This window comes from Cupressus sempervirens, chromosome 8, assembly GCF_028749045.1.
Source record: "Cupressus sempervirens isolate cs-2001-9-10 chromosome 8, ASM2874904v1, whole genome shotgun sequence".
NCBI lineage: Eukaryota > Viridiplantae > Streptophyta > Pinopsida > Cupressales > Cupressaceae > Cupressus > Cupressus sempervirens.
In genome coordinates this window covers 541,528,783-541,672,961 of record NC_143125.1, presented here as the reverse complement: position 1 = coordinate 541,672,961, position 144,179 = coordinate 541,528,783, and the positions used below count along the sequence as shown (strand labels likewise).

At 35.4% G+C, this 144,179-nt stretch overlaps 1 protein-coding gene across 2 annotated transcripts; it reads left to right on the top strand.

Moving 5' to 3' along the window:
- Nucleotides 1-34,572: 34,572 nt before the first annotated feature.
- Nucleotides 34,573-107,141, top strand: LOC149543583 (Chaperone DnaJ-domain superfamily protein). 2 transcript variants are annotated; one of them, XM_089798368.1, is made up of 4 exons: nucleotides 34,573-35,198; nucleotides 63,627-63,795; nucleotides 64,228-64,322; nucleotides 106,688-107,141. In XM_089798368.1, the coding sequence occupies exons 1-4, from the start codon at nucleotides 34,881-34,883 to the stop codon at nucleotides 106,901-106,903; spliced, it is 798 nt and encodes a 265-aa protein (XP_089654494.1). In that variant the 5' UTR covers nucleotides 34,573-34,880; the 3' UTR covers nucleotides 106,904-107,141. The 2 variants fall into 2 exon arrangements, with proteins under 2 accessions (XP_089654494.1, XP_089654495.1); XM_089798369.1 differs by lacking the exon at nucleotides 106,688-107,141 and adding an exon at nucleotides 103,505-104,172 and having other exon boundaries at nucleotides 34,607-35,198.
- The last annotated feature ends 37,038 nt before the right edge of the window (nucleotides 107,142-144,179 follow it).

Below are 144,179 nucleotides of genomic sequence, written 5' to 3'. Positions count from 1 at the left end.
TCAGCATAAACTTTAAGTTCCTTAATCTTCTATTCTTTTTCTTGTTCATGCCTATGCATTTGGTCTTTCTTTGATGTCTTCTTCTGGGCTTCAGTACAATTGTCTTCTCCACTTAGGTTATGATTAAACAATCACATTATCTTGTCAAAGTCTAAGTGATCAAGTGCCTATTGTATTTACTAATAACTAAACCTTTCCTCTAGGTCCTTTTGTTATGCCTTATTCATCAATCATCTTCATATGACACTCTACTTAGATAGAAATTGTCTTATCAATAAGGTTTGACATCAATGAAAACATAACAATTATTCCAATTGTAGTTTCCAACAATCTCCCTCTTTGGCATTGATGGCAACACCTCTAGTTACCATGCAATCTAAAACATGTAATTTCTTAGAATCCAATATCAAATCTTCATTAATATCCATGGTTTCATTTTGATTCTCACCTCAATGTCTAGCAACCTCCCTTTCATTTTCATTATGAGTCTCTTCCATCCAGCTCTAATATGCAATACATAATCCCTCTTTCATATTAGATAATGGAATCAATCATCTCACTTATATTGTAGGCAAAACCTTGCATTGATTTGTCATGGTTAATGCATTCTCCCTCTTTTCAAAATCTCTTATTGTTTGTATCTTCATATGGTAACTTTTCATGAATATCTCCCTCTTTGAAAAAAATGTCAAAGAAATTTCATCTTTCTCATACATCTTTACCATGGATATATCTTCATGTCAATAATTTTGAATCTCATTCACCATCTATCATCTATTCTTATGAATGATACAACATTTTGTTCTTCTCACTTCACTACTTTAGGTAGCTCCTAAAGTATAACTTTTTGCATCAACTTGTGAAATATTATGATCAACACATGAGATGTAGAGCTCCATCTTAGCTTAAGTAGCCTTATCCATGTGAATCACCCCTAATTTATCTCTTAGATACTCATGTTAATTCTTAGATAAAGCCTTAGTGAAAATATCATATATTTTCTCATTGGTGCTCACATATTCCAATCTCACTTCTTTATCTTGAACCATCTCTCTCAAGTAATGATACTTGATAGAAATATGCTAGGTTTTTGTGTGCATTACAGGGTTCATTGAGATATTTATAGCATTTTTTTTGTCACAATAGATAAAAATAGGATCATTGATCTTTTCCTTCAATCCTTTCAACAATTGTTTGATCCACACAATGTTAAAACAATTCACTACTGCTGCTTTATATTCAACTTTTGTTATTGATTATGAAATGCAGTTTTGCTTCTTACTTGTCCAAGAAACTACTCTTTTTCCTAGAATGAAAGCTCTATTGGGACTCAAACTTGAAGCCCTGATTTTGAGTACCATTCTAAAAATCAAGCCCTATAAGCGCCTTCTAATGCATGCATACCCAATCATCATTTTGAGGCCTATGAAGTGTTTAATGCTTCTAACACTTTTCATTTAGTATATGCATTCATCCTATGATGATACATTTTCATTTAGTGAAGTTTCATTTTGAGCATTGTTCAAATCTACATTTTTGCCTAAATGTCAAATAACGACATGAAGCCTAGTTTGCAATTGAATATCTTGCAACTGATTAATTTTCATGACTCACCAGTTTGGGAGTGTTTAGTATGCATATAAGAGAACCTATGTTTAATTTTTCAAGTTATTTTTATATTTTTTGACTAGGTTTTAAATCCCTCAAGCTGGTTGTTTATTGTTGTCATGCTTATGCAAATTGTTGAGAATTCCAGGAAGCCCTATTTGACTAGTTATAACTTTGACCCAGTTGACCCTAATAAGAAATCTCCTTTTGTATCACATTCTATAGGTAAAAAAATTATTATGTTTCATATTTTGGCCTTTTAAAAATCCATTTAATTGGTTTTTAAATGTGATTCCAAATGCAATTTGTAAAGTTTTATTGGTGTCTAAAAGTGTAGATTCATTGGTACCCCTGTTCGGGATGGCATAACTCTAAACCCATGAAAAATGAGTTAAAATGGATTGTACCACTATGTTCTACTCAAAAAATAATTTAAGTATGCCAATTTTCAAGTTCTAACAAATTTGTCTACAAAATTTTTCAGGTCCATTCTATTTGTGAAAATCACTTTTCTGCCAATATTCCCAATTCTGCAATTCTGAGTACCTAACTTCTCATGCTTGCCAAATGTGCCCAATTATTCATCATGAGCCCAAATTATAGATTCATACTCTCCTCATGACAATAAACTAATGCCCTATTTTTTGTGCCTCCAAATGTTCATCTGACCTATTTTCAAAGCCAAAATCGAGCACACTATTATTTTCTGACATATTTGTTTGCAGGCAGTTTCAAGTAAGCAACTTTGATGGTCAATATCTTTTGACCTAGATATTGTCATGAGAAAAAATCTAATAGGGTACAATAATGTGGAACAAATAATTAGTATGTCTATTTTAGGGCTTAGTCATGTGTTTTGGTTAGTTCTTAAGGCCTGCCTATAGGCCTCCCTGTCAAAGAATCACAGTTTGCAAAGCAAGGTAAAATGAGTTTTAAATAATGATTCAGTGGTCTAATTCTATTAAGGTAAGTAACAAATGATTAACTATTTATTTTAAAGGTTTAGGTGTTCCAATTTGGAAAAAAAAAATAGTCAGACCCACTTGGGGCCCAACTGATTCCATCAAACTGATTAAACGTGTACAGATTGAAGATTCTCAAAAGGTTTAAAATGATAGAAGATATAAATGGGAGCTCAAAGACCTCCAAAGCCTCCAATGGCTATGAGCTAAATATTAAAAGCTTCACTAAAAGATTGAAGACATTATATGTGCAATGGAAATGGAACATGAAGGACTTATAGGGTAACTATGAGGCAATAATAGCTACAACTCCTCTATAGTATGAAGATTTGCATTATTTAAAATTATCTCTAGTTGTTAGGATATGAGTTTTCGTAAGATATTATGTTATTCATGGAAAAGAAGGTATAATTCATGTGTAGCTATAAAAATTCTTCCTTGCTTAAGGCATTGAAGAAACTAGCCAAGAGCTCCATTGGTATTAATATAATGTTGTACATAAAGGTCACGAATGATGCTAGAGTTTCCCAAATGGAGATCATGTGTGAGGTTGTAAGGGCATTGTTAGGATTAGAGGTTCCAGTAGTGGGGTGGATTACTAAAGAGGCTCAAGAAGGGAAGATCTTTGAAGGTTGGGGTAATAATTTAAGGACCTCAGATTTTCAACTCATGGATGACAATAATAGATTTTCAAATATCTTTGTTGTTAAAGATGTTTGAAATCACTAGCATTAAAATTACTATTTTTTTAGTGCATCTATTTGGAATAATGTTGTCTTGTCAAGGCTAGAGGTTTTTAGAGATGAGAAGAAGAAGGTTATCCATTCTAATCAGATGGATCATACAGAGAAGGCAATTCTTGATCCATAAAGATCCAAAGTAAAGTTGAAAGCTGATAATGTTGATATTTTCTACCCCTATTTTTAGAGGGCATGAAAGTTTGATTTAAGGCACAGTGTTGTTAGCAATGATGAATATTTTTGCTCTGATACCACTAGTGCTATCATTTGTGTAATTGGATCTAGATATAATAGTTATTAGTCAAATGTGGCAAAGACTTATTTTACTAATACCAAATATGTTCAAAGCAAGCCCTACAAAGCTTTGTTGAAGGCACATGAAGCAATAATAAGTGCACTTAAGCCTAGAAATCCTGTCAATGGTGCCTCTAAGGTGCCTAAAAAGGTTGTTCAAATAGATTTCCCTAAACTTTTGCCTCACCTCACAAAGTTTACAGGAACAGGAATACAAATTGAATTTTGGGAGTTTGGGTTGAGTTTCAATGCAAAAAATGATAAAAGTCTAAGAATAGAGTCCTTAGAAATGTTTGATGCTTCCATTCAAAAAAAAAAATTTGAGAAGTGGACTTTCAAAATGACAACATGTGGGAGGATCTTCTCCCATTTTCATTCAATTTTTGGTCTCCTTTATTTTTCCTAGTTTTTCTATGGTTGGCAAGTGTGATGATCTAATGGAACATTTTTATCCAAGCGTTCCTAGAGACAAATTTGTCCCATGCAGCTATAACATGTGTTCTTGTCTGTTCTCTGGAGGAATCATTCAGAAGTGCCAACACTTGGGGTGTTTTCTTTCTACTTACCAATGACACTAGTAGGTAAAGCAATTTAGTGCAAATGCTTTTCATTCCCTGCTAGACTCTATTAAGTGATTCAGGGATGCATAATGGTGTTGTCTGATTAAGTTTTTCTATGTGTATTAATCCCACATGGACCTTGCGAGTGCTTTGAAAGATGTTTTTATAACCAAGTGTTTAGTTGCTTAGTGTCTTAAGGTTATACCTTGTAGACAACGAAGACAACTTGAATGTGGGACCCCTTTGGCTAGCTCATCAACTATAATGAAATTTTGAATAAATTCAACAATCACATGGACAACGATGTGGAAATATGATGTAGATCTGAGTAGTGAACTAGAGGCTTATAGGTAGCACCCGAGTGGACTAGTCAAAGGGTTCCATGTGGCACAAAAATTGAGGAGTAGTGATTTGGCAGGTTCCAGATTGACTTCACAACATATAAATACATGGTAGAATCGATGGCCACCACTTGATTGCATTTCAAAGATGCTCGATCGTTAATGGAAGTGGGTAAGTGACAAGGTGCCACATGTCATCGAAGGTGATGTGGTACTAAGAAAAAGAAATGTACAGGATGTTGAAACATGGTGAGATGAACGGCTAGTGCATTTTCAAAAATTAAAGATGCAAGGAAGTTAAGGAAAGTGGGCAAGCAACAAGGCACCATGTGGCAGTGGGCCCAGGTAGCGAAGACAAACCAATTATGGCCAATCAGGCAATGTTGCATGGCAATGACATGGTAGGGTGCCCAACAGAGTGATGATGTGGTAGTGATCATACATGGAGGCCCAAATATCAGAGGGTTCCACATGGTGCCTAGGTGGTAGTAACAGATCAGAGATGGAGGAATCACATAGTGACATGTGGCAAAGCCTAGCCAAAGTAGTTTTGACCATGATGAAAAGTTGGAGGGAAAATTACAAAGGCAAAAAAATTAATTTTTTAATTGTTCTCTTCTAAAGTATGTGTAGGTTTTCAAATAAACAAAGGGTTATAATATAAAGTTTTGACTTTAGAAATAAGTTAAATATTTGCAAAGAAGTGCAAACCTGAGAACCATTTCTGAACCTAAACTTTAAATGGACGCTCTGGGTGTCTCTAATAAACAAACATATGACTATCATATATCAATGAAAAGGTATAAAAATGAAATTTCCATATTTGCCATTTATTTTTATACAAGAAGTTTATGTGTGAGATATTCATGGTTTTTCTGAGGTACCTATTTTTCAACCACATTCTGGTATGGCAGTTTAGACTTGGTTTTTAGTAAAATGGTGAACTGGGTGTGCACCAAAGTTAGTAGGAATGCAATTTGTGATATCTTTTCATCTCCAAGTAAGTTTGGTGAATATTTTATCAACATTTTAGATGCATACCTAATTTTTTAATCAAAATGAGGTTTCTCATCAGTTGGAGAAGTTATTTTGAGTTTGTTGAAGCACAATGATGAGATGTCTTTCAAATTTTAGTTGTAGAGAGAAGAGAGAGGCTTTGTAGTAGCACGTGATAGAGATTCAAATGGACATATGTCACTTCCAGATCAAATCCAAGATTTCTTTCTCTTTTCTTTCTTTCTCTAGGGTGGGTTCCAGTTGATCTGATATTTTTCACTACTATGATAACAAAAGGATAGTTCCAATTTGGAAAGTTTTCCATTGTTGTGATTCCACCATTCTTCAACATTCTCTCTTGTATGAACATCAGTAATAAAGCTTAAATAGATAGTTCTAGTATATTTAGTGGTTTTTTGGGTTATTTACATGATCTTAAGTGTATTGTTTCAAAGAAATGAATACAAGGAATAAAAAACTTCTTAGTTTCATTATGATTCTCGTCTCCTATCTCTGTTTGTTTACGAGAAAAGAACTTAAACTCGTTTGCAACCTCTTAAAGTTGTGTCTTGCTAGGCTTGTTATTGGAACAAAGAGCCAATTAATTGCTTATTTATCTTGATAGGATTGCTGGTTTCATGAGGAGGATATTTCATAAGTATGAGGATTTTTATGAACATTGGTGTTTGATTTACAAAGTGATATTATAGATCTAATATCTTGATGTATGGAATATGTCACTGATATCATGGATGTATGTGTGTGATTTGTGGAATTGCCCAATAGATAAAGCACTAATCAACTACAAGATCAACATGTTCTTGATGTTGCATATTTGGGATTTGCTGAAATCAAACTTTAATCAATTATTCATTTCCCTTTCCATTTAAGAGTTAAAACAATTCCCTCACTTAGCTTATGGATTTCATAGGTTCTTTACAATTTTCTATTGTGTATCTTTGTTATTGCATGAGTATAGGAGAAATAAGCGTATTATCTGCTTTGTCTAGATTCAATTTTATGCTTTGAAGATGGTACCATATAAAAGAATCTAAGGTTCACCCACCTAGGTCTTGCAGAGCCTGAAGAAGAAGGAGTGTAGCCTTGTAGTTTGCCTCAGTGTCTAAATGAGTATGTTGTAGATGGGAATTAGTTACCCCTAGATGTATTTGTTCCTATGATTGGGTTAATTTATAAGCCAACAAGCTCCACTACTTGTACTCTTTATGTCATCAACATTTCTTGCCCAATCCAAATTTGTGTACAATTTTAATTCTTCATGTAATATAAGCCATAATCCTTTGTTCCTTTTAGATATCTCAGTATTCTTTTCACTGCCATCATATGATTCTCTTTAGGATTTTTAGAAAATCTTGCAACAATTCCAACTATTAGTGCAATATATGTTCTATTGTGAACAACATATTGTAGTTTCTCAATCATTGATCTATACAATGTGTAGTTCACATTAGTAGAATCACCATTCTTAGATAGCTAATGTCTTCTGGCTATATGTGTGCTAACTAGTCTTGAGTCTTCCATCACAAACATTTTTAGTATCTCCTTGATGTATTTAGATTGAGTAATGTAGATACCTTGCTTCATTTGATATACTTGTAAACAAACAAAGAATTTGATTTCTCCAAACATAGAAATTTCTGTAAGAATTTGGCTTAGGCCAGAATTCACCCAAGAACTAAAGAACTCAACACAAGCACATACTAGACCAAAATAGATTGAGTATGATCAGAATGATGATATTCATTCAATAACTGGTTGAGAGTACACTAGGAGTGCCTGAATATAAAGGCCTCAGGAGAGCTTCTAGAATACATAGAAGTTACCATCATGATATGACATACAACCAAGCACATGTCCACCACATATGGGTTATCCTCCATTAAGCACGGTATTAAGTGCGATGATGTGAAGATAAGCCTAAAATGGTGTAGCACACAAATCAATAGTGTAGACAACATGTGCTAAATGAGGAGTGCAGATAACTATGTTGTCATCATGACAACTCAGTGAATGATGCATACTCATGTGTTGTAGACACCATGTGCATAATTAGAGTTGCGTAACTCAATGAGAGTACACAAAATCCTAAGTGTCTCACCTAAAATAATAATAAAATAATGCAAAATAATTAAATAATGTATTAACCTAAGTAAAAATTAAGTAAGTGTAATAAGTAAATACTTATTTACACTAACTCCCTCCCTTAAGTGCAACTTAGGGGAATGCCCTTAAGCTTACAAAATCTAGGATGAAATGCAGTATGGGTCCAAGCTACTAGGCCATGTTAGGTACCCATGTACATAATGATATGCAATCTCCCATAAAGCTAGGAAAGAGGGAAAACCTCATGGGAAAAAACCTCCCCCAAAAGGAGAAATAAATAGGGATACATGGATGGATGGAGTAATCAAGACCCCCCCATTACGACATACATCCAGTATATACATAAGAGAATGATGAGAAGAGAAAAAGAGATAGGATAGGATCCCCCCCCCCCCCCAAAGAAGAATGCCAAATAGTGACTGCTCCGATGAAGAAGCTGATCCAAGACTGCAGAATGGTGTTCCTCCCCTTAAGAAGAAACAATGCCAAGGGTACAAATGAGATGCTTCCACTGTGTGTGGAAAGAATCCCATGAATAAGTGATGTCTCTAAAACCTGCTCAACAGGCTGAAGAACCTGTCCCAAAGAACTGTATGTCTCTGCAATTGATGAAGAACCTTGCTGCAACTACTGATCATAAGTATCCACAATCACTTTAACTTGTAAGGATCGATCATGTAGAGAATGAACAAGAGAGTCTAATGGAACCCTCATGAAAACTGAACAAGGTAATGTTGCATCAAGAAGAAGAGGCAGATTATCAATACTGTCCCCCAAATTTGTCACCAAACCTGTATCTGGAAGACTAAATGTACCCTGATTTTCTGGACCTATCACTATGGCGATGTATGCATGTGGACTAAACTGATGAAGTGACCTCTCACTATATATGTTGACAGAACCCCACATGTCTGAATCTATTGAAGCATTATCACTAGAATCACTATCAGTATCCACACTATATGATGTGTGGAGAGGAGTAGAGGACAAGCTTTGTGAACTTTCCTCAAAATGTACATCCTTCTCCACAAAAATCTGATGTGTCTCAAGATCTAGAAGTCTATATACCTTCACACTGTCTTCATAACCAATGAAGGTAAAAGGTCGAGATGATTGTGCCTTGCATCCCCTGGAAGATCTCTTTGCCCATGCAGGACAACCAAAGACTCTAAAGTGTGTCACAATAGGTTTTCTGCCGCACCATGCCTCAAAAGGAGTTTTCCATCTAAGGCTGGATGAGGCAAACGATTAAGAATGTGAGTGGCACTAGAGATTGCTTCAACTTTTAATGATGGATCGAGAGACTTGGCATGAATCATGCAGCTTGCCATAGATTTGAGAGTTTAGATCCTCAATGTTGCAACATTTGTCTTATGCTAGCGGAGTCTGAAGATCAATTCCCTCATGTCTACAAAAGTCCTTAAGTCTTTTGTTCACATCCATGTTTCCATTGTCCATTCAGAGTACTTTGATGGCTTTCCTAGATTTTTGTTCTACATGAGTCTTGAAGGCTAGAAATTTTTCCAAAACTTCACTCTTACTATGAAGAAAATAGACCCAAGTGAACCTTGAAAAGTCATCAACTAAGGTAAGTATGTAGCGACCCTGGCTGAATGCAAAAGAACCTGCTAATACCATGTGAACCATCTAAAGAACACATGTTGCTCTAGAAGACTTTCCTCTTTGTAACTTCCCCTCTAGATGCATATCAACTAAATCTATTGAAAATTCACCCTTAGAAAAGTTGATTTGAGGTAGACCTTTCACCATGTGGTATGTGCAAAGTTGTTGAAGATAGCGATAGTCAAGATGACCATAAAGCTGATGCCATAGTTGCATGTTTGAATTAGATTGAGATAACAAGGCCTTTGAAGAAGACTTGGGTACAAAATGAGAGAAAGAGTACAACCTCTTGTGATCATTCTCTTTCCCCACTGCAACCAAGGAATTGTCTCTAAGACTGTGCACTTGAACCAAGTCAGGAAGGAACTCAACTCTATGCCCATCTCCAAGGTGAGTGATTTGGTAGATTGAAAGGAGATTTGAACTTAGGTTTGGAACATAGAGAACCTCTTGAAACTCTCCATTTTCCATCTCCACATTTCCTTTCCCTTCAACTTCCATTTTTCTATCATTTCCCATGAAGATGTGTGGTACCTTTGAGTGTTTCAATGAAGAAAAATCCTCTCTTGGAGAACCCATGTGATATGAGGCACCTGAGTCAAATATCCACTCCTTTGAAGAGTTTGCATTTGCCATGAGTGCTTGCCCTTTGCCCTTTGAATCTGAAGATGATCCTTTCTCCTTATAAGCATTAGGCAATGGAACATTATCTTTCTTCATGATGTTGGTTAACTCATCAATCTTTTTGAGATAACACTCATGATCTTCATGAGTCATTTTCTTGCAATAAGCACACTTCTTTTTCTCCTTATTGTTGTTGTCCCCTTTCTTGTTGGAATTTGAGGACTTTCCTTATTGATTGGATTGTGGTGTTGTCTTTTCTGCATCCTCTGATTTATCTTTCTTCCATTTCTTCTTACCCTTTCCTTTATTTGAAGACTGTCCAGCTAAATGTTGAGAACCCTCATTGTTGGCCACCAATGCTTTGGACTGAGGTGATTTGAGAATCCCCATTGATTTCAACTTCTTTTCTTCATCATCCAACAGTTTAGCATATTCATCAAAAGTGACTTTCTTGTAGGCAGACCCTAAGGTAGTCTTTGAGGTGTTAAAAGAAGATACAAATGTGGAATATTCTGATGGTAGCTTGTTATGGATGAGATAGATTAGTCTGTCATCTTTGATAGAACTCCCATAATCAGTAAGCTTCATCCTTAGTTCAGTCACCTTGATGATGAAATCTTGTATTCATTCATACAACTTAGGATCTAAGGATACAAGCTCATCTTCAATTTTGAACACATCCTCTTCAAATACTTTACCATAAAGACTTTTGAGGGTATCCCAAGCTTCCTTGGATGTAGTACATTTCTTAATTTGATACATGATTTTATCATCTACCCCCAAACATATATCACCTAGGGCTTTCCTATCCATGGCTACCCAATTAGAAATTTCACTTGTTGATACATTATCACCTGCTAGTTTAGGAAGAGTACCATCTACATATTGTGAAAGTCCATTATGCATTAAGTGATACAACATTTTGATTGACCACGAAGCATAGTTATTAGGAGTTAATTTAGGAAACTTAAAGTTTCCCATAATGCAGAAAATGAAAGAAAATTGCAGAAAAGAGAGAACACAATAGCAAGAACACCCCCCCTTTTCATTAAATCAAGAAACCCCCCCAAAATAGATGCTTTGGGCACTTTATCAATAGTGCGATTACAATGGGCCACTTACCAATTTTGGCCTTAATGGAATTATGATTTTTCTTGTTACGACCTCTTAATAGAGTACAAATTTAAAACTTTACAATGTGCTACAATTCTGAAGCATTACAAAGCAAAAAAAGGCCCTATTGCTGAAAGTGACAATTTTTTCCACAAAACCCTATTATATAATGGTGGATCTAGAAAGTAGACAAAAAAATACGCACTTTCAAAAAAAATGGAACCTGTTTCTGACTCCAGATGTGCCCGTACGGAGCATTTGAAGTTGCTAAATGCAGGATTATGTAGGTACAGTCGCCAAAAAATGTAATTTTTGAACAATCCTTGCACCAAAACTAGAAACTAACTATACCACTAAAAAATTTAGAAAATTTTACCCAATTTCAAAAAAAATTACACTTGATTTGGAGTCTGGATGCTCGAGTTAGAGCCTCTTAAAGTTGGACTACAAAAACCAAAATGAATTTGGTGAGGGGTAGCATCAGTGAATGACGAGGTTAAATTTGATGGTCATATGACCATCGCAATAGTTTTAATTTCCTTGAAAATGACGTCCAAACGAGTGTCAAATTTAGTCTATTAAAATGATGACATCAGCAAAAGTCTCTGCGCTCAGATGACGTGGCAACTAATGTGGAATACCGTACTGTATGGATTGTACAGAATGGTACAAAAAATAGTTGGACAGAGTGCATGGTGATCCAGTCAAATGCTAACTATACAATCAATGATCAAGCTGACGTGTGGCAAGAGTGGATTTGCCCGCGTGGAGGGTGATTCTACAGGCAAGAACATAGTGGATTAGGCCACGTGGGCTGCTGGAGAATTCGAAGCATGTGCTCTATTGCAAAAGCATTGTCTACAAGGTGCTGGATTTGTTTTTCACTCACTAGATTTGGAGGTTCACGGGTGCCGAAATATGTCAGGTATCTACGGATTAATCCCACATTCGTGGGTTCAGCGCATTAAGTGCTTTTTAAAAGGAAACTGCCACGGGGTTTCAAATAAAGGCAATCCCACCAGTTGTTGGTAGGGTCATCATATCTTGATGTGACCATTGGTGGAATGTGGTCACAGGTTTGTTGGAGTAAATTAATGACCCACAAAATTTGATAGCAAAGTATAGCCTGCGCGGGTAGATGACGAGCCATGTGGAATAAAATGCCCATAGATTATGAACTAAACCTTGCGAATTAATAATCCACCACCAAATACAAATTCGGGTTGGGGTGTCACTGCCTAGTTCGGCAATAAAAAAATTCTCTGCCCTAGCAAATAAATTCAAAAATATTTTTGAAAATGCCAAATACAAAAATAAATTGCAGAGAATAAATAATGTTCGGATCTGAAAAACAATTCAGATCTGAAAAACAATTAATCAGACCAATTAAAATGATCATACCCAATTGCAAATCGGGGCCTCTGGGTTCTGATTTGCAAAAAAAATTTGCCTCATGATCAACTTCTACCAAATATAGGCGAATTTATAGTCAATCTTCACCGAATCGACGCTCCAAATGCAATGGCGAGGTTAGATCTAGCTCTAGACGCTCCCAATTTTTATGGATCTTTCAGATTCGTGTAGAGGTGCTAAAGCATGAATGGTCTCGAACGGCTACATGATGAGAATCTCCCTCAGCTCTGATACCATGTAAGAATTTGGCTTAGGCCAGAATTCACCCAAGAACTAAAGAACTCAACACAAGCACACAGTAGACCAAAATAGACAAAGTATGATCAGAATGACAATATTCATTCAATAACTGGTTGAGAGTACACTAGGAGTGCCTGAATATAAAGGCCTCGGGAGAGCTTCTAGAATACATAAAAGTTAGCATCATGATATTTCATACAACCAGGCACATGTCCACCAGATATGGGTTATCTTCCATTAAGCACAGGATTAAGTGGGATGATGTGAGGATAAGCCTAAAATGGTGTAGCACGCAAATAAGTGGTGTAGAGAACATGTGCTAAATGAGGAGTGTGGATAACTGTGTTGTCATCATGACAACTCAGTGAATGATGCATACTCCTATGTTGTAGACACCATGTGCATAATTAGAGTTGCGTAACTCAATGAGAGTACACAAACTCCTAAGTGTCTCACCTAAAATAATAATAAAATAATGCAAAATAATTAAATAATGCATTAACCTAAGTAAAACTTAAGTAAGTGTAATAAGTAAATACTTATTTACACCAACAATTTCAAATTCCTTCTACATAGCATGTATAAATGTTTTTCATAATACATCTTCTCCTCCAAATATGATATTATCAACAAATATTTCAGCTAACGGTATCCCTTTACCACCTTCAATTTTCAAGTATAAATTATTATTATCATTAGTCCTTGTAAAACCAATATTTACCAAATAATATTTGTGCAGCTTTTCATACCATGCTCTAGGAGCTTGTTTCAATCCATATAGTGCATTGTGCAGTTTACATACCATGATCCCTTTGCTAGGATCAACAAATCCTTCTGTCTATTAGTGTAAATCTCTTCTTCCAGTATTCGATTCAAAATATACTTTAAATCCTTTGTAAGAAGAATATGCAAGTAATGTTCTAACTTCTTCCAATATTGCAACTAGGGTAAAGGTTTCCCTATAGTCAATACCTTCTTCTTGATCATATCCTTTTCATACCAATCTAGCTTTTTTCCTTGTGACTTCTACTTTGGTCTAGGTACTAGTGACCAAGTTTTGTTCTTCTCTATTGTTTCAATTTCTTCATTCATTTCTTGAATCCAATCTTCATCATCCAAAGAATCCTTTACTAATTTGGGCTCAAACTCGCTAAGAAAACATGTGATACTTCTCAGTATTTTTCTTGTCATAACTCTAGAGTTTTTGTATTCAATGATTTTTCAGGTGCATGATGTCTTCTCACACACTTTGCCAGTGTAGGCTCTTTTTTTCTTTCCTCTTCTTTGGGTTCATCTTGAATATTTATTTCAAGTTCATTTTGTATCTCTTCTTCTGGTTTTTCTTGCTCGACATTAGCTTCCTAGTGTTTAGAAACTTCTTCTTGTATCTTGACATCATTCTACTGATGCTCGACACCTACAGTTTGTTGCTCGGCAACCTATTGTTTCAGCTCAACATTCATAATTTTTTGTTTCTCAATACCCTTGTTTTCTAGCTCAGATAAGGTGAAAGGAACACCTTCATTGAAATATATGAATGTGTTGTAGTCTTTAGGTTTTGTCTTTCATTCAATTTATATTCTTATATGCATATTCATCAACTTTCACATTTGCACTTTCCATAACTTTGTTAATGTTACAATTTGAACACTTATAAGATTTTATCTTAGTGGAATGTCCTAGGAATAGGCCTTCATCACTTTTAGCATCAAGTTTTCCATTTCTATTACCCTTCAATATATAACATTCTCTATCCAAAACTTTAAAATATTTCACATTAGGTACATACCCATACCATAACTCAAAAGGTGTAATGTTTGTACCTTTCTTTACTTGTACTTAGTTTAAATTATGGATTGTTTTACTTACAACTTCTCTCCTATATTTTTGTGACACATTCTTCTCCATTATCTATGTTCTAGCATAATCCTTGATTGATCTGTTTATCCTTTTAACTATTCCATTTTGTGGAGGGGTTTTGGGTGCTGACATCTATCCCTTGATTCCTCTATCATTACATAATATGTTGAATTCATTAGAGATAAACTCCTCCTCTATCAGATCTCAAGCACTTAAGACTTGTACCTATTTTCTTTTCAATTCTTTCCAAATACCACTAAACATCACAATCATCATTCTAGACTAGTCATCAACAAATAGAATGAAATATTTATCTCCACAATAGCTTTGCACTCCAACAGGTCCATAAAGGTTAGGATGAACTAATTCCAAAATATCATTAGATGAATATATTTTGCTCTTGAAACTAGACTTTGTCATTTTTCCCAACTGACATTGTTTACACATATCATTATCAAGTTTCTTTGATCTTGGTAATCCTCTTACTCTTTTCATCTTATTAATTCTTACCAAATTATCAAAGTTCACATGACACGATCTCTTATGCCATAACTGTATATCTTCATAGTGTGCAAATAAGCATGTCTCATCAAATAAATCTAGATAGAACAAGTTACCTCTTGTCTATTCTCCACTTCCAATTAGCTCACCAGTATCATAAAACATCTTGGCCTTTCTATGATTGAATTCAACTCTATACCCTGATTTGTTCAATTGTGAAACACTCTAAAAATTATAGTTAAGTCATTCAACCCAATAAACATTGTCACACTTGATCTTATCAATCAATTGCCTTGATCCTTTACCTTTCAGAAGACATGGTGCATCATTACCAAAATTAAGATAGCTACCTTTGTATTGTTCCATGGTTTCAAATTTACTTTTATCACTAGTAATGTGATGTGAGAAACAACTATCATTATCCATATATCACCTTTACTCACATATGAAATTAATACAATTTTCTCATCTTCATCAGAATCTTCTTTAATAGCAACATAGTCAACTTCTTTATCATTAGTATCAGACATATTATCAATTTATTCTTCAACAATATAACAAGATTTCTTACCTTTATCTTTTTAGTTCTTGTTTCTTCTAGTGTCTCTACCATCTCTTATGCCTTTGTACTTGCTTTCCCTTCTTTCATCCTTGTCTTCTATGGTAGGACATCTTGCAACAATATGACCAACTTTGTTACATGAAAAACATATTATAGGAAGTTTACATTTGGATTTTCCTTTGCCTCTTGGAAGTCTTCTAGCCATCAATGCTTCAAACTCATCAAGATCATCATCAAAGATATCACTATCACTATTCACACACTTTCATTTTCCTATTGAGATTTGAAAGCAGATTAAATAGTAGTAGGATTAAAATTATCAAAGTTTGACAATTCAAAAGTAGTAAGCCTACCAAGTAATCCTTCCAAAGTTAGTTACCAAGGGTACATCTCAGTTCTTGTATTGCAAAAAATCTAACAACATAAATAGGAAGTAGGGTTCTTAGTACCTTGGTAATCACAGTTTCATCATAAATCCTTCCATTAGATCCTCTTATAGCATTCACCGCTTCTTTGAATTGTCCACAATATTGAGCAATGGTCTCACCTTCTGTCATTCTCATTTCATCAAAATTTCCTCTCAATTTTTTTTTATTTTGCTCTCAAAACATATGTGTCTCCTCCATAGATAGCTTACATCATATCCCATATTTCCTTAGCAATAGTGCACTCCTTTATGTCATCAAACTAGGTATAGCTTAGGGCTATTGTAATTTCCAACATTGCATGATTGTGTTCTTTCTTCTCTCTCATTAGATGAGTTCTTAGAGGTCTTGGTATCTCCAAATATGCATTTTCCACATAATAACCTACCACTTATCCAATTCCTCCCAGATGCAGCTTCATCAAACTCTGTCATGTAGCGAAGTTCTCCTTGTTCAGCCTTGGCACCTCCTTTTTGTATATCTTGATCTTTAGCTTCAAGTACCTTCAAACTTTTCCTTACAAGAACTAATGCTCTAATACCAATTGTTAGAATGATTTAGAATAACTTAGTGGGGGGTGGATAAGTTATTCTCAAGTCTAGATATACCAATTCAACTTTAATCACTTCAAATACTTCATATCTAAATATAAAGTAGCTCAGTCTCTATAGTAAATAATCAACAACATAAACTTGCAGTCCACTATCCTAATAGTAGCAAACTTGTTGAATGTAAAACATTAATAGTAAAACATCTCAGATAACATCCACACAAGTATGATACCAGGGTTTAATGTGGAAACCCAATTTGGGAAAAACCACCAGTAACATGTCACTATTTTTTTACTCTTTTGAATTGAGCTCTGTTAGGAGCCAACCTTGTTAAAGGCTGCAAAACATAATGTTAAATGTGACCTTGCTAAAGGATTTAATCACCTTATTAGGAGTGGCCTTGTTAGAGGGATTAAGAACATTCCATTATAATGTCACCTTGATTAAAGGATTTGCACACAACTATTAGGTCGACCTTGATTAAATAATTTCAAACAAATACAATGGTTAGAAATTAATAGTAGGTTGATCTGACAAATACAACTCACTTTGCAAATAAAGATCACAAATTTGGTCTAATGACTAACTCATTGACTTCCTTATATTAACATCTACATCACTAAATTTATTGGCAATCCTTCAAGAAATCACTCTTCACCTCAACACTTCATTGTTCAACCTTCTTCTCAAGTTCATCAATCAACATAATCAATAACTATTGCAACCCCTTTTAGGTTAGCCCTTTTGCCTCCTTAAATAGGTAATTATAATCTTTTTTCAACTGAACATTATTGTTAATATTAGGGTTTGGTTAGATTCATCTAGTCATTCCATTATTTTGTCTCCTCTTTTCTCTTCTAGAAACTTCTCCAAAATTCACCTTGAATTCATGCATAGAAACACTTAAACACAGATTTCCTTGAATTAAATACTCGAGGCCATCCATCCTTATCTTCAACACACTTTCCATATTCTAGGAATTCAATCATGTCAGCTGGAAATCAAGATTTCCTCATAATCTATCAAATGTTATCACTTGGCCAACACTAGGTTCTAACACTTAGTCATCATAGAATTACTCATTGATACTAACTATTTTGTTCAACATAATTTCTAATAATTGGTCAATAACGATGCTTAGTCAACACTATATTTTCTTGGCTTATACTATCTCTCGATCAACTCTAGCATTAGTAGGCAAAAACTTCTAGTTCCTCAATCTTATGTTCTTTTGCTCGATCAAGCCTATGCATTTTGTCTTTCTTTGATCACTTCTTCTAGGGTCTAGTACAAGTGTCTTTAGTAGTTAGGTTATGATTAAACAATCACATTATCTTGTCAAAGTTCAATTGATCAAGTGTCCATTGCATTTTCTAATAACTAAACCTTTCCTCTAGGTCCTTTTGCTATGTATTCTTCTCAAATCTTCTTCATCAATCATCTTGATATGGTACTCTACTCAGATAGAAATTATCTTACCAATAAGGTATGACATAAATGATAATATAAAAATTGTTCCAATTGTAGTTTCCAACATTGAGTGTGTGTGACAATCTTAATTTAAGAAATAGAAATGTAAAGAAGGGCTCCTTCTTCCCAAAAACAATATTTTTCTATGATTTTGAGATATCAAGAAAATGAGAATTGAACTTGCTATATTCCAAGTTACTACCACACCAGATGAATTTGATAAATTCAACTATTATGATCTATAATAATTATTCATGGAATCAAGACCATGTCTAGATTGGTGGACTTAGATCACGAGTCTGATCATTTTGAGGACTTAATTATAAATGCTTCTTATGATATTGAAGATCAAGTGAGGATACATATGGTAGAAGAAAGAAGAAAACATGAAAAATATTGACCCAACATACAAAGTGGCATAGACTGAAATTGAGGAACAAATCATCATAAATTTTACAAGACTAGATGCAGAAGATGATGTTAGATCATGAAATTCTCTACATTTGTCTTAGATGATAAGTTTGTGCAATCCTTAGATTTTAGGTTCTTTGTCCTATTTAGAAAAAGGGAGAAGTTTTCCAATATGTGTAGAGAAAGGTTAGGATCAGGGATTTTGGAACACAATTTATTGATAGATTTATAGTTGGAGTTTTAAAGGAGGTTAATTATTTCATTTCAAAGATGACCCATGAGGAGGAAAGGCAATTTTTAAGGAATAGTAGTTGTTTGTTACTCGAGGGATGGGACCTATTTTCTATAGTTGTATTGGATACCATAAGAAGGGAATATATAGAATTTTTAGCCATACCAATTAAAGAGTAGGATTTAGAGTTGTGTTTTGGGTCCTACCATAGACTTTAGTAACAAGCATTGGCAATGTTGTCAATATTTCATGATGGGGACATTCAGAAGGCCCAGATTAAGAAGAGGATAGGAGATCTTATTGGTAACTTTACTACTATTCAAGTGAGATTTGTTGGTAGATCTACAATGCTCTTAATAAAAGAGACAATAAATTATTGGGCATATATTAACAAGATTCTAGAAGAGATGAGTAATTTAAGACTCAAAAATAAAAAATTGCAACAATATTATAATAATTTGGTGTCACTCCTACCTTGTCTGCATCCTAATTCAACTTATTCTAGTGTAGATTCTTCCCATCGACCAATTTTAGATGATCGAAGTTCACTTTAGGAGATAAAGGTGCTCAAGGATGAAGTAGCAATGTTGCAAGATGAGCTCGAGAGGAGAAAAGTGGTTGAGAAGAGTTCCGATAATATTGTAGACAAGAGAGTTAGTGAACTGGTAGAAGAGAATAATAACTTGACACAGGAGAGAAAGAAACTCAAGGATGAAGACAGAAGGTTGGAAGATAAGCTAGAAAATAAAAAAGTAGTTGAGAAGAATTAAAATAATGATGAATATAACAGACTCAGTAATTTGGTAGAAGAGAGAAAATACAAGCGTCATTAATGATGTACCATTGTTCGAAGATCAGTTATTGGTGAGAGATAAATCATCAGTGTTGACTACAAGTCTACATGACCATGGGATGACCCACATTTGTGAAATTGCTAAACATGTTTTACCTTATTACAAAGAATTGTATAGTAAAAGAAATAAGATTCATGTAGGGCAATACAAAGATTGAGATGCTTAAAAAAAATATTGGTCCCTTACAGTGGGATGTTTTAAAAATGTTACTCAAACATCCAAATTTGGATGATGTTAGTCACCATTTCATTTTGAAAATTATTACAAAATTTGACAAGTTGTGCATTATTCTACAAATCATATATTTTAAAATGACAAATTAATTCAGTTGGCAAAGTTTTATGCAGATCGACCAAAGCATATTCCTCCAAAATTGATAGAAAAAGGTGACTTGCATAAGTTTTCAGTTTGGAGGACTAATTTTGATGTGGAATTTGGTTACAAAAGAAGAGGATATGATATTTTTTATGTTATAAACTTGCAAGTGTCAAATTCTATGCTAGAAAAACTTTACTCCATTGAATATTGGATGCTCAAGTTTTGCAAGATTGTGCAATATGTGCTTCATGAATATAAGAATTATCATATGACATAAGTCAATTGATTTCTTATACCTAAAGCCTAGATATGATTTGCATTTATGTTACAAGCATACAAAGAAAAAGCTCCATTTGCAGTTGGACATGCAATTTTTGTTCCCACAAAAACATGTAACATGTTACATATACTTGTTTGTACTCACATTTTTTACTCCAATATTCATGATGTCATAACTTTATATTATTACTTCTACTTTTCATTAATTGGATGCAAAAGTTATTCTATTGTGTATATTACAACATAAATTTAAATTTTCTTCTACATGTTTTTATTTGAAAAATTACATGCAATTGAATCCACGAGTTTTAGTAACATAAAATTAAATTCATGCATTATGGAAATTTGTAAACTCTTTTTAGACTTTTTTTTAAACTTAGGATAAAATAGGTTTTGAAGGGCCCTGAAGCCCTATACAATGATAATCTTGAGAGAATACTATTTAGAAAGTGTAATTTGTATTCCCTCTTTTATACAAACAAGTTAACATATTATGAAAATTGAGATTACTTTGTCAGTTCTTCTAGGGTACTCCACATTGCATCTGATGGAGTTATAATATGTTGTAATGCATTGTAAGTGACCTGCAAATTTGTCACCAATTCATATTTGGAAGAGAAGTATAATTCAATGTTGCATTCAAGGTCATTAATAGTTTGATGTTATTCAAAATTGTCACCTCACTTGTGTCTTGAGGAAACTCAACCACATCAACCTTCAATTTTTCCTCCATCATCTTCTGGAAGAAATATTTCCAATATAATAATTTTTTGAATCAACACTATTAGAAAAACCAAGATCTACAAAAATGTGTGCCTTTTGATTTAGCTTCATCACTTTTCTTTTAGCCTTGACTAGTAATTCTACTACTTCCCATAGTTTGACATATTTCTAAATGATAAATGATGCCTTCACTGAGGCATCAATGTGGTTGTTAATTCCATTCGATGCCAAATACTTGTCACTGGCTTTATATATTTCTTACAATTTTCTCTTGAACAAACCTCTTTATTTTCAGCTATGTATTTTTTTAGCTGCTCATACTTTTGTGTCATCCTTTGATTCAATTGAAACCATTTACCTAGCTCCTCATTCCTCTACATTATTTCCCCCCTCAATTTTTAGTTTGTAAATCTCACTGTACGTATAATTTTTTTGTTTATTTTTCCCTTCGTAGTTTTAATTTGACATTCAACTTTCTGTAGCTCATGTTTCATTGTTTCAACACTTTTTCTCTCTTTCTTCCCAATGTTTAGCCTCTACCTCTTGTACCTCCAACTACTTATTTAATTTATTTCTTGTGGCTTTTTCATTGTCAATTTTTGTATTACTTTCCTCCAAACACTTCTTCAACTCATTCAATTATGCTTCCATCTAATTATGCTCCATTATTGTTGATGGCGAGGTAGATTCTTTAATCCTTGTTTGCAAGTCATTTTAATTTTTTCTTGATGCTTTCCTTGTTTCTTTCTCACTTTCTAGTTTTGCATTTAATCTTCTTCTTTTTCTCCACCCTACTTTTTTCTCTCTCCATTTTTAGTATTGTCGAGTAGAGCATTTCATTGGTCTATTTTGAGACATCAATTTTATCCACATTATTAATTTTGGAAAAAATCCACATGAAAGTTGGTAACATGAAATTGAGAGGGATCTATCTTACTCTGAGGTAGATTTTGATTATTATCAAGGGGAAGAACAACCATGTACTCCATCATATTTTTGGTTGGTTCATATGTGGGAATAAGTCTTTCTGATGTAGGTTGTTCCTCACTACCCATAGAAAATGCACCCCTCTTCATTAACTTCATACTTTCTTTATTCACTTTTTTGTTTTCCCCAAATTTGTCAATAAAAAAATTGTATTAGAAATTTGGGGTTGTAAACACAATTGAATTTTTGAAAGGTGATATAGAAGCAACTCAATAAACACTCTGAAAAGCACACCTTTTAATGGTTATTGTCATAACTACAACAAATTTTGACACAAAGCAAGAGAGTGTGGGATGAGAACAAACAACACCTCACAAGAAGAGAAATTTGTAGTATACTATCATGCATACAACATATTTGGTCACAAAGATTAACATTGTAGATCCAAAATCTCACCAACAAGGAAACTAAGAAGTACAATATGCAACAATCGTGGATACTTTGAACATACAGAAAAGGATTGTGGATTTATGAACTTAAAATTAACACAAGGTCATGGAAATAAATAGGAATAACATGCTACATCTATTATAAGTATGAGAAAAAAACATAGTACTACATGTACCAACAAGTCAAAGATAGAAATAATGAAGGAAAAGAGGAAATGAAAAGGGAACTAATTAGAAACATCATGAACCAGATTTGGGTTAAGAAGGAAGATGGGAATACATCCAAAAATAACTCATCAAACTCAAGTCTTGAAGGTATGTCATCAAACCAAACAAGTAGGTACTATTTAGAGAATCATGAAGAAAGGCTAAATCTATTTTGTCCCTTACGAGATGAATAAGATGAAAGTGATGCAGTACAAGGTGGGAGAATCACCAAAGGAGATGTCCAAGCCCCTAGCAAATAACCACATAATGGAAACACAATGACAATGCAACACAAATGCAAGATTTGATCCCAAATCACAACTCTTTATTCATAGATAATTGATTGCATTCAATATGCCTAGCTGTAAAGCCTTCTGGGTTAGGGCCAAATAAAATAACAATTACAATAATATTCTACAAGATCCCTCAAGATCCAACTCCACACACCAATCCTAGTTAGTCCAAATCTACAATTGGATAAGGAAACCAAAAAGAATCTACACTTGTACCCTCAGGTCCACCAAGCCAAGCCGCAACTACTAGCCCTTCAAAGTTCACATCATCTTCTCCAAGCTAGATGACCAATCATCATTATCTAAAGACTCCACAAGACCCCCTACTCATACTCAACTAAGCCACAAGTCAGTCCAGTTCACTACAAATTAAATTAAAACCCATACATTAAATATATGCTGAGCCACAAGTCAGCTACAACACATATTATATATCCCAAAGTTTGCTACAACATGAATTAAATACCAAAAGTCAGCTCACATACAACTCGACACCAATAGGAACCAACACCAAGTTAGGTGTCAAAAAGACCAAGTCGAGCATCAGTAAATTCCTAGTGCATGTTGAGCTCCCAGTGCATGTTGAGGTCCCAGTACATGTCGAGCACATAGAGAGTGTTGAGCAACCAACACATGTTGAGCACATAGAGAGTTTCGATCAACCAATACATGTTGAGCACTATAGTGAATGTTGAACAATTTGAATTTTCCAAGCTCCCTAGCCACAAATACACCCTTCAGTGATCGAGCACCACTATTTGGTGTTCAAGTCCACAACACTTAACCAAAATACCTCCAACATGCAAGATTGTTAAAACCTTAGGATGCTCCTGCATCAAATACCCTAGGTTTGAAAATATATTCTTAGTAGCTGGAAGAACATCTACTAGGATTCAACACATAAATCCCAAATTGGTTCTTCACATACATATCCTCCAAGTCTTCAACTTGTAAACTCTTTCTTTGTTCTTCTTATGATTCTTCTCATCCATCCTAGGTGTGCTATAGGCCTTCTTTCCATGCTAATTGCTAATCCTCTCAAAATCTGCCAACTCAACTCAGTTGCCAATACTCAGGTTTCTCCTACCAAGATTTTCATTATGTAAAGAGATCATGGAATGCTTCCTACCACCTTTCACAATTGTAAACACATTCTTAACAAAATCATGCACAACCCTACAATCATACTGCCAAGGTCTACCACGCAACACATGAGAACTACTCATATCCACAATATCACACAACACTTGATCCTTATACTACTCAATCTAGAAATCAACAAGCCATTGCTCCCTCACCTCCAAAGCATGCTCACCTTGAAACCAGCCAATATTATAAGGATAAGGATGTCTCATTCTCTTCAAACCAAGTTTTTGAACCATCTCCTCAACAACAAGGTTATCAGTACTACCACCATCCATAATCACCTTGTAAACTTTACCACCAAATTTACAAAAAATCTTGAACAAATTAGTCCTCTGACAAAAATCCAATGTCCTTTGACCAACAAGTACTCAGCGAGCTAGAAAAATCTCTCCATGCTTAGGCAGACTGTCCTAGACTACAACCTCATTCACAACAACAAATTTTATACCATGAGGAAATTCAAAAGATCTATGCCCTTCTTCACCACATCTAAAGAAATTACCACTAAACCCACCTCCACCTATCCTCTTCCTCTAATTAATAGGTTTTGGTTCACCTGGTGCACTCAATTTATCCTTTGTCGAGCTATCCTAATTCTCCTTCCCTCCAGCATTACCTTGATTTTTTCTCTTCAACTTATCTTTTTCCTTCAAAGCATATTGATAAGCATCCTCAACCGAATAAATATTCAACATACCAACCTCATCCTAAATATTGAATCTCAAACCATTATTGTACCAAGCTACCTTCTCCTTTAACAATTCTCAATGCCCAGACCGAATAGTCAACTTTTAGAACTCCTTAGTATAATCTTTCATAGACATATCCTTTTGTTTCAGATTCTGCAACCTTTTAAACAACTCAAGGTCATAATCAACAAGAATTAACTTAGCCTTTAACTTAGTCACCATCAACCTCCATCTAGTGATGTTTATTTGACCTTCCTCCTCTCTGTCTCTTTGTAGTTCTTTCCACCAAAGAGAATCATGTACTTTCAGCTTAGTATGTGCCAACCTCACTTTGAGTGGATCTTCAATATCCTCAAGCTCAAAGTAGTCTTCCAATTCACCAATACAATCAATGAGGTCTTCAAGAGTAAAAATACCTAAGGAATTAGAAACCTCCATCTTAAGCTTCAACTTCAAGTAAGATCTAGGTCTAGCAAACTGACCAACCCTAGTTCCAATAGGTCTCTCCATACGATCAGTTCTATCCTCACCACTAGGTCTAGTAACTTCAAAGTCTTTTGCAACTTCCTCATAACCATCTTCAATACCCACATGCCTAGTTATACCACCTAAAGCACTCACAATTTTAGCAATCATGTCACTCTTCATCAATGCAATCTCATATCTGAATTCTTCTCTAATCTTCTCTAAGATCCTTTTCTCCACAACATCACTAAGATCATCAATTTCCCTAGGGTCTAATATTTTTAGAGGCATCTTCCAAAAATTTTGTAAACCCTAAACAACAAATCTACAAATCTAGAAGATCAATTCACTTCACTAGATCAACCTTCTCTTCCAGCCTTCACCCAAGTCCTAGTGCAAATTGCCTCAGCCTTGATGATCTATCTATACACTTATGAAAACCTTGACTCTAATACCACCTGATGTAGTACAAGGTAGGAGAATCCCCAAAGGATGTGTCCAAGCCCCCAAAAAATAACCACACAGTGGAAACACAACAACAATGCAATACAAATGCAAGACCTGATACCAAAGCACAACTCTTTATTCATAGATAATTGATTACATGCAATATGTCTGCCTGTAAGACCTTTCAGGTTAGGGCCAAATACAATAGCAACTACAATAACAATTATACAAGATCCCTCAAGATCCAACTCCACACGCCAATCCCAACTAGTCTAGATCCATAATAGGATAAGAACACAAAAAATAATCTACCCTTGTACCCTCAGATCCACCAAGCTATTCTTTGATTATCAAGCCACAACTACTAGCCCTTCAAAGTTCACATCCTCTTCTCCAAGTTGGATGACCAATCATCATTATCTAAAGACTCCATAAGACCCCCTACTTATACCCAACTAAGCCACAAGTTGACACAATTAATTACAAATTAACTTAAAACCCATACATTAGATATATGTTGAGCCATGATTCAGCTACAACACAAATTAAATATCCCAAAGTCGGCTACAACATGAATTAAATACCAAAGTTGGCTCATAGACGACTTGGCACTAATAGGAACTAAGACCAAGTCAAGCATCAGAAGACCAAGTTGAGCATCAGTAAATTTCTAAGCATTGTCGAGCTCCTAGTGCATGCTAAGCTCCCAGTACATGTCAAGCACAAAAAGAGTGTCGAGCACACAAAGAGTGTTGAGAAACCAACACATGTAAGAACTATAGTGAATGTCGAGCAATCTAAATCTATCAAGCTCCTCAACCATAGCCACATCCTTCAACGATCGAGCACCATTGTTTGGTGATTTAGTCTACAATACTTAGCCAAGATACCTCCAACATGTAAGATTGCTAAAAACCCTAGGATGCTCCTACATTAGAAAGTTAGATTGAGTACTAAATTATTGAACAACTAGTTTTATTGTGTTTAAAAGTAAACATTTATCAATATAGAATAACGACTATAAAAAATTTAGTAGCACTATTAGTAAAAGAGAACTCCTATCAGCTAAAGAGAATGACTATTAGGGAAAAGCTACTATTAAAAGAGCATTTATTGCCCAATTAGTGATTTTCCTACTTTTAGTTAATAAATATGTATTAAGTCAGTTCATTTGACACCCTAGTTTTTTGAAGCTAATGTTTGAGAGAAGAAACTTAAAAGAGATAAGAGCAATCAATTATGAATAGAAATAAATAGAATTTTATAGGCAATCAAAATAACACTTGTGCCCTAGTTAGCAAAAGCTAAATGAAATCTCTACTTGGAGAGTGTATTAGTTTGTTGAATTTAAGTACAATCTTTTGAGAAAATGGTAGCAATAGTACAAACTAAAACAATTATGAGAATTAACAAGGCTTCAAAACCATGATATGAGATATTCCCTTTGATGGCCACATAAAAAGATGATGCAAGAGCCTTATATTCACTACCACTAAGGGTTGTTGATAGAAGATGTTAGCACTTTCATTCATAAAAAAATAGTAGTCTTGGGAGATGTAGAAATAGATAAAATGTATAATGAGGAGTTGTGTGAGAATGGAGTACCAAGGGATGAATTTAAGCACCTTAAAGCATGAGGTCTTACCCACATGGTTCACATGCATGAAGTCTTCAATGAAGTATGGATAAGATATGTTTTGAGTCATGTACATAATGGGTCACTATGGATTGATGAGGAGAAACCATAAGGATTATAAAGGAAATCATTCAAAAGGTGATAAAACTACTGACACAAGGGAAATAAAGTCCCTTATGTGTAATAAATATGAGTGAGTTGAACCATATTACATAAACTACTTCAAATAGGAGAACAATGCAAGTTGAAAAAGTTAAGGACATGGGCACCCATTTTGCTGCAATGATAATTATATATAAAGTATACCAGTCCAAATGACCTAACATTATGCCCAGTACTACAATATGGACAATTCATGAGATAGCTACACTAAACAAAGTATGTGATCTATTAGATATGGTCATTAACCAACTATCTAGGAATATGGAGTGATTGAAAAAGGATCATCATTAAGATATCAAATATGTCTCTTTACTTGTTTGCATATATCTACATGTCAACAAATTTTCTCCTGGTATTGGAAATGTTGATTGGGATGAAAATAGACCCATTATTTATCAAATTAATGAGTATGTTGAGTATCTAAGAAGAGAATTAAATAAAATTATGTGTAGAGACTTTAAGGAATTTCAACTCATAATACATGAGCGTTATTGGATTCCCACATTAGTTGTGGATAATTACAAGGAAACTATATGATTTTTATTTGATAGCAACTATTTCATTTTACAACTAGTAGAACCTAGAACATCTTGGGTGCCAACACTTGGATACAAGATCACAAAACAAGAAATTATCAGTTATGCTAACCACATATTAAGTCTACCCAAGAATGACAATGCAAAGATACATGACACATACAAAGAATTTTATAAGAGCATTGTACCAAAATCAAAGGCACCAAAGAAGGAAAGAAAGATAAATAAATCAATAGAAAAACATGATAAATGGTTAGTAGCTCTTTTTTGAAAGAAACTCAGTAGGCTACTATTACACTAGAGAAGAAAAATAAAAGTGTACAAAAGTTAGAGGAGACTTCAATTCTACCTCTATGTAGGAAATTTAGAAAGAAGAAGAGAGTGAAGAAGATATTGAGTTGAGAACTCTGGTTACTAGTGGATATGAGATAGCAGAAGAAAGAGTATTAAAAACTAACAAAGGTAAGGTATTCAAGCAAAGAAAAACACAAGCATCAGCTACATAATGAAGAACAACTAGGAGTCATACAAGGACTCTACAAACCACTAAATGATTTTAAATTGAATTAGAAAAAGAAGTTAGTTCACAAGGAAGAAATTTGAAAAGGAAAGTATACAAACTCCCTACAGAGCCACATACATTAACACAATATATCATTGAAACTAGATTAGTTGGGAAAATAAAACTCACAACCTTAGCTAAGTTACTTGAAAAGGACAAGAAGATGGTTGAAGACACAATCATCAATAATTTTAGAATGTCTAATGAATATCTCAGATATGAAATAAATAATGTTACCAAGGAACCATATGAGGCATTGTTAATGAGATGGAACTCTACACACAAAGAGTTGAGGAGTTGAGAAAGAAAATACTAAAGGAGTATTGTTGCAACTATCTAAAAATAATATAGAAGTTTGTATGGACAAACACAATAAGGTATTTTAGTCAAAGATACTAACAACTATGGTCTTAGTTGATTAAGAACATATTTTAAATGAAAATATTAAAAATGTATAACATGAGGAATCACAAAAGGAACAACAAGAAGCCTATACGAAGGAAGGCATATCACACACATATGATATGTTCACTATTAAAGAATTGATCGATTAGTGTAGCTAGTGCATCTGATAAACCATTTGATAAGGAAGATGTAATCACTAAAGATATAATAAAAAAACAAGAAAAATTTGATGATGAAATGAATCAATGAGAAAATCTAGCACAAGTAGATGCAGGTAGACAATAAGATAAGGTTGATACCAATGTTGGTATAGAACAAAGAGTAGAGACAACCAAAAGTAAGAAGGAGGACAAAGAAGAAATTACATCAGCTAGCACAATGATAGTACAAGCTATATAATTACGAAGTCATACCTTGTTATCAACAAAATAAGTACTTAATGATATGAATAAGAAAGATGAAGTTTTGATTACACAAGAGCATAACCCTATATCGGCTAAACAACACCACACGCCCCAATCCAATTATTGACTACATGGATAGAAGTATCAAAAGAGAAACTACAAATGGAGAGAATACAATAAATCAATCACAAAGAATAGGAGATAAAGAACAAGATGAAAATGACGATTCTCAACAAACTGTACAAAGTAAAAGTTTAGGAGAGCCCAGTTTTATCACTACTGATACTATACAAAAGACTAATGAGAGAAAGGATGGAGATAAAATGATGATAAAGATAAGAAGAAAGGTCATGAAGAAGATAAGATACAACTTGATGTCAAAGGAAAAAGAAAGAGAGAAATTGAAGAAGAGGAAGACAAAAATCTACAACTCGATAGATTGAAGTAGAATGTTTTGAAATTGAAGAAGAGATAGAAAGATAAATTTGGTTGAGTTTTACAACTCAAGACAACAATAGACAGAAGGTCTAAAAGAATCAAGAAGCAATTCTTGACCAAATCATTGTACTTATTTGAAGATTTAATGCCTGATGTGATTGTGAAAAAAAACATTTCGTACCTGAATAGTTGAAAGTTTATTTAGACAAAATGGATGAATCTAGAATAGATTTGAAAGAGTACCTTGCAAGAGATGCAACATATAAGGTTGAATAACAATCTAAGCATATATTATCATCCAAGAAATCAAGTCTGAGAAGTGAGTTACAAAATGTTATTGATTCTTTACAAGAAATTTTGATTAAGGAAACATCAATGTATACAACATTGTACAATTTTGGCATGTTATTGGTAAGGTTGAGACAAGGATTATCAGTGTACAAAGTGAAAGAACAAGTTATAAATATCAGAGGACTAGGCTCCACAACAAATTTATTAGAGAATTCAATCAAGCTACGAGAGGTAGTATCACAAGAGAAAGAGTCGAAAGTTGAAAAAGAGAGAATAATTGGCAAAGTTTTGGAGCTACAAGCAATGATAACACCACACATTGATATTATCAAATCTAACCTGGTAGAAGCCAAACAAATTTTCCAATTGCTAGATGTGTGCATAGTTGAAAGTCTCAATAATTTTGCCTCTGACTTACAAATGCATATTACAAGTCTAAAAACATTGAAGGAAACATGGAATACATTTGTGCAGATCATATGTACAAGGTATACCTCTTTTGTAACAAAGTTGTAATTTATCTAAGTTATCATGTATATATTATTCAACATATTTATTGATATTGACTGCTACAAACAAAAAGGAGGGAGAAGAATATACATAGGGGGGGTCAATACAAAATAAAGGAAATACAAAAAGGGGTAGATGAATATGCTACAAAACCAATTTTGAAAAATACATATTAAGTTTTTGTTTTTGTTTTTCCATCAATGCCAAAGGGGGAGATTGTTGGCATATGGTGATATATATTGGTTGGCACATAATATTTTTTTTTATTGATGTCAAATAAACAAGGAACCTATAAGGGAAAACACTATCAACATATAAGGGGGACTATCAGTCACAAAAAGTGTTATCAGATTACTATTAGAATATGGTTGACACTTTCAGTGTCATCTGGAAGTTATTAGAATACTAGATTTAGATATTAGATAAAGGAAGTTGTTGTATACTAGAAGACAAAAGTGAAAGCAAAGGGATAAACCCTAGAGCCCTATGATCAAAGGTCTAGATTACATGAAGGATTAACAGGATCAAGGTTGATGATTAAAACAAGACAGATGATGATAACAAAAAGAAGAGAGAAGACACATGACTGTCATCAAGCACAAATTTGAGGAAAGAGGCATAGTGATTGAACAGATCCAACAATCTCATAAGGAAGCAATATCATGTCAAGTTATCTTGTATGAATCCCTAATCGGTTTTGTACAAGGTGTATTAAATCCTTTAACAAAGTAGTCTTTGAAAGGACTGTTAAGTTCATATAGGAACTTTTGTAAATCCTTAAACATGATGAATGCCATAAAAGCATGATGAAATCTCCTAAAAAAGTAGTCTTAATAGGCTAAAGATACAATTTACATTGTATTACTCACTCCTTACTAGGTGATTCACTCAGAGGGTGAAAAAGTTGTAACCAACAATCCTTTTCTACTATAGAGAAGAAGTTGTGGGTACCATCCCCACCATAATTTTTCCCCATGACTAAGGGTTTTTTTGCAACACTAAAAATTCTTTGTTATGGTTGTCTTATTGATTGTGCATTTTTGTTATTTACTTTTGCATTTAATTTCTAGCATATTGATAATATTGAGACAACTATTAGTAAACATATTAGGAATGGTAATGTGTTAATTTTAAAAATTGGTCAAATATTTAAGTACTAATTCACCCCCCCACCCCCATGCCCCTTCCTCCCGTAAATCCTTTAACAAAGTGGTCTTTGAAAGGATTGTTAAGTTGATATATGAAATTTTGTAAATCTTTTAACATGGTGAATAACATAAAGGCAAGATGAAATCTCCTAAAAAAGTAGTCTTAATGGGCTAAATATACAATTTACATTGTATTACTCACTCCTCACTGGGTGAGTCACTCAAAAGGTGGAAAAGTTGTAAGTCCTAACCAACAATCTTTTTCTACTATAGAGAAGAAATTGTGGGTACCATCCCCACCATAATCTCCCCCTATGACCAAGGGTTTTTTTGCGACACCAAAAATCTTCTGTTATGGTTGTCTTATTGATTATGCATTTCTGTTATTTACTTTTGTATTTAATTTCCAACATATTGATAATATTGAGACAACTATCCGTAAACATATTAGGAATGGTAATGTGTTGATTGTTAAACTTGGTCAAATATTTAAGTACTGATTCACCCCTCCCCCCCTTTAGTACTTAACCTTTCCAATTAACATAACTAAGCTACACATAACAAATACTATAAAAAATATGGGCACATATGTATCCCATCAAAATGAACACTATCACATAATTATATAATCTCCCTTTCATCTATAGTACTTCTCGGAAGGCTTTTCAACACCACCAAGTCTTAGATACAAGTGCATGCACAAATTAATAACCATTGATGTTCAAAGTTATAAAGGATACGCAATAAAAAAGTATTTGATGATAAACCATAATTGTACTCTAGTGTTTAACAATAGAAATACTTTACGATCTTAGTCACACCCTTGGGATCTCTCTCTTTAGTACTTGAACTTAAAATTTTCAATCTTTTATCATAGCTTATGAGTTGGTTAAACAAGTCAAAGCGAACATTACGGTGAAATCTAAATAGGCTCCTTATCCCTTGTCAACAATTTTATTTTTTAGTTCCTAGTCTTTTATGTTGATCTCAAGATCTATTTAATCAAGGATAGATCAACACATCATTAATGTAGGAAAAGTCTACATGAATATATATGCAAGATAATTGTTATTAATGTAATAACTAGTTATGAACATTATTTTGAGTAGATTGAAAAAATATAGAGATGCAATAAAAATTAATTAAAGTTCCATAAAACCCTCCTAATTAACATGAGTGGTTGTTCCTGAGATAATTCCATATTAATAAGAGCTGTGGAATAAATAGAATCTATAAAGTGTAACATATATTTAACACTTTGCTAGTAGAATATTGTTCTTCAACTTATTCATGAACACTTAAAATGCTTCTACCATTTATTAAAATCTAATATGTTGAAGAAAAAAGAGAGGATGTAATGCTTATTAGGTTTAAAAAAGCCTAAAAGACAAACATACTTCTATGAATCAATTATTACTCCCTACCTTTATATGCACAATCTCATTAATTTTTGGCATTACATAAAACGCAAAGCCTCAGGTTTGAGATGTGATTATTTTAAAATGATCTATTTAGTTGTTTTCCTTATTTTCTGATTCGATAATGGGAATTTTGCTAGGTTTTGAGCATTTTTACATAAAAATGGAATAAGGAAAAAATTGTATGGAAGAATACGTCGATACACAATTATTTAATGAGGATGTAAGAATTAAATACACAAATGCACTGTCTCCTTCAACACACATGAATACTATTTTGTGTATATTATTCGACCCCATGAATGCTTTTATTTATGACTGCTTTTGTACATTTCAAAAGCCTACATGACCTTGACTTAATAATAAAAAATGAACATTTAAGAGTATTTATTTAAATTTTTTTTGAATAAAAGTTAATTTTTGTCTTTTAAATTGGTTTCTAAATTTAGGGTTAGTTTATTTTACTAAGAATCATATTTAAAATAAATAAATTTAGATTAGTTAGTAGTTTATTTTAAAATTAGTTTTTTAAGTTTTTAATAATAATCTTACTTTACATTTAAAGTTTTCATTTAGATTAGTCTTTTATTTTTTCAATCTACATTATTAATTTAGATTAGTGATGATTTTTTATACTTAATTTAATTTTAAATATTTATTTTGATGATATATGTACAACTATATGACCATGCGTTCTATTTAAATAATAATTAAAAAGTAGATGTTATAATATAATAATTACAATAATAATAATTTTATATTAACTAGTATAGATATCTTAAATAAATCTATCTAAAGAAATGTCGATAGATATCCATTACAAAACCTTTATCTCTATTTTTATGCTAACTTAATTTTTTCATTTAATTTCTAAAAAAAATGATGATTTATCTCCAAAGATTATAATTTTAACAAATATTTTATGTAGTGTTTAAAAATATATTACATATTTATAATAAAATTAAAGTTTTGACATGTAAATGGTTGTCAAATTTAATGTAGAAAGATAAAAGTTAACATTAACACACACACTTTCGACATTAATAAGCTAAGATTGTGTTACTTAAATGTGATAATAGATTATATAGTAATACAACATAACAAAATAAATATAATTATAGTTGAAGATAGTAATATTATGATTAAATAAATAATAAATCATTAAATTGTTATTATACAATCATAATATAATGACAATAACGAACAACAGGGACTCATGCTCCAACAGAACTCTTGTTTTCCTATACAAATTGATAAACAAAAATTAAACTAGATAATTTTTTAAATAAATATTAAAATATTCAATTAAATAAACATTATAATTAACCTCAAAATTTTAATATAAAAATATGAGTAAACACTATGATTTCTTTGTGATATTGCTAACTGTGTGATTTTTGAATTTGCATGAATCCATCTCTCATGAGAATAAATGGAACACTTAGCACTCATTGGATCTACAGAGTGAAGCATTGGGACTTCCCGAGAGGTCACCCATCCTATGATTTCTTGCAAATTAGGAAAGAATAACCAACAGGTTTTTGCAACATTCCTTTCAGTTAATACCTAAAACAAGAATATCCACTTTCTAGATCAACCATAGCTAATCCCTTGTATTGTTAGCGCTTTAGAGAGGATAAAAATTGATCCCTCCCGAAAACGAATTCTAAGTTGTCAAAACAGGTTAATTCTGATGATTAGTTCCCAATTTGTTGCAAAGCACAAGTGCCATATAGAAAGGGCAATCTCTAGAACTGCCTAGAAGTGGAAATGCAGATGTTATCTTCGATATATCTGCATCTTCGCTTGCTCTAGCCTGCAAATCCATAAGCGAGTAAAGTAGATGAGAAAAACTGGCCTCTTCACCCATATGAAAAGAAAAATCAGTTTTAAAGTTGGTAGTACTGAAATGCTTGTAACCAAATGTCATGTTATTCTTCAAGTGTTGTGATGGGCGGAGTGCATACTGCAACTGCCATGATAATACCTCCTGCTCCTCTGATTGTGCCTGTTCACCTGTGTAACATAAACATTACCAATACTAAGAAGATTTGCAGGAGTAGGAAAATAATAAGTGGCAGAGGAAGAGGCCGATGTAAATTTCCGTGTGTGAGAGCAAGCTCTAAGAGGGAGGAATCTCCATACCAAGTGCTGGGAGTAGCACCCTATGCAACTCCGCAAGAAATCAAACAAGCGTACAGGAAATTAGCTCTCAAGTACCATCCTGATGTCAATAAACAGGTATCACTATTTCATAATTTTGCCTGAATTCACTCAAGAGTTGCTTAAATTTGCACAAATTTTATGTTAAAAATGTTGTACGCGACAGTGTAATATGCACCTCAAGCTCTATGGAGCATTTTCGAAGCTCTCTAGATTGAATCTGCACCTTGCACGTTAGAAAATCTACGCAAGTTGAGGCTATTCATTGTTCATCTCATACAATGCATTGCAATCAACTTTATCTTTCGTTATTGCACCCACTTGCGCAGCTTGAGGATCTTTTAGCCTCAACAGTAGGACATAAATTGTAGTTTTAAAGAAAAAAAAGTGTTCCCTCTGTTACCCTTTTACCCACTGCGACATTAAACTATTTGATCAGATAAGATTCCGTTTGCCTTCTAAGAGAACAATGTATCTTCTTATTTACCAGTGAACCCGATTTGGCATTGGATGTTTTAACCAATTAGGGGTCACTTCATAGTTAGATTGGAATGGTCTTGATTTCTTTCTCCTTTGTTTTCAATTTGTTCATCAAGTCATTATCAAACAAACGCAGTTTTCCATACCCAGTTGAATCAAACCAGAAAGCAGAATATGATTTGAGCTATTCAGTTGATACTGGTGGTGAATTCTATTAAAAGTCAAATGAGTATAGAGCAAAGGGGTCATGGTGTCCTAATATTTTATGACTGTACAATTCGGTAGTTTGGCTGATTCATGGCATTTAATTTGTGTTGATAAGGTTTACTTCTAATTAAAGAAAATATCATAAATTATTAAAAGATGTCCTCTCTCTCTTAAAGCACCATTTGATATTTTAAAAAATGATTCAAACAGTTTCCTGAACTATTTTATCCCGTCTCTATCTATGACAAATGGTTACAACTCTAACTTAAAGATACCCTTGATAGTTATCCTTAAGTCTTTGGTTATACCATACAAAGAGATTTTTAATTTCTATCGTGAGACATGACTATGAAGTTCTTAGCTAGAGAGAAGGCATGGATGGAGAGAGAGAGGGAGATGTTTTTACCTAGTATTGCTTACATGTCTTGAGTATCAAGGAAGATAACAGCAAAGAGGTCTGCCATATTGCAGCTATGGAAAGTGTTAGAACATATGAACCTAGTATAACACAATGATGCATCCCCGCCTCCCCCAAACCAAATGTTTTCAAGACGAGGACGTGCTTGGAACATCATTTCCAAGTTCATGTGGCACCACCCGTTAGCCGATCACCACTGACACATGAGGATATCCTGACATCCTTGGAATGTCAAGGGGGATGCTTAGGCATCCCTTGGTCATTCCGAGGACATCTAGGTGTCCCTCAACTACAACCATTTTTTGCAATGAGTTTTTTTTAAATTAATATTTTTAAATTTTTTTCTTTTTGATGTAATAGAAATCTTCCATGTGCTTATTCAAGAGTCTAATTTTTTGTTTTAGTATTGAGTATTTTAATTTGTAATTAGTAATTTGTATTTTAAACTTTAATTCACTCTTCAATGTTCAAGTATTTACTATTTAGTATTTGGCATTTGCAATTTTGCTATTTTACTTCTTAATAGTCTTATATGCCTTTCCATAACTAGCATTTTGAGTACCATATGTATAGTATTTACAACACCCTCCTCCCTACCTCCTGCCACCATCCCCAAATTGAGGCCCTTTGGCCCGCCATCACTGACGGTGGTGTAATTATGTATGAACCTTGGGATGGCCTTAGGAGCCATCAATTAATTCATTCTCAAGTTCAACCAATGCATCTGGTAAATAACAACACTATAGCAACACTGTGCAATTATTGCAATGTTTACTAGTCCTAATCAAAGCATCTATTCACTGAATTAATGAGGTAAAGAACACCGTCATTAACTTATTGAGAAAGCTATAGTTTCATCTCATACATGTCTACATGTAGTCATATAACAAGATTTCCTAAAACTCCTACATGAAGTCACATGATGTAGGAGCATCTTGGGTTCAGAGCAATCTTGCATCAACCAAAAATATTTTGTGCTCAATTTCTTGTTTTGCCAATTTTCTAGTCTGTTGATCATTTTGGTGATCCTAGGTTTGATTGTGTCAGCACTTGTGATATTCAAAGTATGTTCTAAACCTAGTTTGGTTCCTATTCCTAGGTTGTTATGTTTCATCTTCTCTCGAGTCGTGTGTTCTTGCTAGTTTTCATGTTTGTTGGTGGATTTTGATCTTGCAATGGAAATCTACGATCCTGGATCTTTGATGGTGCATCCGTTAATGTTCTTGGATCTTGTGAGGACCTAAATCTGGCATCACAAGTCTTCAAACGTCTTATGTGATTCATTCCTTATGATTTGGGATGATACCTATTTATTATAACATGTTTCCTGTTCTTGGGAATGTTTTGGATCTTGAGGCCGACTTGTGTGTTGTGATGCCAATATAATGTAATGTATCACTTGAGGTAGTAGTTGGTGATCATATAAATTGAATATCATTATATTGGATCTAAGTTCTCTGATCGAAGGTTGTAAGAAAGTAGGCATGCATGAGCCTGGCATGTAAGAAGGCCAATTGTCAAACCTATGTACATCTGTTTATCTATTAATGAATGCTGCTCTCGCCTAGTTCTCTCCGAAGTCTTGTTGTTTCCATTGTGTTTACTCTTGCTGCACAATTAGACTCATCTCCTCAAGGTCTCTCCAATCAGGAACTGTGTCAAGTGGTATTAGAGCAAAGGTTGTGCTCCTTGTGAACTTGTGTTGCAGGTTTGAAGATGCCAAGCCCTAATTGAGTTTGGTTGTAGGGTGGCAAAGTTGAGATTTGGCCTACAATAGTAGAGGGCCACAAAGATGGTTTAGGGAAGGAGAGATGTGGATCCAATAGTAATGGATATGTTAAGGCGAATTACAACTACACTTGAAGCAGTAGAGACTGCCCAAAGAAGAGGAAAACCTGTTGATGATGTAAGTGATGAGGAAACTGAGGAAGCTGCTGTAGTAAATGATGAACTTATACTGAAACAAGGGGATGAAAGATTTCTAAAGGCCTTGACTTGGGTGAATGTCGGACCACATTTCAGTTTACCAAACTATGATGGTAAGCTAGATTTTGATGAATTACTGGATTGGATTACTGAGATGGAAAAGTATTTTGAGTATGAAAGTGCAAATGCAGATAAGAAGGTGAAAATTTCTAGCACTAAGTTGAAAGGACATGCATCATTATGGTGGGAACATTTGCAAACTGATAAACAAAGGAGAGGAAAGGAAAAGATCAAATCTCGGGACAAGATGATGGACAAGTTGAAAGGAAAGTTCTTGCCTGGTGATTATCAAGTTAGTCTATTGAGGAAAATGCACAATTTGAAGCAAAAGGAATCTTCTATGAAGGAATATACTAAAGAATTCCATAGGTTGGATATTAGATCTAGAGACATGGATGACGAGGTGGAAAGAATTGCAAGGTATCTAAATGGTTTGAGGGCATACATTCAGGATGAGATTAGCTTGGTTAAGATGGAAAGTATTGAGGAAGCTTATCAATGTGCCCTAAAAGCTGAAGAGAAATTGAATAAAAGATAGCAACATAGACAAAGAGGAAGAGGTGGCAGATTGCAAAGAGGTAGAACATTTACCGGAGGTGGAAGATCTTATTCAGATCCAAATAAAGGCAAAACATAATGGAAAGAAGAGAATTCATACCAAGGAAGAGGAGAAGGTTACCCTATAGGTTATGGTTATAAAAGAGAAGATAGGAGTTTGTTCAAAGGCATTTGTTTCAAATGTGGAGAGGAAGGACATAGAACATTTGAGTGTACACATGGAAGTTCAAGCAAGAAGACTGGTAGCAATAGTAGAAATGCATTTGTCGAGAAAGAACCACCTGAGGCCTTGAATCAACTGGGAGATGGAGACAACTTAATGGTGAAAAGAGCATTATGTAATGAGGAATGTGAAAAAGAACTTGTACTAGGGAAAAGTTTATTCAAAACCATATGTAAAGTTGTAGGAAGATGTTGCAAGGTCATTATTGATAGTGGAAGTTTAGATGATATCAGAAGAGTTCGTTACCAAATTGTAGTAACCAAGGATGAAGCACCTACAACTATATCGGATTGCATGGATAAGGGATGATCATAAGGTACTAGTAAGCGATCAATGTGTTGTGAAATTCAAGTTTGGATCTTATTATGATGAAGTTCTTTGTGATATTATGCCAATGGATTGTTGTCATATCGTATTGGGAAGACCTTTTAGCAATATGATAGTCAAGCTATACATGATGGGAGACTGAATTGGTATACTATAGTTGCAAATGGAATGAAGCAATTATTGTTACCTTTGGTAGGAGATCCTATAAGTGAAAATTGTACTACAGTAAGGATTTGTTTGGTTGAAGGTAGGAAATTCTTGTATGGTATAAAGAAAGAAAGTATGTGTTGGGTATTGATTTCAAAGAATATTGTTTTGAGTATGACAAAAAGACATCCTAAGGAAATAAAAAAATTATTGATAGAGTTTGAGGACATCATTTTAGATAATGTGCCTGATTGATTATCACCTATTAGAAGTTGTGATATTGCTATTAGGATTTAACTCTATAGTTTTTGAGTCAAACTCATTGACCCATATTTCATGATTAGTGGTTTACACAAACCATCTCTCATGACAATGAATAGAACACTTAGCACTCATTAGATCTAGGTGATACTCACAGAGGTGAAGCATCAGTCCCTGTTAGAAGTATCAATCCTTGAAAGCATTTAGTTCCGGGAGCAAGTTTACCAAACAAAGCACCACACCGGATAATGCCAATAGAATGAAGAATTGAATAAACAAGTGCAAGAATTATTAAGGTAATGTCTTATTAGGGAAAGTTTGAGTCCTTGTGCAGTACCTATAGTATTGGCACCTAAGAAGAATGGAGAATAACGAATGTGTATTGCTTCCATAGTTGTCAACAAGATCACAGTAAGGTATAGATTTCCTTTGCAGATGATATAATGGATTATTGAGTAAAGTATTTTACCAAGATTGATCTGAAAAGTGGTTATTATCACATCAAAATTAGGGAAGGAGATGAATGGAAGACTGCATTTAAGACTAATGAAGGTTTGTATGAGTGGCCGGTTATGCCTTTTGGTTTAGTTAAAATCCCTAGTACTCTCACAAGGTTGATGAGTGAAGTATTGAAGAAATTCTTAGGTAAATTTGTGATTGTGCACCTGGATGATATTATGATTTTCAATAGAAGTAAAGAAGAGCACTTGTTACATTTGAGACAAATATCACAAGGATTGAAGGAAGAGAAGTTGTTGATCAATATCTTGAAATATTTCTTAATGGGAGAAGAGAGTATATTTGAGATTTGTGATTTCAGTTGAAGGTTTGAAGATGGATCTTGAAAAGGTCAAAGTAATTTTGGAGTGGCCTACATCGAAGAATATTGGGGAAGTCATCATTGCATGGATTGGCTAGCTTTTATTGGAAGTTTTAATCGGGTAAATCATTTTAGTTTGCAACCTATGATAGGTGATTGGAAGAATTTTAGATGGACATATGGAGCTGATCAAAGTTTGGAGTTATTGAAGTAGAAGGTAGAAACAACCAATTTTTGCCTTTCCGAACTTCAATAAGGTATTTCAAGTGGTTCGTGATGCAAGTAAGAATGCAATTCGAGTTGTGTTAAGTCAAGAAGATAGACTTTTTTTTTACATTGATAAATTAAATGACGCGAAGAAGAAATATTCGGTTTATGATCAAGAGTTATATGCCATTGGTCAAGCTTTGAAGAAATGAAGACATTACTTGTTATCGAAGGGATTTCTATTGTATACTGATTATAAAACATTGCAATATTTGAGTAATCAAGGGAAGTTAAATCTGAGACATATGAGATGGGTTGATTTCTTGTAGAGTTATACTTCTGTGTTGAAACACCGAAGTGGACAATCAAATAGAGTAGTTGATGCATTGGGTAAGAAGAATTTACTAACAAAAATGAGGGTAGAAGTGCTTGGATTTGATGAATTAAAGACTTTGTACGAGATTGCAGATGCATGGAAAGCTTCTAAGGAACCAGTAGCAGTTAATCAAAGTAAATGGTTGGATTATTTTATTCAGGATGACATGTCCAAAGGGGTTCAACTATGCATATGTAGAGGATCAATGAGGTATAATCTGATTAAAGAAAAACTTAGTGGAGGACTTGTCAAACACTTTGGTATTGATAAGACTGTAAGATTGATAAGTGAGAGGTATTATTGGCGGCATATCTATAAGGATGTTAGGAAATTTGTTCAAAGTTGCACAATTTGTCAAGTTGCTAAAGGTAGTAGTCAAAATGTGGGATTGTATACACCATTGTCTGTACCTAGTAGACCTTGGGAGGACATTAGCATGAATTTTGTTTGGGATTACCGAAGACACAAAGAGGCAATGATTCTATATTTGTAGTGGAGGGTAGATTCTCAAAAATGTCACATTTCATTCCTTGTATGAAGACATTTGATGCAGTATGTTAGGTGGATATTTTGCAACCGACAATTTTTTCAAATCCAATCTCAAAATAGGTAGACCAGCCATAGCGTATGAGACAAAATCTCTCCTACCTTTAAGAGAAGGCTCCCCCTTCTCATTGTTCCATGGATCAACTCAAAGTAAGCAAGAAGTTGAGATATTTGTAAGGGGTGTTACCAATATTATTTCCTCTTATCTTTTAGGAAAGAATCCACTTACTCGCAGAGCGAATAATGGGCAAGATGAAATCTCTAACTACACTTCTATCTAATAGTTGGAAACAGTGATACCAATACCAAACACCAACTCAAAGGCTAGTTGAAGGTGTGCCGGTTTGGCTCTAAGTCCTGTTTTGACCTATTCTATTAGAATAGCCTTTACCATTGGGGCACAAACACTTCCAGAATTAGAGAATTCTAACTATTTTGGTGAATTGATATGACAATATGAGCTACAATCAAAGATTCTAGTTTATGTATCATCACAGTCATTCCCAGTCAAAGCTTTGACTTCGATTGTTTCTTAACTCGCTATGCTCTATTATTTAAACATACAATAAAAGGTGAATTAAAGACAATAGACACAAATTATAGTCAAAGCTTCCAATTCGTGCTATCACAATTGCTTCCGGTTGAAGCTTCAAATCCAATTGCTTCTTTTTACACAATCAAAGTTATGCTTTCACAAGTTTGACAGATCTTTTTGACATACAATAAAAGATGGTTTTTACAATGAGAGAAGCACTCCTTTTATAGGAAAAGAAGTGAGAAAAAGTGGAGGAAAAGGTGGGAGCAACTCAACCACCTTGATCAAGTCTAATTAGAAAAGACAAATTATTGGATTACATGTGATTGCATTCCACTTGTTTGAGTTACATGTGATTGGATTACATGCAATCCATCTTCCGTGTTTATAAAGCTGGAAAACACTTGAAGAAAATGTTGAAAGTGTTGATTTTGAATGAATCAATCCTATAGACTATCAGCAAAAGCCTTGTTCTTCGTGATGATTGTGAGATCAGGGATTCTTGTATTCAGCACCACTGCATTCTCTTTGATGAGTTTTTAGTGGAGGAAAAGGAGTGAGAAAAAAGTGGAGGAAAAGGTGGGAGCAACTCAACCACCTTGATCAAGTCTAATTAGAAAAGACAAATTAGTGGATTACATGTGATTGCATTCCACTTGTTTGAGTTACATGTGATTGGATTACATGCAATCCATCTTCTGTGTCTACAAAGCTGGAAAACACTTGAAGAAAATGTTGAAAGTGTTGATTTTGAATGAATCAATCCTATAGACTATCAACAAAAGCCTTGTTCTTCGTGATTATTGCAGGATCAGGGATTCTTGTATTCAGCACCACTGCATTCTCTTTGATGAGTTTCTAGTTGTCATTTGAAAACTTGATATGATCAAGCTTTTTCTCGTTCGAGTTGCCATGAATTCTCCTTTGTAGGTTGACACATTTTGTAGTCTCTGATACTTTGAAAACCTTCTTGATGGTGTCCAGATGTAAACTTGGAACAACTTTCCATCAACACCTTTAACTCTTTTTTTTTGAGGCAAAGTGCTTGGCACATTCCCACACAAATTAGGTTCTCGAACAACCATTGGGAAAATGGAGACCAAATGAATTATTGCTTCTTTTGATTCGAAGCATGCCTTCTTTAGTGTATGTCTCCATTCTTTGTAGAAAGTCTGGCATAGCTTGACTTGCTGCAACATGAAAGTTTCAATGGGATTGAATCCACGAAATCTTTGGGACTTTGAGTGTTGATGATGGATCTATGAAAGGTGAGTTTTTATTAGTCTAGATTAGATACTTATTGAAGACATTTGGTTGCTGGAAATGAATGAGGCAGCATGTATTTTGGGAAAAAAAAGGCCAAAATCGGGTTTAGGAGGGTGTGTTGCATGTGGGCAAACAAAGGGCTTTTGTTGGGACGACTAAGAATGCAAGTTGGAAGCATATGAATATGGGAAAAATGATGATTTTGGTAAACATGTAATGGGGTTTGGAGAATGAGACATATCATGGGAATATGGAGTTTGGATGCATTTGGATGAATGGGTGAACATGGAGGATGAAGACATGGAAATGCACTTGCATTCTTGTGGAAGAATCTTCAACCTTATTCCAAAAACAAACCAAAAATAAGCGGCAAAACTAAAAATAAAAAGAAAAATATACCTCTTGCTTTGACTCAAACCTTGACAAAATCCAAAACTTCACTTTCCATGCAATTCTGTTTTTGGAATGGAATTAGATCTTTTGCATTTTGAAAGAATGAAAGTTTCGAAGTTATTAGATAACTTGTTGCTAAAATCTAGGGCTGCATTTGCACAAATGGAAAATGAAGAGCCAAGAAATACAACAAAATAGTGAGGCAAGCAAGAAATGCAAGCAAAGTTGAAATTTTTGTACTCACTTGGAGATCAATGAGAAAAATGTGGAGGAAAGAGAAGCTTGGATGAACTTGCCTTCTCCAAAATCAGGTTCTCCAAGTGCATTTGCATGTGGAAACCAAAGAGCTTTTAAAAATTCAAAGTTTAGACCAAAATTATGGTCTTCAAGGGAAAACACATGTGCATGAAAGAGCAAATATGTTGATGCAACTTCCTTCCTTCCCAAATTTCCTTTCGAAATTGGGTTAAGATGCAAATTGTGGTCTTGGAGGCCATTTGCATGAAATGTTTTTGAGGAAAATACATGTCTTCATGTACAATCTTGGTCTCCAAGGCTCATTGCATGTATTAAAAATGCATGTCTTAGGGCTGCATTCCAAATCCCACTCTCCATGAGGCATGACATATAGCATTTTTGGAATCAAAGAGGAAAAAGGTGGACTTAGAGAACATGTGCTCAAGAGCCAAATCACACTCTCCAGCAGCAAATGCATGTTTAAAAAGGCAAGCATTTGTGGTTTTAAGTGCAAATTGCACTCTTGGGCAGCCATTACATGTAACACCTTGCATGTATTTTGAGTTTTTGGTGCAAATTGCACTCTCCCAGCCCTATTACATATTTTAAATATGCAATGAATGATATGCTTTTGGGCATTTTTGGCTTTGGAGTGGAAAATAGGGTCGTGGAGGGTAATTACATGTACATGTAGTGCACAATCAGACTCTCCAAGGCCCATTACATGTAATGCCTTTGGCTGGAAATGCATTTTACATGCAAATCACACTCTTGGAGTGCCATTACATGTTTAAAAACCATAGTTCCAAGAATCACAGCGATTCATGCGATTTGGCAATTCAATTCAAGCCAAATGATTTTTTGTGAATTGGTGAATCGAATCAGCGATAAAGGGTTTATGAAATAAGTTTCTCACTAAATTTCAAGGGGTTTTTAAATTTGCCGATTCGTGGGCGATTCGATTCCGATTCACGATTCAATTTGGCTTAGCCTATTCCAATCCGATTCTGATTCTTATTTCTTTGTTAAAAACACACTTTCTTATTTGCCCCAGGTTACTTTATTAAAAACACACTTTCTTATTTGCCCAAGTCAAACACTTAATTCAAAAAGCAAATCGCACTCTTTAAGTGTGTAGGTGCACTTTCAGTACACCATTTTAAAACTTTTAAAGTCACCTCACATAAAGAATTTCCCAAAATTGTTCCTAGTATGCTTAAAAAAGCTTCTATGAAGGATTGAATTGTTTCTAAGTCTAGATATGTAGATGTGGAAGCAAAATGGTGAAAATCCAATAAAGTTTTAAAGAAATGGATAATTCATTTTCCACTACAATTTTTGAAGTCAAAGTTCATTTTTCCGCCATGGAGAAGCACTTCTTGAATTTTCCGCAATGGAGTAGTCAACTTGGGATTTTCCACCAAAGAGAAAAGCGTAGTGGAAAACTCATTTTCTGCTGCGCCTTTTGCAGTCATTTTCAGATTTTCGATTGGAGAAGCAAATGTTTCATTTTCCACTAAAGAGAAAAGCGTAGTGGAAAACTCATTTTTTGTTATGCCTTTCGTAGTCATTTTCAGATTTTCCATTGGAGAAGCAAATGTTTCATTTTCGACCAAAGGGAAAAGCATAGTGGAAAACTCATTTTCCACTACGCTTTTCGCAGTTAAAGTTCAGTTTTCCACATAAGGAGAGAAAAGGTAAATCTCAATCCAAAATGAAGATATATGAGGTCTAGTATCAAGATCACTTCTGAAAAGTAATTTATGAATCAATCTTCATCAAAATTGTGCCCATTACATGGAGGTGGAAAATTGAAGATTGGGTGTGTTTTTTGCACTCAAAAATGGAATTTCCACCAAGCATCAAATCCACAATAGAGAGATGGAAAAGAGCTCTTAATTGATTAAACAAAGAATGGTAATCTCATAGTGATTTATTGCTTGAAGATTTGGACATCAACATGACATTAAATATGAAGTGGAAAATTCATTTTCTGCTACGCCTTTCGCAGTCAGTTTAGAGTTTTCCACAAAGGGAGAAGAAAAAAATCAAATTTTCACAAAGGATGAATTAGAGTGTTTCATAACTAGTGACCTGATAGCAAAGAAGAAGTATTGCTTGTTAATTATTTTCAAAGTGTAGCTGTTGCTAGAATGTGTGAATTTCACCTACAATAGAGAAGTGGAAAACTGAGAACTTGGTACGCTTTTCAAACTTCATTTGGGATTTTCTACCACAAGCATTCCAGAGAATCACTTCCAAAATTCAGCAAGGAATAAACATGGTAAGCATGGAAGATAACATAGTGGCAAATTGAAGACATCTGGGTTACATAGCATGTGAAAGAAGAATGGCTGGAATCTTTATTTTATCAATTCTGATTTTGTAACAGTCATATAAAGCAGAATTCAGTAGCTCATATCTTTTGACTCTGTGATTATTTTTACGATCGCTTTGGTCAAAATGAAGATAATCAGGTTTGGAAAAACATATCCAAAGATGAGCTCGATCCAACAGTGGAATCAAAAGATATGACCCCCAAAACATGACCCATTTTTACCTGGCAGCAGTATTTATTTTTCTGCCCACTCAACAAAGGAAAGATTTTGATATTGATTCAACATATTTAAATGTCAATTATTAAAACATAATTTAAATATGTTAATATATATCATTATTAACTTTAAAAGTTAATAAGCATATCAGTTTTCAAAAGGAAAAATATGAGAAGTCAAAGAGACAAGATCGGTTATAGAACTGAAAAGTCATAGGAAGAAACCAAACGGTTGTTGGAGAATGTATTATTGTAAAACCTTTTCATTTGCTAGGGTTCTGCTTTTCTACAATAGTAGGTATTGTTGGAGTAGAGGGGAGACAGCAGTTTCATTCATGCATTTCATTTCAGGTACTTAGGGGATTTGTATTCTGATTTTTGTAATTGATTTGACAAAGGGATTGTGAGTAAATAAAGTCGGAGTATTCTTATTTGTTGTGTTCAATGTGAAAAAAGGTTTTATGTTGAATTAGAGCATTTGGCTATTACTTTTTTGATTATAATCAATCAGAGCATGGTTGTATTCAATTTTGAGCACTTTCTTGCATCTTGAGTCAAATGGCAAATGGGTTGTAGATTAGAGTATTTTCAACTGTTTCTATTGCAAAGATTAGAATGTATAATCTTCTTTTTTCAGTTTCATTGTACTTACATAATTTACATTCATATTGCATTACCGGTATCAAGAAGTCATAGGAATTGTGGGTTCTTAGCATTGGCTAGATTTAGGAGTTAAAATCTGCCTGAGTTAGTTCTGTTTAGGGCTGGCTTGGTTTTCCTCTTCCATTCTTGGGTTAAGAACGTACCAAAATTAGTTTAGGAACAAACAAGATTCATTGAATATCATTCAATAAGGGAGCTGTACCTTTCAATTCAGAGGAAATCTATCAACCTGATGATAGATTATCCAACTGTTGGTATCGGGTCGTTCTTTCAAATTTGGGCATTTGAGAGTTAAATTAAAAAGAACCAATTTGTTTACCAACAAAGTGCAATAACATGTTTTATTTTCGCCTACAAGTGCAAATCACACTCTCCAAGTGCTATTGCATGTGTTGAAAAATGCTTTTTGAAATAACATGCATTTGGGTGTCCCAGGTAAATCTCAGTCTTTAGATGCATTTTCATGTAACACTTTGAAAAATAAAAATAAAAAAAACATGTTGAGTTGCACAACTTAAAGTTTCTATTTAGCACATGTCTAATTAATTGTTGAGAAATAAAACTTAAATGGGTCAAATAAAATATTTACACTATATAGTTTACATATAATGACAAATGTTTATTTAAAAGTAACATTTACTTAGATGTTTTGAATAAAACATTAAAGTAAATCTCTGCATTAAATTAGACTATATGGTGAACTATAGTCACTTGAATGAAAAATTAAAAAGAAATTCAACATGAAAACATAACATAAAATGCACTATAGTCACTTAAGTGATAAATCAAAAGTGATAACGTAACTTAAAATATAACATAAAATGAATTTATAGTATATTTTTCAAAAAGTGCAAACTCAACATTAAAATATAACATCCATATTTTAAATATGCCATTGTGCCTGGAGAGTCCACTTTCTGGGCACTTAAATTGTCATCTTTTGACCATTAAGTTTGATTAAGCCCTAAGCTATACCAAATCAAAGGGAAAATTGAAAGCAAGAGATTGAACGAAACAAAAAGCTTAAAGCAAACTAAACAGCACTTGAAAATGCAAATAAGGACATTGAAGGCTTCAACAAGCATAGGCTTAATAAAATGAAAAAAAAAGGACTTGACGAAAGCCTTCAATAAAAGAATTCACTATGCAAATTGGGATCAATTGGTTGATCAATGTTGGCCAATTAAATGGCAAATTATCTCAGAGAAATGCGAAACTAAGTTGAAAAGGTTTCGTAATGTTACCTAAATTTTGTGGTGATAAAATGTAGGACAACACAACACATGTGGAAAACTTGTTCTTTAAGGAGGTTGTAAGATTGCATGGGTTACTAACAAAGAGTGAATTTGTTGGTAATTTTTGGAAGACACTTTGGAGGAAGTTGGCTATTGATTTGAAGTTTAGTTCTACTTTTAATCCATAAACTAATGGACAAACAAAGGTAATGAGCAAGAGTTTGGGTAATTTGTTGAGGAGTCTGATTGGAGATTAGTCTAGTAATTGGGCTTTAGTTTTGGAACAAGCAAAGTTTGCATATAACAGTTTGGTGAATAGGAACACAGACAAAATACCTTTTGAAGTAGTTACTGGTACGAGTGCTAAAGGAGTTCTAGAGTTGAGGGATCTTGAACTAGGGGATCTGAAGTAGAGGAATTTGTGAGTTACTTGAAGACATTACATGAGGATGGCAAACATCATTTGAAAAGCATGAATCAAAAGTATAAGAAGGCTGACAGAACAAGGGAACATAAAGATTTCTCAATAGAAGGTGAAGTTGTGGTTAATTTAAAGAAAGGAAGAAGATTTCTAGTAGGAACTTATAACAGATTGAAGATGAGGAAGTTTGAACCTTGTAGGATTCTGAAGAGGTTTGATTTGAGGAATGCTTACGAAGCTGAGTTACCTAAGGATATGGATATTTCACCTATATTCAATATTTCAGATTTGTATGAGTATCATTAGGTTGAAGGGAGTTTGGATGATGACGCAGATATCAAATAGAATTATCCTAAGATGTAGTGAGATAGTATAGAAAAGCTGTTGAGGAGCAGAATTGAAAGGAGTACAAGACTTACAGAATACAAAGAGTATCTAATCAAGTGGAAGGACAGTCTAGTCGAGGATTCTTCATGGATTTCTTTGGTTGAGTTGGATCTTGTACAATGGTTACCAAGACAAAATAGTAAAACATGAATACAATTGTACGAGTATCAATAAAAACATTTATTACCAACATCAAACATACCAATGTTGGCGAGGGAAATCCGTATTCTTTATTGATTACCGAAAACAACAAGTACATCATTCATGTTTCAATGTTCTTAAATAGTGCTTGGTTGGTTAGAGAGACCAACCGACACACTCCCTTGCTTCCTAACTACCCAAACCCACCACTAACTATCTTTAATCACATTATTACTTTATTATACCCTACAAATCATCTAGATTCTTCTTAGGCATCAAAGAGTGAGACTTACTTTATCAACCTTGGGTGCCTAAAGCAGGAGCATCTTGGGTTCAGAGCAATATTGCATCAACAAAAAATATTCTGTGTTCATTTTGTGTTTTGCGAGTTTTCCAGTTTGTTGATCATTTCAGTGATACTTGGTTTGATTGATTCAGCAGTTGTGAGGTTCAGAGTATGATCTAGACCTAGTCTGGTCCTTATTCCTAGGTTTATAGCTCATTTAGTTCTTTGTTGCATGAGTTATGTTTTATCTTCTCTCAGGAAGGGTGTTCTTGCTAATTTTCATATCCGTTGGTGGATTTCGATCTTGTGATGGAAATCTACAATTGTGGATCTTAGGTGGCACATTTGGCAATGTTCTTGGATCTTGTGAGGATCTAAATCTAAGACCGCAAGTCTTCAAACGTGTTATGTCGTTCGTTATGGTTTGCGACTGGACCTATTCATTGTAATATGTTTCTTGTTCTTGAGAACATTCTAGATCTTGAGGCGGTAGTTAGTGATCATATGAATTGAATAACATTATATTGGATCTAAGGTCTCGGGTCAAAGAATGTAAGCAAGCAGGCATGTAAGAACCTAGCATGTAAGAAGGCTAATTGTCGAACCTGTGTATATCTGTTTATCTGTTGATGAATGCTGATATCACTTGGTTATCTCCAAATTCTTGTTGTTTCCATTGTGTTTACTCTTGCTGCATGATTGGACTGATCCCCTCGAGGTCTCTCTGATTGGGGACTGTGTCATCATAGGACCTCAGCTATATTAATGCAATACCTTTTATATGATTTGTGAAACATGACCTTGAAAATATGCAAAGATAATATAAATATTCTGTTGTTCATGCGGTAGCCTTTCCTGGTACTGCTCTCTCTGATAATGTATTTTGGCAACATATTCACTACAAGGGATTTTAGGATACAGTTTTTTAACCTTGCAAACTGCAAAATTAAGCTAGACATCAGTGATAAACTGGTTTAACCTTGCACAACTGAATGATCTCCATTACACAAGTATCATATGATTTACCTTTGGTTAACCTCGCTAAATGGAAGATTTTTCCTCTTGCCATGTTCAGCCTTTGAGAAACATGCACACTCAGAGACCCAATTGGCAATAATTAGCTGGTGCAAAGTCATGCCTTAATGGTCTTTTAAAGGATGCTAGGAGATGCAGCATTCCTAGCTACATGGTCTTCATGATACAAATGGTTGGCTGAGCTTGCAGTGTCCTTGTATATTAAATATCACTGTTCAGTTGCATTCATCTGTAGACAACTAAGGCCTAGAGATGTTGTAACAAACCATAACACTACAAAAATTATAACTTCGAGATTCTACATTTGATGTTTTGGATAAAATGTAAATCTATAAAGGTCATTGCTTAAAAGGTGGTTGTTGGCAGGGATTCAGCTGCCCTGAAGATGTTGGATTGGCATATACAATATTTGAAACTGCATATCCCTGTTTGTTTTGAAATCTTGGTATTGTTGACCAATGACAAATGGCAGTTCTACAGTTATGCAGGGAGATAACTCCTTCAGCCAAATGTTGAACTGAATGGCATGGGTAACGGACTAGCCAATGGAAAATACTAGAGAATGACTTTATAGATCCAATAAATTTTGTAAGTGAATAAATTTTAGAATGTAATTGCAAGAACTCGTAACATGGGCATCTAGAAAGGTATAGTCTAAAACAAGACAAAATGCACTCATCAGATGCTTACTTTATTATAAAAATATTTCAAAGGATAATGAGACATATAGAAAATCTCAATATCATGGTTTCAAAGCTGCACTCACAGACTCATCTACATATAGCTTGTTAATGATGTATACTGGCGAATCTGTCATGGTTATAACATAACCACACAACTGTACTGTAGTAATTCATTGCAGTCTACAAATATTAAATAATTCTGAGTAGACCTAGGACTTGCAAGCTGTACAATACATCTAGTCCCCTACCCTTGACATTTCTTTGCCCCAACCTCCTATATGTATTTGGAGTTTTGCCTTTTTTTGTACTACACAAGTAACTAAAGTGGAATTGAGTATTGAAACAAATGTTATATGGGTGATGTGTGGGAGCACAAATCAATTCCCATTGTTTATGCTTATTGTTAGCCAAAATGATTGTAAAGATGATCTCTTTGGATTGATCATAAGATCTAATGTAAAAAAATGAGCCACAAGCAGAGTCAATGTCGTTTCTTAGGTGTGACTACATAAAATGAAAGATAAAAACTGTATTTATAGGCATAAATTGCCAAGTGGGCAGATATTCTTCAAATTTACAGACAACAATGACAATAAATGCACAAAGTAATACAGATGATTTTCACCACAAATGTATGAACACCATAATGATTGTAAATCCTACATTCTGCATAACCCTTGCAATGTTATCACAAAATGGAGAACCTTGATATGATGAACATTGACAACAGAATCTGCAGTTTCACGAACCATTGTGTATTGCCTGACAATGAGTATATGGTCACTACAGTCAAAGATTGAAGAGTAATCAACATAGCTATTCTCAAAGGCATCAAATTGTTCCTTACTAGAGAGAAGTGGAAGAAATGCCACTGACATCTGTGGATGATGTGCTTCTGAAAAAGTACTTAAATAAGTGAGATGTTATGTCTTGGTGACAGTGGATTGGATGCAAGAACAGCGATAGATCTATGTTGTATATTAGATTTAAGTAGACAACTTGGCTTTACACGAACTTGTTGATGTGAGTTTTGTTCCACTACAACATGCAGAATCGAATGCTTGGTATTCCAAATGAAACACCAAATCTCAATTCTCTCTTGAGTAAGGATGCTCATATGCTAAACAATTTATATGGGTTGTGTGATCAGATGAGACACCTCAAGGTTCCTTCTTATTCTAGGCTTTCACTTAGTTTTATGATGTGATATGTTGGTTATCACAAAAGGACTTACGTTGTTCAATAAATGGATACCAATTTGACTTTAAGTTCTTTCAATGACTTCCAACTAAACAAACTTCAAGGAGAAAGGGTTTAGAAATCCATTCTACTCCTAAAATGCACAAAACTGTGGATGTCTTTGCGACTTTAATAGACTAAGTTTAGCCATCGACATCATCCAAGCTAGTGCAATCTTGTAATGCCCCGTCTGGAGATCCTTGGAACAAGGATTCAATTCAAGCTAAGATATTTTTTTTTTTTACAAGTGTGAATGCACATGACATCATCATATAGGGATCACAAAGATCGCAATGGAAGACTTAACACACAATCCTGACAACCAACGAATCTCCAAACACCACTACTAACCAAAACGACAAACAACGGAAGACGCATAACTGAATCTGAATTGAAACATTCTGAATTCAAAATGCGACACCAAACGATTGAAGAACACCTAACAGGGTACCCAAAATGCTTCCCAAAAAGTTCAGGTCTTACCGAAAAGTGCCCGCTGTCCACCTGCACAGGTTTTCGCAAATACCAGGCGATACTTAAAATCAGCACTGGGCGATACTTTATAGTATCGCGTGATATTTCACAAGAAAGAGAGCGACACTTTCAGAGATTGGGCGACTCTTCTCTTAAGGGCGAACGATACTTCTTCAAAGGAGGTGCAATACTGGAAAGTATCGCAGGACATTTCTCTAAGAGACGTACGATACAATCAGGGATTGTACGATAGATCTCCATTGGGTGTGCGACGCAAAATTCTATTGCCCCATGCTGACACATGGTCCCCCAGGAAAAGAGAGAAAACTCCTAAGGAATAACAACAGGAAGAAATTGAGTTCAGAACATCCACATCGGGGAGTACTGGATCCACATAAATCGAGGAACAAACACTTGAGTGCATAATCAACAATATGCCATGAAACAAGAAAGAGGAACATCTATCCATCTAAATCATAGTAGTAAAAGAACGTACTGAAAGAAACATTGCAGTGTACAAAAGAAACATCACAATGTACAGAAATAACATCGCAATAATTGAACAACCAAACTAAGTACGTGGTTCCTCCCATCCGTCAATAGCATCATAAGACCATCGTGGATCCTAGCCATCCCCCGTGCTTAACATCCCAAGCCACTGACCAGATTGTCGGCACTATCGTAATAGGGACGTCACTACTAAAACATGCTACAATATAAGCATAAGGAAATCTAACATGCTAGTAGTAAAGCATAAGATAATTCTACAAGTAGATAACATTACCTATCACATGCTAAACATCAATAAGCAATAGATATACCAAAAAAGCAATTCACATCATCTAATAATATGCTAAACATCATAATATGAGAATGCATCAAATAAACTAACATCATCTAACAGGATATCCAAGCATTCCAATGAAAGCATAAATCACAAGAAAGCATACTCCGGAACCCGAAGTACCAAGTGAAAACATCCATCAACGGTCGCACTAGGATAAAAGACCGTCTTTGTACACCCGTCCCTAGCAGTGGTGAAGGTAGCTACGCCTCCCAACCATGTGGCACCCATAGGTCCACACTTGCTGTGCTGATGGAGATAATGATCCAACCACAAACACACCAAAACAACATCCATGGCTAACACTCACGCTAGATAGTATGATGGTTGTAACCAAGAACCTAAGACAATGCTAGGAGTACAGGTCTTGGTCAAACATTCAATAGGCTACTATGTAGGGGCTGACATCATGGAGAATCGCTTGGCATCAACAAGCCCAAGCTCGGATCGTGTGTCCTCAAACTTAAATGGGTGTTCACACATTGTGTCCTCAAACTTAATCGGGTGCTCACACATTTTATTATTTAAAGTTTTATTACCACCCAGTATTTTCTTTAGTTATCACTTATATAAAGCTTCCTCTGCCAACCCATGGCACCATGATTGCCGGGCTGCGAGACAGAAGCCCCCTCCATATGCTACCCTACCCTACCCTACCCATGCTCATCCAACGATGAGTACCCCTAGGCATGCAAATTCTCAACCCAACCCCAATGATCATAACTTCCAGAAGTACCATGAAAGATCAGGCCTTGCAAGTCACCCGACAAATGTACACACACATACTCGTGTGTGGTGCACCACCATCATGAAGATCATAACACAAGGACTAGATGAGAACACAATGCAAAACAACACTCAACCGAAAACAACTCGGGAGGATGGATTCTACACAAATCCCAATATTCTACACGAATCCCAATGATGCAACAAGACCAAACATCATGAACTCACTCAACCGGCCTCAATCTCAGAGCATGGATTCTACATGAATCATAGTGTCCACAAAACAATAACAAGGGTCCAAAAGGAACCATAACACTAGGTATAAAATCACTCAACCAAACACAAAGTTAGGAGTACGGGTGCGACACGCATCCCAATGCAACATAAAAATGCAAGTGGTCTGATTGATATCCAAACAGATCATCTAGGTCCACGACTCACATTGTGCCAAGAAAACTCGAGAAAACAGGGTGACCTGCAAAACAAGGTAAAAACTCCAAAATTTGAAAAATTTCAAATTAAAACCCATTTGGCCTTTGGGTACAAAAATTCCAAAAATCCAAAAATAATTGAGTTCGGACACCGTATACAAAAACGGCCAGCATAATGGTGCAAAACGCCAAACCCTCATCCCAAAAAACAGGAAAATGTTCGTACCCGCCCAACCGGGTAGAACTAGCATACAGAAACGGAGGGGAACACTAGTTCTCAGCCTCCAAACAAACGGCTACCAAAAACAAAAGCATAAACTGAGTAGAAACAATAAAACGGGAGAGCCCTACCTCGCAGCCAAAAGGGCAAAATGGAAGAAAATAAAACACCCACAGAAGTGGCCGAAAATTGCGACAATCCAAGGCCTCCCCGAGTTGGATCCAACGAGCTCAACCTCGCGACGATCCCAAGCCCGTAGCTCCCACAACGAACAAAACAATAAATCCTCATGAAGAGGATTTTGGGTTTTACTCTCCAACTTTCTAATTCGAAAGTGAGAAGTGAGGAATTAAATTCCTTTTTGGATATTTATTCACTTTTCAAGTGAATAATTGATTAGGGCAAATAACCAGCCAACCTAGTTAAACCCTGAATCAACCCAAATGAAAACAGGCTATTCCTAGAAATAGGAATTAATCTATGGCAAAGCTGCCAAAAAATAAAACAGATCAATTAAAAAGCCCGAAAACCCAAAAACATAGAAATTTTCTTAACAATTTTTGCGACAATGCGAAACTCTAAATGCGCAGACATGCTCACTGGTCTAATCACATAATGCAAATGAGTTTGGATTTAATAATCACTGAAAGGTTTAATTAAACAATTAAAATAAGGATACGTCAACCAAATAGGGACGACATTGGTAAAATATGAATAGCTGAATCACTAACTCCATGTGCCACTGCCAGGGATATATATCCTGCACACTAAATAACACGATCAAGTGCAATTGCATATAATAACATAGCCGAAGCAATAAATGCATTAAATTACCTAATTTAACCATTTATTTAATTATACATAAATAATCTATTTACATCACTCACGTTCGCATAAAGCATAGCAACGCAGGAATGAAGTAAATAACCATAGCATTAAATCCATCACATAACATAATCAGAGATATGTCCAAATACCGGATAACCAGATATCATCATAAAACACACTGTCATCTCAAAAAGGCATCATCATGCAATATGATCAACTGAACAACATAGTAGTCTAAAATCTGTGATATTGAAATCAAGGTATAACATCCGACCCTCAGGTCATCTCACATGTAAAACATAAGTAGATATTTGCAGCACATAATCAATGAACCCAACATGGACAATCCATTTCTAATTATTTAAGCATTTAATAATGGTTGTTAACATAACATGAAAAGGCACTTAAAACACATAAGCGAACACTCAGATTTAGGCCCAGACCTAATGAATTTGAGGCCTATATGCTTGGATTTAGAGTCCCTTCTTGATATTAGCCCACATGTTTGATGTATATGTTGACCCTAAAGGCAATCTGAGTATTGTTTATTAATGCAAAACACTTAGTCATTCACAAGGCAAAGTTGGTCGGTCAACACTGTGACCGAGCCACAATGAAGGCTGAGCTTTAAAGAGAAGAAGTGCACAAGTTCAATACATGCTGAGCAGTCAATAGTCATCGAGCATACAATGGTTCCTGAGCAATCCAAGAGGCAACACATCATATAAGCGAAGTGCTATATGAGCCGAGCAATGCAAAGAGAAAACAGTATAAGTCAAGCATAGTACATTTCGAGGATCAATAGGAAGAACCAAGCACAACTGAGCATCACAGGTTGTGTGTGCCGAGTTATACAGTTTGAATATATGAGTTTGGAATGGCACAAAATCCTATGTAAACCATTTTGCTGAGCTTGAAACATGTTTCTTCAATCGAGGTGAAGAACAAGGAGGTAATTACGCTTGTAATTATGCATCACTATTCCCTATGCAGTATGAAGAACCAATCAAAAAATTGGAAAGTTTAAGCAGCAAAAAGGATGAATGAGGATCGTTGATTATGATCTATAAGTTTCTTAAGATGGCTATTTAAGCAAGGTTTCTAGGTTGAATATGTTGTGAGTTGCGAGTTCGAGGAATTCATGTATGTGAAGCTGAAGGAGAATTAGTGAGTTATGAAGGACTGAGGTGACCGAGCAGGATAGTGAGGAGATATTGCAGATTAGTCACAATGAGGTGATTAAATATTGGAAAGAGAAGATTCGTTATCAGCAATTTGATGCAGACCAAAGGATCAAGGTACTGTTACATTGTAATCAGTGTACCAGGTGAATCTCTTAATAAAGTGGTCCTAATAGGCCTATTGTAAATCTCCTAATAGAGTACTCACTTAATTGTGAAGTTCAAATCCTTTTGTTAAGGCAGACTTAACAGTCTTGTATGTTTCTAATAGAGCAGACCCCTCACAAGGTAGATCATCAGAAGTGATCAAAATTGTAGCCCTAACAAGCACTTTGTTACTGCAGTAGTGAAGATTTTGTGAGTGCCATCCCCACCGCAGTTTTACCTTCACCTTGGAGGCTTTTTGCGTTACCAGATCTTGTGTCAAGTGTTGTTTACTTGTTTATGTGTTATGGTTCATGCTAGTAGATGTTATTACATGATGTTGCATGATTAAGGCTAATGAGGTGTTTGGTGAATTATGATTACTATGGTTTATGTTTGAAGTGGTAAAAGTTTTTTGGAGATGCCCCTGCTCTTCTCAGCATCTCACTTTCCCATTAGATTTGCAATAGTATAAGCCCATACGTTTGATGTATATATCCATACGTTTGAGACAAGAACTGATTTAGGGCCACACACTGGAAATTAGGGCCTACCAGTTTAAAATTAAAGGCTATGTGCTCTGATTCAGATTCACACATTACAAATAGGGCCCATCTATTAAGTTTGAAGCCCCTACACTTAGATTGGGTCCATGTGCTTAGAATTAAACCAGATTTAGGACTTCCTTATTTGTTTTTGAGCTACATGTTTGATATCAATGGGATTGTTTGATTTGGGGTCCACATCTTTTTAATTTTCTGTCCTCATGTTGGAGATTTACATCCATATGTTACTGTTAGAGTCCACATTTTAGGCTCGTGGCCCATGTCATTGTTACTAAAATTTTGCACACTTTTGAAATTTTAGTATGAAGGCAAAAAATGCATAAGTGTTATTCATTGTGTGCCAAAAGAATATAAATGTCCTTATATTCTTTATTTTCAAAAATACAACTGATATTTACATAGAATGAAATGAATATAAAAATGCTGGAAATGGAAATCTCACACAAGCCATGAGTCTGACTACTGCTTCTATACATACTGAAAATAAGAAAAACATAGCATAAGGAAGTAGAGTCAGAGGTAACCTGTCATTGCCTTTCAGTCTTTGACTGGTTATGTGATTGTTGTTGCTGCTCCTGGTCCAACTCTCGATCTGATGGCTCCGTGATGTTCGTCTTCTTGCATGGAAAAACTGGGGTTAGATCCTTATGATCTAAGCAATGACTGGTTATCTGCAACTGAATACATATAAAACTAGTACTGCTCAAACAACAACAAAAAATAGTAAGTGTATTCTAAGTGCCGAAATATAATGTTAAAGGGACATTAATTCTGATATAAAACCTTTCATTATAGTCAATAGCAAGCATTTTGATTTCACGAGCAGTAGGTACAAGAAGGATAGTTCATGAGTGTCACGAGCCCGTGCTCGAACCTCATGAAATATAATTTCAAAACATCATCAAAAAACCAGAGTACCAACAGTCAGAAAGTTGTTGTTTCAGCATGCAGCAGTAACAATAAAAACAGCAAAGAGTTTTTAGTTCAAACAGAAGAGCAAGATCAGCAGGGATATGAGAAGTAAACTATGCAATACTACACACGAGAACAAGTGATAAGGAATCTAGACTTGCAAAATAATATGAATCAGACAATGGAAGAGCCAATTCCAATTTATTAGTTCAAGAAAAGGGAACCATATCTCGTGAAGGGCTCAAAAGCAACAGCAGGGGTTTTGGTAGTCAAGGACCCTCTCATATTGAACATATTAAATATGATTCTGTTTCACAGTCAAGTGCAAATGAAAATTGCAGTAAAATGTGAATAGGAATACAAGAGATTGGAATGTCTAAATATTCTCCAGGATACATATGATAGAACAATTAGTTTTGCTCCAGACTTGAAAATCTTGCTGTAGTAAATTTTACAACACAAAGCAAAATGGAAAGCTGTTGATGGCTACATGTCGCACCAGACTGGGGAAATTGCAGCAAGGTTCGCACAATGTTTTGATGATACAAAGGAAAAAGAAGTGATGAAGAATCAAGGTGATTATGATTTTTTATCATAATCTCAAAACATTGTGAAGTTGAGGATAGAATTCCATGAATTTCACCCAGGTGAGGTCACGGTTACAAACATATCAGCAAATGCCGACTGCTGCTGTAGAATATCATGAAGAAAATTAATGGAAATCGTCCTAAAGAACAAGCCAAAAAAGAGATTTGCAAAGCCAAAATCAGCGGCTGATATGTGTGCAAATTGTTTTACATCAGATTCAGAAGCTTCTTGAATTACTTGGCATTTATTCTAAACATAGCTTCATTTGATTTAAAGCCACCAGCACATGATAAGTATTGATATAAGGTTCTTGATATACAGTCATTCAAATAGCAGAATATGGAGTGGCAAAGTTCATAGATTATATGATCTTTATATCGGATAGAGTATTTACATCTTTATATCATTATACTGAAAGAGTATTTACCTTCCAAATGCTGGCTACAAACAAAATAATTTTGTGAAAGAAGATCTGGCAACTCAATCACAGCAGATACCAAATTTACTTCTGATGTAAAACCCTACAGCCATAAGTAACAGTCAAGAGTTGTGCTGCTGAAAAGGAAGATAATGGTCAAAATGAAAACCCGAACAACAGAAAGTGATAAATATTTTAAACACATTCTTCAAAGTACAACAAACCTTCATGGCGGCTATCAATAGTAGAACATAACAATAGAACAACAAATCCCTTCCAGTAGCAAGCAAATAATTTCATGGTAGCATGTATGGAAAACACAGAAATGGCAATCAAATCTTTTGAAATACATTTCCATATTCATGGCGGCCAATTCAAAAAACCAGTAAATCTATATTCATGGCAGCACGCAAGGCATAGGAAAACCCAACAAACCCTCATGGCGGCTCAGCAGAAAGGAAAATGCGACAATGATAAAGGGAAACAATAGCATTACCTTTAATGCTTAAGAAAGAGCATTCTTTAGCAGTGGCCGCAAATAATCAACAAAACCCATATGCGTGGTGTGCAAACTAGAACGTATGTGTTATACATTCATCTTTCTTTGCATTTAACAACAATATCTCCCAGTGGCGGTGTTACAAGCTCACCAGCAGCAGGAAGAATAGGTCCAGTATATCAAAGAAGGCCCAGACAAAGACCAGTAGCAATGGTGGCCCAAACCCGCATTTTCCTCCATGGCGGCAAGAGCTCATCTTTCACATTTTGCAAAATATAAAATCAAAAACATTTGATGTGGTTTAGGGTATTCATAAGAGACCTCTAGAACTTTCTCTTTCCCATCATTTTTGTGGGGATATTTTCATTCTTTTCCAAGTCTCATATTTCATGCCGTGACCTTCTCAATTTTGCTTGGCTTTACTCATGATTTTGCAAAAATATCTTTCTCTAATTTTATTTTTAAGATAAGATGAATATTTTGGATTATGCATTATAGTGTTAGGAGTGTGATTTTAATATATCAATGTTAACAATGTTATTAAGTGATTTATGAGTTAAATCATTTAATTGAAATTATTAACATTATTAATCCAATTGATATATTATAACAAAACTCATAATACTATAACAAATATCTTTTTTATTTTTACTATTTTTTGAATTAATAATATCTATTATAAAATTTATAATTTATAATTCAATAAATATCAACTAGATTAATAATGTTAAGTGATTTAAAGTATCATTTATTAACATTATTAATACAATTAATACTTATTGAAATATAAATTATAAATGTTATAATAAACATTATTAATTTAAATATTAAACAATTTATGATTTATTTATCTAATTGATATTAATCAATATTGACTAGATAACTAAATCAAAAAATATTTAGTATTAATGATAAGAATAAGATATTTATTTTACTTTTAAAATAAAATTAGAAGTCTTAAGATATTTTTGCAAAGTTATAGCATGAGTCATGTGTTGGTAAGACTTGCAGGCCAGAGAGTTATTACATTTTGGAGACTTTTGAGAGTTTGCTTGGAGATATAACTGCATTTATGAGGGGCAGTTATGATGATATTATCAGACCATGCCTTTTGGGCTATTTTGTACACCTTTTTAAGTCTTTTCAAAGACTCAAGTTTGGCCTCAAGGGCTGAATCCGACCCAGCATTTATGGCTTTCAAAATGCAGTTGGATGGAAAGTGCATAAGTATGAGTTGAAGGCTCATTTTGTGGAGGTTCTTCTTCTTCTTTGCCTTGTTTTGTAAGTTTTTTCAGACTTCTTGACAGGAGCAAAGATCTTTTTGTAACCCATTATTCAGAGAAATATACTGATTTGCAGCACTTTGGGACAGGAATTTCAGCTGTGCTTTCTCTTTTTCTGTGTTTGTGTGTCATATCGATGCCTTCTACAAGATTGTATCAAGTCTTTTGCAGGTTGAAAGTTGTGTTATCGAGCAGTTTTGAATTGTGAGTAATTTATTCTCCTTTTAAGGACTGTTATTTTAGCCTTCTTATCAATTTGATGCAAGGATTCTGATTATTGAGTTGTGCAAAGGAGCTTCCTTGTTACTGTTTCACTATGTGCTAGTTATATGTTAGATCTTGAAGATACTTTTTCTGGTGCATCACCCTTAGGATTTAGATTTTTATTTTTTGTTATCCTTCTTCCCTTTTCCTCCATAAAAAGAATCAGTTTCAGGTAGTAAAGTGATTTACTTGATAGGAAGCCGGCCTAGAAGCCGGAGATTCATTCTAGCCACAGTTTACCCACAACCTTGGAATGTTTCCATGTTTCTCCAAAAGGTTAAGTTTTCTGCAAACTTAATAGGGTACATTTTTGGTAGATAACAGTCATTAAACTCAAATGCATACGTTACATATTGAGGGCCTATAGGTCTGATCATAATGCCTTGGAATCTATAAAATGTGATTCAGAGTGGGTATTGTGGTTAATGAGACCATGTAAGGGAACCAACGCATTGCTTTAATGGGCTGACAGATCTCAAAAGAAAAAGTGATTGTGGCAATGTAAAATGGCAAAAGGCACTGGGAAAGCAAATGGTATTCCACCTTGGACAGGAATGGAACTCTTAAGCGATTCCATTAATCTCGTACCAAAAAAGCATAATAATACCAAAGCAGACACATTCAATGAAGAAAATCTTTGAATTTGCCTTTATATCCGCATTGTTTGGGATAGAAATCAAGCTCTGATAGGTTCTAACCCGTGCCGCCTAGCTGATTTGTTTTTAAAACGTTTCATATGTCCACCAATCTTGGAAGGCCATTTTTTGTTCACACACCAGACCTTGATTTTCACATCATGTTTGATATTATTGCTGCTTACTGAGATTTCTCATTGCCAAACATTTTACTTCATTTAGCAGTCAATGTTTTATAGATTTTCATAATGCCCTGGTAATTGTTACTGAAGACTAAGACCTAAGATTTTTAATATAATCAACATGCCTAATTGAGCTCTATGGTCAAGGTGAAATATTCTTATTACCATTCAAAATGTTGACATTGTGACCAAGTTCAAGTGCTCAATATGGTTCTATTTTGGTCCTACTTTGATTCTGGTTATCCAGTTTTTTCCTTTGGTTTGCATTTTCTAACAAACATAAAAGTATCAAATATTGAACCAATAAGAACATTCTTGAGTCAAAATAATACACTCAGGCAAAATGATGAGCAAAGACAATTTGCCCATGTTCTTTCATATAAAGGTAATAGTCTAAAGATGGTTCTAATATGCTGGTTGTTAAAATGAATAGTTAACTATATGGCAAAAAATTCATTTCTGATCTAAAAATCCATAATTGTGGATATAAACTAGACAGATTCAATTCACCTCCTTTAGTTAAGCAGAATGATAAATTTTATTGCTTAGATGTCTTGATGTTTATGGTATACTTTTTTGTTTCACATCATAAGCAATTGTTCTCTTGCATGATTATATTATGACATTTTTAAATCACAAACATTTGATAAAATCCTGATTTCTGTTGTCATTGGTCTAAGCCTAATGCCCAGGAAAAGTTTATGCGCATTAAGCATGCATACAATACTTTATTGGACTCAGATTCTCACCTTAAGTATGGTTTTAGAAACCATCCAGCTGATTCAAGCGAAGAAACTAAGGAGGATTTTCAAAAGAAGTCTGGAGACGAGGATGACTTCTATGGACTGGGTGAGAAGCTTTTAACATTTCTGTTCATTTTTATTATATGTATACTGTTTGAAAGGGATTCAGATTTATGTGTTCTTGCATTCAGATTGCATAGTGGACATAATATACTCTCCCTAGATCAGAAACAGCAAAGTTGACCTAAGATTCTCCAGAATTTATGCAAAACAAATTTGCAGTACCCCTATGGCCTGGTGCTTACAAATATAATTTTTGTTGTAAAGATAAGTGATTGTCTCATGGAAGAGCTGGTTTGTATGGTGCAGGCGATATTTTTAAAGATCTACAAATATCTATAGGTAGATTTGATGTGCATCCTTTTTAATAGAACAATAGATGCGGGGAGGTTAGCTATATTGTACAAAAGTTAGCATGTCTCTCTGGGTGATGTGCTCACAAAATAATGCAATCTAGTTTCAAATCTTGATGTTGCAGGAGACTTCTTCCGGGACTTGGAAACAGAGTTTCGTAACTGGGAAGCCAATGCAGATTCACAAGAAAAACCAAAAAGCTTATGGGAAGAGCTTGCAGTGAGTAGTTTCCTTTTTTAGCAAGTGAAATTCTAAGTATGGAGGATTATTTATTGTGAATATTCTGCAAGTCAGGAAATAATAAAACAGCATTGCACCCAAAATAATTAGAAAATACAGGCTTCACACAATTTTTTGTTGTTGATGTTTTATAGCTTTAGTTGGATAAATAAAAAATCTATAATTATATCATATGTGATATAATTATTAATGAGATAAAATATGAGATATATGTTTATAATTAATGATATGTATATAATAATATTAATTGTTATTAATTGTCTAATTAATGAATTGACATGTCCCTCCAAGGGACATGTCTCTTCGTGACTTTTATTCATTATAAATATAAGAGAGAAATCTGCTTTTGGAAAATATATACCTTGAAGAGGGAACGTTAACACATTTGCAGAAATATTTCCTAAAATCTAACGTGGTATCAGAGCAGGCTGCAAATGTATCAAAGATCAATACACATTGTGTAGCATAAATGCATAAGGCGCTATGTTGAACCAGTGTCGTGGGATTTATCTCTACATTTTGATTGCACAAAAATGTCATACAGTAGAGTGGGACTGCCACACTGTCCCAGATCATGTCAAAGAGCATTGTGAAGTCTCTGTTTGACCCGATTGAATGAAAGGGACTAAGTTGTGTACAATACATGTACACATGGTGCTGATTGAATGTGGTTGGGCAAAGAACTGTCCAAGCCCAAAGGATGGGAACTTGGTGATTACCAAACTAACAAACAATCATGAGCCTTGCTAGATACAGGTTCTCAATGAATATGGCACCACTGAAAATGATGCACAATGGGTGAAGCAGATGCTTCAGAAGTGGAATAAAATGACCTTATACAACCACCCTCTCCTGCCCCGAAATTTATTCTTTGTGTTCCTCTTCAGTGATGATGTTAATCCGCCTGTTGATGTGAGGATTGGCCTTGGAAGGAGCAATGTCGACTCGAAGCACATCAATTAGGGGGTTGGGCTCATTCTTGCCTAGCAGATTGACGTGCAAAGTCGCAAGAATATTCGACCAAGGTGGTGTCACTGCACATGAACAAGATATATATTATCTTGGACCATGTTATTGGGAACATGGTTAAGTAATAAGACATCAATTGCATACATGGTTTTGAGTGGAAGATCAAAAAAAAAAACAAAAGAAAACAATGTCAAGTCAAAGCATAAAGAAAAGACGCGTCAATATAATCTGACACCGTGTACACCAATAATAAATCACATGTCAGCAATATGTGAGCCTAGAAAGAGAAAATACAAAGCAAATATTCTTCATAGCCATTCACATGCCATGGGGAAGGGTGGACCCACCACCAATAGAAATCATGGACATTTAATCTAAGGAAGGAAATCACATCGAGACAATCACTAAATGTCTATGTGGCACTGTCCTTGCTGAAGAAGGAGATCGAAGTAACAAAACCATTTGAAAGAGATGGTGTCTCTAATCAAAGGAATTCAAGTGCATATAATAAGATAGATTGAACCATGTAGAAAAGGATGAAATTATGAAAATGAGAACAAGTTCAATATTCCATCATGTGGAGTCCTTAGTGGAAGTAATAATTTGAACCAATTATATTGTTTCTTCACTTAACCCACTAGCAAGGATGTTAAGTGTTGAATGGGATAAACTTTCACATAATTGGGAGATTGGAGTCACATTGATGAGTTAGAAGATATCAAAGAAGTCAAACTTTCAAATGTACTTGAACACTCCATGTGAATTAGGAGATGATTTAGGGAGGTACATGCGTCACGAACCTAGACCCAATATATCATCACCATAATATTTAAAGTTAGAATAAATATATAAAAGGTGAATTAAAAGGAAGTGAGAAGATGAGAGTATGTGATGAGAAGGAACTCTCTTACGCCAATCTCAAATCCTAAGAGGATTCGTCATTCTGGCGTCATTTTTTGTCTACATGAGATAAGTACTTTTTATTACATTTCTCTACTCATTATTTGTATTTCTATATGTGAGCTAATTTCCTTGATCTTCTCTGAGAATGTTTTTGATTAGATAAACAGGTTTTACAAGGATCCTGAAACCCAATAGTTAAAACATATAAGGTTGATAATAAGCGTGAAAGCCCAGCCAAAAAAGTATAAGTTCAGAGGCTGATAATAAGCATAAAGCCCAGCCAAAAAGTGAAGTTCTAAGAAAAGACCAGGAAAAAAGACAAGTAATACCACGGCCTAAAGCCAAAACAAAAGCCAAAAGACATAGAAAAACAAAAGAATAGGTGAAAGTTATTCCTCGTTCTTTCGCTCCAGCTCTTGCATTACCTGAGCAGCCTCAAAGGCCAGTTGATTCTCCTCCGCTTCCAGCTGTTGCGCCCTTTGGTCCCCCTGGACTTGATCAGGAATGGTGTTGTCCTTTGCAGAGTCATCCTCTGTTCTGGCTTCTTCCCTGTCTTTTCCTTCCTCATCATCCTGCATTTCTCTGTCTTTGATCCAGCCCGTAAGAGAGATGATGTTGTTGTTAATGGAGCTTAACAAAGAGAACATCTGATTCGCAAGGTTGTGATTGCAGTTCTCCAGGTTGTGTATCCTTCTTTCTGCCAAACTGAGCCTATCAGCCGAATCCGTCCTCCTGTTAGCATCCATCCCATTCCTTGTTGCCTCAATATGTCTCACCTGTTCTTTGACCTCCTCCAGCTCGTGGAAAAGCCATTTGATTGATCTAAAATTGTCAATCATACTGTTACGAGCATTATTCAAGAGGTTCATCTCTGTCTCCCTGGTTCTGTCCGAAATAGCCACTATCGTCGGGTCAATGAGTTCTTCCAGCCGCGGTTCATCTTGATTTTCCACGAGGATTTGGGTATTCATGGCCTCCCTGAAGATGCCCATCTTCGAAGTCCTGACATTAAAGTTTTTCCAAGCTTTACTCCTATCATTGACTTGCACTTCCCCTTCTGCATTCCCTGCATTCTCCTCTTTCTACTCCTCAGGTTGGGCTTGGAGGTGGATAGGAGATAGGGGCAGCACTGACGCCTCCTCAAATTGAGAGCGCACTTCCTCCAAATTCTCCCTCTTGCGTTTCTTCCTTCCACTTTCATCTTCTCTGAGAATGTTATTACAGGAAAAAAAGGGAGATTGAGATTCAAAGGGAGGTTAACATTTCAGGCAACCTTGAAAGAGAGGGAGCATATAGATGATATGATTCAATCAACCTTTAGTGGTCTCGGTCTTATTAATTGAGAGGGAGGAAACCATGTTGATATGGATTCTCTAGTGGTCAATAAATTGTTGCAATCAAGAGGATTGTGATTCATACATTGTGACCATGTGATTTTTTAATAGGCTTACCCCCTGTGTATATCATGAGGAAGTGACGACTTCCAAATGATCACCACTTGTATTTAGAGAAGTTGTTGTAAGGTGACGATCTTACAATAACTTGTATTATGAAATCAAACAATTTGAGTAAATGGTGAATGTCTTGCATCTCAACATTTTGGGAGACCATTACTCGGAGTATTCAATGAATATCATTGATATTTTGGGAGGCCAATTACTCTTGATATCATATATGATATCAAACCTTATTTTCAGTAATTGGTGAATATCGTATGATATTCTGCGAGACCAATACTTGTGATGTCAAATGTGATATCACACCTTATTTGAGTACTTGGTTAATATCGGATGTTGATATTTTGGGAGGCCGATACTCTTGATATCAGATGTGATATCTAAACCTTTTGAGTACTTGGTGAATATTGTTGATATTCTGGGAGACCAATACTCATAATATCAACTGTGATTCCAAAATGATGGATACCTTCTAATCAAGGATATCCTTAATCTTGCTAACTTAATATTACATTGAGGTAATAAATGTGTTTATCCTCCCTAGCTAAGAGGGAGTGTTGATGTTTTATAGCTTTAGTCAGATAAATAAAAAATATATAATTATATCATATGTGATATAATTATATATGAGATAAAATATGAGATATATGTTTATAATTAATGATATATATATATATATATAATTTATTGTTATTAATTGTCTAATTAATGAATTGACATGTCCCTTCAAGGGACATGTCTCTTCGTGACTTATATTCATTATAAATATAAGAGAGAAATCTGCTTTTGGAAAATATATACCTTGAAGAGGGAATGTTAATACATTTGCAAAAATATTTCCTAAAATCTATCAAATTTGAGTTAACCATTTTAATATGTTCTATACTTCCATTAAAAGAATATGCAATCTTTCATTCATTAGTCATAATCATTGCCTCAACAATGTGGCCATATGCAGGTAGGTATGTGTTAAGCACATGTTTAAGTTTTTAAGACACTTCTGATAAATGGCTCTCTGGGACTCAATGCTTTAGTAAACTTAGTGACCAATGGTCTACTATTTATGGTAAACTTTGTGACCAATGGTCTACTATTTATGTTTCAGCTGATCTAATTCCTTAAGAGATTCTGTATCTCATATATTATACAATCAAGTTTAATTGATTCCAAATATTCCATCTTTGCATTAGTTACATGTTAGATCAGTTGATTATTGTTAATTGACAATTTGTTCCTATAAAAATTAATTACTTTGGACTCTGTTCGTATCCATAAATAAAGACAAATTACTACCAACAGCTGGGTAAGTTATATGAAAATTAAATTAGTTACATGTTAGGTCAGTTGATTGTTGTTGGTTGACAGATTTTTCCTTCTAAAAATGAATTATTTCTGACTATATTCTTGTTCAATTAATTAAGAGACATTACTGCTGTCAGTTGGACATTTAATGAAAATTATTTACCTCTGAATTTTAAAAGGTACATCTCCCTCATATGATCAAATTCTGATTTTTTAAGGGATGTGCTTTTTTAACCATGAAAGACAATCAACATTCATCCATAATCACAAAATAAATGCAGTTAAGAACTTCTCTATAACAAATGAAAATGAATCTTAAAATAATACTCCAATATACAGATTGTAATATCAATAGAAAAATATGAACTTGAAATGAAAGATTTCGCCCCATAAAGAAAGGAAACAAATACTTTGTAAATATGTACCACACTCATAAACTGAAGCACAAAGACTTGTGATTATTTTAAAACATAAATATTCAATTTTGCCTGTGCACAGACTCGCAAATTCCTTTCCAACTGTCAAAACTTTTGTATTTCTACTTGATAATCAGTATCAAACTTTTGGAAAAACTGGGCATGCTTAACAATGTCCATCAGTTACATATTTAAAGAATTGTAAAAGTAGTTGTTTATCGAATTCTTTGAAACAGTTCTTATAAAATAGTCAAGATTTTATAGAGTAAAACATTTGACAATGTAGTTATATCCATAGGAAAACAAATTCGTTGCTTAGGTGACATGTTTTGGGAGTCTTCCTCAAATCTACCATCTTCTTGCTGGCTGCCTCCCTAACCTTGTAATCCTTGAGTGCTTGAGTGACTGCTGGCATTTCTGTGTGTTGGGGAATAATGACATTCTTTGTTCATAGCTTTCGTAGTGTCTTGCTTCCCCTAATACCATCTGCTTTTGTCAGGTAGGTTGTTGGGTAATCTTCATACTGTGCCAAGGCTGAATCAATTGCTGCAACATACACATTCTCCTTACAAAATGCCATCTTCAAAATTTTTTTTCTTCAAATGCACTCCAGTTGTTGGGAGCCCTTTATATATATCAGACACAATCTGATTGCAATTTATCTGTAGTTTTTTCTGCTCTATTAATTTTGTTTCTAGAATGTACCCCTCCACTCTGTGCTCTTTCTCCACATTATGCATCTCATGTCATCAACACTTGGGAGAATTTGTTCAGCCACTACTTTATCTATGCCCAAGTCTAAGATTTCTTTTAATTCTTTATCCACCTGCTGCCATATAGCCTCTTCATGTGTGGTCTTTGTAATCGCCATTTCAATAGCTCCTTTCAGTGGCCTAATGTCCTCATAAACTTTCTTCTGTTTTCAATAAATGCACTTCCCTTAGCTTTAATATCTTTCACCCATTCTTCAGCTACTCTGCCAAAAATCTATGCCTGTAATTTATTCACTTTACCTGTAGCTGAACTTGGGTCAAAAGAAGAACTGGCTTGACTTATAGGTTAGGGAGTTGACGATATCAAACAATCAGTAAGGACCTGCACCAGCTTCTTCAAATTATCCTTATCTTGTTTAACTTTGACTATTCTCTAAACCAGCTTTGAGGCAGTAACTTGGAAATTGTGTACATCTCCATCTTCCGCCAGATGGTCCCAAGTTAATCTTGGTCATATTGTGTTCACTGGCAGAGGCCTGACTGGATTACTTTTGGGCAGAATGATGAGCTATCACAGTACATAAACCTCCAGCATTGTCACTCTCCATCAATCTAGATGTGGTCTTCAGTTTCTTGGCTTTAGGAGTTCCCTGCAACAGCTGTCCAACAATAGCTGTATGGAAGATTGGCTGGAAATACTTTCCCTTTTTTAGAAAGAATATTTTTGAGTCATGAAGGAGAGGATGGAGCAACTAAGGTCCTTGTTTCTGATTGAGGACCAGGAGACACAAATTGTAGAGCTCTTCTCAAAGGGGGAGTCTTTGAGATATTATGTTCAGCAGAAGGAGTAGGATCAAGGTAGAGGCCTTCCTGAAATATTCTGTGGATGTTCAGAAGAGTCATTAGGAAGGAATTCACCTGGCTAAGATTCAGATGTATCTTCAACAATCACTTCTCTAAGGACCTCTTTCTTTTTCTCACCTTCCTTATTCTTTGGAGGTGCATCGCCACAAGGCTTCTCTATCTTCCCTATCTTTTCTGGGGATTCCTTGCTATCGGCTTCTCCTCTAGGTGGACTCATTTGTTGGCCAGAAAGAAGCAATCAACATCTAATGGTCTCATTTGTTGACCAGAAGGAAGCGATCTGCCAGATGTTAAAGCTGTTTGTATTGAGCCTGGGTTACTCTGTGTCTCAGTATCTTGTGGTCCTTGTGGCTGCACTTTTGATGTTTCAGCCTTTTTGGCCAACCATTCTTGATTTCTTTTTAGAGCAACAACAGTTTTGATCTCATTATGTCTTCTTGAGACTCCAATCTATATGCATAACTGGTTGCATTTGGATACGGTTGATGAAGATTGGATCTACAATATTTGACTCATCGTCTTCAACACCTAATACATCCCAATCCAATTGGAAAGTGACACTTTGTCTGAGTGATATCTCATCCAGCTTCATCTCAACTCATAATCATTGGCATAGTTTGCTCAATAATCCTTAAGTTTGGAAGTTGGTTTAATGTTGGACCCAATCGTAGGTTATTCTTCACAAGTATTTGCTTTCAAAGGGAAATCTCATTCATAGAATTGCACAGAATATTTTATCACTTCTTTTTCAATATTAAGGGCATTAGATTTTGATTTCATTGAGTAGAATCCAAGGTCCATAGGGATTTGGATACACGCCTTTCACCTTTTAGAGCACCTGTTATTAACATATGTAATCTGCACATTTCTATAAGGACAAAATTATCCTCAGCATACTTAGGCAGCCTATATATGGTAAACCATCAAACCCTCCTACTCTGATGTAGGTAAATCTCTGAAACTGAATAAAATGGTTTTCATATTAGTAAATCAACCTTTTAGCCTCAGGGGATTCTCTGACCCAAATCACCTGGTATCTCCTGTTAAAATTTCAAACCAGAATATAGATTTGCAACACATGGAATAAAAAACTCTAAAATAACAGATAACACTAATGAGTAATCCAGGGAAAAACCCTCCTCTTGAGGGAAACAACCCAGTCCACAAAAGATGATGCCTTTATTGAGAGTCTCAAAACGAATTATAAAATTGCTGCTTATGATTGAATCCTTCATAACTATCAATTAATAAGTCTGATGATGCTCTTATTCAGAATCTCACAATCTCTGGTATAATAACAACTTATCAAATGTATAACACAAAATGCTAAACGATCATGAACAGATTGTAATTTTTACACAGAACAAAATGTATGACTGCAGACAGACCATTTGCTTCACATGATACATAGAAAATATATATCTTCTACCCAGAAGAAATCACGGCACCAAAATATCAGAGCTGAGCATATACAAAAAAAAAAATTGAGCAGATTTGATACTAGGAACAATGAAGAAAAATGCTCTTTTGTCTTCACTTGAAAAAATACTTAAAGAGCACATGATACTCTAAAAGACCTCATGAATACCAATAGTCAGGAGTTGAGAAACAACTGTGGCAATCAGGAGAGTGAACTGATGCCTCCATAGAATACCAGCACTCATAAAGAATATTGATGAGCTTCCATAAATGCAATAAGCACTTATGATAACTGTTGTCATTAGAGTCGACACACTCTCAATGCCATGTCATTGCATACATGGTGCCAGGAGAGATACAAGTCAGAAAAATCATGAACACAGGAGATAGAATCATATAGCACAATATGATAAATAAAAAGAACAAAGAGCATTGAAATGCTACAGATCATGCCCAGCAGAGCCATAGAAGGAAAACTGCTTCTGCTCAACCCCCAAAAATGGAAAGCCTCAAATACAGTAAGGAATGACTACAGAAACAACAGCTTGATGATTTACAATCAGTCATTATGACTGAAAATTCTGAGCAAGTCAAACACTGCTATAAAGATCTCTACCGCACTTACTAACTTCAACACTTCCTCTTAGCAAAAGAGAAATCTTCTATAGATCATCACATAACAAGTACTCATAGCTGCAACCAAAAAGAATGTCAACAAAATCCTCATAACCGATTTTCTCAATGTAAAATTGTTATCTCAACACAACAATATTCACCATAGCTACACCCATAGGGTGAAACGGGAAAAATAAACAGAAAACTAAGTCATGGAGTCTCAGGCATGACTTTCACCATGGCTACTCCCCGAGGGTGGAACAATGGCTTTCACCTCAAAACTTCTCTCGTACAAAAGAATGCATTTACAAGGGATTTCACCTCAAACTTCTCTCGCAGAAAAAAACTCATTAACAAGGGATTGCACCTCAAACTTCTCTCACTAAGAAGAACAAAAAAATAAGGGATTGTCCCTTGCACCTCGAATTTCTCTGAGAGAACTCATTAACAAGGGTTTGCACCTCAAACTTATGCACAGAGAAGAACTCATTAACAAGGAATCACACCTCAAACTTCTCTTACAGAGAACTCCTTAACAAGATGAATATGACTTATGGCATGTTGTTGGTAAAATTATAAAACAGCTGACGGGTAGATTAGCATGTAGTCGGTAATTGTTATGTAGCCAACATGTGGCCGACAGGCCCCTTCGGGAAGGTATATGTACACCATTTGAGATTGTTGTAATCATCATTGGAAGCACTATGTAATCTCTTTGGCATATATGTGAATAATAAAAGGAGTACTGCTGTGTTACATGTTCTTGTCTATTGTCTGTATGCATTAAACTATTTACCCCATACAGTAAACATGGGAGTGGTCATCAATGAAAGTAACATAATATCAAAAACCAAGTAAAGAAGAAACTAACATAGGACCACATAAGTCAGAATGAATCAGCTCTAGGACATTCTTTGCTCTAGATTCATTGCTATGAAAAGGATTTTTAACATTACTACGTAGAACACACCCTTTGCAGACACCCTCATTTTCTTGATTCAGCTTAGGAAGGCCAACTACCACCCTCTCCATTGAAGACAAGGTTCTCAAATCAAGATATACATACCTTTTGTGCCACAACTTGTATGCTTAAAATGTGGGCACACTTCTATGAGTCATTATATTCAAGATTTCTCAAAAATGAGGTCTCGAATGGCGACTCATAGCTCCCTATTCATGGGGTGCAGGGGTTTGTAATAGAGGCCCTCAGTCTGACCTAGTTTGTGCCCATACAAGTACACCACGAAAAAAAAGATTCAATGATCTAATATGCATGCAAATGGAAATTAAAAAAAACTAATCTAAATGATAACAATGCAAAACAATGCAATAAATGAAATCTAATCTATGAAAAGAAATAACAATGCAGATCTAATCTATAAAAGCAAGATCTAATCTATCAATGCAAGATCTAAGCTAACATGAAAATCAAAGTATGGATCATGATGATGGAAGCCATGCATGCAAGAGAGAATGAGACAAGAAGATAGAAGTTCTCCACAAAAGCTTTAATATTCAAAACTCCCCCTTCAAAAATCACTCTCCAAACTTGCAACATAACAATAACATAATAATGGGTGTCTCTAAAATGAGGAGAGGGCTCTCCCTTATAAAGAAGATTGGACGATCTAGATTGAGAGGAAAAAGATTTAATCAAGGGTGGAGAAATAATGATCCATGTGAACTAAAGATCCACCAATGAGAAAAGTGGAGTGGTTGAGAAGAAAGTGGAGAAAGGATGAAAATAAGTCCCATATTAAGTGTAGATAAAAGATTTATTTAATTTTTTATTTGTTTTAACTCCTTTTTCATCAAAAAGAGATTTAAGTGGGATATTTTATTTAATTAAAAGGGAGCAAGTTCTTTTAATTAAATAAGAAATATTTAATCAAATTAAAAGAGGAGTTTTTCTCTTAATTAATTAAATGTAGATGAATTATTTAATTAAAAGAGAGGTTTTCTTTTAATTAAATGGAGACTTATTTTATTTAATTAAAAGAGAGCAAGTTCTTTTAATTAAATAGGAATTATTTAATTAAATTAAAAGAGAGGTCTTTCTCTTAATTAATTTAATGTGGATGAACTATTTAATTAAAAGAGAAGTTTTCTTTTAATTAAATGGGGACTTATTTTATTTAATTAAAAGAGAGCAAGTTCTTTTAATTAAATAGGAAATGTTTACTTAAATTAAAATAGAGGTTTTTCTCTTAATTAATTAAATGTGGATGCACTATTTAATTAAAAGAGAGGTTTTCTTTTAATTAAACGGGGACTTATTTTATTTAATTAAAAGAGAGCAAGTTCTTTTAATTAAATAAGACTTAGAATAAAATGATCAACCTTAGAAATAAAAAAAATTGAATTTGATCAAGGAAATTGATTTGAATTGATTTAATAAAATATTACACACCATTGATTTAGGAAATTTGATAAATTGATAAATTGAATAATGGGGGCCCATAGTCTAGGCGACCATTTTAGGGTGCATACACATCTTACTTGAACTTGATGAATCATGTGCAAGAACTTGAATAGAATGGGCTGAAATTCTATAAATTTCGACATAATAAACGCCAATCTTACGGGCTGAATTAATACTTGTGTTCTTCTTCCATGCAAGAACTTTTCCATCGGCAAAACAAACATTGTAACCTTTATCTTCTAATGCAGAAATGGAAATCAGATTCCTCTTAATTCCAGGATCTCACTCCAATGGTGAGGAGCTCCTGAGTCTAGCTGAAAAGAGGTAGAACCAGCACCATTTGCAAAGTAGTAAGCATCATCACCCATGATAACCTATAGATGAGAGTGTTTTTCTTCTAGATTAAAAGATGCTCATGATACCTGCAATAATCCAAGTATTACTGTCAGTAGGAATATTTCTAGATAGGGCAGAAACAAATAGGAACCCCTCTTCATTTTCACTTGACTCTCTAGGGGAAAATGCATTTCAACATCAGTCGCAGCAACTTGATGCTTAGGTCTAGAGTTACAACCTCTATCAAAGTGACCAAATTTGTCACATTTGAAACACCGAACTCTAGATAGATCCCTTTTCTTTTTCTTGAATTCAGAGCTGAATCAGAATATTTATCTTTGAGCCTCTTGAAGTTAGCTTTCTTCCTTTCCGCTTTAGAAGTGTGAGCAGCAAGTACATGATCATTTTCATGATGAGCTTTATGTCTGACACCTTTAGCTCCTAACCTGCATTCCTCCTGAATGCAATCAGCACTTAATTGATCAATCTTAGAAGTTCATCTCTTCCATTAATTCCTTGGATGAAGGATTCCCATGAGTGGGGAAGTCCATTCATGGCTAACATAACGAAATCTTTGTCTGCAAAGGTTTCTCCAATGGCATTGAGCTGATCTTTTAACTCTTATCATTTTCATAAAGAAAGAAACAACTGATTCTCTAGCCATTTTGACATGAAGAAGTTGATGTCTCAAGGTTAGAGCTCTACTAGTGTTGTTGAATTCATATAATTCTTTCAAAGTCTGAAACATAACGTTGGCTGAATTGAACTTTGAAATAATAGGAACCAGGTGCTCTTTAACATAATTGATTAGAATCTTCCTTGCCATGATTTTATTATTTCTTTATTGAGTTTTCTCAGCATCATCAGAAGGTTCCGTAACATCAGTATTCACATAGTCAAGAAGATCATTCTCTTCAACCACAATTAGATTTCTAAATTTCCATGAAGTGAAATTTGAAGATCCGTCCAATCTGTCTTTAACTTGCAGTCAGTTCACCATTGTAAGGAGCTAAAACACATAGACTGAAAATATAGCTAAGAGTAATGTAGAAACAAAGAAATTCTGGTTCAGGATTGTCTTCTTAAACCCTCTCTGATACCATGTTAAACTTTCGAACCAAAATATAGATTTACAACAAATTAAATAAAAAACACAAAAATAACAGATAACAATAAAGAGTTATCCAGGGAAAAACCCTCCTCTTCAAGTAAACAACCCAGCCCACAAAAGATGATGCCTTTATTCAGAATCTCAAACAAATCACGACCATGTTAAAATTTCAAACCAGAATATAGATTTGCAACAAATGAAATAAAAAATACAAAAATAACAGATAATACTAAAGAGTTATCATGGAAAAAACCTTCATCTTGAAGGAAACAACCCAGCTCACAAAAGATGATGGCTTCATTTAGAATCTCAAAACCAATAATAAAATTGCTGCTCGTGATTGAATCCTTCACAACAATCAATCAATAAGCCTGAGGATGCTCTTATTCAGAATTGCACAATCTTTGATATAATAGCAAGACAACTTATAAAATGTATCACACAAAAATACAAAATGCCAAACGATCATGAACAGATCATAATTATTACACAGAACAAAACATATCACTGCACACAAACCATTTGCTTCACATGATACAAAAAAAAAAAAATCTTCTATCCAGAAGAAAATTGTGGCTCAAATATTTCAGAGCTAAGGGTATGTTAAAATAATCTTGAGCACTATTGATACTAGGAACAAGGAAGAAAACCAATATTTTGTCTTCACTTGAAAAAAATACTGAAACGACACACGGTACTCCAGAAGACCCCGTGAATACCAATAGTTGGGAGTTAACAAGTAATCGTGGTCTGCAACATTTTGGAGAATGAACCGATGCCTCCATAGAATAACCGACAATCATAAAGAATATTGACGAGCTACCATATATGAGATGAACACCTATGATAATTGTTGTCATTAGAATTGACACACGATGCCATGTCATTGCACACATGGTATCAGGAGAGATACAAGTGATAAAAATCATGAACACAGGGGATAGAATGATATTGCACAATATGATAAATAAAGAGAACAGAGACCAGTGTAATGCTATTACTCATGCCAAGCAGAGCCATAGAAGGAAAACTGTTTCTGCTCAACCCCCCAAAATGGAAAGCCTCCAATATGGTAACGAATGACTACAAGAACAGCAACTTGATGATATACAACCAGTCATTGTGACACAGAATTCTCAGCAAGCCAAACACAGGTATAACAATCTCTATCACAGCTACTGACTTCAAAATCTCCCTTAATAGTCTCATATTAAATGCATCATTTACCTACCTGGACATTTTTTTAACATTTTTCCAGCTGCAACTGTGTAATAAATATAAATTTAAACATCATTGTCATATACTTCTGCAGGGTGAAATCCTAATTACTGCCTAGTGCAAAGTAGGGCATAGAACAAGTAAGAAGACATAGAAAAACTTTTTTAAGGGGAAGCCTACTATCATGGAATGCAATTGCTCACTAACAATTAAAGACCAATCTAAAATTGCTTTCCAACAATAAGTATTTGGATGAAGAACATCTAGTCTCCAAGACCATGAGCATATTGATCGCCTTTGAGCTTGTGCAAGAGAACAATCATATCTGGAATTTCATCTGCAAAATGAGACCTATCCAGCCTCTTCGGTAGTTGCGATTTTCCCTTCTTTGGAGTAGCAAACCACTCCCAAGCAATCGCATTTCTACATTTCATATCTGGCGAGACTTTAAAAAACTGAAGCTAGCATATACCCTCTCTCTGGTAGGCAAATGCATTCATTTATGGTTTCCCTGTTGATGGTGTTGAGCAGGTCATTATCATCTATACTGATTTCTCTTGTTTCCATATCATTACGATTTATACACTCCAAAACTAGGTTAGTGCATTGGATGACCATAGGGAAACTAACTGCCTGTAGGAGACCACTTTCTACCATTTGTTGTGGGATTACATGTCTATTTTCACTATTGACCCTTTGCCAAAAGAGACCACTTTCTACCATTTGTTGTGGGATTAGATGTCTATTTTCACTATTGACCCTTTGCCAAAAGTCATTTAAAATTCACATCCCCTAGCAGGGCATCACCAATTTTTGACATTATGCTTGTCAAACCCAATAGATGCTCATTGTTGTCCTCAATTTTGGCTTCGCAAAATTGGGGCAACCCTATGTAATTTTCTTATGGATTTGTAGGTGCACCTTCTAAGTTTTAATGTATTGATAATGTTGGGTGGATATTTTGCAATTGACAGTTTTGGGTAAAAATCCAGTCGCAAAATAGGATGACCAGCCACAATGTGTTGGATAGAGTCTCTCCTACCTTAAAGGGAAGACTCCCCCTTCTTATTGTTCCTTGGATCAACTCTAGCTAAGCAAGAAATCGAGAGATTTTGTAAAATGGGTGTTATCAATATTCTTTCTTCTTAACTTTCAAGAAAAAATCCATTTACTTGTGGAGTGAGTAATGGGCAAGGTGAATCTCTAACTACACTTCTATCAAGATCTGGAAACAATGATACCGATAAACTTTCACTAACTCAAAAGCTAGCTGAAAATGTACTGATTTGGCTCTAAGTTTGGTTGTACTTCTTTATGAAAAGCTTTACAATTAGAGCACACAAACTCTTAAAAGTAAGAATAACTTAACTATTTTGCCAATTAAGAAAGAAGTATACACTACAGACAAAGCTTCTAACTATACACTTCCACAATTGCTCTTGGTCAAAGCTCTAGCTCCAATTGCTTCTTAACTCTTTTATATTCAATTACAAGATACAATTACCCAAAACACAAGATGACATAAATCAAAGATAACTTAGATGAATTATAGACAAAGCTTATAACTCATACAAGTAACAATCTCAATCAATCAAAGTGTCATGTCCCCTTTTCAGTGACATGTTATTTTTCAGTGAATTTGCCTATTATGGACTCTCGTAGGAAGATGGTTTTGGTGAGAGAGTTATTCTGATGATTATTTGGGGATTGGATGGTCTTATTTGCTCTTGGAGAGATGGGGTTTATTATATTTTTATTTTATGTGTTATGCAGGGCCAAAATATTATAATTTTGAATTGAGTTGCACTTTTTATTTTATTAAGTTACTTTAATATAAAAGTGCATTATAAAGGGATTTCATAAAAAATATTTTATGGATACTTCTATAAGTTCTTAGAGGCTTCTTAGAAAAGTGCATAAATAGAGTGCTTGGCCTCTCATTTGGACATCCTATGACTTGAGTTTACACCACTTTTCTCTTTGAGCATTTGTGGCGCCATCTTGGTCTGTAGATTGTCATTTGATCTTTGAAAACAGAGTCTCCTAAGGATTTGCATAACCGAGGAGGTGAAATATCCTTTGAAGGGTTGCACTTTGGAAGTGGTATCAGCTACTTCAAGTTGGGCTTATTTGGACATTTCCAACAGGGTTCGATTTTCAGCTTGGACATACATTTTTGCTCATATCTCACTATTGGCTGGGAGTTTGATTTTTATTTTCTGGGAGAATTTTCCTTGGAGCCTGGTGATCATTTCAATACCAATTTCATCATCCTTCATCCTAGCATTTATTTTTGTTGGCTGTCGTACCAGTCCGTCATGTACGGTTGTACTTGCAGGCCTTATGGTTAGCAAATCAGAGGGCAGTTTGGAGTTGCATTTTCATTAATTCGCCTTCAGCATTCGGTCTCTAGCATTTGTGCAATCAAAGTTCTTTCATTTCAGTTTGTAATTGCAAGAAATTCTCAGTTGTATTCAGCCAGTAGGGTTTATTTGTAATGTGCCAAGTTGTAATGCCTTGTGATGAAAATCACATATCATATGTAAAAGCATTTGGTTATCATTGAATGAATATATTGGCACTATTTATTTGAGTAGATTTGTTGCTCAACAATTTCCTTTATTCAACATTTTACTTTCAGCAGTGTATTTAGTTTGCATGCCAAGTGTTTGACAAAATTCCACAGTTCAGTATTAGTAGTTATTAGTGGCCTATTGGTAAGGGTCATTACACAAAGTTAAGTCTCAAATGCTCCTTTGTATTCACTTTCTCTCAAAATAGTGCTACACAAACAAAGTTCTCTTGGCACAATTTCTCTAGAGCTCTTTTTGCATAAAGATAATGATGAATTTTACAATGAGGCGGCACTCTTTTATATAGGCACAGGAGTTGAGAAAAAAGTGGAGAAAAAAGTGGGTGCTACTCAACCAACTTTGACCTAGTCTAATTAGAAGAGAAATTAAAGGGTTACATGCAACTACATATGCAACTCGCATTACATCCTTTTACATACATGTAATTACACTTTTTCATATAATGCATCTTTTTAGACCTACAAACATAAAATAAAAAACAAAAACAACAATCTTAAAGATTGTTTTTCAGTGTCTTGAATTTGACAATAATATTACGCACTGTGGGAAGACCAACAATTGATATGGTCTTTGATATGGCTTCTACGCTCATTGCATTTGCATACGCTGATTTTACAACTTTAGAATTTGTTGCTAGAGAATCCAACAAATATTTCTTCGAGGATTTATACAAGGCAAACTTGTTCATTGTGTGTGAACCAAAGTCTTCAGAATCTACATCAGCATTGATCCTAATTGTATATTTTGAGTTTACTCTTTCTACTGCAATGAGGTTACCAGATTCATCAATAACATGGCACTTATCTGTTCCAAATCACAAGTAACACTTGTTTCAACTGCTTGATAATCTCCAAAGGCCGCTTGCAATTTGTGATAAGCTTTCTCAATGTTTCCTCTTTGTAACCAATGAGCCCTTGAACTTTGAAGAACATTTCACATGACGGAAGAATGCCACATGAGACCTAGGCATCTAGATCAAATCTTACCATTTCATCCCAATCATCGAGGATTCCTTTCAAATTATCTGCTTCTTGAGTCAAAGAAGAAATTAAGTTTTGCTCCATTTCATTCATCTCTTTGACACGCTTAAGAACTGCAAATGTCTCCGTGATGGCTCAAACTCCTTTAGAAATGATTTCCTCTATTCAAGACTTGGTGGCTTCAATCAACTTTCTCTCCTTAGATGTTTGAGACATAACAACAACATTGAGAAGATTGTTGCCGAATGACCTCATTCAAGCCAAAGATTTCCTGTTTCAGTTGATTTTTCTTCTCCCTTAGCTTGTGATTGCTCTTTGATACATTAGCCAATGCATCTTGAGTGTCTTGGAAACAACTTGATGGAGCCCAAATTTCCAAGTCAATTCAGGTTTTTCATCAGCAAATGCACATGAGCTTCAAGAGTATTACATAGATCTCTCTAGAGAGTTGGAGATGGTCAACCTTCAAACGTGAACCAGGTGGAAAAAACTTCTTTATATATTGATACAAATCTAGAGTTACCAGCATTGTGAAGATTCTTACAGCCATAAATGTTGATTTATAATTCTACTGAAAGGAAAAATGTGCAAAGTGCTGGCATCAAGGTGAACTATCTCTACAGGTTGAAAGAGATAGAAGAAAATGCCCAGAAATACTTAGAATACAGGTTATATTGGAGCTTCAACTTTCACCGAATCTCATTTAAAACAGTCCCTATAATCGTTTATGGTGCCTTCCTATGTGGTATCCTTGCATGTACTTGGGTCAATCTCATAAAGTTTACAAAGGGAGAAAATAACATAAATATCTCAAGTGAAAATTAAGCAAATGATGGAGCTCCAGTACCTTACTGTCGGAAGTTGTAATTCCAATGTGCTAAAAATGATGCCGATGACAAGTCTATCATTTGGAAACTATCGGTGGTCATTTTTGTTTTGTTAAGCTCTAACTCATCTTATCTGTCTATTGTTCTGGATCTGATCACGTTGAATACATTTTTTGCAACTCTATTGTTGCCAGACATGCATAAATGAAGGAAAGAGGCGACTAAGTCTGCATTGCAAGCAGATGGGAATTCTGAGTGAGCACGATGGATATTGCATAACCTAGATGCTATTCTTCGTAATTATTTGGACATTTGAAAACTTCTGAATCATTCACGACATTTATAATGGCAATAATATAAACCCGTTGAAGGAAATTAACCATTGATAAGGAATGTTTCACATTCAGTTGTTGCAATTTCTTCAGTGTAGTTGCGTCTAAACTCAAGAGAGATGTAAGAAATTTATGATCGTCAAAATTGCAGAGAATGAAGTGCCCTCGATAACAAGCCAATAATATTAATGAATTTATTTCCTCATAGCTAAAGTGAACCATGCAGTGATGAAAGTTTTAAAAATAATAATGCCAAGTCATCGTTCAACAAGCGCAATCTAAAAGAGGATGGTTAATTTTTTTTTAAAAAGTATATATATATTTATGATTAATGTTAATTATATATGAAGAGACGTGACTTGAATACCTAAAGTCACTTTCTTTTGTATATTCAAATATAAATATGGAACGATGGTGAGGGGTAAAAGGGAGGGTAATAGCCGAACATTCATATTGAGAGGAAGCAATTTATATTGTAAGGAGGAATAAGGGTTCAATATGATTTTATAATAAAATTCCATTATTTTATTATTATAAAATTATTTTATTTTTTAAAATAAAATAAAATGTTCTTTGTTTATCATTAATGGCACGGAGATTTAAAACCACAGGTGAATCGTCCTTCATAATTATATTTTAAAATTCTGTATATGATTTTGTTATCAGATAAGTGGACATGGTCAATTAGCATTTTAAATTTGATCATCATAGGTGTTGTGAAATATTTAATTATTTCCACAACTATGTCCAGTTTGTCTCAGTAGAGTTAAAATTCAATCTGGACTAATTTAAGATTGCATCATAATTGGTCTGTCGCATCTAGATTATCAAAATTGTTGGCAGTACAAGTGCATTGAACATTATGAAGTTGTATGTAAAAATTCTCTGAAGTTGACTCTATCGCCCGAATGAGCAAAGGCACTGGTCTTTTTGTTGAAGTCAGAAAATCAATATATTCCTCCTGCAAGCATCAAATTTATTATTAATCAATTATTCAAAACATTTAACCATTATTCAGCATTTCAGTTTCATTTTGATCGAGTTCAAGGACCTTGCCAGTCGAGGAACTCGCAAAGTTTAAATTCGCTATAAAAAACCCTTGAATTGAGTAGTCAGTGTTCAAGGTGAAGGCTTACCCGCCTGGGTGTAGCAGAGCCCGAAATGCAGGGGAATCTAAGCGATTTCCGTTCGTTGGCCAAAATTTGATTGAGAGATCCTACCGGAGAAGTGGCAGGCTCTTGAATTTCCAATCTGCGGTTTTGGGAACCAACACAACTTAAATGTGATTGCTTCCCGATTTCAACCTTAGTAAACTTGTAATCAAAATGAGTAAGTTTTTCAACTGGTTTGTCCACCGAGAGCTCAACAACTTCAACAAATTTGGTTTTATCTAAATCAACCAAAATCCTTGAAATAATCTTATCTTTCAAAGATTTGGATTTGGTCCTCTTAACAGGGAGATTGTCCGAAGGAACAACCACTTTTCTCCTCTTCATTGTTATTTTGCTCAACTATGTAGGCAGGATGAAACCTTCATCTATAGAAGTAGATACAGTGGATGTTTATCGTACGAGATAAATAGTTTAATGCATACGGACAATAGACGAGAACATGTAACACAATAGTACTCTTTTTATTATTCGTATATATGCTAAAGAGATTACATAGTGCTTCTAATGATGATTACAACAATCTCAGATGGTGTACATATACCTTCCCGAAGGGGCTCGTCGGCCACATGTCGGCTATATAACAATTATCGACTATATGCTAATCTACCCGTTGACTATTTATAATTTTACTGACAACATCATCCCTCCCAAAAAGGAAAGTCGTCTCCGGACAACAATTACAAAATATCCACCCATGCCGCTTTCTTTGCTTCCAACTCCAAGTGTCATTGTACTGCCTTCAACTGGATGATCAGCTCCTCCCGAGCTCTCTATGCATCCACCAAGACAGCTTCATGTCCAACACCTACTCCAAGTGCCTCAAAGCATATCACCCCTCTTGAAAGGCTTGCTCTAGTGTTCTCTCTACCTCTGATACACAGACACTGTATGCCTGCAACAACTCCAGGTCTCATCAATTGGTCACACTTCCCACGACTGATAACTGCACCGACTGGGGGTCTAGGGGGCATCGCCCCCAGTGCGGGGTCTTGGGGCAGAGCCCCAAGCGTGATAGAGGGCGCGGTCGAGGGGCAGCGCCCCCGCCGCCAAGACCAAATCAGCACCCTCAAACTCACACAAAAGTCCATGGAACACACCATTTTTTGTGATTTCTTTCCGATCCCACACCCTTTCAGCCAACCACTTGTGTTTTCTATCTGTTTATGTCTTTCCCTTCCCTTCGACATCATACATTATTCATTTTGAACAATTTTTGATTTGTCATTTTTTTAAAAAAATTTTTACTGTCTATTTCTTTCTGCTGTATGGTTACATCCTCTGCATCATTCACCTATGGTGTAGCTTTTTACTGTGCTGCATATGGACGTTTTTAATTGGACCGTAGGGTGTAACACCCTGCTTCTGGACGCATTTACCCTTCAAGGTCGTACAGTGGTGTTTTAAATTGATGTCCTGCCATTTAGCAAATGTTATGCTCGTACGGTGGTGTATTTTAACTTCTCCCGTCCATATGGTGATTTGTATATTACTCCTGCGCCCCTCTGTATGGCACCTGTGTATCCCTTTCCTAAATCTGTACTGCACAAGCAGGATAACATTGGGAATCCATATTGTGTAATGTCCTTGCCTTGAATTGCCGTATGGTGTCTTTTAGCTACAAATTCTCTGCTTCTAAATACCATACGGTGCCTGCCAGATGGTGCCATACTGTTCAACCTCAATCACTGTACGGTGGAATTAAAAAGAAGACTGTACAATGCTAATTCCTGATTATGTTTTACTGCACGGTCATGAAGATCACTTTAAAAAGCCGTACGGTGATCTACAACTACTTTTTCTTTTCAATTTTTTTGCTGAATTTTACTGCTCCTCGATATTCACTGATGACAGAACAAGTCGTGCATGATATATTTTTAACTTGGAACTGTTCACCATTTCTAGAATTTCTTGCCTGTCTAATGTCCATAATTTTATTGCTCCATTATCACCTACTTCCCAGATTTGGTATGGCCCGACCCATTTGACTTTAAACTTTTTCGATTTGATTTCGTTTCGTTCGTCATACTTCAACACCAGCTATCTTGGTTGGAACTTGTTCAGTTTTAGGTGTTTATCATGCCATGCTTTGCACCTGTTCTGTGTCACCTCCATGGCCCATTATGCCTACAATTGTTGCTCATCAAGTTTATTTAAGTTACATGATCTTTCCCTCAGGTTTTCCATATCGCCTAGTTTGTTCCCGAAACTCGGTACTATGAATTCTGTCAACTGCCACTCCTTGCCATCAATAACTGTATTCTTGATTTTAGAACCTTCACTCCGTACTACTGAAGCTTTTATTAAGTCCTTCCTCTTTGTTCCCTGTGCAAACCGTACGATGTGTTTTCCTTGCTGCCGACACCTTTCTAGTAAAGTCATGGTGCGTTTTAACCTTTTCTTTCCACGCGGTCTATTCACTGTGTATCATACGGTGGAATTTTTCCTTTTTCTGCCTTTAGCTTCAGCCGTAATCGCCTTCTTCCACTTTTCTGTATTCCTTTGGACATTCATTTTCCTCTCCCTTTTCGTCGACCCTTAACATATTACAGTTCGGAAAGAGCTCATAATCCTCCATCTGCCAGTAGAAAAGGCCGTTGAACGAGTCTAGGTCATCCTCATTCAACCCTCCTTCCAGTCTTAATACTCCCTCTTCATCAGGTTCCATTCTCTTCTTCCTTTCGTTATCATTCTCACTTTCATCTTCTGAGTTTGACGATGCTGCCTCCTCACCTACCATTTGTGTGTGTAAATCAATAATGAATCGTCGCTCCCTGCTTTCCATTGATAGTGTATCATTCTTCTAATCATGCTTAACCCTTGCTTGTACAAGCCATTCTCAACCCAGAATGGCATCATATCCTCTCCATTTCAGCGTGATGATGATGAAGTCGAGTAGGAACAACTGTGTTTCAATAGTCACTGGTTGTGCCATCAGGATCCTGAGAGGTTTAATGCCGTGTTAGTCCCCTGTTAGTAATTGGAACGTAGGTGGCCACAACGTTGGCTGTCCCAATTTCTTCTAGGTATCTTTTGGTGGGACGTTTACCCCTGAACCTTCATCCACAATTGTGTTTGAAATGACTGTTCCTAATATACCCATCTCTACGATTGCCGAATGTCATCCGGATGTGAGGGCTAGCAGCATTGGGTCCACTGCACTTGCTTCACTTTCTTTCTCCCTTCCGTGTTATCTTGGTAATTTAGCAGTTGGAGCGATGTTTGTGAGTGTCGATCGAAGTTGAGGCATTGTGAGGATCAGATCATTTAATTTGATTGGTATTTCAGTTTGTAATATTTGCCTTATGCTGTTTTGTTTTGCGCAGTTTCTCGTTGAGGTACCGGTAGTGTCCTTCAACTGTGATTTCTCTACTTGCGTTGCTTTCTCAATTTCCGCCTGCACTTTTTCCAATCTCTTCTTTTCTTCCGTTGGGTCGGGTTACAGTTTTGCTTGTTTATAGGTGATTGCCAAGACTTCTTCGTCTGCACCGATGCTGATCAAATGCACTCTTGATTTCGGGCACTTGGCATCTTCATGATCTCCAGGACCGCACCATCTGCATAACAACTTTGGTGTGTTTGTTGATGTACAATTCCGTGCAAAGTGGCCCCACAAATTGCATGCTCGACATTGAACCATTAGGTGGCTGTTTGCATCGTGCTGTTTGCATCGTACTGAATTCGGCTACGACCTCCATTATTATTGTTGGTATTGTTGTTTTTCCCTCTTCTATTATTTTTGTACCCACTCGAAGTGGCACCATCATTGCTGGTGTTTCCACTCCCTCCTGATGCAGAAGCCTCCTGTGTCAGGAGCACTTGTTGATGCCCTCTTGTTTTCATATTGAAGGGGTATTCTTTGTGGAATGTCCCATAACTTGACAGATATCGTAGAACTAGTTTTTCGGATAGGATACCTTCGTGTGACCTTCGGTCTTGCATTCTATGCACCATAGCTCGTTTCTCGTCGTCTCTTTCTGCATATTCTTAAATTCCTTCATCATTCTGATCATATTCTTCTAGAGAGCTTAGATCTTCTTATTGTCCTTTTCATCACCATTGCTATCTCCTTCCGAAGACGAGTCATCTGAGTCGGATGAACTACTTTTCTTCTTCTTTTTTATTTTTTGTTCACTCTCTAAGTCCATCGCCCGATTGTACGCTTCGGTGTATGATGATGGCGGCACAGTCTTCATTTTCTTCCTTAACTCTGGGCGTCGTCCTTCAATGAACCATCGCTTTTTCAGTCCATCTATCGACTTATTTTCCATTTTATTTATTAATTCTTTTAGTTTTTTGGCATATACACAGACTGTTTCATTTTTCCCTTGCTTTGTGGTGTAGATTTCTGCTATGATCTCATTGTCGTTTTGCAGCAATTGAAATTCGGTGATAAACTCCTTTTTAACTATTGCCTAGGAAGTTAATTTTTTGGGATCCGCGTCGACAAATCAATCAATTGCTACACCCCTTAGGGTTGCTGAAAATTGTCGGACCCATTCATCTGTGTTGGTTATGCCATTCGCCATCCAAATTGTTTCGCATGTCTTACAATGTTTGATTGGATCAGCCATTCCATCACCATCAAACTTTGGCAATTTTTCCTTTGGTCTAGCCATTATTATTCAAGTTGGAGGTACTTGTTTTGTACCCACACTGTTTTGCACACCCGTGCTTTTCTGTACGCCCGCATTGTTCTACACACTCACATTGTTCTGCATACCCGTGCTGTTCTGCAGACCCGCACTGTTTTGAACACCTGCACTATTTTGAACAGTCATCTTATTTCCAACAGCCGCATTACTTGATGAAAAAGGGTTTTCCTCAAGCAAAGTTGTCCATTTTGGAAGTGTATTGCGGACGAAGAGTTCACTCCATGCTCGTGCTCCCTCGGCACTCCAAGCCGTGTGAGTTAATTCCCTTCTATCTAGATTCTCTTCCCTTGGCGTATACAAGTGAAGAATTTCCTCCCTTGTTTCTTCCACCAAATTCATTTGCTGTCGAGTTTCTTCCAACAATTCCTCGGTGCTTTGGCTTTCGTCGGCAATCTATTGAAACTTTCGTTTGCGTTCGGCCTGTTGTGCCAAAATTAAATTTCTTTGTGCTGTGCGTATTTCATCTTTTTCCTTTAACTTATTCTTATTTTTGTTCAGCTGATTTGGCATTAGTGTTACATCTCAATTTTTGACCTAGTTTGAAATATAGCCGTTGAGGTTCGCATGAAGACAGTTGACAGTTTAATTTGATATAATCTGGCGAAATGATAAGTTAGTTGTTCATTATGATTTCAAATGCAGATGACATGTTAGTTGATCGTTAATCGCAAATTCATGGAATTAAGATGAAAGGTTAACTGATATGATTATTTATAATTTAAAATTTAATTACAAAGAAATTCCTTGCAGGGAGCATGTCAAAGGGGTGAAAGCATTGTCATAAAAGAATTAGGCAGGGCATCATCATCACTGGCAGACGGGTAAAGGACCTAGCAATTTGAAACAGGATACACCCGTGGAATTGCATAAGTTATTTAAATAAAATAATTGAGTTAAAATATGAAAACGTATCTTAGAGGGTTTTAAATTATCTTTTGTTGTAGTATTTTTAATAATTGTTATAAATGTTCTTTTAAATATAAAATAATTTAGCACCATTATAATTTAATAATCAAATAAGTGATATACATATTAGATTTTAATGATTATAATAACCTTTAAACCTTTCATCTTCTTTCTTTCCTTCTTTTCCCTCCTGTCTTTCTTTATTGTTCTTTAAATCGATTTGAGAGTCTTTTCGAATGGCTTCTTGTAACTGATGGTAGCCGAAGAGCCAAGCATCTCTTTTAAATAGTCTCTTTGATTGTATTTTGATATAACTCTTACCTTTGTGTGCAACCCGTAACTTCTTCTTTTCATTCGTCTATATGTTATTGTTTATGCATTTAATGTGAGGGAGTAACTCTGAGTTTTTAGTGAGCCGACTCTCTTAATTCCTTAGCCATCGCAATTCCTATCTTTGGCTTTTGCGACTAAACCAGTTCGGTGGCTTATCTTGCATTGCCAAAATAATACCATCATCCACGGGTGACTGATTGAGGACAGCGGTTTACATAAATACAAGTTCAATTTCAAAATCGGGTGACAGGGAAGGAGTCAATCGTATGGCGTGTTGTATACCATGATGCCTAGTGGATGGTAAGATGTACCCTGTCAATTCCAAGTAGGGAGGGCCTTTCTCGTTAGAGATCGTGTGGGGATATGTTGTGGTCCAAGGTTGGGTGGTTAAGCCCTTGTCAATGTATCACCTCTCTCAAGATGTCGGATGTGCGTTAGACAGAGATAAGCCATGCATTCAATTGTTTATCGGAAATAGGTATTATCATTTTTATTTATGAGGAGGTAAGATTAAATTGAAGTATTTCATTGTTATCATTACTTTACACCTGGATTGATTTGTGAATTGTTTTCATTTATATGAATATTGAATATAAGTATTTATCTAATATTGAGAAACTGTCACAGATAAGTAATTAGAAGGAAAAGAAATCCGAAGCCCTAATTGATTGGGTGACAACTGGAACCTTAAATTATATAGTGGTATTGGAAGCCCTAAAAATGAATCCGTGGTCGCGGAAGCCCTAAAATGAATCTGTGATATTGGAAGCCCTAAATTGAATCCGTGGTCGTGGAAGCCTTAAAACGAATCCGTGGTATTGGAAGCCCTAAGTGACATAACAATATCAAAAGCCCTAAATGAACCGAAGGTAAACAATGCCCTAATTGATACAGTGGTAAGTGATGCCCTAATTTAAAATAATAGAAGTATTTAATTTGATTTTAAGAAAGTAGTTTTTAGATGATAGTTGTTATAGTGTATTTGTGGACTAACCCGAGTGGTTGTAGAGGCATCCCTAGTTTGATTCGAATTCAGTTTTCTAAGGTATGTGGTTTTCACTTTTTGTAGTAATTTCATTTGATGGTAATTCAAGTTTTTAGTTAAGAAAATTTTGTATCACTATTTTTAACGGTAAATCATATTCACATGAACATGAATGATGTAACTGGCTTCCTATGAAATCAAAATTATAACTGTATTCCTTGAGTATGTTAAATGTTAAATTAGACCCTGGAAAACCTGATGTTACAATTAGTCTTCATTCCTCTGCCTTCATTCCAGGTCCATGGGGCAACGGTGCCAAATGTTTACCGTATGGGGTAAATAGTTTAATGCATACAAACAATAGACAAAAACATGTAACACAACAATACTTCTTTTATTATTCACATATATGCCGAAGAGATTACATAGTGCTTCCAATGATGATTACAACAATCTTAGATGGTGTACATATACCTTCACGAAGGGGTCCGTTAGCCACATGTCGGCTACATAACAATTACCAACTACATGCTAATCTACCCGTTGGCTATTTTATAATTTTACCGACAACAGTGGAAACCATTGGCATTGATCTAGATTGTATTTCCATTGTAACTGAACAAGATTCAGTCTACACAGCTGAAGGCATGGGAACACGTGGAGAAGATTCTATCATAAAAAACTCAAAAACCTGTCAAAGATGTATCAAGTTGGGAAACTTGACCATTTGTGAGAGTTAGGAAATCCTCAAACACATTTGCCAAATGCTCATATTGCTCCTTCATAGGAATCAAAGGAACAACAGAAGAAATAGGAAGGGCCATTGTATTGACTTTCGAGATTGGAATAGGAGTAAAAACAGTGGAGAATGAATCCACATTGTCATCTATCTCATCCGAAAAAGGTGCTTCATGAATAGATGGCATATGAGTTTGTGCAGGCTTTGGGGTAGATATGATCATGATTTCCCCTTCATTTGTATCTACCTTATATGATCCTGTCTCTAGTTCCTCTTCTGATTCTTCCTCTGACTCTTCAACTGGTTCAAAGATGTGAGAAGACTTGAAACCTTTTCCACCCTTCAATTTGAATTTGAGGGAACCCTTAGTATCAGAAGATGAGGCACCGTCTTTCCCTGTAATGTCTAGCTACGACTTCCTGCTAGGAGGGCCAAAGCTTCCATAATCCAAGCCCATCTTAGGATTTACTTTTTTAAAGCCTTTATTTTTCAACCATTTATTAGTGTTCACTAAAATGGATTGAAATCTATCCATGATAGATGTACCTTCCTTTTGTTGCCATTGAATAGGAAAATGACACTTCTATCAAAGCCGGCTTGATGAAACTCCGGATCAAGGATGTTGCCATCATCTTCAACTTGGAAATCTGAAGAGATCTCCAACATGTTAAGATCGATTATCTGCTGCAGAGTTAATTTGCAGTAGTCCATCTTCGTGATGTCAAGCTCTGTCCTTATATCAATCCAGATGTCCTCGATGCGATGAACATGAGTGTAAGCCCTTTTCATTTGAGAATTCATCTCTCGGTAATCAAAGTCAAATCTGGCTTTGAACTTCATCAAGGTGATTAACTGCAACTCTGCTTCCATGTTCTTTTCTTTAGGTACCAAATTGATCGAATAGTTGCCAATAGCCAAAGGTTTAGCTAAGGTAATGCCAAAACTAGGCCTATGTATAGCATGCTGATCACTTTGTACATCCATGAGCTGTCTAGCTAGCTCCATCAAGATGATTCGATCTGTAGCATACCTAGGTATGGTATATGGCTCGCCTTTGAAATACCCAACTCTTAAGTATGTGAAAGTTGGAAATTGAATGAAAATGCAGCCGTATTGGTTCACCTTTTCCCGTGCCGCATCAAATTTTCTTTTGACAGATAACTGTTTATTGAACAAGCACCGAAAATGCCCAAAGAAGGCATCTTGGACTCTTCTATAATGAAATTTACTATTTGCCAAAGTGATTTGGTCATAGTAATCCCAAATAAGAACCTGAAGACGATCTCCCTGGGTTGAGAGACCAGAGAAAGATCTTATGGTAGCAGCAATGTAAACAAGGTAAGAGTTCATGTAAAAGGGCGCTGAAGTTCCCATTTCTACTGGCAAAATGCAGTGTTGATGAGCTCTCCCCAGAAGATGTGTTCTTTGTTTTCCATTATTTGAAAGATGAATTTATACATCCATGGCTCAAAATCAATAGAATCTTTGAGACTGCAAATTCTATTGAGAAGGATGATGAGATCCTTATATTCTTGTTTGAGGTTAGACCGATGAACGATCTTTCGCCATCTAGAGAAGTTGTTCCTTTTATTGTCTAATCAGTATAGGTTGACAAATTTTTGATAATCACCCTTTTGCCCATTCTAGCATGCTAAAGATGATTCTTTGGTTAAATCTGAACATTCTTCTTTATGTGGTAGCTTGAAGATTTGTTCAACGACCTCAGGATCAAGGCTAATAATAACCTTGCTGTCAGCGTCCTTGATAGTCTTCGTCTTTGGAGTAAAACGCCGTGCACATTCAAGAACAAAATCATGTTCTATGGCCGCCATAGGAAATGTAAGCACCAAGTGAATGTTACTTCTTTTGATACACTTCATTTTGTGGCCAACTAGAGTTTCAACTCTACAAAAAATCAGCCATGTCCACATGACCAATTTTCGTGTCCATCACATTATCAAGAATAGATGTGACTGATGAGGGAGCTACATGAGCCAACTCTTTATCATATTGATATTTCATTTGCCTTTGTATTTTGATGGTGAGGAGGTGAGGACATTTCTTTTGCTTGTACCGCAACACAAAACCCCCAAAAACATAAATACATCATCAGATGGAATCGCCAGACAAGTTGATTTGTGATCAGCAATAAAGATTTGGAAACAAATTGGAGACTTTGTAGATCCGATGATCTCAAAAAGAAATCATATGCATATGCAGTGAATGAAAATGAAATGAATGGAATACGGAATGAAGTGTTATGAAGGTGGAAAATGGAAGATGGAATGAAACAAAATGAAATGAGAATGTGTGAAGGTGGAATGCATGGGAATGCATGCAAATGAAGATTGCTGATTTTCAAACGTGACTTAGGGTTTTCAAGGCATTATTGCATGAAAAATGAATACATGTGATTGCAACATGTATTGGGAGATGAAAGGTGAGATGAGAAGCAAATGTGGATAATGGATGCACTTTGCATGCAAGTGTGAATGGAGGATGAGATGGAAAGCATGGAAAAATGCGGAAACATGTATTTGCTCATGAAGGCGCAAATACATATGGAGAGATGGAAATGGAAAATGGAAGAGGGATAATGAGCTTTATAGTTGTCTTTGGTGAAAAGGTGAAGTCAAAGTACATGAAAATGAAAATGACATCTTTTTGACTTTTCAAAAAGTAACTTTTAATCAAAATTGGACCTTTTGGATGCAAGTACAGGCAAGTGGATGCGAAAAGTGAGATGAGTGAAAATGAAATCGGAAAATAGGATTACATGCATGTGCGGATGGTGAATGAGATGGAAAACATGTAATCACACTTGTTGAATGAGATGTGAGATGTTGTGGCATGAAAATGGAATGTGGAATGTGATGATGCTTTCGCATGAAGTGAAGCAACAACAAATTCTTAACTTCTCCAAAGTGGAGAAAATCGGCAAGTAAGCACAAAACAGAAAAACTCAAAAGGAAAATGTACCTTTGGAAAGTGACTCAAACATGCCAAGATGGAAAGCACTTCAACACAGAGATTCGAAATTGGAACTTGGGAAAGAACCAAAAACATGAAAATGAACAAATTTTTTATTTTTAAAGGAAAAATGCACTTTCCATGGCATAGATTTCAACAAGTGGCAATCGTCAAGCAATTATGTGCATAAAATCAACAAGATAAGCACAAATTAAATAGCAAGAAAGAAGAAGTCCACTTACATGAAGATTAAGTGCCAAAAATGAAGGAAAAAGATTCTCCAAAAATGCTAAGACTTTTTCCAACTTTGCAAATTCGAATGGGAAAGGGCAGCAAACAAGGCGTTTTGTGTGCTAGATGCCAAAATGTGCCCTAAAAATGCTCCAAGATCCAACATTTTTGACTGCACATGCTACGAGACGTTTTTAGTGAAAAATGTTTTTCACCAAGGAGAAAGATCAAATCGATTTGGAGTTTAAAGGTGGAGATTTGTATCAAAATGCAATGCAATCACCATAAAACACCAAATCGATTCATCCAATGCAAAAACGTTGACAAAAAATGGATATATTTGGAGTTTTTTTCAAAAACATGCCCTAGAATAGAGCTTCCAAAAACAATTTTCAGCATGATAAATCCATTCTTGATGCAAGAAAACTCATTGCCAAGCAAAAACGCCTTAAATGGAGAAGATTTCATGCAAATCCACCAAGTAAATCTCTCAAAATGAGCAAAATCAAGTTCTTGGAGAGCAAATGCATGCATTCTTTCAAAATTGGACCTTTTGGAGGGCACAACACATTTTAAAACAGGCTTTTAATTAAAATCAGACCTTTTTGGGTGCATAGCATGTTTTAAAATATGCAAGTGATCAAAATCGCACCTTTTGGGGTGACTAGCATATTTTAAGTTGTATCTCATACTTTTGATGCAAAGACATAAAAACTTACCTTTTAATGTAATGACATCAAAAAGGTCCACTTATGTTTACAAGTTGAACTTTATATGCAGTGACATGTAAAATGTCCACTTTTGATAGATTTTACATGTAATTGCATATAAAAGGTCCACTTTTGGTAACTTAAAGTCATTTAATCAACTTAATTTCATAAAAATGTTACTAAATAAGACATAAACAACATTTATATATCATATTTAAAAATACAACACATAAATATCATTTAAAAAGTAACATTTAAATGAGCATTTGATTTAAAAATAAAAAATTAAACTAAAACTATATAGTTATATAGTCACTTTAAGTGAAAATTTTAAAGATAAAGTAACTTAAAAATATAATAAAAAGTGAATTTAATTTATATTTTTCCAAAAGTGAAAGTCAAATTAAAAATATAACATGATTTTTTAATTCATGTTGTTGTATAAAAAAGTCCACTTTTGAGGCACTAAAACGACCATAACTCTTGATTGACAATTCCAATTGAGCTCTAAGTTAGACCAAATCGAAGGGAAAACCGAAATCCATAAAATGAGAAAAACGAAAGGATTAAAAACCAACAAACACAAACTCAAAAGCAAAGAAAATGATGATGAAGGTTTAAAAAATCAAGCAAAAGCTTGACAGAAAGCAAAACGAAAAAGACTTGACGAAAGCCTTTAGTAAAATAGTCCATTATATCAATTGTTACTGATTGGTTGATCAATATTTAACTAATTAAATGATGAACTAAACTCAGAGAAATGCAAAACTAATTTGAAAAAGTTTCGTATTGTTACCTACATTTTGTGGTGACAAAATGCAGGACAACAGATAAAGTATCATAAGGACAATTCGTTATCCCTCAATTGAACTCAGTGTTTCTCTATCTTACATTTCTTTTGAAAGTTTCCATTGAGTTGAGTCCCAAATTGTTTGCTAGTAAGAGTTTTTCTTCTCTGACTGCAAACACTCAATTTTTGGCAAGCCTTTGTGTCCTTTCTTCATTTTTCTCTGTGTTGTAAGTTTTTTTAGTCTTGATTTTTCCTTAAGGTGAATAGCCCTTAGAATTCCACTTTTTCAACCTAACTTAGGTCAAGATCTCGCTCAAGTTACAAGGGAAAAAGCGGGGTTTTTCAGGACAATTGCATATCTCGATTAAAAAAACCTTACAAAAGTGGACATTTTATTGGTGAAAGCATGCTATCAAATTATATTTAATATTTAAAGTGGAATTTGTGGTCTATTTTAAAATTTCAAATCATTTTGAGTTGATTTGACTATAGTTTTTTATGTTTTTATGAAATAGCCTATCAAGACTATTTTTCATGTTACTTAATCTAAAGCTATAGTTAGATATTAGATTTAATTATATAAGACAACTCAAGTGCTTAAAAGTGGGGTTTTTATTACTCATTGTATACATCAACATGCATATCACTATGTGAAAACTCATTGACCCATGTTTCATGAGTAGTGATTCAACATGAATCCATTTCTCATGAGAATAAATGAAACACTTAGCACTCATTAGATCTAGGTGATGCTCACAGGGGTGAAGCACCGGGACTTCCCGGGAGGTCACCCATCCCAGTACTACTCTAGCCTGAGCACGCCTAACTACGAAGTTTCCTCCATGGTTAAACCCAAAGCTTGCCAAGTGTTCCAATGAGTGCAAAGTGTTCCATTTATTCTCATGAGAGATGGATTCATGTTGAATCACTACTCATGAAACATGGGTCAATGGGTTTGACTCAAAAATCACAGTTAAATCTTGATAGCAATATCACCATATGAACCATCTTAAAGTTGTCTCCTTTAGAGTAAATGGAAACAACTTGAGCTTGTGGGCATTTGTTGTATAGTCATAGCTCCTACAGAGGATGTCAAACTCAAAAAGAAAGGTCTCAAGGTCTTTAGTGATCAAACCATAGAACTTAGGGAGTGCAGAGGTAGGAATATTCTTCAAATTATTGTTATCATGAAGGTCAGGGATAGGAAATGGAAAAGTAGGTTGTGCCATCCTTGGCGGTGGTGGTGGTACTCCTTGTATTGGTTAATAGATGACCAAAGCAAGGGGGGTGTCCTTATATCCTGGTTCAGCAAAAATGTTATTCAAATTCAATGATCCTTCAGATGATGGTGGTGAAGGTACATCTACATGGGGAGCAGGAAATGAATTTTCAAACAGTTGGTCTTCTTCTTCTTGGTTTTCAGCTTGGCAATCTTCTTGCTCAGAATATATTTAATTTCTTCTATTGCTATGGGGTCATGCTGAGGAAGGAATCTCCCAAGATGGTCTCATCTTTTATGCATACAAAGAGAATAAAAATAGAACTTCTATTCTATGGAATTGAGAAAAATGACCCTTGAGAGAGGTTTAGAGTGACACCATCCCTGACAACGACGCAAAAAATGCTTGGTTGAATGATTGGTTTGGAAACTAGAGTTTTGTACTCATGGATTGGACATCCAAAGTAGCATCCAAATACTTCATTAAACTCATTTAATTTATCAACTAGGGACGTAAACTTGAAATGGTATTTGCAAAGTATATGCTCCAAATCCTCTTAGTTGTCATTTCTAATCTATAGAGATGAAAATGCTAGACTTTAGCAAGAACAAAAATACTAAATCTAAGTGCAGATTTAAGTAAACTTAATCTAGAGTACATGAATTGAATCACAAACAGGATTCTATACTATTTGCCTTTATTGCAGGAACAACTAATGGTTTTGTTACCAATGGCTACAGAAGCAACAAAGTTCTATCTAGTCCTAGAACAAAGGAAATCAATCCTACCAACTAAATTCACTCACCAAGTGGCCCCCCTTGATAAGTGAATGATAATGAACTCAAGATAAAGTACTGAGAAACAACAATGCCATCTTTATTGATATAAAACCATTAACAATACAAACTGAAAATAATAGAGTATATACTAAATGTTGTTACAAATTACAATCACTCAACTATATTCAGAGGCTTGAATCAACAACTTATTTATAATATATATGGAAAACTAACTTTCTTAAATCTAGCCTCAAGAAACGAGGATTTAGCAACATCATAAATAAATTACATCAACGTAAAACACATCCTTCTTATTTGAACAAGTCTTCATCAAATGTAGTGCATCACAGTTTTTGGATTTGCGCAAGCTGTTATTAGTTGTATTGCCTTGATCTTCAGATGAACTTTTGGTATAAGGTGGTTGCATGATCTTGCCATTACTTCCCTCGCTCATGCTCCTTTTAAGCTTCCTTTGACTTGTTCCTGCAAGAGATTAGTACATTTGCAATATATCGAAACACATCCATTTCAATAACTCATAGAAAGCATTAAATGCACATATAGACTAATTCTTGCTCATAGTACTTGGCTACAGGAACCTACCCATTAAAGGTTTGAATGGAGAAAGTATTCTATCTACCAATATACACATATGATCCCATTTATCAAATATAAGTTTCAATTATAGCATCATATTCATGAAACCATATGATGTCTCAAGACCATAGAAACGTAGAGTAGTTATAGATTTATACAAAGTATATAATAAAAAGTCTTTGAACTTAAAAAGGAAAAGACCCTTCAAATAACCATAAAACCTATAAAACTTATACTATTTCATAGTCCTATCACCCATTTGATGAGAAAGGATCTGATCATTTGATTATCTTATTTTGCTTTGTCGTCTTTGTGACGTTTTCCCGAATTTCCGATTCTTCGTGCCCTTGCTGAGGTATAAGGGTTTGAAGCTGAGTTATGCATTTATTACATAGCCGAGGTATTGTGGATTAAATTCTGAGAATTATTATTGTCTTCCTCTATTGTGATTACTGTTTTTTGGAAGGTGACAGTGCTGCAAATTAGCATCCATTCTACATAGCTGGGTGTTAGATTTTATTTGTTAATGACGCATAGCTGGGCAGCGATTTAAATCTGTATATAGTGTGTGATTGGGTATCCATTACCCAATCAAACCTCTACGATTTGGATGTCATTAAAGGCATTTGTTTGGAGCATGGTAGCACCTATTATGAGATGTTAGGGAAAGAGGAGGAGGTGGCTCAGCTCACCCAAAAGCTTGAGGTGACTGTAGACTCTCTTCAGTATACTCAATTGGTTCTTCAGGAGTCACAGTCACAGTTGGATGAGGTTACCATGGAGTTGGAGCAAGTACAATCGACACCAGCCCTATATCCTGTTTCAGTTGCATATTGTGGTTGGTGGTGAGTTTGATTCCACGGTTGGGGATGAGGGGTGTAATGATGTGGTAGTCACATTTGCCCAAGATATGGGTGTAGTAGGTACAGAGGAGGTGAGAGCATTAATTGAGGACTGTAGTGTGATTCCTGTTGTGCCACAGTTTCAGAGGGATCAGTTGTGGGTAGCAGGGGAGTAGGTTAATGCTTCCACATATAATTTCTACTACACAGAGTCTTTCATGGACTATCTTTTGGGGAGTTCAGATGTGCGGGAGGATTCATACAAAGTGCCTTAGGGTACTCTCATTTTGTCTACCCTACTTTGTCACAGGGATTTCATGGTTGGGTTTGCAAAGAGGATTCTGATGTTGATGTCTATTATGGGTGTTGGTGCTACAGGAGTTGCTTGTACATAATAGGGATAGTACGCAATTCTACCCTTGGGATCCAGGTGGGCTGTGATGTTCATTTTGCTCCAGGATTGCTTGGGGACAAGAAATCTTAGGGAGGGAGGATTGTAATGTCCCCATTTTTAGCAGGTTCTTGCAGTTGGCTAGTGGGATTTGAGGGTCTCAGTTGTGGGGTTATAGGCTTTCCAACAACCTATAGTGTGTTTTGGCTCCTTTTGAGAGCCTTACTGTTAATGTTCCAGAGATCACTGCAAATGTAGTTGCATTGTTATATGGTATATGCTTTTAAAATGACAACCATCTCTCTAATATAGGATGAAGTATGGATAGACATGTCTCTTCACGGGACATGTCTATTCATTAGAATGTAATTAATATAATGAAAAATAAATATCTCATATATTATATCTCACTTATATATATATATATATATATACATATTTGCACTACAGTTTATCCAACTAATGCTACCAATCATTAACACTCCCTCTTAGATAAGGAGGATAAACAAGATTCATACACAATAAGAATAACATATTACCTGAAGGTAAAAAAATGGTTTATGGAATGTCAACTCATTTGACTTTGAATATCAACTCATTTGATATTTGAATGTCAACTCATTCAACATTTTTATGTCAACTCATTTGACATTCACTAGGTGCCTTTGAGTAACGGCCTCCTAAATGTTTGCAAGATACTCACCAAGTACTATGTGTAATATAAGGTATGTGCACTCGCACCCTCATAATGAATACCATATAAACTTTCACCATGCAAAGTATCATCTATCATGATCTGCATAGATATCGTAGGATATCCATCATAATAGATTAAGTTATTGGAAGATCATCACCTTTCAATAACTTCTGCAAATACGAGAGATAATCATTTGGAAGTCGTCACTTCCTCATGATATACACAGGTAGGCCCATATAGTTTAGAGGAATATTTAGGAATCACAATCTTCTTGATTGCTACTATTTATTGATTACTGGAGAATCCATCTTCAACATGGTCTACTCCCTCTTAATCAATACGTCTGAGATCACCAAAGGTTGATTGAATCATAACCTCTATCTGCTCCCTCTCCTTCAAGGTTGTCTCTAATGAAATGTCACTCCCTCTTTTTCCTACAAGAACATTTTTGAAGGAAAATCAAGACAAACAACTCTTTTCATGCTAATAAGAATATTAACATTATTTAAGATGTTACTAATTCAACTCATACTTATTAATAACATAAATAACTCTTTATTTTATATTTTCAATAATAGAAATAAGATAATAATATTCAATTTTTATCTTTCATACTCCCATAACCAATTTCTTAATATTTAAGCATTATATGAATATATTAAATATAATCTTAGAATGAATGCAAATATATATACATACATGTATATAATTATTTGCCATGTATACTCTCAATTATATATCCCATATAATATTAATTTAAACTTTAGAAAAGAATATTTATAAAAACAAACAAGGCAAATGTTAACACTTATCTTATTGAGTTGATGCCCAAGGCCTTTACCCTTATTGTCGCATCCCTTTGTAGATAATTGTAAAGTGACTCTCTTGTAATATATTTAGTGGGCCCAGACATTAAGGCAAGTAATTTCCACCAAATCAACGAGCACGTCAAGTTTTCCAAATCAGGCATTGTATCATAAATCAACGACATGGTGCAGGTGGGGATTGTTCACCATCAACATTTTCCTCTTCTTGCTGTATGGATTGATGCTGTCCCGGGACAGTTCTGCTGCCTATCATGCGGCTTACGAACATGATAAATTCCTTAGCGCTGCTGCATTGAAAATAACCAAACTGGTTTAAATTTGAAGCGCTACAGAGCAACACAGGATCAGATCCAGAACTAGAAGTAGATCCAGAATTAGGGTTAGCTTGCGCTTTCATCACCACAAGTGCTGTGATCTTCATGGCTGCTCTTTTCTGGATCACTAAATTGTCAGTCTCTTAGGACAGATCCACCAAATGGCCGATTGTAAAAGATGAATTTGAGCAAGAGATGATTTATTTTCAGCAAGAATAATGTCGATCAAGAAAGTCTGCAGAGCAATACAAAATGATAGCTCTCTATCTTTGAACCAGTATGTCTCCTGAATAATAACATTCATCATCACAACCTACACTCAACCAAGAAAAATCTAACACATTGAAATAAGGAGAGACAATGAATAGCTGGCAGTCACCACACAATTTTGTTTTATATCCCAATAGTCATGAAAGCCACATGGTTACTATATTTGCCAATCCTTTGGCGATTCTGATGACACTTGCAGTTCATTCTTCATTTATTTGGACAGTGCCAGATATGTATGTGAGTCATGTCATTTTCAAGACATCTGTTGCCTCAAATGTGTGAGCCTCTGTAATACACAAGACACCATACAAAGAATGTGAAACCCTCCGAAGTAACCAATGCATGTAACTTAGTGCGAGAGAATCATTCAACATAATGATTCTGCAATCACTTCAATTTTGATCTCCTCTTCTTGTAATTTAATAGTACTTCAAATCCCATAAGTCCGGTAAGGAAACTACTTTGATATAGTTTTCATTCAAAACTATTAAAAAATAAATATTTAAATTCCCTGTGATTCGAATCTGCTCTAATACCATGTTAATGTTCTAGAGATCACTGCAAATGTAGTTGCATTGTTATATGGTATATGCTTTCCAAATGATAGGCATCTCTCTAATATAGGATGAAGTATGGATAGACATGTCTCTTCACGGGACATGTCTATTCATTAGAATGTAATTAATATCTCATATATTATATCTCACTTATATATATATATATGCACTACAGTTTATCCAACTAAAGCTACCAATCATTAACACTTACTATTTATAGTAAGTCAAATTGTTGGTTCTGATGAGCTCAATTGAGTTAGAAGAGTTGAGTGATGCTCTCATTGTTTATTTTAGGCTTCTAGTTTGGGCTCCAAGAACCTTGGAGGGAGCATCTATTTATAGTAAGTCACCCCCTTAGGTTTATTCATTGTCTTTTTTTATCAGGACCACTCTGGTGTTGTCAAATTTCAATTTTGATGCTTCTACAGTTGTTTTTGCAAGACGAGTGAATTATTATTATTATTCATTTAAATATGTTGAGGTTGCTATTTTTGTTGGTTTTGTGTGTTAGTCACCTCAGTATCATAGCTCGTTGGAACCAAATTGAAAAGTTTTAAATCGTGGGCACAAGAAATAGTGGCCTTGTGTGTCAGAATATTATGTTATTTTGGGAGCCAAAAGCAATTGATAATTATATTATTATGACACTTTATTATATTTTAATATTGTGGAGTTTATTTGGGAAACTTGTGTCATTGCAGGTTATAAATATGAGCCCATTTGATGAGAAAGGATCCGATCATTTGATTATCTTATTTTGCTTTGTCGTCTTTGTGACGTTTTCCTGAAGTTCTAATTTTTTATGCCCTTGTTGAGGTATAAGGGTTTGAAGCTGAGTTATGCATTTGATCCATAGCTGAGGTATTGTGGATTAAATTTTGAGAATTATTATTGTCTTCCTCTTCTGTGATTATTGTTTTTTGGAAGGCGACAGTGCTGCAAATTAGTGTCAATTCTATACAGCTGGGCATCGGATTTTATTTGTTAATGATACACAACTGGGCAGCGATTTAAATCTGCATATAGTGTGTGATTGGGCATCCATTATCCCAATCAATCTCTACTTGGACGTCATTAAAGGCATTTGTTTGTTGCAAATACCTCATGTTGTTGGCACGGGTCTGCATTACGGTTGTGGCCTTACCTTGGCAGCTGTGACCAGCATTATTGGAGCTTGGCGTTACCTTGTAAGGCTGTGTTTATATATGAATAGCAGCATTTGGCATTGGGTTGGAAGAGCACGCTGTTGTACGTGGTCTTCATCAATTTATTTGCTGCAAGTTGATCCATATAGTAGTTATTCACAGGTTCTCAAATTACAATTGAAATTTCATTGAGTTGTTATAATTATTTATTTGGTCTTCATCAAGAGCTGCCTCGTAGATATTTTGGTTTCATGCCAATTGTTTGCATTAATGTCCACTGGCTGTAGTTGCAATTTTCACATGTAGAAATCATATGGATGCATTTGAAAAGGTCAAAAAGGTTTGCATTGTAACTTATTTCTTTTCCTAGACTTCTTGGTAAACTTTTGCAAGCGTTCTAATATCATTCCTAACCATTCCAAACAAGTAAACACAATCTGAAAACAAAATAGAGTGAGAGAGAGAGTTTGCATGCAATGTGTTTGACGAAATGTCAAACATCTGAAAAGTGAAGGCTGTTGATGATTTGTTAGGGTTGGAACTAGTTGGGGTTCTTACAATTTCGAATAGATCTCTTTGCCATTAATGAGGTCTGATAAAAAAACGCCCCAAATCATATTGCTATGATTGCAACCTTTGGAGATAATGCAGTCCTTCCTCTAGCCCGGTTGAATGTGTCGCCTATTAAGGCATAGTCTTGCGGATCAGCCTTTAGTGTGGATTTGATTTTTCCTATTATGCATAGATTCGAAATGTCTGAACATTGGCATTATTGCATATGTAAGGCCCAATTGTATACATCAATCAGATGATTAACTTTCTGCAACTTGAGGCTCATTTTGATACTATGATTTTCAGCTACATGACAATTCGATCATCTTCTGAAACCTCAGGAATCATGACAGAGATGGTGCTCAGTGGAACTTCTCTTGCAGGTCCTTGCTCAAAGGAATTCTGAAGGGAGTATGAACAATCAAAAAGAATATGGACAACCCTCAATTTGTCCTCTTGCATGTCCTTCACTACTGCCTAATACCACAAGCTAGGAAGAAGCTGGAAAAGATCATACCTTTAAGTATCCCTAGAACCACTTAAGTAAATATTATCTTTCCACAAACAACCAGCAGCAGGGCAAACGACAAATGTCAGACATAGCCATGGGATTTTATAATATTGTCATTTCTGATCACCCTGTTTGAACTCAAGGCACTTTTAATCAAGTCATGTTTGAATTCACAAAGTGATGCATTCGCCTCAGTGTCAAGAACATGTCTAACAGGATTCTCCATGGCACCTCCACAAGCTTCAAAAGTTTCCTTGTAGGGCCTTATTAATGTTCAGATAATAGGTTTCACTTCAAATTACTTTCATATAACTGAAAGTTGAGACAATAGACAAAGTTGATTAGGCAGGGGGAACAAGGTGGAGATCGTGGTGAGAGAAGCTTTTCGTGTAGGTGCTTGAAGAATTTTTGAAAGGAGTGTGAAAGATCAAGAAGGCTATGGACAAGCCTCGATTTGCCATCTTGCTTGTCCTTTATAACTGATGTTGGCAAAATGAGAGATAAGGCACAAATTATACCACTTATGTCCTAGGTATTCATCTTTATTACATTCACCATATTTTTATTTCTTTTTAAAGATAAGAGGTTGAAAGTGAAAATTTTCCATCTGTAGTTTCTCTTGCTCTTTTTTGAGAGACTTTCAGTTACGATCTCAAATACAACATTTAAAGTACCATCCCAAAGAGAACTGCAATCACCTGTTAGAAGTATTTCTTGATTGCTATAGTTCCTTGGATAGATGCAATGAAAACATTTGCTGCATAGAAGGCTTCCTAGAACCCTGGACAAGTATCTTCCACACTTTCCTTCCAAATTCACACTCCTGCGAAATCTCAGCACTTAAAAGACTGGTATATTAGAGTATAGCACCCTCTATAAACTGCAGTAATCAGGGATAGCACCCCCTATAAACTGCAGTGTGCCGGGTAAACTTTTTTAATGTGAGTGATGACACTGGCGCAACACGTCCTCCAGCACCACATGGGCTGGGGGGAAACTTGACCTCATGACCTCGTGCTTCACAACAAGAAGCTCTTGCCAATGAAGCCAGGTCCCCTAGCCCCACAGGGGAAAAGTTTTCCATCTCGTCTTGATTATTTTTTGGTCTCCAGTAAGCAAGATGTAGCAATAGAATGTTACTTACCCTTCTATTTTGGACAACAATACTAAAAGATATAGACAAAGGTCTACATACGATCCCGCAAACCTAGTACAGTACACTGTCATACTCAAAATATCACATAACTGAAGGCTGCTGTCATATCCCCAGATTTGAAATCTTCATTAAACTATCCACCTTGAATATAAGATTTAAATATAAGTAATTAATAAAATTTAATATAATTATACTTAATTGATAACATCTATTAATTACATTTAATAATATAATAATATTATATTATAATATATTATTTAATAAAAAGTCCCAAAAGACACGACCCTTCGGATTAAGATATATATAAATGACATGGAACCTTAGTCATATAATGGGGATTACTCGTGAAAGTAATTGGGAAAAGCCCAATTAGGGACATTACAGCCGCACATCTCGTATCATCTTCTTTGGACTGATTCGTTGTTTTCAACGTCTAAGAAATTTGTGTTAAATTATATGGTATAAGCCATGGAAATGTTCTTTTAATAGCTCACGTTTTGGTCTATTATATTTCCTGCAGGCTCTTGGAGAGGAATTTGTTGAGTTCTTAGAAAAGGAATTAAACATTAGTGATGAAAGCAATGAAATAGAGGCATCAAATCTACAAGAGACTGGAGCTTCAAGAGTGAATAAAGATTCCTCTGAAAAGGAGAGCAGTCAGCAAGATGAGATAGAAAATGCCATTGATGAAGTTGAAGCTGCTTTAGCTCAACTGAGGAGAGAATTGGGACTTTAGGGCTTTCTATTCTATTTACATTGTGGTGATATTTCTTTATTTAGAAGACCGTAAACAGTCTTGTGGAATGCTCGTAATTCTTTAAATATTCCAAAATAGCTCTTCTGAATTTGAGTATAATTTTGTTCCTGTCTAATTTAATGCAACCAATAATTTTTCACATTTGTTAAGCTAGTCTCAAGTTTATTTACAATGGCAACTATAACTATTTTACACAATCTAATGCTTCTTTCTTTAATGAAGCTCAAAAGCTATTGCTGAGAAGGTTGTACATGCATGATATATTTATTTTAATTTAACTTTTTAATATTTGTGATATTTTTTTGGGCTCAGAAGTAGGCTTTAATTTTATATTTTATCATTGTTTAAAGTGCAGGCACGGGAAAAAAGAACAAAGAAAGGGGAAGAAAACCCCTAGTATAATCTTAAATATAATGTCTTGAATACTTAATATTTATGATATTATATAAAATAAATTTAAAGCAACAAACCTGTTTCAGAAGTTTTTTTTTAAAAACTTAACAAAATAATTTTGTCTTGTTTAAGTTGCATCTGATTACAATCAGACTTAGAATGGATTTTAATTTCCATGTGCTCTCGTCAGATTATTTTCAGGGCAGATACATAGATGTTTTACTTCCGACTGTAATGCATTGTGAGGGCAGAGCATCTCCTAAATTCTTCCACGAACTCACTTCAATACATGGTGCTTATTAATCAATGTGATTCCTCAATGCTAAAAGTAAAGCTAAATTGAAGTGAGGAATAATAATAAAAGTTCCAGTTTAGGTAAATTGAAGTGAGGTATAATAATAAAAGTTACAGTTTAGATCAATTGAAGTGAGCTAAAAGAATCAAGGTAATAGTTTAGGCAAATAATTAAAAGTGCATTTCGCTTGTAAAAATAATAAAAATTGTTTCAACAATAGTAACTTATTAAGACCCCAGTTTTGATTTGCAAAAGGCTGACACTTATTAACATCACTGACGTTATGAAAAATGTAATAAAATAGAACAAGGATACACATTTTTTCTAAGGTTGTAAATGAAAAACATGAGAATTTATAAGAATAAAGGTAGAATAATTATGTAATAATTAGGAATGATAAATATAAGTATCAATAATGAAATAATGAATATACGATTCCTACATGTGTTTTTAGGTAGAAAATTATGTTTATTTTTCTACCAAAAGAACATATAACAATCTTTGGATTGAGAGGCTAGATTAAACTTAAGAAGGATTATTTTCCTTTACAATGATACAATAGCTATATTTATCTTTAACACTGATATTTTTCCAGACTATGGCTCCCACCCGTGCTTTTGAAATTTTGGCCCCTGCTCGTGAGTTCTAGGCTTCGGCTCCCGCTCACTGTCCCTACTACTTCTTGAGTGGTTGGGGGTCATTCTGCTATCTCTTATGTAGATGTGGCGGCTTTTGAAGCAAGTATTAATGCTCTGGTTCTGAGGAAAGAGTCTTGTTCGACTATGACTAGCCGTGAGGCTGTGCCTATTCCTCTAAGTAAGCTGATTTTGCTTGAGCTTGCTTCACACACTATTGATGAGATCAATACATATGTGGATGATTTCTCTACTACTGCTACTATCTTTCGTTTTAGGGGTTTTTGGCCCTCTCTCTCGGATCTACATGTTTGGATTTCAAAATTTTGGGAACCAATTATTTCAGATTTAGTTCAGATCTACCCTGTGGCAAGGGTTTTTTTTATTGTGAAATTTGCTAATGTTGATGATAGGAATTCTGTCCTATGCCATGGTTTCTCTTGGGAGGAACGGTTCCACCTGATGGCCAAACCTTGGTATCCGACATTTAACCCGACTATTGAGTCCTTTGATAAGATTCCTCTTTGTGTTAGATTGCCGAATCTTCCCCTTCACCTATGGTAGGACTTAGTTTTGGAGGTTGTGGGGGAAGCCCTTGGGGATTTCCTAATGGTTGATTTAGTTTCCTCCAATGTCTTTAGGACAATGTATGCTTACATCCTTGTGGAGATGGATATCTCTAAGGGGCTCCCTGCTATGATGAAGTTGGCTTCTTCAAGTGGTTCTTGGATTCAACTTCTTGAGTATGAAGGTATTCCCTTCAGATGTAGGAAATGTCATAATACTAGCCATCTCGCTGCTCGATGCTCCTCTAATAAGGTTAGATCGAAGAAATCACCTTCTTGGTGGTTGGGGGTTTCAGATGATCACTATACGGTTCAAAAAGTTGCTCCGATTGTGGATGGGTTGGATAGTTCTTTGCATATTGATCTTACTTTGGATGAGGATTTTGTTGATGTCTCTGATGCTGTGCATGTTGTCCCTACAATGGTTTTGACTCAAAGTGTTGTGGATGTTCCATCTCTTGCTGACTCTACGATTTTGGACCCTTTGCTTGCTTTGAGTCAAAATTTTGTTGTTGTCCCTTCTGTTGCGGACTATTTCCAGAACACTATTGTTGGCTCTTCAGCTGTGGCATTTTTGGGGGTTAGAGGGGATTTGCAAAAGTTGCAGGGAAAGTGGAGGATGGTTGGACTTCAGTTAAAGGAAAAATAGGAAAATCCTCCAAACCTTCATTTGATATGGCTTTACGTTCTCAAAAAATGGACCAAAATGTTGATGGAGACACAACCAAAGACCAGAATGAACACACAGGAAAATGGAAATATTATTATCAATGAAAAATGCCCTATGGGTTTACAACTCTATGATTTTGGAGAAAGAAATCCTCCACATAGTACCTTCTCTCTAACTCCACTAAGAACTTCCTTTACAATGCCAGAAATGTTCTTAAATAAGCCCCAAATGGTTTAGGGTTAGGAATACATTCTAGAATATGCCAGTTGGCATCCACCGCCAAAATAGAAGGTTCCAGAAATCAGGTTAAAAGTCGCTGTAAAATTAGAAGAATCCAGAAACGGTAGTCCAACTCTTGGGAGGCATAACTTTTGAACCGTAACTCCGATTGATGAACCGTTTACATTTGCGGAAAGCTCTCTATAGCCCTATGGACCAGCTTCACTCGTCCCCCATTTTTTGGCCCCATATGAGGCTGTTTAGTGCCCCATATTTGACTTTTAAGCGCTATTAGGAGGTCGCCAGGAATTGAAAAATTGCAATAACTTTCTAACCGTGAAGCCTTTTGACCCGATTCTTTTTCTAGAGTGTTTTAAATTACAAATATAACCATCCCTCCAATTTACACCCCCTAACTCACCATAATTATGGCTCAATTACATAGTCCTACTTTTTTTACATTTACACGTATCCCAAGGTGCTTAAGAACTCTAACCCAGAACACTAATAGTGGAATTGTGAGAGTTGGAACCTTTGTTTGACCCAAAAGGGTATTCAAAAATGAAAACATAAACTATCTCTAAGCATATTTTTGGGTGATACAGGATTGCCCTTACACCACTGGATGCTCCTACATCAGACACCCAAGGTAGATTGAAAAGTGACTCTGTCACTTTATGGTAGAGGAAAACCCAAATGGGCAACCTCCGTTGTTGATATCCAAGTTGAGTCCTCTATTGGTCATCCTTTCCACTTCACCAAGTACTCTTCATATTGCCTATTTATGGTACTCCTACCCACACGACTATCCAGAATCTCTTCTATCTCCTCCTTCTTAGAAGTAGGAATTAGACAGGGTTCCCACATCAAACCCTCATATGTGCCATCATCATGATATTTTGTTAAGTTTGCAATGTTGAAGATAGGAGAAATGTGAATCCCATCTAGTAACTCCACCTCATGCGCATTTCCCAAGTCATGTTTCTTCAAAATTTTATAGGGGCCAATTTCTTCACCTTCAACTTGTTGTAAGTACCCACTGGAAACCGTTCTTTTCGTAAGTGTACCATAACCATATCCCCTACTTGGAACTCCTTATGTCTCCTCTTTTGATTTGCCCTAGCTTTATATTGTTGATTCATCTTGGTGATGTGTGCATGGACCTCCTCATGTAGGCTCTTGATATGTTCAGCAAATTCTTCTACGTCAACACTCGTCCTCTCCCCTTGCTCCATCTTTCTCAATTTAGGTGCAGTCCTTGGGCTACTCCCATACACAATTTGGAATGGTGATCTACTAGTACTCCTATTTACAAAGTTATTGTAAGCAAATTTTGCTTGTGGTAGAATCAAATCCCACCCCTTGGGCTTATCTCCCACTAAACACCTCAGCAAATTGCTCAAACTTCTATTTACCACTTCAGTTCGTCCATCAGAATGCGGATGATGTGTAGAACTGAACTTCGATTCTGTCCTCAACTTCTTCCATAAAGTCCTCTAGAAATACCCCACAAATTTACTATCTCTGTCGGAAACAATACTCTTTGGGAGACCATGTAGTCTCACCACCTCTCTGAAAAAAAAATCTGGAATATGTACAACATCATGAGTCTTGTGGCATGGGATGAAATGTGCCATCTTAGAGAACCTATCAACCACCACAAATACTGAGTCATTACACCTTTGTGTCCTCGACAATCCAAGAACAAAATCCATACTTATGTCCTCCCAAGGCTTTGATAGAACAGACAATGGCTGATAAAGTCCAGTATTGTGACTAAATCCTTTGGTTGTTTGACATATTTGATAATTTTGTACAAATTTCTTCACATCTTGTGACATTTGAGGCCAAAAATAATGTTCTCTAAGAATGGAAATGGTCTTATCTCGACCAAAGTGTCCTACCATTCCCCCACTGTGTTTCTCTTTGATCAAGTTTTCCCTCATGGAACTCCTTGGAATGCATAATTGACTTCCCTTGAACAACATACCATCCTAAATCAAATATTCTAGCCACCTAATTTTGTTTACAGTAACAGGTTCTTTGCAAGCCTTCCATGCTTCAGCAAAATTAGGATCCTCAGGGTACAGATTCTTGAGTTCATCAACCCAACCACTTCAACCTACATTACTATAAGCAACAACTATCTCCTACTCAATGCATCTGCAACCCTATTAGACCTTCCACTTCTATGTTTCAATACAAATGTATAGCTCTGCAAGAACTCTACCCACTTCATATGTCTCTGGTTCAATTTACCTTGGCTATTTAGGTATTGTAATGCATGGTGATCAGTATACAAGACAAATTCTTTTGGCAATAAATAATGCCTCCATTTCTTTAAGGCCTGAACTATTGCATAAAACTCCTGATCATGAACATAATACTTCTTCTTTGCATCATTCAATTTTTCATTAAAATATGCAATAGGCTTACCTTCTTGGCTCAATACAACCCCAATAGCACTGCTGCTAGCATCACAATCTACCTAGAACACTTTACTGAAATCAGGCAGTGCCAACACTGGTTGTTCTGTCACCTTCTTCTTCAACAATTCAAAACTCCTTGCAGCTGTTGTAGTCCACTTGAACTCTTTCCTATCCCCTCTTATTGTTTAAGTTAGTGGTGCACATATGCCACTGAAATTCTTAATGAACTTTCTGTAAAAACTAACTAGACCATGAAATGATCTCACCTCAGTAGCAGACCTTGGAGTAGGCCATTCCAAATGGATTTTACCTTCTCTGGATCCATTTTGAGACCCTCAGATGATACAACAAACCCCAAGTAGACTAACTCCTTTTTTACAAAGCTACACTTCTTCAAATTAATCAACATTTTCTCTTCCCTCGACCTTTCAAGGACTCTACGAATGTGCAATAAATGTTCATCCAAAGTCTTGCTAAAAATTAAAATATCATCTAAATAGACAATAACAAATTTTCCCAAGAACTTCTTTAGTACCTCATTCATAAGCTGCATGAAGGTGCTTGGCATGTTGGTTAGTCCAAAAAGCATGATTAACCACTCATATAGACCCTCCTTGGTCTTGAATGTAGTCTTCCACTCATCTCCCTCTTGTATTCATATCTGGTGATAGCCACTCTTGAGATCTATCTTTGTGAAGTACTAAGCTCCACTCAAGCAGTCCATAAGATCATCCATTCTTGGCAAAGGAAACCAATACTTAATGGTTATTCAATTTATAGTGCGGGAGTCTGTGCACATTCTCCACTCTCCATCCTTCTTTGGTGCCAATACTGCAGGTACTGCACATGGACTCAGGCTCTCTTGAATCAAACCCTTCCTCAATAGCTCCTGAACTTATCTGTTTAGTTCTTCAGTTTTAGTAGGAGTCATCCTATGAGCAGCCTTGTTAGGCAAACTAGCTCCAGGGATTAAATCTATCTAATGACTGATCTGCCTTACCGGTGGCAACCCATCTGGAACATTATCAGAAATGACATCTCAATACTCACTTAAAAGGCCTAAAACTTCAGGTGGAATTTCACTACTACTTTCCTTATATCTTCTAGGAATCAAAGCATAACACACACGTTGATGTTTCATACCATCCAAAAAAATTGTTTCATCAACAAGACATATCCTAGCACTACTGCATACCTTTTCACCTTCCTTTATCATGAGCTTCAGTTTGTGGCAAACTCCATCCTTTGTCAGAGAGTATGTATTTGCATGACTATCATGTACAACATGTCTATCAAATTGTCACGGTCTTCCCAATAATAAATGGCAGACATCCATTGGAATAATGTCATGGAGAACTTCATCATGGTAACTCCCAATCTTGAACTTCACCAAACACTGTTCATTGACTAGGACCTTATGATCATCCTTCACCCAAGCAATCCGATAGGATTGGGGGTGTTTCTCCCTTTTGAGCTTTAGCTTAGAGACCATCTCCTCAGACACTAGGTTGTCATTGCTACCACCATCAATAATCACATCACAACACTTATCCTCGCACTTGCACCTAGTATGAAACAAACTCCTCCTTTGTCCAAGTTCAGTCTCACCACTTAGTAAGACCCTTTCATTTACGAGAACCTCTCCTCTTTCTGCATCCTCAGAATGTGATGACTGTGCATCTTCCTCCACATGAGCAACCCTTGCTTGACCATCAGATCTCCTATCTGTCCTTCCCTATCATTGAGGGCATTCAAAGGCACGATGACCTTCTTCATTGCAATGAAAATAGGTACCATGGAAGCCTCCTCTTCCTGATCCTTGTCCATGTCCTCTACCTCTTGGGAGCGGTTGAAACCCTCATTTGTCTGGTTTCTGCTAGTACCCAAATCTTCATTTTTTTTTTGGGTCTCATTTCGGCCTCCAGATGACCTACTGCCGCCCCTTCCTCCTAGACCACGCCCTCTTTGCCTTCCTTCAAACCTTTTATTTATCTTCTCTTTGACTCGTAGGGAAAACTGATATGCCTCTTCAATGCTAGTCATTCTAACCAAACTTAACTCCTCCTGAATGCTAGGTCATAACCCACTGAGGTAATGAGCAACCTTCTCCTTATTTGTTTCTGCACGCCCTACCCTAATAAGAAGTCAATAAAATTCCTCTATATATTCCTGGACAGATTTCCCTAATTGCTTTAATCCTTGCATTTTCTTGAACAAATCAAGGTCGCAATCAACAAGAATGAACTACTTCTTTAGTTTGTCCACCATGCGATCCCATCTTGTAATTTTCTCCTTTCCTCTTCTATTTCTTTCTAGCTGAATCTCTTGCCACTAGATTTTGGCATGGCCTTTCATTTTGGCCTTTGCAAACTTAACCCTATCTGGATCCCTAATATCCTTATACTCAAAATACTCCTCTAGTTCATTGATCCAGTCGATCAACTCATTCGGGTTTAGATTTCCTAAAAACATATCCACATCAATTTTAGGTCTTTTTTCCAAGCTTAGAAATGGCCCTAAAAAGCCTCTCTTTTGCCTGATTAAGGACTTCCCCTTCGCCTTCCCCTTCCTGTCCAATTTCTTCTTCATTTTCTTCCTCACTTTCGTTGCCCGCAGCAACATTCAGTCCTCTACGGATCTCCTCCTGCAATGCTTGAACCTGCCTCTGGAGGGCTCTAATCTCCTTAGGATTAACAGCTTCGGCCCTTCCACCACGCTCTCTTCGTGAGGCATCTTCTTGACTCAAACCCACAACCACACAGTTCTGGTGCAAACTGCCTCACAGTCGACGCTCTGACTACACACTCAGGAAAACCTTCTCTGATACCACTTGATGGAGACACAACCAAAGACCATAATGAACGCACAGGAAAAGTGAAATATTATTAACAATGAAAAATGCCCTATGGGCTTACAATAGTGTGATTCTGGAGAAAGAAATTCTCCACACAGTACCTTCTCTCTAACTCCACTAAGAATTGCCTTTACAATGCTAGAAATGTTCTTAAATAAGCCCCAAATGGTTTAGGGTTAGGAATACATTCTAGAATATGCTAGTTGGCATCCACCGCCAAAACATAAGGTTCCAAAAATCACGTTAGAAGTTGGTGTAAAATTAGAAGAATCCAGAAACAGTAGTCCAACTTCTAGGAGGCATAACTTTTGAACTGTAACTCCGATTAACAAATCGTTTATATTTTCGAAAAGCTCTCAAAGTGCTCTATAGCCCTATGGACAACTTTTCTCATCCCCCATTTTTTGGCCCCATACAAGGCCATTTAGTGCTCCATATCTGACTTTGAAGCACTTTTAGGAGGTCTCCAGGAACTGAAAATTGCAATAACTTTCTAACCGTGAAGCCTTTTGATCTGATTCCTTTTCTGGAGTGTTTTAAATTACAAATATAACCATCCCTCCAATTTACACCCTCTAACTCACCATAATTATGGCTCAATTACATAGTCCTACTTTTTTGGCATTTACACATATCTCAAGGTGCTTAAAAACTCTAACCCAAAACACTAATAGTGGAACTGTGAGAGTTGGAACATTTATTTGACCCAAATGGATATCTAGAAATGAAAATAGAAACTATCTCTAAGCATATTTTTGGGTGATATAGGATTTGCCCTCACACCACTGGATGCTCCTACATCAAATGTAAATCTTGATGGTCTATGTTTTCTTGAGTTTTTGCCCGCTTGTTGGGGACATTAGTGTGTCCCTTTAGTTTTTTGAGTGGTTCTCCATAGTTGTTTAATGATTTTCATTGTTATATCTTTATTGTCCTTTTGTACAAGGTTTCAAGTCCTTTCAAAACCTGTTTTTATTTAATCAAAACAATCTTTGGATTGTGAAAGAATCATACCATTAATGTAAAAGTGATCAATCATGATAATCATTTAGCAAAAGTTTATAAGAGACACTTTATATAATTATCAAATGTGTTGTACTTGAAACAACAAAATGAAAATATTTTCTTAAACTTATCAAAACTGTGGATGCAAATTTAAGATTCAACTCAGTCAATGGAGTTTCCAAAAAGCATTAAGATATTACTTCTTAAATTATACATGTGTATGATAACAACCATGAGAAAAATATTATCAATAATAAAAATAAGAAAACAACGGTGCTATCCTTACAATGACAAGCCAAAAATGCCACTAACAACAAAGGTCACGGGAGACCACTTATAGGACACTAATAGAATTTCTAGGACACAACAACAATGGTAGCCTAAAAACTCACCCACAACACAATGAAAATAATGGGAAGAGGAGGAAGATACGATAAGATAAATCTATTAATGTCCAATGAAAGACCACTAAGGGTCTAAGGGATTGAAAGCATACAAGCGAGGAAGCAACGAACTACAAGACACCAAACAATGTCTAGGAAAGAGCAAGCGAGAACAAAATAAACAAAACAACAAAGGGGCCAACAAGAAGGTAAGAACTAGGGACCCTTCCTTTGTTGAAAGAACTCCAACACCGAACAAAATGAATATGAGCATGAAGGACCTCTGGTCTGTTTCTGTGAGTTGCGGGAGTGGTGCCATTGAGGAGTAAGAGTAGTAGGAGTACTAAACTTGGTGCAAAGTCTCATTGATCTAGAGAAGCCAGCCATGGGCATACTGCTAGCACTAGAGGTCCACTTCACCCCCCTCATCAAAGATGAGGGGAAGAAGAAGGTGGTGATGAGGGGCTGATCCATGACCTTTTGGGGGGCCAAGCGCTACAAAGTGGAGTCCCAAAATTACATCGCCTACCTGAGATAGAGCACCAGAGATCTCTGATCTGCTTACATGAAGAAATTTGTGAGGGAACTACACTCCCTAAATAGGAAATGGAACCTCCCTTTGATCTCATAGTAGGATGGGTAGCAGAAGATGAAATAGGTCTTTGTCTTGGCCTTAGACAAGGAGCATAAGTGACAAACCCAGTCCTCTATGCTCATACAATGATTAGTCTGGATCTGTAATTGGTGGGAGCCGACTCTGAAAGATCCAAGGGAGATGTGTAAGGCATGACACCAACATCATGATAAGTAGTTAGGTTGTGTAATAACTCCATCAATGATAACCAAGAAGTGCTCATCATTAAAGACCATCTTAGGACATAACCCCTCAGCTGGGTTACTCTAGGTTGTGGTGGTGTATTGCCTATAAATATATGTCTTGACATGTCCATTCAACTCCTATGGTGACAGGAGGAGATGAGCAGGAGCATCCAATGAAAACTAGAAGGGAGGGATGTGGTCAATATCAATCACTATTGAGCTCAACAAAGAGGTCACCTGAGCATACCAACATCAACTTCTAGGGGAGGGATCCAAGGAAACAACAACAACAAAGGAGCAATAGGCCAAGTAAGAATATCAGTGACACCAACTATTGAGTCCACAAAGCCATGGAGACAATGAAGAAACCAAACCAAATAAAATATGGCACTAAGTTTGAAAGGATGAGCTCTGAATTCTACCAAAATAATGTCGTGGGGATGAATCTATGGCATTTGATAATGCGTCTAAGAAGCAGAGTCTAAACATGCTCAATAGAGGCCCAATTTGAGTCAAGAAGTGAGGGTCCTGAAACCACTAAACCATAAAGCACTGTTAGTCTAACCAAGGAGTTCAGGAGGGAGAACTTGGACATCGTGTCCTGGAAGTGGTGTTTGAAGCATTGTCTCTCTAGCATACCAAGGGAGTGCATCCCCTTGTTAACTCTGGGATGAATGGCTAGTCTCATACTAAAGCAATGTCCCAAAAACTTGACACCAAGATATGTGTAAGAAGTGGCGATCTCAATTTGCTATCCCTGAAAATAAAAGTGCAGATCAAAGATCTTTATACTGTTGAATACCATAACTTGAGTCTTACTTAGGTTCACAGACAGCTGTAGTAAGTTGCAGAAGGAGCCTAGACCATCTAGGAGCCTTTGAAGACTCTTGGGAGAGGATGCTAAAAGGACCACATCATTAGCATATAGGAGAATGGAGATCAAAACCTAGTGTAAGTAGAAACCATCACCTAGGAGCGAAGACTCTCCGAGGAAGGTATCAAGCTCATCAATATAAATACCAAACAGTGTGGGGGAAAGAGGGCAACACTGTTTCACCCCAATAGTGCTCTAGATAAGAGCCGAGAAACCCTAAGGGGTCCTAAATCTGCCCACAACATTCTCGTATAACCTCATAATAGCCATCAATAAGATCTCTGAAATCTTGATGTCTCTAAGCCGCTGGAAAAGGGCCCCCCGTGGGACAGTGTCAAAAGCCTTATGAAAGTCTACAAAACAACAATAAACTTTCACAGAGCAATGTCGGGCCTCCTCAATAATAGCACATAATGTCATGATGTGGTCCATGGTCTGGTAACTTGCCCAGAACTGAACCTAACCTCTAGCTCTACAATCTCTCCTGTCAAGCTCTCTAGTAAGAATAGTGTTCAATGTTGTGGTGTAGAGCTTGGCAAAGGTGTGTGCAATCATGATAGTCCTATAGTTGTCAGGGTCCGAAGTCAACCCAGACTTGTAGTTGAAGAATGATCTCTCCTACATAGATAAACAACAATATAGACAATAATATCATTAGGAAATGAGGAAATCTCTATAGTGAGACTATCAACATAAAGTACAGACCATTGACGAGGTAGCACATCATCTACCAATGGTTGGAGCAGCACAAGATCAACATATGGAGAAGGGTCCATAGGCTTGTAGGGAACCACACCAACGTGAAAAATATGTTAACATCCATATATCATATCTATGTCTATAATGAGACTATCATCGTAAAGTACAGACCATTGATGAGGTAGCACATCATCTACCAATGGTTGGAGCAGCACAAGATCAACAAATGAAGAAGGGTTCACAAGGTTGTAGGGAACCACACCAACATGAAAAATATGTTAACATCCATATATCATATCCATTATTCCTCTTGATGGACTTTCGTAATTGTGTAAAGAAAATCAAGACTTATGAGCTTGGTAGAACTCTATTTGAGTGTTTGTTTCTTGAGTTGTATATTCCATGAATATAAGTACTTACATAAATTATTTCACATGATTTTGAAAATGAACTTTTAAATTGATAAGCATAAAGAAAGTATTTTATTTCTTAAATTATATATCTAATGAATATAAGTACTTATATAATTTATTTCACATTATTTTTAGAATATACATTTGAATTGATGAGTATAAAGAGACTATCATGAGAAGACTTGAGGAAGGATGAACACAAGGAGACTAAGGCTAACTAAATGAGACTAAGGCTAAGTAAATGGAGGACTTATTTTATAATTTATGTGGGAAGAATTAAAGAATTACCAAGAGCTAGTATTTTGAGGGTTTTGATACTCAAATGAATACATTTATAGCATAAATTTACTATATTTTTATCTCATGTCACCATCCTAACCACACTTTCATCCCCATCAAGCATTAATTAATGAATTTAAATATTTAGTTACCCTTTCCGATCACCTTTGTAGCATTATTTAAATAAAACTTGATCAATCGATCAATCAATCCTCCCCACACCCCCAGTTTTGATTTGCAACAGGTTTAGACTTATTAACATCACCAATGTTATGAAATATGTTAAACAATATAAAACTACAGTGATAATTAAAATAAATAATAAAGTAATAGAAGAAGACACGTATACACATTTTCATCCCCTAAGGTTGTAAATGAAAAACATGACAATTTATTAGAATAAAGCTAGAATAATTATGTAATAATTAGGAATGATAAATATAAGTATCAATAATGAATATAAGATTCTTACATGTGCTTTTAGGTAGAAAATTATGTTATTTTTTCTACCGAAGGAATATATAACGATCTTAAGGGTGATCAATCATGATAATCATTTAGCACAAGTTTATGAGAGACACTTTGTATGATTATCAAATATGTTGTACTTGAAACAACAAAATAGAAATATTTTCTTAAACCTATCAAAACTATGGATGTAGATTTAAGATTGAGCTTAGTCAATGGAGTTTCCAAAAAGTATTAAGAAATTGCTTCTTAAATTATACATGTGTATGATAACAACCATGAGAAAAATATTATCAATAATAAAAGTAACAAAACAATGGTGCTATGCTTACAATGATAGGCCAAAAAGGCTACTACCAACAAAGGTCATAATAGACCACTTTTAGGACACTAGTAGAACTGCTAGGACACAACATCAACAATGGCCTAAAAACTTACCCACAACACAAGAAAAGAATGAGAAGAGGAGGAAGAACGATCTCTCCTCTGTTGATCAACAACAAAATAGACAATAATATCATTAGGAAATGAGGAAATCTCTATAATGAGACTATCAATGCAAAGTGCAAATTGTTGACGAGGTCACACATCATCTACCAATGGTTGGAGCAACAAAAGATCAACATATGAAGAAGGGTTCATAGGGCTATAGAGAGCCACACCAATGTGAAAAATATGTTAACATCCATATATCATATCCATTATTCCTCTTGATAAACTTTCATAATTGTGTAAAGAAAATCAAGATTTATGAGCTGGTAGAACTCTCTTTGAATGTTTGTTTCTTGAGTTGTATATTTAATGAATTTAAGTGCGTATATAATTTATTTCACATGATTTTGAAAATATACTTTTGAATTGAAATTGTATAGAAAGTATTTTATTTCTTAAATTATATATCTAATGAATACAAGTACTTATATAATTTATTTCACATTATTTTTAAAATATACATTTGAATTGATGAGTATAAAGAGACTACCTAAGGTGATCATGAGAAGACTAGAGGAAAGATGAACACAAGGAGACTAAGGCTAAGTAAATGGAGGACTTATTTGATAATTTTATATGGGAAGAATTATAGGATTACCAAGAGCTAATATTTTGAGGATTTTGATACTCAAATGAGCACATTTGTAGCATACATTTACTATATCTTTATCTCATGTCACCATCCATCCTTTCATTTGTATGTTTTTATCCTAACCACGCTTTCATCCCCATCAAGCATTAACTAATGAATTTAAATATCTACTTACCCTTTCCAATCACCTTCCTACCATCAATTAAATAAAACTGGATCAATCAATTAATTAATCCCCCCTATTTTCTTTTTCTTTTTTTCTTGCAAGTGATTGGCTAAAACCAATTCGTTAGCTAATAAATCCATTTAGATATGTTATACATGCATGTGACCCATACCTCTCATTTCCCTAGAAAATCTTCTAATTCAATTTCATCCATCAATTTTCCCAAGAACATCACAAACCTTCACATGCTTCCAAAAATAGACATTTGGAATTTCGAAAAATGGTATCATTTTATTCTCACACTCCATCCTTTCCTAAGAAAATCTTGACCATTTTATTCCCTTTTATTTTTACCCTATTCAAGTGCAACAATCACCAAGTAACAATTGGAGGTTCCTCTTCTCCAAGCCTCTCATTAAATCTCATCCATTTAGTCATCAAATCAATCTCAATCCTTGATCAATCATTATCCCAATATATAAATAGCACTCTTGTAAATTATTTGCAAAGAGACTTTTGAAATTAAAGACATGTCAATTTGAATGCCCACATAGAGTCTATCAAGAACAAATCTATTAGAGCATAACTACACACAACTTGTGTTTGTGTGCACCGGCGCATAAGTTGTGGATGTGACAAATCTTGTTTTCTTTTTTTGTTTGTGTAAGCTTAGTTAAATTGAAGTTTTCAATAAGGTATACTATAGGATTTGAATTTTTTGTATTTTATTTTATGTTCTACGTACTTCTCAAATTATATTCTAGCACAATCAATAAGACCCATGTCACTCATCGAACAATCTTTTGAGTGTTTTGCTAATAATTCTTATTGTAAATCACTATTTGGCCACATTTTCCCTTGCTTTAAAAATATTTGACATACAATTTTGTATTGGTGTCAAGTTTGTCATTGATGACAACATATATGTTTGAGCTCATGATAAACAATGATTTTGTACATTACAGAGGTTTATCGAGTCACCAAAGTTGGCACATAATAGGTTAAGGTATGCAAGCTTAGGATTATGTTCATGGATGAGTATAGATGCTACATCTTTGTTTTCTTACACTTATATGGAGTATTGGATGAGTTACAATTCATTTGGCGAAGACTGGTAGTAGGCTAGTATGTAGGAAATTATGTCTGAGATAGTTGTTGGTAATCTAGTTGTATCTTATCAGCAAGATGGAATGAAGGTTAGTGAGCTTAGATCATGGTTGAATACATGTGTGTGATACTATGTTTGTGTTAGCATATCTTGGAGATCATTTTGGAGAGATTGCAGAAGTAAAATATGCAATATGTTGCATTGGTAGATTATTTTGTTAGTGTAACGTGTTGATCTTTATTGAGGAAAGTGAAAATGTATTATAGAGTGTCAAAACACTATTATAATATTCATAACTATGTTTTAGGAGGTGCATATGCCTTAATGAGGTCCTATGTAATTATTGTATATTGGGAAAGCCTTAATGGCCGATCTAATCAATTGTTAGGACAAGGTATAATGGAAAATTGTTTAATTGGTTTGAAAATAATCATGTGTAATGTGATATGTAAACTCCTTATTATGAATCACTTACAATTGTAAGATTCACTAAGATACATATTTAATATAAAGATCATATTTGACATTTCTTGTGAACTAAGCAAATAATAATTAGAAATGCATAAAATAACTAAGTAGGCAAAAACATACATCAAAAAGAACAAGAGACAAAGGATTTGATTCCAAAGTTCACCAGACTTTGGATGCATCTCCGGATATGAAAAATTGCAAGATCGTTAACATTATTATGATGTAAAAACTCTCACATCACCATGGTCTTCCATGGAGTTTTAAACTTCTTCCCACTTCCACACTACGATGACAAGAACTTACTAGCAACATGTTTGTGCCTAGCTCCTTTGTCACTTTTGACAATGCTAAGCAATAAAACTCCAACTCCAACTCCCCCCCCCTCTCTCTCGTATATGGATACAATGGGCATTAAGCCTTTACAAAATGACTTAAAAGTCATGAAAAATCTCTCAAGAATCCACTAAGTTTTTATCTCTCATGAGACCACTTAGCTTACTTATAAGAAAAACTCTCACTTCTCTTAAACCCTTTTCTAAGAGAAATCTAACTCTTGAAGAGTTTAAGAAATAAGAACACACTCTTCTTCTCTTACATGAATTTTCTCCCTAGAGTTCTTCTCCAAATTCTCTCTAGGATTTCTTTACAAAGGAAAATAATCCCCTTTTATACAATTTTATTTCCTAATATAAGGTTAAAACCATATGATCACCATATCTCCCAAAAATATAAAAAAACCCTTAAAAATCAGGTTAGTCCATTTAGAAATATCCCCCCATTTTGGAGATAATATATTCTTATGGGATTGATTTACCTTATTTAATTTATGGTCAATAAATATGAGGGGAGAAACTTAAAAATGATGGCAAAAAATCCCAAAATTCATGGGCGACCAAGTGGTTGAGGAGATTCTTGGTTGTAAAGAATGATAAGTGTCCCAACCCCACCAACTCCACTTTCGTCCTTTAGTGGCTTTTGTCTTTTGTGTTTACTTTTAAAACAATACATGCACAATACTTCCCAAAGCACGTGCATTGGTTGAGGAACACACTTTTTATAGGGAGGTCAAGGGCTCGAAATACAATCTAGAAATAGTTATTTTTTAAGTAGTCATCGTTTCTAACAAAAGTTAAATGGCCACGTGGCACAAAACTAATCACTAGCAATGACACATGTCATTATATCATTGGATTAGTTCATAAATACCATATCACCTTTTTCCCATGTCATTGAATGGATTCCACATCAGCATGCCAATTAGACATCATGTTGATGTCATCATTTGACTAGTCAACTCTTTTCCTAGGTGACTTTGATTGGCCATAACTCTTGCATATGAACTCGAATTTTGTCTGTTCGAAATATGTCAAAAACATCTCAATGAGCTTTTCAAATTGAGACTTTTTTTACTAATTTTGAAATAGTCAAATTTCCACCCTTTTTGGTCAACCTCTGGTTTGCTTGCTTGACCAATCATATCTCAAGAAAATAAACTCCTTTTGAAACAGCTCAAGTTGTGTTAGGAACATTTCACTGTGCTCTACACACTAATGCCAATTTTGGGACATTTTAAGTGCATTGAATTTTTGGGGTCTTCGAGATCCTGCTGGATCATAATGTATATAGTTAGAGGATGCAAATTTGATCAGAGCAAAGCAAATGATAGAGTTAATGTTGTATTTGGACTTTAAAGGAATCATATTGGCAATTAAGTTGTAGTTTTGGTCAATTTATCTATTGTTTATGTTATCCTAAAGATCTACTCTTCATTGTTGACTCAAGAAATTTGAACAGTGGGTTCAATTATCTTCCTATCAGTCTTTAACAATGTTGGATCCTTCTTACAAGGATTCAAAGTCTCCTAAAAGGGACCAATGTATTGATTGCATTGTAATTGGCTCCTAACAGGGTCATATCCTTTCATAATGAATATTTATATTAATACACCATCTTATGGGTGTTACACCCACTAGGGTTTTCCCTCTGGTCATGGGTTTCCCTAGTTAACAAATCATTGTGTCACTGTGTATGGTTTATCTCTTGTTATGGTTCATTATTTTGATTTTTTTTTATTAAGTAAAATAGGTTTTGAAGGGTGCTTGAAACCCTGTACAAGTCTAAAGATTTTCAATAAGCATAGATGCAAAAGTATAACAGACAAAAGAGGAACTGGTCACCCCCCAAAAAAAGGGTAACCATGGTGATAGAAAAGTCTATCACCAGCCAAAACCAAACACCCAACAAGAAGGCTAAAAATTGACCTGAGAGATCAGCCTCCAAAATACTAGTCACTACAAGGGAGCTCATGATTTTCCTTTTGATTTAGAGCCTCCCTTGCATGATCAGAGGTTCATTTCTAAAGGAGGAGTAGAGGGTTTAGCTTTCTTTCTTTTTACCACAGTCCAACCATCCTCCACCTTTGTTGCCTCAATAATCCAATCCCCAGAAGAAACTAAATAGTGGAACCCAAGGGAATCATAAGCAACAACATTCTCCCTAGGAGAGACCGTAAATAGCGGGCCTCCAACAGGACTAGGAGGAGCATCTGATATAGGGGCAGGGGTAGGAGAGGGAAAAAGGTCCTGACTAGAAGTCTAGACTTCATCTGCTACCACTGGCACCGAATGATTGTTAGTAGGGGGATCATCTGCAGGGGGAGAGTCATCCACAAGTTCCAAAGGTGCATCCTTGGATTTAACCACCGTATAGTGCTCAGAAGAGGCCCTTGACCATGAGGAGGGTGGTTGCCTTGATTTGGCCTTCACAACAGCACAACGAGCGTCAATGCGCCCTATCATATGCCATTTTCTACAATGAAAAGGGATGCCTTCGTAATCCAACATTTGGGTCCAAGAACCCCTCAAGGATTCCAAACAAATCTTCTCTGGAAGGCCCTTTGAAATATCCATCTCTACAAGAATTCGTGCACATGTCGAATGGAGAATATCCAAAGTGTCTAAGTCCACATATAAAAAATACCAATAGCATCCCCAATAGCTTTGTGAACAGAGTCTAGCCAAAGATGCATTGGGAGATTCAGAAGTTGGACCTAGATAGGAACCCTTTTAAAGGATTCTGTAAGTAGATTGAAATCCATATGCCACAATTTGTCCATAAGTGGATATCTATCCTACCATGAAAAATTGTTATCACACAAAATAATCTTCCTATCTTTAGCACTTTTAAGCTTTACTATGAAAAATCCTTTAGCAATCGAAAAGATGTGGACATCATGGTCTAAAATTGGTGTAAGGAAACTACTTGGCAATAAAGAATATAACCGTTTCCACATAACCCATAATAGATCTAAAATAAACACGGAATTAAAATCCACATGCAAGAGAATAGACAACATACCCACAAAATTGTGACACAAGATATACCTTGGGAAACCCTCATTGAGGGAAAAACCCAGCCTCCAAAAGCATCCATCACCATGTATTATTCAGCAAAAATACCATTGCCATACAACCATGGAAGCCTTCATGGCCATAGCCACAACCGAGAAAACTATGTGAACAAGCATGAATCCACACATCCCATGCCATGCTTTCAACCTTCACAAATGCCCCCTTGGCTAACCTGTCAAGCCTTGTCCCGCTCGACTCTTGCCTTTTGTCTTCTCTTTGTCACTGTTTCTCTTACTCTCTCTACAACAACTACCCTTGTGGCTGCTTATATAGTAGCAAGTCCCACAAAACCACTAAGTGGTATTACATAAACCATGTGCTAATACCATGTGCTACCTAACCCACTGACCCCACATTTAATATTGGGCATTTAATTTTTTTCCCCAATATTAAATAATTACATGAAATATTATCACAATGTTACAATACAACTCATCAAAAATATTCCATGAGAATCTTTACATGTTGCACGTACATCTAGGTACAACATTACATAATAAAAAAATAACAAAATCAAATAACAATATTATGCAATGTGTGCAACACCCATTATCTCAACAATTGGTTCCCAATGCTTGGAGATCCAAGCATGAAGATTAGCAAGAGAAGGCCAAAAACCCTGAAAGCAAAAAATAGCAGCAAGAGAAGAGAGCTCTTCTACCATACTAAAAATATCATCAACTATATCTGGGTCTAAAAAAACCCTTATAGGGTTTGATACACTTACAGGGGAAGCTTCACAGGGATGAGAAGGCCCTGAAAGAGGGACAACACTAACCGCACCATGAAGACTAACTTCATTGGCAGCCATGTTGGCATAAGAGGTAGCCCTACCCCCTAAAGGTACATGCGAAGCCAACCCCAACCCAACAGAAATGACGACAGGAGGCATATTGGTCTATCATTGTTATTGTTACTTTTCACAGTTATTTATCCCAAAGTCCAAACATTTCATAAATCAAGTACAATAATGAGAAAAGGTGAAGTCTTTGTCAGCAAAGAGTTAGAGCACCAAGGTAGCAGATGACAAAGGCCCTATGACCCCTCCACTCGACAACTAGGAACAAATAGGATCAAGAGCATGAGTAGGAGCTTAGGCACGAGCATGGAGCCAGATCATTATTTTGATTGTTGAAGTTGGATATAAGTTTAATTTTCTCACAACTGATTAACCCGCTCCCCATCCACTCTTAGTTGTGTGGGTGGACTTTATGTTCTAATAATTATTATCAGAGCCTCAAGTCCTTGATAAGGAAGCTTCACACCTTAAGGAGATCCATGACATTCAAGAAGGAAAGTTTAAAGTTTGATGGAGACAACTATGACAGTTGGAAGGATAAGATGAGAACTCATTTGATTTGCATGGGGATTGATTATTGGTTGAATACAAAGACTAAGACTCTAGTGAAAGAATAAAAGGATCTACTCACTTGTATAGATGAATAAAAGAATCTTTTTTATGTGTAACATGTATGCTAGAGAAGCACTGGTTGCTACATTTCTAGAAATAGAATTCATGGAGGTAAAAAGTCTTGAAGTTGCTTTTAATATTTGGGGTAGATTAGAGAAACTCTATAAAGGTGATGAATACTCAAAGAAAGCTAGATTACATAATTGGAAAACAATGCTTGAAAATGCCAAAATGCAAGAAGATGAATCTATTAGGGCATATATTCAAATAATTACTAATATTGCTACATGTATAAAAGGCTTTGGAGGAACAATATCAGAAGATGGGGTATATTACAAAATTTTGAGATCTTTAACTAATACTTATGATACTAATGCAATTGCAATAGTTGAAGTTATCCCACTTATGAATGACTTTAATAAAGACAGTCAAATTGGAAAATTGCAAGCATTTGAATTGAGTAGACTAAAGGATACGTTGCCAAGAGTTGAGGTTGCTTTCAAAGCTAGCGTGCACAATGACAAAAGAATACTAACTAAGAGTGCAAGCACTAGAGGTTGTTAAAGTTTTGTAGTTTCAATTAGAGAAAAATCATTTGAAGACATTATATATGTATATGTATACTATATGTATATGTATATGTATATGTACATGTACATGTATATTATATGTATATGTATGTATATGTATATGTATATGTGCATATGTATATGTATATGTATATGTATATGTGTTCACACACACACACACACACACACACACACACACACAAGTTATTATTACATTCTTAACATGATAATATGCAAATGTTATTGATAACTAATGAGAGTTAAAAGAGACATGTCAAAACAGAGCCATGCCTCTTGATATTATATGCATATGCATCGAGAAAGTAATTTAAAACACACATAAATCTACAAATGCTATTACAAGTTACAAAGTATCCAAATCATGAAATTTTTTGATAGACAACAGATACTTAGTGATAACTTTAAGAAACCCCTCTTGTAAAAAATGCCTAAAATGCTGGCGAATCCAACATTTTGTGGCCAAGAATATTTTAGTGTCAAGGGCAATTTTTTTGTTCCATATAGGGAAATAAAATATTATATGTTGGTGATTTTTTTTGTGCCCTAGCAAAAATCATTTTAAATGTGGTGAACTAATGTTTTTTCTTGCTGACAGATAAATAAATGATAGCTATCTTTTCCCTTGCCAAAAATGAATTAATAATGTCAGAAGTGACTTACTTATTTTGTAGGAAAATGAATAATAATTTTCTTGGCTAATCTTTAATGGTAAACTGAAAAAATTTTAATTTGAAAGTGAATTTGCACATGTATTGGCTAGTGATTGTACTGGTTACTGAGTATTCACTTCAAGTTTCAACTTGTGTACTATCTTAGGTCTATTATTAATAATGTTGTTACGTTAGTGTCACTATTACCAAGTCAACTACTATCACTTTCGTATTGTTAATAGTAAATATAATAGTTTTAGTAATTGTTGATTAATTAGAGATCAACAATATAAGATGCATTTCGAGGCCACTCACTTGAAAAGACCTGGAGTCACATGAAATTCTTTGGAATGGAGACATGTGGAAAGTTTTGCATGAAAACCATTAACTGGAATTTACTCAATGTTAGGCACTTTCGACTATTCGACATTAATGCCAGTACATTTTGACGTTTTGCACACTTGAAAATTAATAGGTATATGAAAAAAAAAGATATGAAAGATCACGAATGCCAAAGAATTTAATGCAACTTCCGTTAAATAGTCTCTTCAATTCCTCTTTCATTATCATTTCTCAAATTCTTCAATCTAAATTTGATTTGCAAAGTTTCTTGAATCTTAGTCATGGATACACCAATTTGCCTGAAATGCACTACAATGGCTCTGCAAGAGCCCTTTTTGGGCAAGATTCCTGATGATGTCCTTGCCATGGTTTGCAAGGTAGATGTCCAAAGTCCTTTTATCCACCATGCTATATTCATGATCCTTGGCCATGAATTCTTAAGAAATGATAAGAGGTGCCATGTGTCCACAGATATTACCTCCCACTTTCTCGTGTCTCTTCTTGACTTTGGAGGCAGTCAATTAGACATTCTGATGCTTCTGTATAACATTTTTAAAGAAAAATTTTAAGAAAAAGATGTCAAAATTCTTGTATTGGCCGAGCAAGTACCAAGTCGGGTATTGGCATCCCTTTTGTAGACATAGCAGACAAGTGTTAGGAGCAAGGTATAGGGAACATTATAGAGAAGCATCCTTTCCTGTTCGGCATGAACGAATGACAATTGACTCGCCATCGGAAGTGGGCACGGCTCAGAAGGAATTTTCTATGAAAGTGGTTGTTGGATGACGTCAGTGAGATCGACTTCACATGGCTAGACAAGTTGAGCGACATCATCTTCTCCAACAGATTCCTCACTAAAGGACTTGAAGACCTTTCTAATTGAAAGCTTCAAGCCCTTGGCCCCTTAGCCTGCTTATGCTTCCAGCCTCCCTGTTCCCTAGTTTCCTGTTCCTTGTTCCATGTTTTGTGAATCCTATTTCCTTACCGTTGCCCTTTGGGAAAAAAAATGTTTTAAAGATATCTATTTTTTCTTTGGATTGGGCCTTGCTCTTTAATGTAAATTACAAATTAGTAAAACCAGGCTGATTTAATCAGCTATTTTGAATATCTATGCTTTGTACATTCTAAAATATTATCAATGAAAACAATAGTTTTTGGCTTCTCAAATCTTTGTTCCAACTTTCTATTAGTCTACAACTTTGTTTTTGGCATCTTGATTCTCAATGCACTGTTGAAATGTTAGTCTGTGACTTTGTTTAAAATAATTAACTATTAATAGTTATAAAGTTAGAACTCAAAAACCAAAAAAAGGGTTTCAACAATCCCTTTATGGTTTCATATAATATATTTGATTAACGATTTATACTAAAAAATTATTCAATTGAAAATTATCCAATTAAAAGTTTTGTAATATCTAAAATTATTTTTCTTTAATCTAATTGATTAAAACAAATAGAGCGATAAGAGTAGATTGCAAGGAAAACTAATGATTATAACCTTAACAAAGTTAAATTAAATTTTGATAATTTATGTGTCGATTTTTTATTTCATACCTATCTTGTCACCTAACTTTTTTTCATTATGAAATATTTTAAATGATGAAGAATAGTTAATAAACAATTTTCACAATTTTCAATATATGTCAATAATTTATAGATAATTAAACTATATTACATTTTAATTTTGAAACTAAATAATAAATATGAATAAAAATATAGCATATGTAATTATATTTTTAAATTTTAATTATTTTATTTATATTAAACTATTGTCATTATTATTTCATATCTTGCACCAATTTTATTTTATAAAATTTAATATATCTTCATTGAATTTTTCATAGCATCTTTACAATAAAAAGTTTACTATAGAAAAGAAAATTCTTTATTTACATTATATTGTAACTATTATAATAACTATATATATATATATATATATATATATATATATATATATATATATATATATATATATATATATATATATATATATAACATTTTATGTAAATAATTAAATTAACATCATGATTTTGACATGGTAAATTGAAAAATATTATAATAATAATTAATAACAATTTCTTTAACAATATTTATTTCAATATTTTTCTCTATATTAATTAATATGCTATTTAAATTTTTTTCAATGACTGTGGCTCTATTTTGGGCCAAATTTTAAGTGATTGAAGTTAAATTCTATTTCTACTTGAAATTGGGACATGTGTACTTGAAGATTCTACTTGAAATTTTGATCATTGATTAAAAGAAAGATCGATGACCCAAGATGAATTTCGGATCGATTTGAAAAATATTTTTCCATGTGCTTAGATTTATCTAGAATTGTGACACGTTTTCCGTCATTGCAAAGCTCAATTAAGTGTCAAGACTCAGTTAATATTATTAATAATTATGTTTATAAACAATTATCACAATTATCAATATATGTTAATAATTTATAGATAATTAAACTATATTAAATTTTAATTTTGAAACTAAATAATAAATATGAAAACAAATATAGCATTTGTAATTATATTTTTAAATTTTATTTATTTTATTTGAATTAAACTATTGTCATTATAATTTATTATTAGTACTTGCCGGTAGGCTTAGGGCTAAGTACTATTGTGATACATTTTGGATTTTAGACTTTAATTGGTGATTAAATTTGTTTCATGCTTTTATGAGTAAGAATAAATCATTGTAATTTATTTTATCAAACTAATATATTACATAGCATAGATGCAAAAAATTTAACTTTAAATTTTTTATAAAATATTTTTCTAAGTTATGATTGGATGAATTCATTTAGCTCTTATATTGGCAAGATACAAGAGCTAAATATTTCATTTTCAATGTGATTCATTAATGTTTATTTTTTATTTTTTTAATGTAAGTGCATTGGCTTATATTTTATATTTTAATAATATATATTTTTTATAAATTATAATATGTTTTTTGTCATTCAATTAAAAAATAATATTGCTTATATTATACAATCATTTAAGATTTATTATTATTATAAAAATATTATTATTTTTATATTATAATTATTTATTGTATAATAGAACATATAATATAATTTTTTATAATATAATATAATATAATTATAGCCATATGATATATATGTGATAGAACATATATATCAATGATTATATTTATGAATAAAATTTAAATTTAAATTAATATCATAACAAAAAAAAAATTATATAACATTTTTATTAATTAAAATATTTTATATATTATAATAAATTTATTAAATTTAAATTAGATTTATATAAAAACTAAAGGGAAGTACTAAGCCACTATGTGGCACTTGTTTTATATCTTGCACCAATTTTATTTTATAAAATTTAATATATTTTCATTGAATTTTTCATAACATCTTTATAATAAAAAGTTTATCATAGAAAAGAAAATCATTTCTATAATAGAAAAAAAAAATTATTTATTTTATATCATAACTATTATAATAATAATTATAAATTATATATAATATTTTATATAAATAATTATATTAATATGAAATCAAGACACGTGTACTCGAAGATTCTACTCAAAATTCCTACCATTGACTTAAAAAAAGATCGATGACTTGAGATGAATTTCAAGATAATTTAGAGAATGTTTTCCCATGTGCCTAGATTTATCTGAAATCATGACATGTGTTTGGTCATTGCAAAACTCAATTAAGTGTTAAGACTCGGTTACTACTATTAATAATTATGTTTAGTCTTTTAAAAAAATTATTACTTAATCTTGACTCAGCGATGCCGCAATTGTTAAGTAAAAGGCAGATTGATGCCAACGACAATGACTCGGGATGAATTTTGGGTCCGCCATCGCTGTTTTTTGGATGACTCTTGACAACAATGATAGTATTCCACAAATTGACCTGAAAATCATATCGATAATTAAGTTCAATTTTTATTAATTAATTTATTTAAAATGAACATTGAACAAATTTTAAAATTCATATATATATATTAATTTAATAATTTTTTACTTTTTATTATTATAGTTTTGTATAGAACTACATTATTGAGTCTTTATGTCGTTTACATGTACATTGTACATACTATTAGTAAAGTACTTAAAACCATTAATTACTTAGTGCTTTCATTTTAAATTTTTACTATTAACCTTCTATGTTTTTAGAGTATAAAGTTGAAAGTTCTGCAAGTTGAAAGTTTGATACGATAGGGTTTTCAAATTTCAACTTCTCAAAGACTGATAGAATTCCAATTTGTGTTCTGAAGACTATATTTTGAAAGTGTGAAACTTGAGTATCAGAGGACAACACCAATTATCAAATCTCAATTTTGGGTATTTAATTTTTTTTTAAAAATTTCATTGCAATTTGCAGCAATAAAAATCTTGATTTTAATTGTCTTAGGTTTACACTTTACAATTATTTTAAATAGGGCTTGAAGAATTTTTTTATGTAATAACCAATAGCAAGCATAAGAAAAACAAAGTCAAAAACCTCTCGTATGAGTGCAAGCATAAAGGAAAGAAAGACATTAGAGAACTCAGGCAAGTGCTACAAACTCTAAGTTTCACCAATGAATGTCGTGATATTTTTTATCGTATTATCCATGGAGATTTTGGAATCATGGGAAGTAAACATTCATTGTTTAATAAGTGGAAAGATCCATAGAAGGGGAGAATTTATTACAAATATAACAACAATATTCGTGCACATACAAATAAACTAGTTGCTCTGTTTACTGGATTAGCAAACCTCACTGTACCTAAAGTATTCCCTTGCTCTGAAATTGTAATGTTATGCGCTCAGAATTATGGTGAAAATAGAAAGGCAATTGTAAACCAAAATAATCAAGAGTAAATTTTATCCATAATTGAGAGTGAATTTTTCACTTTGTTAGACTTAGGGCTAGGATTTAAACTAGAAATCTTTAATGAGCGCATTGACTTGGATAAACTAGCATAGGCTTATGACAAATTGGAAAGAGTTTTTCAAGATTCATATATTAAGAGTTTAATAAACTCAGAGTCCTCTACTAGTGTTACACTAGACATAGACCATAAGCCTCCTTATCAATATGATATTTTTGTGCCATGGGTTCAAAATACTATTTCTTTGTTATCATTTTGTTTGGGATTGGATAGTAACAAGGAAGTGAGGGCCAGTGTTCTTGAAATGATTTATAATATCCATTGTCAAGGTTAGTCAGTTGAGAAAGTAGATGTAATATATAGTTTTGTTTAGCACATTGTTAAATATATGCAACAATAATTACTAATGATTAAACAAAGTACAACTATAGGCAAGACAAAGACATTTAAGTTCACAAGTTATTTGTACTACCTTTGTTTAGCAAAGCATCGCCCAATATTTGAGACAAAGAACAACAAGCTTGATATTAAGGTCTATAAGTTTGATGAAAAAACCCAAAAGAAATCAAAGACTCCAAGTCCAATATATGAGTGGACACATAAGATGAGGATGACTATTAACTATACAAACTACAACCATTTTGTAGACTTCTTTTTGGTACCTATTTACCAAAATATCATAGGCACTATGATGCCTAAATTGCCTGTGTCTTGTAAAGATTACATTTAACTGGGAAGTCAAATTCAATTGGCTGAATAGTTCTTCATGGAAGATTACATTGTCTTAAGGTTTTACAGTTCAATGATTGAACCCTGCAAACTTCCAATGCATGGTACAAAAATGGTTTTTGCACTAGAATATGTATGGTAGATGGAGAGCGCAGATAAACTTTTCACTAGACAACAAAAGAAAATGATATTTCCTTCCTTGCCTTTCACAATTGGAGGCCTCACATTTGAGAGAAAGGCTTTCAAAGTGGCAAATGATTTGGTAACTTTTTTTGGCTTTGATTTTGTCAGTCACTAGAAATATGATTCACTAAATATAATAAAAACAAGACTTATTGCCAATGGGAACTCTATGAGAAAATATCAACATCAGGAGATGCCATTGAGAGATAAGTTTAAAAACAAGGATTCGTGGGATAAGGTTAAGAAAGAGATGGAGAAAATATGCAACAGAGAATAATATTTCCATACAAGAATTGTCATCCCAAATTATGACATTGCACATATCAGAGTCACACAAATCAAAGCCTCTAACATACTTAAATTTCTACAAGAAAACATCTCAACTTTCTAAGAGGTATATGTTGAAAGAAATTAAAGAGGCATGCGCAGCTAAATTGTGGTGTCAAACCAAGATGACTGATTTTTGGAAAATGAGGCAAAATTTTGGTGAACCAATGACATCAGTAGGTTTTGAGGAAATTGAGGAGGATGAAATTTTTAGCTATTATTGGAATAAAGAAAATTCAACTGTACTATATGATTTTGGTAGCTGTAGTGATAGTGACATTCAAAGATAGAAGGACCTTGAGTTTGATGCCAACATTCAAGGTATTTAGGATTCAACGTCAACCAGGGGCAAACATATTGTTAATCTTCAAATGAGTGATTCTAATAAACAAATGTATAGTAAAGGGGCAACTATGATACAAAAAATGGGTTATGCAGGTATAGTGGTGAAGGGATTTGGAATTTAGTTCCAGTACTAGACCCACCCAAAAGAGGAAGTAAACCAATCATTGGAATCTCTAATGAGATTAAGATAATTCATCTAGAAAGGACAAAAAATATTATAATTCTACTTCTAAAGGTCATCCCAGCACATTATTTGTCAAATCTTCAAATCCAGTTGTAGTTGATTCCACTAGCACTAGCATGGATGAACCTTGTGCAAAAAAGAAAATAGTTATAACAATTACACCGCAAGAAATGTCAATGGTTGCTTCACTAATGTATGCACCAGTAACTTCTGTAAAAAACTTTGAAAATAGTCCTAAAATGCTAGGATTTGGAATGTGCCATCTTCAGTATGTTGGCAATCCTCAAAATACAATTATAGGTGGAGTAATTTTAACTGGAGTTGGAGAAGCATACAACGATACAACTGATAATTCACCTTTCAAACACTCAATTGTGTCAGCAAACCCAAATTTTAGTTTGAACGAGTTTGCATCAAAGTTTGAATAGACAAGCAAAAGAAATAGGCAAATTATGAAGACTTTGAAAAGTGATGTACCTACTGAATGTCAAGGATCTACTAATAGAATATTTCCAACATATGATCCAAACAATGCAATGACGAACTTCATGGCTGTTATACCCCTGGGTAGAGATAATAATTCACCAGAAAATATAATAAGTCATAATGATGTACAAGTTACCAGTCTTCAAATGGATTTGTCAAAAGTGAAAAATATTGACAAAATCAATATAGCAAAAGAGAGCAACAAAATATATCAATATGGGAAGCGAGAGCAGTGGGAGCGGAGGGAGCGGGAGCTTTCAAATTTTGAATTCCTGCAAGGGAAGGATCTCCTTGGATGGCCAGTTTTGGATCCCTAGCCTGGAACATAGACAACAAGATGGAGGCAGACTGGTAGATCTTGGCACAGGGGATTGGTCGAAAAGCGTGGAGGGGGGCCCAACTATCCATCCCAAGGAAGCAGCTAAGATTCCTTTGGTTCCCACAACAAACAAGCTAGGAACTACAAAATGGTCTTCATTATTTAGGGTAAAACCTTCAGGTAAGTCCTCTTTCCCGCATGTTAAAACTATCCAAGATTCTGTGAAAGGTTCTTGCGCAATTGCTATTTCAGATGAGATAGTGGATCACAACATATGGGCTATGGCTTCTACTTTGGTTGGGAGATTTTTGGGACCTAGACCAAACATTGATGACATCAGGTTGTTCATCAAACAAAAATGGGCTCTCAAAGATCAGGTCTCAGTCACATCTATGGCAAAAGGTTTCATGTCTTTCAACTTTACATGCTTGGAAGACCTTGCCAACATTCTATGTGAAGGGAAATGGGCCTTTGGTCATTTTACCCTTGTGCTTTAGAAGTGGTCATCCAATATGAGCTTGAATGATTCTTTCTTTGTTCAAGCTCCTGTGTGGGTCAGACTACCAGAATTGTCGTTAGAATACTGGAATAAGGACGTCTTTGTGGGGATCATGAGGACCTTTGGAGAACTCCTCTCAACGGATCCAATCTTTGCCTCTAAATTTCATCTCAATTATGCACGCATATGCATTGGGCTGAGTGAAGGAATAGACATGCCTGAGTTCATTTCTCTTCACTCTAAAATAGGGGTGCATAGCTAGAAAATCATTTACGAAACTATCCCCTTTGCATGCTTCCTTTGTTTGAAGGCTAGTCATAAGGCCTACCAATGCCCCAGTGCGGCAAAGAAGATGCCCACGAAACTAATCATCTTTGACCAAGCCAAGAAGCAATCATCTCGCCCTTCTAGTAAGGGTAAGATGAAGTTGCTCTGGAGGTGCAAACTTTCTATGGCACAAGGGAGGAAGGCCGTCAGTCAGAAGGATAAAGCCTTGAAGGATATCCCTAGGAAGGACATTCTCAAGGAGTAGGTAAGTGCTACCCCTCTTGAGAAGGGTCCTGCCTTGGAGATGCCAGTCTTAGCCTCAATGGAGGATCCAAAGATGCAGACAAGTCCCCACTCCCAAGCCATGGGACCTACAGAGGAGCAAGCTCCACCTTTGGATGCAACAAAGTAGCTTAGTTCTGTAGTGGAGCAGGCTCCACTTGTGGAAGCAACTGAGCAGCTTAGTTTGGGGCAGGAAGCCCCAACCCAGATTATTCCAAAAGCAAAGGAGAGCTAGGATAAGATTCTTTACCAAAATCTCACTGATGCTCAGACCCCTTGTGGGTCAAAGGGCAGAGAACCTTCTGTTCCCAAAGGGCTGGAGGCCAAGCTCCATCTTCTCATTAAAAACACGGATCTAGACTAGATCACCTAGTGGGAAGGTCGGTTAGAAAGAAGTGCGACGGTAAGCCTAGATGACTGGTGCATGGTAAAGAAGAAAAAAAAGAACCAGAAGAACCAGAACAAAGTCCTCCCTCCTTTATCTCCAGCGTCTACTAGAAGTAGGGTTAAAGCTGACGTTGGGATAACTCCCAAGGGAGCAGGAAGAAAGAGCTTAAATCAGCTTCTACAAGAAGAAACAAAAAGGAACCTGGCAGATGGGAGCCAGAGAACCATCAAGGATTTCTCAGGAAGTAAGAAATGAAAGTCATTTCATGGAATATAAGGGGCCTCAATGGGGCTCATAAATAGGATCTAGTCAAAAATATGATTAGAGATCATAGACCCAATTTTCTGATGATACAGGAGATTAAGATGAAAAGGGACCTGGTTAAGAGGATATCCTTCAATAAAGCTTTTAGTTGCGAAGCCTCAGATTTGGAAGGTGCTTCTGGAGGAGTACTAATCTTGTATAACTCCAGGACCTTCAAGTTATCTACTCTTTTCAGCACTCACAATGCTCTTCTGTGTGAGGTTTCTCACATTCATAGCACTGATTCCTAGCTTATCCTAAACCTGTATGCCCCCAACACCAAGAAGGAAAGAAATTGTTTCTGGGTCAAGCTCCTTGACATCCTTTCCAATTGCAATGTTAACAAAGGGATTATCATGGGGGACTTCAACTCGCCTCTCTCTGATGCTGACAAATTGGGGGGTCTTGCCTCAGATCAAGACAGTAAGTGTGACTTTGCTTTGTTCATTCAGAATCTTGCCTTCTTGGATATGGACCTTCAAGGGGGAAGTTTCACTTGGTCGAACAGGAGAGTTGGGGGAGATAGCATTCAAGTTCACCTCGATAAAGCCCTCATATCTCCTAAGTGGCTTCTTTCCCATTCTTGCAGATTATCCCTCCTCCCTAGGGTGGGTTTCGATTACTCCCCTATTTCTCTCTTTATTTCCCCCCTGTCTAGCAAAAGGGCCTTCCCTTTTTGCTTTGAGAAAATGTAGCTTTCCCATCCAGTGCTGGAAGGAAAAATCTCCTCTTGGTGGAACTTTGAGGTTGATGGTACTGCTATGTACAGAGTTTCCCAGAAGCTAAAAAATGTGAAAATGAACATTAAATCTTGGAGCAAAATTGACTTTGGCCACATTTTCTAGGAGAAAGACGAGAAAACTTATCAGCTCAATTCTATCTAGAAAGAAATCCAGCTCTCCGGATATAACGCTCACAACAAGCAGGAGGAAAAGGCAATCCTCTCAAATTTGCATAACATCATAGCTAAGGAAGAGCTTTATTGGAAATAAAGATCTAGAGTCAGCTGGTTGAAAGAAGGAGATCGTAACACTAGATTTTTTCACCTGACCACCCTTAAGCATCGAGCTAACAATAGGATATCTAATATCAAAAAGGGCCAGGTTCTGGTTTCTAAGGAAGAAGAGATAGCGACGAAAGTTGTTTGCTACTTCTCCTCTCTCTTCTCAGCTGATCCCTCCCTCTCTATGTCTGATCAAGAGGATATCTTGGTAGCCATCCCCCCCCCTGCTGCAAGACCATCACAATTCCTTGCTAAAAGCTATCCCCACCCTAGAGGAAATTCACTAGGCCCTCTTTTCCCTCCTGAGGGATAAAGCTCCTGGCCTGGATGTTTTCCCTACCTTCTTCTTTCAGACTTATTGGAATGTGGTTAAGAAGGATGTGGTAAAGGTAGTTCAAGAATTCTTTGGGGCTAGGAATCTGCTCAAAGAACTTAATGGTACTTTTCTAGTCCTCATCCCCAAGATTCTGGGAGCTCACTCTTTGGACAAATTCAAGCCCATTAGCCTCTACAACTCATTCTACAAGATCATTTCCAAGGTTCTCACTTTTAGATTCCTCAGCATTCTTCCCCTGATCATCTCACCCCAGAAAATTGGCTTTGTCCAGGGCAGGTAGATCCTTGATTCCATTGTATCGGTTCACGAAGTCATCCACTCTCTTAAGGTGGGTAATAAGGAAGGTTTCCTTCTCAAACTGGACATGTCTAAAGCTTATGACAGGGTCAAATGGAAGTTCCTCTTTGCTATCCTTCGGGCTTGTGGTCTCAATGCTTAGGTATGCAAGCTCATCTCTCAGCTTGTGTCTTCTCCCTCTTTTTCTGTTCTAGCTAATGGTCTCCCCACTCCTTTCTTCTCCCCCTCAAGGATTTTAAGGCAAGGTGACCCCATATCTCCTATCCTTTTTGTCATCTTGGCAGAATGTTTGGGCAGAATCATCTAGATGAAGATCTGGGATAGAAGTTTGAAAGGTCTAAGGCCTTCTTCTGGACCCTCTACTTTCACCCACCAGCAATTTGTGGATGACACTATCTTGGGGGGTGAAGCCTCTATTCGAGAGGCCAGGAATTTCAAAAGTATTATGAACTCCTACACCAAGGGCTCAGGATAGGCTATCAATTTGGATAAGAGTTTGATTTTCTTCCTCAACACCCCTTTGGAGAGACAGAGGAAAATTGCTCGCATCCTAGGATGTGGCATCAGGTCCCTGCTAGGGACTTATCTTGGGCTACCTCTTGGAACGAAACCTTCGAATTTCTTTTGGATCAGCATTATAGACAATTTCAACAGGAAACTTGCAGGTTGGAAAGGGGTCACCCTCAATCAAGCTGGCAAATGCTCTCTGGTTAACTCTATTCTCCAGAACCTCCCTACCTATGCCCTCAGTCTTTTTAGGATTTGGGTTAAGTTTGCAAAAAGAATGGAGAGGATTCAGAGGTATTTTCTCTAGACTAGGACTGATGACCACAAGAGATACCACTTGGTTGCATGGGACCTAGTCTGCCAGCCCAAAAGCTAGGGTGGTCTTGGTATTAGAAAAATTTCTCACCTCAATCAATCCCTTTTAGCTAAACATCCTTGGTGAATCTTCCAAAGCATAGGTGTTTGGAGGGATATTCTAGTTGAGAAATATCTGGGTAGACTGTCTCTTAACTCCATATTTCAAGGGGTTGAGCTGCTGATGGGATCCCATATCTGGAATGGGACCTTGAAGGCCCTCCCCCTTGCTAAATCTAGAGCTAAATGGAAAGTTGGAATGGGAGACAAAATTATTTTTTGGTAGGGTAACTGGTTGTGTCAGGAATCCCTCATTAATCACCCCATATTTGGTAGGTGGGCTGATCAGTGTATTGGCAGATACAGTTTGATGGTAAGGAACTACAGAAATGGTAATGAATGGCACAATTTGGTTGAACTTTCGCAGGACCTCAAGCCTTTAATATCCTCTCTGAATGCCATCTTCATCAACCAGAATGGCGACTCTTTAGTTTGGGGAGATTCTTCAGGGGACCTTTACTCTATGGCCACCAGCTATCTATCCCTTGTGAGTAAAGAGGAAAAACCTATCTGGGCCAAAGCCTGGATCCCTGGGCTTATGCCTAAGATAAAAATTTTCTTCTGGCTCCTCCTTCAAGATAAAATCCTTACCCAAGATAATTTAGCCAAGAGAGGCCAAATCTTACCTAATAGATGCTGCCTCTGTAAGCAAGATCTGGAAATGGTTAATCATTTGTTCATCCACTGCCTCTTCTCTTCCAAGATGTGGAGCCATCTAACTAATAACCTGAACTTCAACTGGTGCCCTCTAGATTGCATCCAATATTTCTTTAGTTAGTGGAGAAGCCACCACCAAGGTTTGAATTCTCAGTTATTGAGCTCATGGATCCTCCCACACTTCTGTTGGGGAATTTGGAAGAAGCGCAACAACAGGATTTTCAGAGAAAGAGAAGCCCCTAAGGTTATAATAGCTGAGAAAATCAAAAACATTATGATAGAGAACTATGCCATAACCAGAGAAGGAGACATAAAGGTTGGAGGGAACAGTAAAGCCAAGAAAGAAGATAGGATCAAAAGAAGACAGGAGGCTACTTGGTCTTTTCCTCCTAAGAACTGGCATAAAGCCAACTTCGATGGGGTGGCCAAGGGGAATTCAGGTCCATCTGGATGTGGAGGTATCATAAGAAATAGTTCAGGAGGTGGCATTGCTGCTATCTCTTCCCCTATTGGCCACCAAACCAATCATCTAGCTAAAGCCAGTGCTGCTAGGTTCACTGTAAAGTTGGCCCTGGCCTCAGGGATTGAGCAGCTGTGGCTTGAAGGTGACTCCTTAAATATAATAAACTACATTTTAGGAGTCACAAAACCCTCCTAGACCATTGAAAGCATTATTGAGGACCTAAAATCGAACTTAAGGAAATTTAAAAACTACCACGTCAGCCATGTTTATCGTGAAGCAAACACGGTCACTTACTGGTTCGCCAACGAAGCGGTTGCTAGCAACTCGGTGATGACATGGGGAAGCAACAATGACTTTCCAACAGTGGCGACTGAGCTAATCCGAAAGGAGAAAATCCACGGCACCAACGTAACATCCTTTTAATGATGTTAGGATTTGCAAAATCGTACTTCAAAAAGGAAATTATTTGGAGTTATGTAGAACCCCCTCCACTCCATAATCACTTGTATGGAAGACATAAGCTGAAGGAAGCCAGAAATATACCCATAAACATGCACATAATTATTTTCACTCTTAGTACCTTTTGCTACTCTCAAATCGGCAATACTGCTAGTGGTTTAGGGTTAGTTGAGCCAAAAACTACAATGGTGGGTGAAAGGATCAGAAGAGAACCATGGGGCAAAGTGGAGGGATGGAAAGAGAAGAAGAAAGTCTAGAGAAAGCTCTAGAAGAGGGGTATAACCAAATTCATAGAGAAGCTTCATGGATTTGATGCAGAGGTTACTAAAACCATGGTTGATTCCTGGCAAAATGGCAGGGTCAAAATTGATGGTGTTTCCCACCAAATCATTGAGGGTCTTATTGCAGAGGTGACTGGCTTTTCTCAGGATGGCTTGAACTTCTACAGGGACAAGAAGATGTCTGCCAATGCTGTCAACGACTTTGTCAAGGATGATAAGGAGAAAATCAAATTGGTCAAGATTGACACCTACTACAACATTGACTCCATCAAAAAATTCTAGAGGTATGTTCTTAGGATAATCATTGAATATGTCACTCTTGACCCCAAGTTTGATAGAATCAAGACCCATCATTTTGATTAGTTAAATCATTTTAGACACAAAGTGAAAATTTCTTTTCCTTTTTACATTTTCACCTCCATGGCCAAGAATATAGAGGGTTTCAAGAAATGCCCTGTCAAAAATCCTGCCCTCCATGAGGGTCTCCTGCTTCTGATTTATGATTTCTTGAAAACCCAAACTAGAGGTAAAACCATTGGGATTTTGGGTAGTGCCTTGGAGGACACTGCCAGTTCTAATTCTAGGGATGAGCTTGTAGTGAAATAAGAGAAAATTGACACCCCGAGCAAAGCTATCCCTGTTACCCGTGATCCCCGCATCCCTAGTAGGAAGAGCCCTAGATGTCTTCCCCCTATCCCCCCCTCTCCTCATCCTAAGGAGGTGAAAGAGGCCAGTGATGATGATGTGGAGTCTGATATGAAATATGAGGACGAGGACGAGGAGACGAGGAAGGAAAGTGAGATGGAAAAAGATAAGGGGAGAGAAAATGACAAGGAGGTGGTGACACCTATGGACCCCAAGGTTAACCCCAAGAAAAGAAAAGTGAACTAGGCCCTGCCCCAGGATCATCCCAGTGACCTTGTTGATGTGCCCCCCAGCCCCACCCTTCCCAATTTTCCTCAGGAGGCTCCTATTTTTCCCCCAGAGGAGATGATTGAAATCATGGTTGAAAAAGGGGGGGAGGTAATAAAAAAGAACAAGAGGAGGGCCTGGAGGAACTTCTATGGGGACAAGGTCAGTTTTGGTATTGTTAGAGAACTTGCTAAAATCCAAGTACTGGAAGACCTTGAAAAAAGTACCCACTAAGATGAGCTGATTGACCCAGCTCTTTTGGTCATCTCTGACAATGTGCGGGAAACTGGCTTCAACTTCCTAAATAATGCAAAGAACAGCTTGATTGACAACTTAAATCATTCCATCAAGTGGCTTTTTCAAAAAATTGAGGCTCTGAAGGACAGGAGCAACCAACCCAACAACCAAGATTCTAACAAGGACCAGGAAGCTAGAGGAAGCAAAGACCAAGTGTGGAGCCAGGAGAAAGACAGAGGCCAAGTCTCTAGTGACCATCAGGATGACAGACTCACCCAGCTTGAGCA

What these genes read in the sequence shown, in the direction of transcription:
- LOC149543583 (XM_089798368.1), top strand. Translation starts at nt 34,881, where the DNA reads ATGTCATGTTATTCTTCAAGTGTTGTGATGGGCGGAGTGCATACTGCA. An exon ending in ATCCTGATGTCAATAAACAG is followed by an intron (nt 35,199 to 63,626) that starts GTATCACTATTT and finishes CATTGGTCTAAG; the next exon opens with CCTAATGCCCAGGAAAAGTT. An exon ending in GCTTATGGGAAGAGCTTGCA is followed by an intron (nt 64,323 to 106,687) that starts GTGAGTAGTTTC and finishes TATTTCCTGCAG; the next exon opens with GCTCTTGGAGAGGAATTTGT.